Below are 110747 nucleotides of genomic sequence, written 5' to 3'. Positions count from 1 at the left end.
ATTATTAATTTTTCTCTTGTTACATTCTTTCCTGCATCAATCCCTATGATCACAATACCATCCATTACAATGGATATGTTTGATAAATGACTCCCTCCTTCTCCAGCAAAACCTCCCCGCTCTCCACCTAGCCTTATCTGGAGGATGTTCTCGGGCCTGGGGGACTGACCTTATCTGAAGACTGTGTCTAAACCAGTTGCCTGACTTCTCTGGAACCCTGCCACAGATCCCTGCTGGAAGGCTCCCTTGTTGCACACGCTAGCCAACTTACAATGTTAACACTGCATGCCACGTATGTCAATCCACTCTTCCCAGCCCTCTGTTTGTACAATGGGAAGCCCTGCTTAGTGAGGAATGTCAAATACAGACTAGAAAAAATGAATTCCATAATCAAATAAGACAACAAGGACAACCTCCACCCCCTGCCGGCTCAATTAATAAACTGGAATTATGACCAATTGTTAGGCCAGGGTAACTTTTCCACAGGAAAACAACAGCCCCCGTTCCACACTGGCTGCTTTGAACAGGACCACCTGTGTTTGCTCCAAGCCTGGGACTGTTTGACCTCCCCTATTCGTAGGACCTGGAGAGGCCTTTTCACCAACCTTTTTAAAAACAAAAACCAATCTAAACTCTCCCAGATTTCTTTTTTTAAAAAATATTTTTATGGTTTATTTAACTTTGTTTTATGTGCATTGTTGTGAAGGTGTCAGATCCCCTGCAACTGGATCTTCAGACAGTTGTGAGCTGCCATGTGGGCTCTGGGAATTGAACCTGGATCCTCTGGAAGAGCAGTCAGTGCTCTTAACCACTGAGCCATCTCTCGAGCCCTCTCCCAGATTTCATACTGAGAGTACAAGCCAGTCTAGACAGAAAAATAACAGAGCCCATCGCCAAAGCAATGCTCCTACATAATCTTGACCCCATAGCACAGACAGGCTTGTCACAGCCTGAGGTATGAACATTATCATAAATGGATCGTGGCTGCTCATGGCATTGGGACAGCTTCACACTAGGCCTCCTCTCCTGCCCATGGCCTGATTCAAGATGTTTTGAATGTGGAAAGATAGGACATTGGGAAGGGGAGGTGCCCAAAGAATAATTCAACTGCCTCTGAACCCCCCAAAAACATTTTCGTACCCTCTGTTGTAGAAAAGGATTTCACTGGAGAAAGGACCTCAAACCCCCTACCACCTTGAAACTCCACAGGAGGCAGCCCTCAGCCCCACCATTAAGAGGGAAAGGCCCAGGGGCTCAATGGGTCACTAACACACTTGAAAACCCTCACCCCAAACTTTCAATTAAAATTGACAACAAAAATTTCAAATATTTGATAGACCCAGGAACAGAAAAAAACTCTTCTAAGGCAAGCCAAGGTTCCCAAAATTGGACCCTCCTACTGGAACCCCAGTTAGTGGGAGTTGGGGGTCTCTCCAGACCGTTTGTTGCCCAAGACTTTTACAGAAGAGGTGAACCAGGTAAAACACATGGGACCATTAGACACCTCATGGCTCATGTGACCACTAACTTTCTAGGAAGAGATGTCCTGGAAGACTTAAATGTGGTCCTTCTGCTGGGAAAGAAGGAGAATACCTCCAGAAATATCAGTATCAAAAGAAGCCCCAATCCTAAGGGCCGCTGTTGAATACTTCACTCCCTGCCAAGAGTGGATCACAGAAGACACGTCTGGGTGGAACAGGGGCCTTTAAACAGGGATAAATTAACTGTTTTACAGCAACTGGTTAAACACCAAATGGACTTGGGACACGCTGTCCCTTTAGAAGCCCCTATACCAGCCTCAGGGGAATCGTAGAATGACTCCGTGTACCAGCAGAGGGAGCTCCTTGACTATTATCTGTGATGGATGCTTTATCCAACATGATTAAGAACAAGAAAGAAGTACACTCTACAAATCAAAGGAAAGGAACCTGACATGATTATCCCACCCACACACCCAGACAGCCAATGGCGCCTACAAAACTACACTTCTTTTGCTAACGGTCTCATCGGCTTTTCAGGATGATAACCACCACCCAAAGGGTAAATTTCTGGCAACCATACCACTCTTATGGTGGCTCCCTCCCCGCTTATTCTCTCGGTCTCCTATCCTACATGCCCCTACGGCTTTCACAGACGGGAGAGTGTAAGTTCTACTGTGTGAGCGCTATCAGAGAGCGGCTTGCTCAGGCATACGGGGAGGTAGTCATCATAGATATGCAAAAGGTAGACAAAGAAGAGTTATAAATGCCCCCAAAGAAGGGGAGGGGCAACACACATCAGCCTAGAAAGAATGATATTAGTGAGATCTTGTCATGAGTAGGTTTGTACTGACTGAAATACAAACTGGATAGTTGGACCACCGGTCGAATAGGGGAATATCTGACGGGTGAGAACCAGTGAAATTTTGTGGTCCCAGGGTAAAGGAGAGCGGGATTGACTGGCACAGCTGTCAGCAGAGGTCTATTGCTGGATGCACAGAAGAAGTAGTGAGAGGCATTAGTGGGTGGTGGAAAGGAGAAAGCCCACAATATATTAAATGTATTGGTTCTGTGTGACTGTGGCTTTGATCTGTTCTTGAACCCGTGAATAGTGTCATATTTAATTGAATGTTTGGTGGTAAGGAACTCTGTGATTGTCTGACTAATTGCTTTTTGAGTGTTTGGTGTGTTCCTTCAATGATGGCTTGGCCCTGAGAACTGTGGGGACGCCAGTGTGGTGAGCTGTCTTCCAAGTCTCACAAAAAAATTTTAAATTGGTGGCTTTTAAAGGCTTTTGATTCAGTTTTGATCTGGAGGGGGAGCCCCATGACAGTGAAAGCACCCTTTAGTCGCCCTTTCTCTGGGTACAGGAGGAGTGGCAACAGACCCATCATCTGGCAGGGGACTTTCAAGACAAACTTGATCAAGCCAAGACCTCCACAGTTGAGAGTGTAGAGTCACTTCAAAGGCAAATGAACTCTCTTGTCGGAACTGTGCTCCACAATAGAAGACCAGTAGACCTTAAAAACTGATGAATTGGGAAAGACATGTGTGGTCTTGGGAGAAGAATGATGTTTCTTTGTCAATGAGTCCAAACAAAATGTAAAGACCCTTAAAGCGCTACATAAAGATCTTCTGGCCCGGTATCAGTCCCAGGACTTTTTATCCTGGTTCCATAACCCTTTATTCTCTTGGCTCCTCCCCTTTATTTTGATGCTTGCCCCCTGCCTTGTTCAGTTCTTCTGGCAACAGATCACCACCACCACTAAAATGACCACCAATTAGAGCTGAGAATAATCCTATGGAATTCATGTTGCTGAGATACATAGCTATCAATCTCTATTCTTACTTTTATTTGTTTCATGGAGCTTAGTTCACAGATATCTAATGAACATCGAGTGTACACATTTCTCCCATGTACTATTTATTAATCCTCTGATACATTACATTATTAGTAAGTAACGATTTCAAGAGGTGGCCCTAGAGGTAGAGAGAGAGGTTCAGTGGGGTTGGACGATGCTCCCCAATCATGAGCGCCATAATACTTAGCCTACTTAGAGCAGCTAAGGCCGCTTCTTAATTCTTCTGCGGTCTTTCCTCCAAATCTTCATTCTCTGTCTTTTATAGATGAGCTGAGCGTCAGTTACTGCCCTGTTTGTATGCATCACCTTGGGTCATCTGTATCAAAGACTACAGATTAGAAATAGCTTTATTTAACAGAAGGAAAAACACACAGCAAAAACACTCAGCCATATTTCTCTCAGCATAGCCTCAGTTCTTTTATTTATTTATTTATTTATTTATTTATTTTGCATACAATATTCTGTCTGTGTGTATGCCTGCAGGCCAGAAGAGGGCACCAGACCCCATTACAGATGGTTGTGAGCCACCATGTGGTTGCTGGAAATTGAACTCAGGACCTTTGGAAGAGCAGGCAGCGCTCTTAACCACTGAGCCATCTCTCCAGCCCCAGCCTCAGTTCTTTTACCTGAAGACAATGCTATTAATGCAACTCAGATTGGTCTAGGTCCCTCTTAACCCTTCCTGGCATTTGGCACTTTTAGGCATTGAAGGACCAGCCTGATGGTTTGCTGATTTCCAGCCTTGCAACAGAGCATCTAAATGTCTTTTTGGGCTCCGGAGCCGTTGCTGCTGCTGATGTCACTGTGTGCAGAATTCTGCTCAGAGGCCTCTCCTTTATGTTAAGCAAAATAAGAAAATTGATCAAATGTGATACTCGGTTCTACATTTGGAAGGAAGAGGGGAATCTGGTAGAAAGCAAGGTGATGAGGCGTACTGGATAATTAAACTCTTATAGGCAGAAAGAATCGAAAAAAGGTCTGTAGCTGCGATCACGGGCTTAGCCTTAGCATTTGGATGGTAGCACAGGGGAGGGATGGGCTTACTGATAGGAGCAAAAGGGCCAGGGAACAGGCAGGAAAGGTATTTAAGGGGTGATTGGCTGGGGCAGAGAACATTCTAAGCAATGCTTTCGGGAGATAGGTTATGAGATATACTAATATGGGTACAGGGCGGAAGGTGCCCTGGCATTTTGAGAGTTAAATTCAAAAACCAGTGCGAAGTTGCTGTGCTCCTGGACAGTTCCTTCCAAAAATTTGTACCAAACCAAAGGGCATGGAGATTGCACAGCAGATAGACAAAGACACTCTCGGAAGATGACTGCCGGAAGCAGGAGTGGGTGCTCGTGCCAGCCTGTGCAGCCTTTGTCATTGTGACCTGTGTGCATAGTGTGTTCTTTATAACAGGCTGTCTCCTCTGGTGGGAATGGTGGTCAAAAGTGGAAGAAGCAGGAAGGTGGGGGAAGTCCTATTATCTGCGAATGGTGGGTAAGGTCAAACACAGGAAAATCTGCTATAAATATCCCAGATGCTATGTTTAGAGAGGTGTGCTAAGATAACTGTCTGTCCATCCTTCCTTCCTGCCTGCCTGTTTGCCTTTCTTCCTTCTTTCTTTTTTCTTTTTCCTTAGACAACATCTTGTTGTGTACCCTAAGCTGCTTCAATCTCCTACCTCTGCTCTGAAGCTCTAGGACTACAGAAATATACACATTTAACTGGACGCTCCCTTTAAATGTTAGATGGATAATTTTATTGGAACCAAAATCAATACCACACCCACACCATTCTCAAATCACATGTTTGTAGGATTAGGAAACAAGCCAGCTGACTCTGAGGTTAGTCTAAGCCTGCACAGTACGGTCTCATGTCTCATGGAGTACAGAGGGCTTCTTGATCCCCAAATCTACATGAGAAATGCTCCCAGAACATTGGGGCAGAGGTGTTTATGTGGCGAGCAGGGCACCCCGTGGTTTTCTGACTTGAAAGAAGTCTGCTGAGTTTAGGGATTTTATCAGCCAACCTGTGCTTTCACTGTGCAAGGAAGACATCACACTGGGAGTTGAATGCCAGAGAAGCCATCCAATACTTGCTGTGAGCCATCGCAAAGGCTTGTGGGTTTCCCAAATCCAGAGTGGTTCCTGGGGCTGACTTGAGGCATCTCCACAACACCCACAGCAGAAGCAATGTCTGTAAACAGAAAAGAGACTCCCCATAAGACATTGCTGATTGAGCCGGATTTGAGTGGTTCCGAGAGGTTAAAGGCCAAGGGAAAGGCTGGGGCTCCCTCCACTGAGATGCTCAGTGAAGTGGTCCCTTGAGAATCATCTGAGGAGAAACCCAAAAATAGGCATCCTGAAGGGGTCACTCTTAGTATTGCAGACACAGTATGATCATGACACCCCATAATTCTGCAGGCAGACACAAAGGAGGGACAGCTTCCCCCAGCAGCCCAGGAGAAACAGCAGCTGCCCTCCCTCTTTGCTTCACCTTCTCAGAAAGAGTAGTGCTGAAGAGGGAAGCAGAGGAGGACCGAGACTCCTCCTCACCTCCCCCTCGCCTCCCACCCACGGCCCAGCACACCAAGCCAAGAGCAGGTGGGAATTTCAGGATCTTTGAGTTGACTGAATAAGAATGTTTTATGTAATATAGTATGACTGATAATGATGGGATCTGGCCAGCATGTTTTTCTGAAATTGGTTGAGAGATTAGTTAGTCATTTCATGACTTCAACCCCAACTAATTGTGGTATCCTAGTTGGAAGGCCATATGGCACTGAGTTCCTCTTACTCTGAACATGTTTTGACGCTCTGTCCCCTTCAGCTTTCTTCTGGGGAGTGAGTGTTCCAACCAGCCCCGGGGCGGTAACATTTGGTTTACATGATTTGCCCACATTGGCTGCTGCTTTGGTGCACCAGTCTCTCCTGGCTTCTAAACATGGAACTGTCTGGCATGCCTGTATCAAGGAGCGTTTGCGTCCTTTAACATTAAAACTAAGGCTGCTTATCCCAGCTCAGCTGATGTCCATCTTTGGGGCTCAGCGTGGATGTACGTTATCTCACTTGAGATACAATGTTATATAGCCATAGAGCACAGTGGGTAGACTGTGCAGTGTGGTAAAGGTAAGGGCCGAGTGGGGAGTCTAGACGTCTGGCAGTGTCTGTCTTTTGAGGTGGAAAGTGGCTCGTGGCTCCAAGCTTCTGGACAAGCATTTTAGAATCCCATATCTGCCATCTAATCCTTTTCCGGTGCTTTCTGCCATGAATGCAGTGAACTGTGTACCCTGACGGGGGGGGGGGGGGCGGGGGGGGGGAGGATGCTGCTGCATATTATGCTAACAGACACCACCCCACACCCTCGCCCGTACTCCCCCCCTCGCCACTGACCACACAGACACCACCCCACACCCTCACTCCGTACCCAACCCCGCGCCTCTGCCCACCGACTGAATTTGATTAGATGCAGAAGGATTGAGTGAGCTGCCCTCCCCACCATCACCCCATGTGCTTGTGCGAACCTGTGCGCTGTGGAGATGGTGGCACTGTAACTTCCCCTCTCACCTGATGCTGTCTGCTGCTGCCAGATGCCTTTATAGACTCCTCTGGGATCTGTCGATTCCCTGCTTGAACCGAATGATGAGTCTGAGACTTATTCTCACATGAGAACACTCTAGTAAGACACTGGGGCTTTCCCGGGTCAGAATTAGAAGAACTGGAGCCGATAAACAGACCTTCCCTCCCTGGGGACTGTGAGATCCTTGAGGATGGGGGTGGAGTGATTCCAGTTGCCAACCCCAACCCTGAGGGCCCCCAAGGGCTGACTCCCCACAGCTCCTCATTAGAGCCACAAGCATGCTAACTATTCTTTGTTCTTACGCACCACACCCTGGACTTGGAGATATCCCCGGATGAAAAGAACACTTTGGTGTTCGAACTTGGACATTCAACCTTGTTTTTCTGAATTTGTTTCTCCATCCAGGAAATATGAAGAAGCAGGTGAACAAAGTTCAGTTTCACGATATTAAAACTTTTTATTCATTTTATCATTTTAGACAGGATCTCACATAATACAGCTGGTCTCAGCTCACTACATAGATAGCCAAGGAAGATCAAGAACTGCTGGGGCTGGAGAGATGGCTCAGTGGTTAAGAGCATTGCCTGCTCTTCCAAAGGTCCTGAGTTCAATTCCCAGCAACCACATGGTGGCTCACAACCATCTGTAAAGAGGTCTGGCGCCCTCTTCTGGCCTTCAGGCATACACACAGACAGAATATTGTATACATAATAAATAAATAAATATTTAAAAAAAAAAAAAAAAAGAACTGCTGCTTCTCCTGCCTCCTCCTCTCCAGGGCTGGTATTACAGGCGTGAGCACCACACTTGGTTTTACCTGGTGCTGGGGTTGAAACCTGAGCCCTACCAACTGAGCCATGCTCTCAGCCCTGCATGGCTTTATTATTTCATAAATCTAGGATTCCATAATGTATTTCAGAATATATCCAGTGTTTGTTTATTTTTATCAAGTACATATTTATAAAACCAATTCAATCTTACATGAATATGTCAGAATGTATTCTTGGATTGAGTTCTCTGTAGAGAACAATCACTTAGTCTCATGGTATTATGGGATGGCCATACTAAATTAAAGGAAAGGTTCCAAGATTCAGAGCCTGGTTAGTCCTAGCCCTCTCTGCAGGATTCAAAGAGACTCCTGGCAATGGTGGAGTTCTTGTTGGGGAAGCGTTCTTCCGGGGGGGGGGGGGGGGACTGGGACGGGACCTTAGCTTTGTTGAAAACCAGCTCCCCTCCAGGGTCCAGAAAGCCTGGGTCTTCTAAACTGCCTGTGTTTGAGGTTTGAGTCCCCCCTGCCAGGCCCTGTTGCTCTCACAAAGGTCCTTCTGCTGGAAATCCAGCTGCTGAGCATTAAGCCAGACCACTACCCCGACTTCCCTGCCTTTGACATATGGCCGGCTCTGTTCATTCTCCCAGGGCAAAAAAAAAAAAAAATCTGCCACAAGAGATTGTTCCCGCTTTGGGTCTTATTTATCCTCATCGTCCTCTCCGGTCCATATCACACCACACTATATCTGGTCCCCTGCCCGTGTCCATTAGAAAGCTGATGAAATTGAATGTCACAGAACATCACAGCTGCTTTGTTCTGTACACTCTGTTAATTGCTTTGACTTTCTTCTGAATAGCCCCTAAGCCTTCGGGATTAAGGTTCGATTTACTAATTTATACTAAGAAAGCGATGACTAAAAATAGGAAGCCATTCCTGTGTTTTAATTTCTGTAACAGTTCATCTATCCCTGACACAGAAAACCAGAAGCTTCTAGAGAGAGAGTGAGCAAGATTTTTGCATTTCACTGTGCATTTTCCACGGAAACACAAAAGGCGAAATCAGCAATTCCCTTGTAAACACTTTTTAATTATAAAACATGTTTCTAAGGCTTGTTTTATTTTGATCTGTATGTGTATGACTGTTTTGACTGCATGTATGTCTGGGCACCATGTGTGTCTCTAGTACCCCTGGGGGCCAGAAGAAGGCATCAGATCCCCTGGAACTGGAGTTACTGGTGATTGTACTCTGCCATGTGGGTCCTGGAGAGTCATGTCTCCAGCCCCTATAAAGCATATCTTTCACTTGGAGATGGCATTTATGATTTTTTAAAACTCTTCCTGATAGCCTTATATGTTGATATCTTTCTAATTAGTCTTCATAAGGCCATATCATTTTTGAAGTAATCAAAATTTTTAATGGCAATGAAAATTTAGCCCCCCTCTCTACAAAGTATTTGAGAGACTAGGAGAATGGAGATTTGCATCTCAAACCAGTCATCACCAAAACCCACAAAGCTGCCACTGACTGAGGTGGGTGGGGAAGCACCTGCAGAATTCAAACCGGGGAATGGGGATCTGTGGGGACTGAGTGCTGTTCAGAGGAACAAAGAGTCCACTCTGTTCTGCTGTGGGTCTTCTTAGGTCACAGGTTCTGATGCAGTAGGGGGTGAGACCCTAGATGTTGACCCTAATGAGCTCCTGTATGCTGCTGCTGCTGCCCTCTGGAGTGGGTTAGGGCACTTGTTGCTGAGCCTGAAGGTCTGAATTTGATCCCTGAGACTTGGAAGAAGAGAACCCACTCCCCACAGATTGTCCTCTGACCTCCATGTATATACCACGTCATTTGCACATGCACACACGCACGCATGCACACACACACATAATTAATAAGTTAATTAATCTTTAAAAAGGACTGTGGTGATTATCCTGTTTTGAGTAGTCATGATGGGTTTTTTTGTTTTGTTTTGTTTTGGATTTTTCGAGACAGGGTTTCTCCGTAGCTTTTTGGTTCCTGTCCTGGAACTAGCTCTTGTAGACCAGGCTGGCCTCGAACTCACAGGGATCCGCCTGCCTCTGCCTCCTGAGTGCTGGGATTAAAGGCGTGCGCCACCACCGCCCAGCAGTCGAGATGGTTTTAAGGGATGTGTTTGAGGAAGTTTGTCTGATCTTGGGAATCAGAGTTTCTTATAAAGACAGTGAGTTCTGAGGGGGCTCGTGTGTCACCGTTGGGTGCCCTGAGAAGCCAGGACATTATGGAGAGGTGGGAATCATCTGGTGTGGATGGAAAGTCCCCCAGTTTCAGTGTGTCCCAGAAGGCCTTAATGTTTGTCCCTAAGATGTCAGCTTGCCCTTAAAAGATAAGTATATCTTTAGGGTACCAGGATGGACTTTCACAGTCAAAATCACCTCAAGAGACAGCACATGGGCCTTCAGAGAGTCCAAGCCAACCCTGGGGATTCAGTGAAGAATCATAATGGCAGTGTCTGGGAGTCTGAATTTATTTCAAGGTAAGACCTGAGGTCTGGGCTGGGCAGGACACACTTGAAACTGAGATGCCCTGGAGGTTCACAGTCCCCTCAAGGTGTAGGTCACCTTGACAGGTCACAGTACCCCAGGGCTCTGAATGAATGAGGTGAAAGTTGGATGGGGAACTCAGAGAGTAATTGAGAACTCTGAGATGTGTGGAGATTTAGCGGTGAGTGAAGCCACTCATTCACAGCTGAGTGAACCCAGGGGTGAGCTGGGGTCAGGAACGGGCCAGCAGGTGTGGGAGCCAATGTTAGGACTTTATGGAGAGTATGGACGGGAATCACTTGTCATGTTTGAAGGTCCTCAGACTTCAGTGTGTCCTAGAGTGGCCTACTGTCCTGGGGTGTCAGGGAAACAGGAGGACCAGCACACACCTGTGGTTTTTCATCCTCAGTTTCCTGGAAACACGTCTTTTGAGTATCGCTCACAGGCTGAGATGCCAGGCCTTGTTCCTGGCCCTGCTGTCCTTCTCTCCAATTCCCCCTCTCTACAGGGGATTCTGAGCAGGGGTGTCTTCGTGGGAATGTCTTCTCCTCTGTCCCCTGCCTGCTCCCAGAAGGGGGATTTAACAGGACAAAAGAATCTGGTCCCCTGGGAATATGAGCTCTTGGCCTCAGCCCCTGGACCCTCTAACGGAGCACCTTCCCTCATCCGGCTTGTGATCCTCCCCGCAAGCCAGGGGCTCTGGTGACCAAGAAATGATTGGACAGGCCCATGGGGCCAGGAGGAGGTTGCTTCTCCAAGACTAAGGGAGAAAGACAGGTAGCGTGAGAAAGCAGAGGGCTAAGAGAAAACAGAACAGGGTCAGGGAGAAGGAAGTAGAGACAGGCAGAAAACTGGGCAAAGTCGAGAGAGGAGGAGGAGATGTCAATCCAGAGGAAGGGGCGGGGATTAGAAAATAGTGAGTGTCGGACTGGTATCTAGCTACACGCGCGCACACACACACACACACACACACACACGCACGCACGCACAGCAAGAGAGGCTCAGAAAAAGCTAGACAGTATAAACAGGGGAACGAAAGGTCAGAAGACAAGACAGGATAGACAGACACAGAGAAAGACTACAGGGAGTCAGAGACTGGAGGACAGCAGGCTAGCCCATCTTTGGTTTGCGTGGCTAAGCTATGGAAGCTCCAAGAAGGAACCAGCAGGAAAAGCAAAGGAAGGGCCGTGCCTGTGGTCGACCCCTGCCTGAACCACATGTGACCTCTGGGACTCTGATCTCCACAGCAGGTGAGTGAATCCCCAGGGTTGGCTTGGGTCTCTTGATCGAGCTGCAGATGTGGATCCCAAAACCTGCTCGACTTTGAGGCAATGGTTTGTCCCACGGACGGTTGAGAGATGGGAAGCAGAACTGGAGCTTGTCAAGGCCTTGGGGACCTCAGGAAACGAGACAGCAGAAGTTCTTTGCTTTGCAGGTTGGGGAGCGAGGCCTTATCTGAGGGAGCTATGGAACGGGCACTTAAGGCAAAAGGCAAAGTCGGAGTCTTGTTCTTAGCGCAAGGAGAGAGCTGAAGGAATCGGGGTTTTCCTCCAGGGGGCGCAGTTCTGAGGACTCTGGATACAGAGTGGGAGCCACACCCTTGGTTTCCCCCTAGGATGGGTCTCTCTACTCTAGACTCCTCCTTCCCTCAGTGCCTATCTTCCCAGGTGTCTCTTCTTCCCTCCCCCCCCCCTCGCCCCTGTGGCTCTTAGACTAATTAATATGAGGGCTTAGGGAACCCTTGGGGAGGAGAGGCAAGCCTTTCCCACGAGCTCAAGTTCCTGCAGGATGGTGGCAGGGCCAGGGCAGAGGCAAGAGACACGTCAAGAAGTACAACCCAGAAGGGAGAATGAGTTGTCTCTGTAAAAGGGGCGGGGGAGGACCCTCCATCCTCCTGAACAGGGGTGGGTGAGATGAAGGAGGTGCATGGGCAATGAAAGCTGTGAGTGGCGAGCAAAGAAGTCTTTGGTAGGCAGCAAAGAGAACACCCTCGAGGTGTGCCCTGTGAGTCATATGCGGGCCCCGGAGGTGAAACACATACCGGAGGTGTGTAACCAAAGTAGTGGCAGACGCTGGAGGCAGAAACGGTGGTTTTGAAATCTTAAAGAGTTCTTGTGGAAACCCCACAGGAAGTAACATCTCAGGAACTAAGTAGAACACAGGGACTGGCAACAGTGGTCCAACGACGGCTGGGCGGTCCCATTAGTAAGTGGGTCTCCCTTCATTTCCCTCCCTCCACAGACACGGGCCCTGAGGCTTTTAGGAGACTCTCTGGTCCGGAGCTGGGGAGACCTAAACTTTGCCCACAGAGGAGCCGTCCCCACTCCCGGCGCCGCCATCGCACCACCTTCAACCCAGCACAGCTGGAACAGCTGGAGTCAGCCTTTGGGAGGAACCAGTACCCTGACATCTGGGCTCGAGAGGGGCTTGCCCAAGACACTGGCCTCAGTGAAGCCCGAATCCAGGTGATGATGCGCTAACGTATTTGGGGGAAGAACCAAACATTTCCTGAGTGCTCGGGGCTCTGTCTGGGCATAATCACGGGACTTTTGACCCTAACTTAAAAATTTAACAGAATATAGGCTTCATCTACCAGTTAACATGACCTCGGGTGCACCTGACCCCCGCTCTAAGCTCATTTAGGTGGATGTTGATGGGTGCTGGATGTGGGGCTGGAGATGGGTAGCTCAGGAGTTGAGCTCTTGTCCAGCATACACAAAGCCTGTGGTCTGATCCCCAACACCACACAAACAGAAAGAAAGTCAAGACTCACTCCCCAGCCTTCGTATTGACACAAACTGAAACAAACAGGCAACCCAAACTGTCCACATGTGTGCAGTCTTACTTCTGAGTACAGTCTTACATTTCCCTGATGTCTCTAGCATAGGGTTAGATAGCCTGAACTACAAACACTTTCTTAGCCCCAACCCCGCATACAACATTAGTAATTCCCGAGTTTTCATCCCTCAGCCTCACTCTAAGGACACTTTCCTACTCTCTGGGGAAGAAAACTGCCATGGTGTCAAATTTGTCTTTCTTGTTGGAAGTTGCCATTTTCTATTCAAAGTTGTCAAAGTTGGGAGATGCAGTTTGGGAGTCAGCGTGAGGATCCTGCCTCAGCTGCAGCCTCTGGAAGAACTGCCCTTTCCCTAGAGATGCAGCAGGTGCTGAATGCCTGTCCTCAGAGACCTGTGACAGTGCCACCCTTTCAGAACAGGAGACCTCAGATGACTTCTCTTCCCTCTCTGCAGGTCTGGTTCCAGAACCGCAGAGCTAAGCAACGGAAGCAAGAGCGGTCGCTGCTCCAGCCGCTAGCTCACCTACCGGCGGCCACCTTCTCTGGCTTCCTGCCAGAGTCCCCTGCTTATCCCTACTCCTATACAACACCAGCTCCACCAGTACCCTGCTTCCCTCACCCCTACAATCACACTCTCCCCTCCCAGCCCTCCACAGGTGCCTCGTTGCCTCTTCCTCCCCAGCCTGAGGACTGGTACCCCACCTTGCACCCAACCCCTGCTGGCCATCTGCCCTGTCCCCCACCCCCACCCATGTTCCCCCTCAGCCTTGAGACACCAAAGTCCTGGAACTAAGTGGTGACAAGGTCACCCTCTATCTACAACCCTTGTGAAACACAAGAAAATTGGGGGCTCCCTTTTCATCCTAAAGGGGACGTTAGAAACATGGTGAGGGGCAGTTCAGGATTGGACATGGGAAAGGGTGGGGGATCTTGATGAATTGTCAAAAGGGTAAGGAGCTGAGAGACTGGGGAGTTAACTGGTAGGAGATGTGCGCTCAAAAGCTCCAGTAGAGGCGGTAGGAGGGCAGTAGTGTGGATGGGACCAGAGGATGCTGCTGGCCAGTGATGACCAAAGAGAACTTGAAGCTTCGCTCCTTGAGATCCCAGTGGGAGAACCTGAACTAAAGGGGGATCTCCACAGGCACTCTGGGGTCCTCTCCTGATGTCTTCTCCATTTCAGCTGACACGCGGCCTGGGGTCCTATTTGTGTGCCTGTGACTTATCTTCCTCCCTTCAGTCCTTCTCCTCTCCAAATCACCTTTGCTAATCTGCAAACCAAGGAAGGCCTGACCTGACGCAGAGCACATGCGACGTGACAAGCTCGGTCTGCAGGAGTCCGCAGCAGCTGCCTTAGCTTAACTTTGAAGTCAGCCATGGGTTGAAACAAACTTCGCTTGTGACAAAGGAACCTCGTGACCTGAGGCCAGCTGGCCCACAGACAGACCATCCGAGGCTCATAAAAGGTCATCCCCAGGAAAGTATCTTTCTGAAGTGCCTTGGTCTCGGTCCCTTCCCCCACAGAAACACAACAGAGCCTGGTTGGTGCTACCATTTCTGTTTTGTGTGACTTAGATTCATTTTGTTTGCAACTCGGTTATTGGTGGGATCATGGAAGGGCCTTTAGAAAACAGGCCTCCACAGAAGGATAACCATGGTGCTTGTATATTTTCTTATCTATCAGAAATGCCTGCAGTTAAAATTCCTGTGGGATGCATCTAGATAATCATCTCATTATGGCAGACAAACTTTAGGAAAGATTCTGAAGCTATTCTCTAGATGCTCGAGTCTGCGACTGGCGCTTCCACCAGTTACAAATCAAAAGTACTCTCTGTCAGACATGGCGGGTCATGATTATAATTTGAGTATTTGGGAGGGTCTCCAGTTGAAGGGCAGACTGAACTGCACAGTGAGTCCCATGCCAGGCTGGGAGACCTTTTCTAAAAACAACAAATCCAAAAACAGTCTCAAGTAGTTACATGTATTCTAAATATGTACAGATTTCTATTGTCATTACTAGAAATTTAGTCTAGCAACAATTTACATAGTATTCCATGGTATTAGGTCTTAGAAAGAATATAGAGGTATACGGGGTATTGGTGAGAAGATGTTCCTACAAATGTGCTGGGAGGCATCCATAGTTGTCCAGGGACTCTTGCGGTCCTTGGCCTGCAGGTCAGATGTGACACAAATGCACATGAGGGGATGTGTATAGATTATGCAAATAGCATGCAAATATTTGAGCGTTCTTGTAGTTGGGTCTCTGGAGAAGGGCCTCGAACCGATCCCACACAGATGCTGAGGGATGACCCCACTAGTTCTTAGTCCGTCAAAAGTATTAGTTTCAGCACATCCTTGGTGGGCTTTTGTTTTTGTTTTTACCATTTTTTGACAATTGAGATTGATGTTGCTACTACTCATCTTTAAATTCTCCTTTATTTCTAGAGAGAGATGAAAGTTTTGAGCTTATTGAAAGCTTCCATTTTTTTTCCTTTCTCTGTAGCCTGAGTTATCTGTGGGTTGGTGTAGCCATCTTTCCACTGGTTCTTGAGAATGTTGGGGATGCTACTTGTACATATGGAAACTGCTTTTGATGTTTGTTACTTGCTTTCTGAGGGTTTCCTAAGAAAGTTAAACCCTGATTCCCTAGACACCTATTGTATGTAATGACTTAACTTTTGTTCTAAAATGTCTAGAATTGTTTCCATTTTGTAGAACTGGTAGAAGTTAGAAAACAGTCGTCTGGTTCATTTTCTGTGTTTCAGGTTATACGAGGAACCCAGCTGACGGGCTCGTCGCTTTCACTGGCTTCTCCAGTGCTTTCTTCATCAACTGGGCAAAAGCACAGTGCTTTGAATCCCCTGGAATTTAATTTACTATGCACAGTAAAATAGTCGGTTATGTTTCCCCCTCGGTCAGTGAGCAGGTTATTCCTGTATCATTTCTTTGATGGTGGAGTTCTGCTCTATGACTTTGTAAGGGCATGTTTTCATGCACAAGGTTCTTGTGTGTACTGGGGCAGCTGTACCCACCACATCCTTTCTCTCTCTGCTCTAGTACCAGAACCAGAATGTCCCAAAAACTGAACTCTGAGAATCCTGGGTAACTTTTAAAGGTCTCTTAACCAAATACAAAGTGTGTTGTGTCATTTCTTTCAGACTTCTGTGTCTCTCAGCAAAGTTGTTTGGTTTAGACTTACTTCACGGAGGCACGGTCTCATTCTGCGTTACAGGCTAGCCTTGAACTCGCTGTGCAGCCCAGACAGGCCTGGCACCCTCAGTCTCCTGTCTCAGCCTCCCAAGTGCTGGAGTTATAAGAGTGCCCCACATCCGGTCAAAAAAGTTCTTTTGCTTTTTAAGACACAGCTTAAAGACTGTGTGTGTGTGTGTGTGTGTGTGTGTGTGTGCTTTTTGTATCTGCTCTTTGTAACACACACACACACATACATGTATATATATGGATTTTATACATTTTATATGTGGGTGTATATCTAAATTATAAAAGTCTCCTAGGGAAAAGTTTCTTTTTCAAAAAAATCTTCAATCTGTCATATAATTTTACAGCTTTAAAATATGCAGCCTTCATTTTAAAGTTAAAAATGATCATGGCATCATATGTTATAGTACATATACATAAAGGGAAATATTAAGACCACACAGGAATAGCAAGCTCCAGTACCAGGAAGGAGATGTAGGGTGTGCACACAGAGCTGCTCCGTTCTGTGTGGGGTATCTGTCTGTGCATTTGTCCTAAGAAGTTTTGAATATGGAAATAGCTTGTAATGGTTGCCTGACGTAATGATCTTGCCTGTTAACAATGCCAGTCATCATAAGTAACTGTCTCCTCAGTCTATTTGCACACGTGCACAGCAGTCTTTTCCTTTCTGTAAATACGATGCTACCGTAGATGCTGATTCCTTCCTACCTTCTCAAGATTAAGTCACAGACAACTTTCAAGAGGATTGTGTTCACCCTGCCTTTTATTGTTAGCAAGTGACCCCTCAGCCACCCTTGAAACACACAAAAATTGGAGTTGGTTAGGTGTTTTGCTTTATTATGTGACCAGCACAAATGCCATTGTGGTTTATTGCCAAAAAAAAAACTTTTGATGAGAAGTAAAATGATGACTCTCAGATAGAAAATAAATAGATTTTCTTGAACTCAGGATTAAGGTAGCCATGATTAAGATGCTGAGGTGAATCCTAGGCCAATCAAAGGAAGGACACGCTTATGGATTGGGGGAGTGACACAATTATGTAACCTGAAGCAGCAATGGCCTTTGTAAGTTGGGAAGAGAAGTTCATTGAAGTTCCAGGGATGCTATTTCATGTCAATATGAGCTATTTTTGCATCACTACACTCATGAGTCATAAAGTGGCCCAAGAGCTAGCAGCTTCAGAGACTCCATGGAATCAAAATCAAATCACCCAGAAAAATCTTGGGTTTTTTTTTTGTTTTTTTTTTGTTTTTTTTGTTTTGTTTTGTTTTTTCGAGACAGGGTTTTTCTGTGGCTTTGGAGCCTGTCCTGGAACTAGCTCTTGTAGACCAGGCTGGTCTCGAACTCACAGAGATCCGCCTGCCTCTGCCTCCCGAGTGCTGGGACAGAAAAATCTTGAGGCACGGTTTTGCATCAAAGCATTTCCCCCTGCATTTCCTCCTGTGCAGGGACTCTTACATCCCTGCGATGGCTGTTTCATGGGACCATCACTGTACATAAGGCTATGTACAACTAAAATCGTAGGGCAGGAGAGGAAGAAAGATGACGTAAGATAAAACTGTAATGATTACTCCCCGACTCACTTACCAAAAGTGTAGTTTAGGGTAGCTTTGGTGTCAACCACAAAACCAAAATATTAGAATAAAAGTGGAACCAACTTTCCAATATGTTCAAATATGTAACATGATATATCTCAATGTCATTAAGAAAAATGGAGTAAGTCAAACCAAAATTAGTAGCTAGAAGGAAAGAATGAAGATCAGGGTAGAAATCAGTGAAGTTACTAGAAAAAGAATGCTGCGAAAACTCAATGGAGCCATCAGTTCAATGGGAAAGTAATTAAAACCATAAACCCTTAGACAAACTAACCAAAAGAAAGGGAAGCAAGATCCAAATTAATGACACTAGAAATAAAGAAGGGTTATTACAACTTATACCAATAAAATTCACTGGCTCGTTAGAGAATATTTGAAGACTGATTCTAAAAGTCTGGAAAATGTAAAAGAGATGGGTAAATTCCTAGACACAGATGATCTACCAAAATTAAATCAAGAGACTCCAAAGAATTTAAACAGGATATGTGATGAGCAGCAAGATGGAAGCTGCCATAGTCTCTCAATAAAGAGGCCAGGACTCTGTCAGAATCTACCAGGCCCTCAAAGAAGAGAAATATCGAATGAGGTGGGACCTCAGTGGTGTTTTCATTTGTATTTGCTTGTTGGTTAATGATGTTGAACATTTAAAAGTATTGATGAACTTGTATTTCTTCTGAGAATTCTGTCCCACTAGCAGAGAAGAAAGGAACGAGGATGAGGCCGGAAGAAGGACGGAATAGCGTAGGGGGAGGAGCCAACCACAGGCACATCAACGAATGAAAAAGTCAAAAGAAAACATTGGTTTTTATCATGCCCCTAAAATATTTAAAATAGCAGTTAAAAAAGAATGAAGAGAAACAGCCTGGGGACTGGGAGATGGTGCAGGTTAAGAATGCTTGCTGCTCTTGCAGAGAACCAGTCCCGAACTTCTGCAGCCCACAACTCTAACTGAAGAGGATCCAACACCCTATTCTGGCCTCATCAGGCACCATGCACACAAATGTGTAAGCAAATATTAACCTTTAAAGGCCACTTTAAATAGCTATTTTCCAAACAAACTCGCTTCTTTGATTACAAGAATTGTAGAATTTGTTGAATGAACAGGTAGGATATGATCCAGTGTGGAAGGCAGAGAGCGCCTAGAAACGGGGGGGGGGGGGGGGTATGTGGAAGTGGGGAGGCAAGCCCTTCAGTCAGAGAACTTGCAGTCAACGCCTAATGCCCTGAGTCCCATGAGATGCAGCATCCTTCAAGAGAAAACGAAGAGAAAGTCCAGGTTAATCTCAATAAGCAAATGAAGGGACAAATATATTTATTAATTTAGGGAGCTTTAGCTTTTGCTAAAAGTGTTTTAGATTATTTTTAAGACTTTATTTTTATTTTACGAATTTTTGCAAGACCTTGGCCACCTCTAGAACAGAGCAGGGCGAAGACGAGACATCTGGAGGATTTTCTGGCATACGCTAAAGTGACCCACAAAATGGGTTGAGAGGGAGTTGGAGTTTGGAGTCATCTGACAGTGGTTTTAAAGATAACTGCAGCTGCTTTTTTTAAAGATCATGCTAAGGTAGTTTAGCCAGGATCCTCATTCTTCATAACTGATCCTCCTAATTACCCCCTGCTCCTCCAAGTGTCAGCTGATGTCCCTGACAAGAACGGTGTTGGGTCCCTTTAGCCTGAATCCCCTCTTCCACCTCCTGTTTCCCCCGTAGTCGGTTTCTATCCTCTGTCCTCTGATCCTCGCCTTGCTCTTCTTCTAACCAGCCTGCCCGCACTGAAGTCTCCTCCAACGTAAAATACTTGGAATTAAATCTATTCCTTCCCTTTTACTACCCAGCTCTAGGTTTTTGTTCGTTTGTTTTTGTTTGGACAAAAGTCTTGCACATGATAGGCAAGCGCACTACAGGGTGCGGCTTAGCTACACAATTCATGCTAATAACCTGTCTTAGAACTGCAGTCGATCCGCTTATGAAGAAAATGGGCGGGGATGCTAGACTCCGACTCACTTGGGTCTTAAGGGACAAAAAAAACAAAAACAAACAACAACAACAACAAAAAAAAAAAAACCGCACGGGGCTATGCAGCTTCTCTTGGAGCTTTCAGAGGAGTCAGTTAACGATGCCCTAAACGTAGGAGCTGCTTTGGCTTTGCCCTGCCGGCAGGGGTGGGGAGGGGTGTGGCCAGAGCATCCACCTCTGTGACTCCTCAACGGTTCTAACGCCATAGCCACACTAGGTCTGCCGGACCTTCACTTGCCTGGGATTTCTGAAGCTCCCAGGATGCGTCTGAGAATTTTTTCCTCCCAGGAATAGTTATTTTGAAAATCATAAATGAAACGACTAAAAATAACAAGACAGCCGTGGCTGTCCCCACACTAGACAGTACAAGCGAGCTCTAAGCGTGGGAAGCCTCGGTGAGGAAGGCAGAGGCGGCCACAGGACAGCTCGAACCCACCACCCTGAAGTCTCTGACAGGGACAGGTTTTTGTTTTGTTTTGTTTTTTGGGTAGTCTTTCAACTTTTCCTGAGGATTACTGATACCAGAAAGCAGAGTTCTTACTGGATGGGTACACAGACTTCAAGGATGGCGGCTCCCGGGCTTTGGTAAAAGGTGTTGGAGTTGCCTGTGGTGATCACACAGGTCTAGAAGGAGACACCTGAGGGTCCCAGTGCCTAACAGTGCTGAGGGCCCTCCAACAATAAAGTGTCCTCTGGGACACAAACACGTTATCCTGTGGCGTTACCTGGACATTTATCAATATTCTGAGAATAATCAGTCGTCCTCCACAGAAACCAGAAATGATCCACAAAAGCCCAATTGTGGAAAAGAGAAGAGAATACAGGACCGTTTTATTTTTGAGGAATGCTTGACTTAATGGAAAATTGCAGAACTGAGGAGGAAGAACTTTTATTTTTGTGTGATCGGAGCCAGGAGGGCAGGTTGGAAATGTGCCTCCTCACTTCCAGTCTTTCTCTCAGTCTCCCAGGGAGGAGGGGTAACCGAGCCCCTCTCTGTGGCTCTTACCTGCAGCACTGCTTCTGCTTCCAATTTCCTTCCTCACTTTGTAAGCTTCTCATACTACCGTTCCATGTTACAGAGGCCCAGAGGCAAGTCAGAGGCGATGCCATCTCTCCTGGATGCTTGGCAGTGAGCCCAGACTGAAGACTCTGGCACCCTCACTTTGCACCAGGGTTAATCAGGAGAGGAAGGCAAAAGTGCTGACTCGGGTACCGGGGAGCAGAGGAAGAGCTGTTTCCCCTGCGTGCATGGGCTCATACTTCGTCTCCAGAACGCTACCAGATCCCCTCTAACCCGGGTCAGTACTCAAACTCAGGCTGCAACTTCATGGGCACGTGAACCAAGGGACTGCTCCGTTAAACTGCAGCCTGCGGCTTGGAGGCAGAGGCAGCAAAGAGCAGGTATCCTGGGAAAGACCTGTCTTCAAAATAACAGAAAGGAAGACCCGTTGGAGAACTCACAGAAGCTGCTCACCTGCGCAATACCATTATGACAAGAAAACCAAAGCGCGGACCTTCCCATCCGTTCCCCTTCGCTTTCTGATTTCTTCCACCTTTCCTCGGGCTCCCAGGCAGAAGGAGCAACCCGCCTGGTGAGGCCCCTCCCGTTAGCTGGGAACACTGTGCCGCGGCCTACCTGCAGAATCTCCATCCCTCTTAGGACTCTTCCAGGCTCTCTTCGCCCACGTCACAGAGATCCAGCAGACAGGCAGCATCCAGAGTCACTCACCCATCCTGGCTACACCCTGCGAGGCCACCCAGTCTCACAGGAAGTCAACCTCCTCTGTCTTCTAGTTCATGGACTTTTCCATTCTTCATTACTCCCCAGCCTTCCTTCCCAGCAGGAACCTAGAATCAGGTTTCGCTAGTCTAAAGCTGGTGAGCTAGTTCCTCAGTAAGTGAGTGGTTTCAGAATATGTACCACTCCCCCAGCACAGTGGACACACATGTGCACAGGTGCACAAGATAGAAGAGGGTGTTGTTGCACACATGTGCACAAGCGCAGAGGCTAGAAGAGGGTGTTGTTGCACGCATGTGCTCAAGCGCAGAGACTAGAGGAGGGTGTTGTTGCACGCATGTGCGCAAGCGCAGAGACTAGAAGAGGGTGTTAGGTGTCTTCCTCCCCTACTCTCTACCTGTTCCTTTAAGACAAGTCATAATGATCCTCCTGTCTCGGCCACATTCAGAGCTGGTGTTTCAGACTTGCAGGTGTACACAGCTTCTTCTGTGGTTGCTGGGATCGAAACACCAGTCCTCAGAACTGGCATTGGATGTTCTTAGCCATTGAGCCATCTCTCTGGCTCCCCCTCCCTTTTCCCTTTGGAAAGAGGGACTCATGTCTAGACTCAGACTAGCTGGGATGAGCCTCCTGTCTTCTCCTCCCAAGCGCTGAAATTACAGGCTTGTGCCACCTCCCCCAGTTTTTTGCAGTGCCAGGGAGTCAAACCCAGGGCCCTGTGCATGCTACTAATGAGCTCCACCCCAGCCTTGCCATAAACTTTATAATGGATGTGTGGACCTTGCCCTACAGAGCCAGGGACCAGGTAGAAGCCCCCCCAAGCCTAACAAACCAATGAAATGCCTTTTGAGAATAACATATGAGGTCGGGTTCTCTTAAATTTTGTTGAAAATTGGCCTCCTTTTCTCTATAAGACACAGCAAGATGTTGTCACAGTTAACTTGACACAACAAAGTCACCTAGGAAAAGGTGACCTCAACTGAAGATTGCCTTGATTAGACTAGCCTGCAGCTATGGGAGGCAGTCTTAATCGCTAACTGATGGAGGAGGGCCCAGCCCATCACGGGTGGCACCGTCTCTAAGCAGGTGGTCTTGAGCTGTATAAGAAAGCTAGGGGGGTGGGGATCCCCTGCTTTGAGCTCCTCCATTATTGGCTGTACTCTGTAAACTGAAATAAACCCTTTCCTCCCAAACGTTTATTCTGGTCAGTGTTTTATTATAGCGACAAGAAACCAAACCAGGGCCAGTGATCGTATATTGTCCAACACCAGGCTCCACACCAGTGCCTCGAGGGATCTAACAGGTGGTCAGGGAGTTCTAGCAGAGTCTCAGAGGGTTATTTTGGGGGGTGGGGTGTCAGCAGTCTCTAAGAGGCTCTCATCTGAACAGGATCATTAGCTTCAACTGTCAACTTGACACCGCCTGGAGCCATCCAAGGGAGTCTCCAGTGAAGAGCTGCCAGACCAGACTCATCTGCGGCCTTATCTGTGAGAGATGGTCTTGCCCGGTGACTGACGTGGGACGGCTCAGCCTACCACAACATCCTTAGAGAGAGACCCACCTGGGGCTGTAAACATAGAGATGAGCTTGAGCCAGTGGGTGAGCCAGAGCAAGTGACAGGAGTGTGGAGAGAACAGTCTCGTTAGCCTGAGGCTGGCACAGGGATAGCTGGAGTGAAGAGGGCATACAGTTCCTAACCTCACTGGCCAGGGTGTTTGTTGCAGCTAACACTCAAGAGTTCTTTCAGGAGCAAGCAACTACGGAAAATCCCAGGAATCAGAGACCCTGCCGTACAAAAAAGGAGTAAGACAGCACTGCCCTCTGGTGGTCACTGTGCAGCACTGCACCAAAGAACACTAAAGTACTTCGTTTCCTTAGACATTTATTGAGAAGTCTAATAAGGGCCATGCAACAGGCCAAGTGAGAACATACCCCTATAGTTTAAAAATATGTACATTCAACAAGATGTGATTAATACATAAAACATATCACAAACTTGCCATTGCTATGAAGGAACCAATCACTGTAGAAGGAGAACAGGGAAGGAGCATGGAAATATGACAGTGGCAGAGCTGAGTCAGCCATGGGAACAGACAACATGTACAAAGACTCTTGAGGAAGGAACCAAACAGACCTGGCCTCTCCAGCGGACCTCACAGTGGGATCTGAAGGCTTGGGATAGGACAGCCCAATTCCTATCGTCTCAAATTCTCCACTGTGTGACTTTTTAAAGTGTAAACCAGTGCCTACTCACTCAGTACAGACACTGAGGACAGACTGGAGAAATAATTCCAACCAAGCCTGGCTTAGCAATCCGGCAAGCATCCTGAGGTTTCTTACAAGAGCAAAAGTGAGGGGTTACTCAGAGCGCAGGTGACTCAAAGGCAAATGCATCACCAAAGGTCCAGCCTAGTGTGGGCGATGCCTCATGAACGCAGTGCCCAGGAGCTCCCTGTACATCCTCCCCTGTTGGGAAGAACCCCCGTGCCCCAGAAGCTCTCCATTGCTTTTATAACCTCGGAGACATCACTTCGGAATCCTTCGACTCTAGGCTCCTTAAGTTTCATTAGCTTTTCTTAGCCTTCTAAGTTTCCCTAACTTCTTGAACCTTTTGAAACTGCCCCCTCCTCCTGAAGGAGGAACACAACATTCTAGCCTTCTGTTCTTTCTGCCCCCCCCCACAAGGCTCCCCATGCCTTGAAGGAGGTGATACAGAGGTCTGGTCACTTTCCTCCACCTGTGACTGAGCATTGGGCCACTACGCCACACCCATTACTTGGCACTTGAGTAGGTTACGAGTCTGTGTGGTATACCACCCATTACAAAAGGTTTCACTTCAGAACTGAAAATGACAACAGTGATCATTTATGGGCATAAACACAAACACTTAGAAGGCAAATTGATAGGCACATCCCATTCATTTAACAAAACAATAGCAGCTGCATCCCCAATGGGGCCTATGACCTCCTTAGCCATGGGCTTATGCCCTGGCTTATAGTACCAGAACTGAATGAGCTTCTAGGGGGTGGGTATTGATCCAAACAGAGAGCAACTCAGTTGCACCAATGACAGTAATGCCACTGTTTCCATGAGTAGGCAGATTTTGTCCAGTGTGTTGGAAGTGCACGGTCCATAGCCAAGCAGGCTATGACAATTATTCTTGAGAACCTTGCATAGCATCTTCTAGAGCTATGAAAGCCATTCAACAGGGAGGAGACTTTCCATTCAGTCTCAATCTGAGTTTCTCCACATCCTGCAACCAAAGTGTATAGCGTACTCTCTTGGCATACAACCAACAGCAGTGGTGAGGTGGTTTGAATGTAATTGGTCCCATAATCTCATAGGGAGTCGCACTATTAGAAGGTGTGGCTTTGTTTGAGTGGGTGTGGCCTTCTTGGAAGTAGTGTGTCACTCGGGGTGGGGGTGGGGAGCTTGGAGGATTCCTATGCTCAGAATATCACCCAGTGTCTGAGTCAACTTCCTGTTGTCTGCAAGATGTAGCACTCTTAGCTCCAGCATCATATCTGTCCACACACTGACATGCTCCCCATCATGACAATAATAGACTGAACCTCTGAAACTGTAAGTGAGCCGCCCCAATTAAAGGTTTCCTTTATGAGTTGCTGTGGTCATGGTGCCTCTTCACAGCAAAAAACAACAACAACAAAAACAACAACAACAAAAACAAAAAAACAAAAAAAAACCCTAAGACAAGTGGAAATAGCCCTTATAGCTTACGACCAGCAAATTATAGCGAAGTATTCTGTGTGTGATGGCACAAGTCTTTAATCCCAACACCTGGGAGGCAGATGCTGGTCTGGTCTACGTAGCCAATTCTAGTACAGCCAGGGCTACAGAGTGAGACTCTGTCTCAAAAAAAAATTGTAGAGAGGTAACTGAGTTCCGGCATCGGGACTTTCATCCAACAACACCTCGGCTCCTGAGAGTGCCTTCCTTTTAAATTCCTGAACTGTCCATCATCTTTGCTGTTCCTGCGGGTGCTTTCCCAAATGTGTAAGCCCTTCAAGAGTTAGCATTATATAAAGAAACTTTCCTGCAGAAGATGGGTAGACTCCTGGAAGGCCCATCACTGATCATTCTAAGTAATTGCTGATTATTCTTAGACAGCTCAGGGGATAATTAGTAGTAGTAGTTATAATAATACTACTACTACTAATAATAATAATAGCAATAATAGTAATAAACTGTTAGCAAAGGTTAATACACCATGAAAGGATCGCATCACTTCTCTCATGTATTTCATCTAAAGAGCAGCGTTGGGTGGAGCGACATGGCTGGGAGACACTAGTCTAGCCCTCTATAACACACTGCCATTTCCCTGGAGCCTTTCGATGTCCTTATCCTGAAGTGCTGTCGCTGAGCATCTGGGGCTGTTGAACACCTTCCCTTCCCTGGGGAGTCTGTGCTGCCCTGTCCGAAAAAGGCCAGAATGGGCAGGGCAGTCCTAGTTTGCTTTGTATGCCGTGATAAGCGCTATAACCAAGGGCAGCCTAGGGAGGACAGGGTTTATCCGTCTCACACATCTTGATCAGAGCCCATCATCTAGGGAAGCCAAGGCAGGAACTCACACAAGGCAGGAACTGAGAGACAGGAACTGAATGCAGCAAGATTATGGAGGAACACTGCTTACCGCCTTGCTCCATGCAGCTTGCTCGGCCTACTTTCTCATACAACCCAGGACCACCTGCCTGTGGATGGCACCGGTCAGAGATGGCCAGCCCGACCACATCACTCATCAGTGAAGAAATTGCCCCACAGGCTTGTCTGTGGGCCAGTCGAATGAGGCATTTTCTCAGCTGAGGTTTCTTCTTATCAGAGGACCCTAGCTTGTGTCAAGTTGATTTAAAAAAAAAAACAAAACCTACCAGAACAAGAGTCACGCTTTAGACTGCCATGCCTGCCCCTGCTGCATGATAGGTTCCAGATCTTGGCCTTTCTATGAATTGTGCTGGCTGAGAAAGCATCTTGGACTAAGTGGCCAATCTCTCCCACACCCAGTATGCTTTTGGGCAGGTGGGGAATGTACCCTGCACAATATTTATTTATTTATTTATTTATTTATTTATTTATTTATTTATTTATTTATTTATTTAAGATTTCTGTCTACTCCCCACCACCGCCTCCCATTTCCCTCCCCCTCCCCCAATCAACTCCCCCTCTCTCCTCAGCCCGAAGAGCAGTCACCCTGCATGCTCTTAAGAGGCTAACCACCCACCCCTGGGAACAGCTGGTTTTTTGACCTGTGTTATTTTGTTAGCGGTGGCCCCTGTGTGAACTGTTGCTTAGGCTTCAGGGGCTGCAGAAGTGTTCCCGACAGCATTTGATTTTTATGTTGTCCTCCCCCTCAGGAACACGGATGACACAAAGGTACGTTTGCCTATGGGTGGCCCTGACAGGCTCCACTGTCTGATTTCCCCTGCTTTTATCCTCTCTTGGTTGCTCATCACACCCTGGTCTGCCCTTCACATGCCCTCCCAAAGCCTCAGCCATCTCATAACTATCACATCTTACCGCAGAACACAGCGAAGTCACCGATGCCTCACAGCAGGCCTGGGGCCCCAATGGAGTCAACCTTAACTCTCCGGCAAAGAGAGTCCTTCCTTGCCGGGCGGTGGTGGCGCATGCCTTTAATCCCAGCACTCGGGAGGCAGAGGCAGGCGGATCTCTGTGAGTTCGAGGCCAGCCTGGTCTACAAGAGCTAGTTAGTTCCAGGACAGGCACCAAAGCTACAGAGAAACCCTGTCTTGAAAAACCAAAAAAAAAAAAAAGAGAGAGAGAGAGAGAGTCCTTCCTGACCCAGGGAACTGGGTACCACATACCTCTTCTCTCAAGACCCTGTCTCAGCATGCCTGTCTTCCTATGGCATCCCAGTCCCTCACATTCATGGATATTTCAGCAAACAATCCCCAATATCCCTTGTGCCCCATGGGAATCAGGAACCGATTTCCTTTGTGTTGCCTTCGGTTACGTGGGCTTTATCTCAAGGAGGAATAAGTGACATTGCTCAGATTTTCCAACCATGGCACTTTCCCTAAGCTTTGTAGGTGTTGCATAAAGGTTAAAGATAAAATCCGTTACTTCAAGACTCCTGGGAGAGTCCTTCTGGGGATTCAGCAACCCAAACTGGAGGCTTGAGCCAACGAGGATAAAGGAACAAGCAAACAAACAAAAGCCAATATTTTGTCCCTTGGCCTCCAAGTTATCTTCCTTTTTGTCAGCGAGGCCATGAAGACTCCAGAGTTCTAAGCAAAGCACCTCCTGCAAAGAGAAGCATCCTCAGAGGGGAAGACATCACCTCTGCTCCAAGGTAAGCCACAGGGTCAGGAGAATCCTGGCACCGGCTGCTTCATATGGCACAAGTGGTAGAGGGAAATTAAAGGAGGCACGGGGCGAGTCATACACCAGGAAGCCTGGGGTGGTCTTAATAATTTCTTAAAGATTACTTTTTGTCACCTAGATGGTTTTAAGGAGCCAGTGATAAAGCGACTTGGTTAGGGTTTCAACTGCTGTGAAGAGACACGGTGGCCACAACAATTCTTATAAAAGAAAACATTTCACTGGAGCTGGCTTACACAGTTCAGAGGTTTAGCCACGTCATCCTGGTGGAAAACATGGTGACACATAGGAAGACATGGTGCTAGAAAGGTAGTCAAGAGTTCTACGTCTGGATGCAGGCAGCAGGAAGAAAGAGTGACAGTGGGCCTGGCTTGAGCTTCTAGAACCTCAAGGCCCACCCCCGTGACACACTTCTTCCAACAAGGCCACACCTCCTAATAGTGACACTGCCTATGGGCCTAGGGGAGCAGTCTCATTCAGACCACCACATAAAGAAGAACAAAAAAATGAAGTAGTATTAGAAACCAAAGCTCTCCCAGCTCCTGGTAAAATGTTCATACCAACCCAGTTTAGTCAGGAACCCTGTGCTCCCATAGCCCCACAAAGTCGTCCAAGTGATCAACTTCATAAAATTTATATTTATTTGTAAATTACGTGCATATGTGGGAGGGGGGTCTGTGTATGTGTGAGGGCAGTTGCCTACGGGGTCTAGAGGAGGGCACTGAATCCCCTAGAGCTGGAATTACTACTAGTTATGAGCTACCAAGTGGACTTTTCTGAAGGAATGCAAAAGACTTTGGGACTTTGGGAAGCAAAAGGTGCTTGAATGCTGTAAATGGAGTTTAATGGGCCAGCCTAGTAGGATCTGAGAGCAATGTGGGCTGCAGGGGCCTAGCTCAGGAGGTTTCAGGGAAAACAATATTAGCAACCGGGCTAGAGACCATTCTTGTGATATTTTGGCAAAGAATATGAATGCTTTCTACCCTTGTCCTAGGAACATACCTGAGACTAAATTTGATGCAATAGATTCATTTTTCTGGAGGAGGGTATTTCAAGAGACCTACCTTGACTATATCCTGTGGCTATCGGGACTCAGTCTCACGTAGGTCTAGAATGAAGAAAGAGTCAGTGAGACAGAAAGAATGTGCAGTGTGAAGAGGAAAGGAGCACCAGGAACCTTACTGTGGCAGCCAAAGCAAACGCTGAGAGGGATAATAAGGCTTAGGAGAGATCTGATCTGTAGAGGAGTAAAGGGAAGGGCATCCTCAGGGCAAGCCCCTATCCAGCTCAGTTCCACCTTCTAAAAGAAAAAGGCCTAAGGAATCTTCTGCTCCTGGAAAGGAAGAACAGACAAAAGCTACCACAAATGTGATTCAAGGGGTCCAGGGCTCATTCCAAGCTGGCAGCCAAACTTGACGGTGTTATTCAAATTGACTCTAGAGTCATGAAGGAGGCATGAGAGATGGGGTTGTGGAATCTTACTCTGTAGTTTCACAGAGCGGGTGAGACCATGTGTGTGGCAGGACCTCCCTCAGAGGCATTGCATGAAGCTGTGGAAATGAAGCCTGTATTCCATCAGAGATTGCCAAGTGTGGAAGATGCTAGAACCGTGGGATATATGCCAAGGAAAGCTGCACACAAGGAGTGGGACCAGCCCGAGAGAGAGGCAGGTAGCAAAGTTTGAGGGATGATACAGGACCGTCTCTCAACTCTTATTAAAATTGGATGAGAGCAGAGTTCAGATTATTACCAGAACTCAGAAGAAAATTTAGGGGATACTAGAGAATTGAAGGCAATTAAAACAATAGTTGAGGTAGAGAAAACTCAAGAGTCAGTAATGAGAAGAAAGCTCCTAGGATTTAGTCCTGAGCAATGCTAGCATTTCCTGAGCAGGGAAGGGGACTATGGAGACTTAGGAAATGCCCGTCTCTGTAGTTAATATTACAGTATGTTAGCAGTAGGGATACAGAATATAAGAATATTCACTCACACTGGCGTGTGTGCATGTTTGTATGAGTGTATATGTCTAGTTACACATGAAGCTATACATGCATACATGAAACGTATTGTAGTAGCCTGTTTTCTGATATTATGTGACAGTGGTTCCATGAGATTCCATTGGAACTGTTTTGTACCCCCTAGCTACAGAGCTTTTATAAACTTTATCACATTATTCACACTTTTGTGGTAAGCACACCTGTGTGTCCAGCCACACAGAAGTGTAGCACTTATAATCTACTGTTTAGATCAATAACCCATTTTTCAGAAATGTACACCTACCAGTAAGCAAAGCATGACTGTATTCGATTCTTATCTTTGTCCTGAGTGCACTGTATCTATATCAGAAACAGAGATAAATATGTGTGTGCCAGAATCTATTGAACTTGCAACATACAGCATTTTCATTGACAGCAATTTGCCAATAAATCCCAGTTTCCTTGATAGTCAGGTGAGGCTAACACAAGTTCTCTCTCTCTCTCTCTCCCCCCCCAACCCCGTGTGTGTGTGTGTGTGTGTGTGTGTGTGTGTGTGCTGCATTGCACTCAGACCAAAGGCCTCTTCCTCTATCATTCTCAGCTTTGTTGATTGATTGTAAACCCCGGAGCTCCAGGTTTCAGCCACCTGCCCTTTTTTTTTTTTTTTTTTTTTTTTTTTTTTTTTTTTTTTTGCTTTTAATCTTGTAATACCCTCGGAGTCTAAAGCAGTATATAATTCTTTGCAGAGGTCAGTGTCTACTCTCTATCCCACTAAAAAACACTGCAAACCAAATGATGTTACCTTTTGTTCTCTAGTTTATTTCAAAAGCCTTACAACGCAATACGATTTCAAGTAACTGCAGGAGAAGTGGGTCTTTTCGGGACAGTGTCGGCTGGCCTCACCACCATTCAAACAAATGCAATTACGATGCTTTCCACATTCAAGACTCCACAGAGCTGCTGAACCCGGGGGCCTCCACTGCAGCTGCGCACCAGAGCGATAGAGTCACTGGTCAACTTCAAATCCCAGAAACCCTGGGTCCCGGAGTGGACTACATTTCCCAAAGGCATGCGCGTCCTCAGTCCTCGAACCCCCTCCCCAGCCCCGCCTCCCCTGTGAGTTTCAACCGGCTGCTGGGCTTCTGAAAGGCGGGCCAAGAGGCTCGGGGCCGAGCTCTCCGGGGCTGAGTCTCCACGCGTGGGTCGGAGCCTTCGTGAGGCGTGGCGGGAGCCAGAGGGAGGTGAGCGGCGTGGCCAGGCTGGAGGACATGGAGGCCCATGGCGGCCCCAGCTTGGGCTGCCCTGAGCCACTGGTCCCCTTTCTGGGGTTTTCTCTAGGGTTCTGGAAATTGACCCTTTGACATCTACGCTGTTGGGTGGGCAGCACGTGGAGTGGAGGAACACTGCCCTGGGCCTGTGTCAGATCTGAGCAGGTGGAAACGGGTGCGTCCTCACTGTGACTCTGGCCTCGGTTCCCTAACCTGAAGGGGCCGGGCAATGCCAGCTGAGCTGTGTGGAACAGTGATGCCTGGCACGTGGGGGCGCAGTGAGTCCCCTCTATGATGGAGTCCAATGTCGCCTGAGTCTTATTTGATGCCCATCCCCAGCTCCTGCTTCTCTCTCTGGAGGTAGGAGGGCCAGGCTCAGCTGATGCTGATAGGACACATTCGGACATGGTGCTTCTGAGGGTGCGAAGTAGTCCGACTTTTTTCTTCCCTCAGATCACATTTTTGGAGACTACCCATCCTTAAGAAAAGCCCAGAAAGAAATCATGGCTCCAGAGCAAAGGGAAGGGAAGTCTCAGGTGAGCGCCTTGCCGTCTCAGTTCTTAGTAGAAGGTGGGTTTTATATGGTTTTGTTTTTCCTTTCTGACTGAAGCCCTGTATCCAGGATTTGGTGCCCATGGAGGAGCTGGTCCTTCTTCGTGGGTGGTTTATGTAGCGAGCACACCCTGTGCTCACAGTTGTCTAGCCTCGCTGTTGGCTGACCCCAGTCTGCTGTGTACCTACTAAATTGATAGTGACATACAAATGCCCTTTTGTTTTGTTTTTGTTTTTGTTTTTCGAGACAGGGTTTCTCTGTAGCTTTTAGCCTGTCCTGGAACTAGCTCTTGTAGATCAGGCTGGCTTCAAACTCACAGAGATCCTCCTGCCTCTGGCTCCCAAGTGCTGGAATTAAAGGCGTGTTCCACTCTGCCTGGCTGCAAGTGCCCTCTTATCACTAGGGACACATCTGGGGAAAGTCCTTCTGGTCTGCCTCCTTCCTTCATTTATGCTTCTCTCAGCCCTCACTATGAGTGCACATCTATTTCTTTTTGCCCTTGAAAATACTTACAATGCCCCCTCCGCCTTCTCCAGGCCATATCCCCCCCCCACACACACTCTTTGGAACCTAAGTTTCGATTGTAGCATTTGTGTGAAAACTAATCGTGACCTGCCATTTTAAGGTGCAGGAATTTAAGAGATGCCCTCACCTAGATGAGACACCACGTGGACAAAGGAAAGCCATACTGAGGGGACACAGTTTCAGGAGCGTGACTCTGAAAGCAGGGAGACAACTTCTCAAGAAGCCATGAAGAAAATCAGTGAGCACAGGGGTCAGGAAATGGGATGCTCAAGACAGCCGAATTTTAACCCATCCCCTCTATTACCATTTGTGGGCCTTGAGAAAGTAAGTCTAACTTTCTGTGCCTCAGTTTCCTCACCAGGCAAATAAAAATAGCAACCCTTGTCCTTTTCTAGAATAGGTCAGAGAATGGCATAGTTAGTTTGTGGAAGGTGTTTAGATCAGGCCAGGCTCATAGTGATGACTCGGCTTCAGTTACCCTGGCACCAGACTACACTGTATTAACAATACAGGTTATCTCTGGACCCATAAGGGGCTGGGATTTGGGTAGCTCCGTTTCCGTAAGCCTTCATTCACATTCCATCTAGGAGAGTCAAGTTTTGTTCATGTCCTGAACCTTCATCCCTGTGTGTGTATGTGAACCATGTCCCACATCTCGCTTATCTTCTCCCCGTGTCAATACTACAGTAAAAACAAAAACAGAAATCCTCAGGGTCCAGAAGTTTAAGACCAAGGAAAGAACAGAGTAGGTTCTGTGTTCGCGTGAGATACCTTGAGTTGCAGTGCTGCTGTCAGTGGTTTTGGCAGCTGCTGACCTCACATTCTTGTCTCTGAAGCGGGGCTTGAAGCAGGAGATTGCGTACAGGCTTACCAGTCTATCTACACAGCTTTTTTGCAATGTTGAAATTATTTTATGCATGTTCCTATTCACTGATTAGAGCAGAAATTCTTTAAAAGCAAAGACCATCCTTTGTATTCTCTCCATAATAAATTATTTTTCCTCTATAGGCATTGCATGCATGTGGAAATTAAGGGTAAAGAATCTTGCTGGCCATGGTGGTGCACATCTTTAATCCCAGCACTAGGGAGGCAGAGGCGAGCAGATCTCTGTGAGTTTGAGGCCAGCCTGGTCTACCATATCGATTTCCAGTTCCATCCAGAGCTATATAGACACTATCTCAAAAACAAAAACAAAATAAAAAACTCAAAAGAACCTTTATCAGAAGAACTTCTGATTACCATGATGTGCACTAATGGCCATACTCCCTGCACACACAGCCATGATGTACACTAATGACCACACTCCCTGCACACACAGCCACAATGTGCATTAATGGCCACACTCCCTGCACACACAGCCATGATGTGCACTAATGGCCACACTCCCTGCACACACAGCCATGATGTGCATTAATGGCCACACTCCCTGCACACACAGCCAGATTTCTGCCCGCCGCTTCTCTCTGTGTATGAGTCGCTGGTTGATCATTAAATGGGTGATCCGGCCCCTTTAAAACATTCAGTGACATCAGCAGCATTTCACAATGGCCCGTCCACCTTCCACCCTGTCATCTCCCTCATGCTGTATGAGGAGCATACAGCATACAGCAACTCTCTGGTCCTAGAGTTGGAATGGCTTTCCCTCGCAGGTGTCAGTGACCTTCGAGGATGTGGCCGTGCTCTTTACTCGGGATGAGTGGAAGAAGCTGGACCACTCTCAGAGAAGCCTGTACCGGGAGGTGATGCTGGAGAACTACAGCAACCTGGCCTCCCTGGGTAAGGGCGTTCCCTGTGGGCGTAGATTCAGAATGAGACCTTAGCACCGCCTCCCCTGAATGAAAGCTGTGGTTATTAAAACACCCTAGCTGGGTTTTGCTGTAGGGCTGTACAGATCAGATCTCTATAAATACTGGAACTGTTTGCCACTTGCAGTGTTTAAGTGCCCAAAATAAGAGAACAAAGGGGGCTGATACTGTCCGTAGTTTGACAGTAGAAATCCTTTTCAGGGTTGAAACTGCATTTTCTTATAATTATTCTGTGCTGCCTGTAAGCAGACTTCCCTCAACCCTCCTTCTCTACCTATTTTTTGCCTCTCCCACTTCCTCTTTTGCAGTCAGGTAAATGCTGTATACTTTATCTTTGAAAAGGGATAAAATTGTGTTTTCCTACTTAAACAGGCTACTTGACACCTAATCTTTTTCACAGATACCTGCTTAGAAGTTTTTATTCTGCCTGTGTACCCAATGTTCCTTTTCTAGAACTGCCTGCTTATCGTGTCTCCATAGGTACAGTCAGTTCTGCAGTCACCTCTATGAGCTGCTTGGCCTCTGCTCAACACATCCCATCAGATGACAGGGAACAGCCTAAGTACCCTATAAAAGTGTTATATGCCATCTTCTGAGCTTCCCACACAAATATGCAATGCTTGTTCATGTTAAAACAAAACTATAAGTCTTTTTTATTGTTAATTTTGTTTGTGATCAGGATTTCCATTTACCAAACCAAAAATGATCTCCGTGTTGCAGCAAGGAGAAGAACCCTGGAAACTAGAGAAAGAAAGTCATGGCGACTCCTCTCTTGGTGAGTGGGTGGGCCTGAGATACCCCAAAATCTCTACAAAATCAGAACAGAAGGTAACCTCAGTGACTGGAGACTGCCCTAGACCAGCGGGTTCTTTAGTAACAGGGCTGTTAAGGGGGAGGACCAAGGATGAGAAGGTAAAGAAGATAGGAAAACTGGGTCAGGAATGTCTATGCCAAGCAAGTTTATTAAGAAGTACAGCATCTTATATTCCATTTGTGGTGGGGATGGGAGAGTCAGCGGAAAGCTCTCACACAGTGGGACGATGCCAGCAGGAAGCTAATCAAGCAATGTTGCACAAAGGGAATACAGAATACCTTAAAAGAGTGTCACAGACTGAGCCCACGGCAGCCTTGGGACTGCTAACCACAGCACTTTGGTGTTGGAAGATTTGCGTACTCATGATCTGAAGCTGAAGCTTCCCCAAAGCCCTGCCTGCAGGCCATTACTAACTCTGCCAAGCATGTTCCCTCTCCATACACCAGTGCCTCAGAGAAAGCCTTGGAACAGCCTATTCTCAACAGATTTCTTCAGGTACTTGATCCTCAAGGACTGATAGGAAATGGAAATCCCAAAATCCTAGAGCCTAGCTTCCCCTCCTGTCTCTGGTGACTTTTTAAATGAGTATCTCAAAATCTCTTATTCTTCCTGAGGAGGCTGTGTTTCGTGCACAATAATTCAGCATACTTAAGGATATATTGAAAGTAATTCTTTCTGGCTGTGCACAGAGTATTATAGAAAGAAAAGACAAAGAGAATGAGCTTGGAAGACCTCACGGTGTTTTGGTATAGTTTTGAGAGATTTGGACTGTCCTCTGGATAATAGGAATATCTAAGAAGTTTAAGGAGATTTTTATGATCCCTGATATTTTAGTAGGAAAAACAGGTCTGGTGCAGAAATAAATGCCCCAAATAAATACACAACTAAAGAAGCTCTGACGTATCCCCACTCTGGCTTGTATCACCCTGCTTAAGATGAAAGAACACACTGATGTGGACAGAGCTCCAAGACAGGCTGAGGAGTGAAAAGGCTGCAGAGCTCTGTGAAGACGTGGCACCATCTCCGCTCAAGAAAGCGTGTTGTTTGCATGAGTGACACCTGTATAAGCTGGGAGATGTGGAAAGCAGTAGTTACTTTTGGAATGCACCTGTAAAGAGGGACTTTATTCTGATGTGTAGTTTCTTTCACAGAGACTGTTAACATTCGTGAAGTCCTTATGTGATTGGAATTCAGTAAGACTGGCTATTTTGGAAGCATTAGGAGGACATATGCAAAGTGAGGCGAAGCTAGAGGTGGAAGCTTCCTGGAGCCACTTCAGGAGACGAGTAGGGGATGGAGAGGCTGCTGCAGGAGTGAGGGAAGTAGACGCTGTCTGCTGGGTGAGAGCATAGGGGTTTTCTTGGTGTCCAGTTGAAGTACTTGGATAGTTGTTCACGCGTAGGTAGTTGTCTAAGGTGAGACAGATGTAGTTGGGATCCACATGAGAGGTTAAAACCCCTCATAGACACATGAAAGTGGAATTTGTAGCCTTGAGTTGACTAGAGGGCAGAATTCCAGGAACGCCATTGCACCATGTTTAAGAGAAAGGAATCAGAGATGAGGAAAAAGAAATGGAAGAGATGGCTGTTTTGGCAGCTGAGAATTGAATAAAGGAGACTCCTTGACTTGAGAGCAGGACTCCCAGCTTGGCCCTACCATCTACATAAGCTGGATATAAGCAAGGCAGCATCAGGCAGGATGGGACCTGGTCCTGCTCTTGTGCAATCCAGTGGGGACAATGAGAGTGAGATGTCAAGCACACACAGGACACAGAATGACGGTCACACTAGACACGGGAAGTCTAGTGAGGACTAGGGAGCAAAGACACAAAGCGCTGTGAAAGTGTAGGCCAGGGGCCCCCTGATCATGTGGAGTCCAGTCTAGGAACTGTCTAGTAATGGTCAGAAGGGAGCCACTGTTGACCCAGGAGACAGCAGTCAAACTAGATCCTGCTGCGGCCCCTCAGAGGATTTGATCTGAGGATTTGAGAGTCTTGTACAGGACTGAGGAGTCATAAGCAGCCTGGAGCTGGGCCCAGCCCCCCATTTCCCTTCGGAGAGCAGCCCCCTTAAATGAGCTTTGTTCGTTCCAGTTGTTTAGCTCTCGGACACTATTTTATAAAGTAGTATTTTCCATTTTTCCTTCTTGCTAGTATCTTTAGGCATATAGTATTTATTTAGGTATCATTAATATTCTTCCTATAAATTTAGTCTTAGTTAATCATACCCATCACCAGCAATTTTTTTTTTCTTCCAGGATGCAACAGCAGTCTTCAAACCACAAAATCAACTCAAACTAAAGATTCATCATTTCAGGGATTAATGAAGAAACAACTCAAAAGAGACAAGTCCTGGGACTTCACCTCAGGAAATTTCTGCAGGTCTCGCAACAGTTTTAAAAAGCAGGACAAAAATGAAAGCTTACAAATAATTCCAGTCACCCATACAAAAATCCTTACTGTAGATAAAAGCCATAAGAATTCTGAATTTGGTCCAAACATCGACCTGAAGTCAGTTGGTAAACGAAAGATCGCTAGGGAAAAAACACAAAGAAATAGCCTCAAGAAAAATTCACTTAATCAACCAAAAATCAAGACTGCAGAGAAACGCTATAAATGTAGTACCTGTGAAAAAGCTTTCATGCACAACTCATCCCTTCGAAAACATCTGAAAAACCATACCGGAGAGAGATTATTTCAATGTAGAGATTGTTTGAAAGCTTTCAGCCAAAGTTCTGCTCTTATTCAACATCAAAGGACTCACACTGGAGAGAAACCCTACATATGTAAAGAGTGTGGGAAAGCCTTCAGCCATAGTGCGTCCCTTTGTAAGCACCTAAGAACTCACACTCTGGAGAAGTCTTATACATGCAAAGAATGTGGAAAATCCTTTAGCAGGAGGTCTGGCCTTTTTCTGCATCAAAAAATTCATGCCCGAGAAAATCCTCATAAATATAACCCAGGTAGGAAGGCATCCACTTCCCTGTCAGGATATCAGAGAATCCATTCCAGAAAGAAGACCTACTTGTGTAACGAGTGTGGCAACACCTTTAAGTCTAGCTCCTCCCTTCGCTATCATCAGAGAATCCACACCGGAGAGAAACCTTTCAAATGTAGCGAATGTGGCAGAGCCTTCAGTCAGAGCGCTTCACTTATTCAACATGAAAGAATTCACACTGGAGAAAGGCCCTACAGGTGTAATGAATGCGGAAAAGGCTTCACTTCTATCTCAAGACTCAACAGACACCGAATAATTCACACTGGGGAGAAATTGTATAATTGTAATGAATGTGGCAAAGCCTTAAGTTCCCATTCAACTCTTATTATTCATGAGAGAATTCACACTGGAGAGAAACCGTGTAAATGTAAAGTCTGTGGGAAAGCCTTCAGACAGAGTTCAGCTCTGATCCAGCATCAGAGAATGCACACTGGAGAAAGACCTTATAAATGTAGTGAGTGTGGGAAGACATTCAGGTGTAATTCTTCCCTCAGTAACCATCAGCGAATTCATACTGGGGAGAAACCGTACCGATGCCAGGAATGTGGGATGTCATTTGGTCAAAGTGCAGCTCTTATTCAGCACCAGAGAATTCACACAGGAGAGAAACCCTTTGAATGTAACACATGTGGGAAGACCTTTAGACAGAGCTCCTCCCTTATTGCACACCAGCGAATCCACACTGGAGAGAAGCCCTATGAATGCAGTGCATGTGGGAAGCTCTTCAGCCAGAGATCCTCCCTTACCAATCACTACAAAATCCATATTGAAGAGGACTCCTTGAACACAGATTTGCATGAGTAAAAGCAATTAACCAAAGTTCCTCAGAATATATACTTCATATTGACTTAATAAATATAATGAATATGAGGAAACTTTCAATTTAGTCCTATGAGATTAAAATTACAAGGATAAACCTTGGCTATATAATAATTGAGAAAGTTTTCCTACCTTCCAGTCACCTTTTAAGAACAGATACTTTAAAGTTACAAACATTAGCACTGACCATTTGTAAGTTTTACCTTTTACGGAACACTTTTATTTTGTCCATATAATATATAATATGTGCAATATATAAACGCTAGAAAAATCTGAGTTTAGGAGTGCTATGCTGTTGTTATTAGCAAAAGAAATATCAGCTATTAGCATATTTACTACAACTAATATTTTAATAGTAAATAACTAAAATATATGCATTTTTAAAGCAAGGGACCAAACTTAAAAAAAAAAAACTACCTCACAATGTCTGAAATTTTCCTTTTCCTATGTTATTGTCAAACTGCCTGATTTTTATTAAAGAGAAAGAAAAAATTTTATGCTTCTAATTTTCTAACTTCCCTACAAACCTCCCACGCTTAATATTCATATTCTAATTTTGTGCTGCGAATTATTTTCCTCCATTGTCTTGACTCATTAGTTATTAAGCCATGCCCTGAATGGTAACAGTAAATCTTGTCATAGTTGCATTGGAGCAAACAGGCTAGCTAAACTGCCAAAATGAGATGTGGAAGCTATTAAAGACATCTGACATAACTGGCTCACATGCACACCACACACTTGCACCTCCAAACATGCCTGCCACACACAGACACATAAAGGACAAAATTGCATTTTCCAGTGTCAATATATAGACATAATTGATTTTTACATATTTGCCTTATTTAAGTAACCTAGTTTATTTTATGTGTGCATGCAAATTTCTAATAGTGTATTTGTAGACTCTTGGCACTCACAATCATGCTATCTACAAATACCATTTTTTCTCTTACCAGTGTCTTATTTTTCTTAAAATGTGCCACTCCCTATATATCATTTTAGTTTTTCTTATGACAGTGTCTTTTATTTATTTTCCTTATTTAGGCCCTGTACAACATGGTGCCATACAATAAAAATAACAATACTTTCCCATTGAACATACTAGCTTCGGTTTGTGGGTGCTTGTTCTGAAACTGACTGAACAGCTCTTGTGCTGAATTTTATCATAAAGGAGTAGCATTTTGTTGCATCCACTTTGTGCATTGACTAAACATGATAGTTTTCCTCTTCGTTGTTTTAAGAATAACCCTGTTTCTGATTCTCACCACTACCAGGGTCTTATAACAACCCAGGCTGGCCTAGATGTCAACTATGCAGCTATCTTCCTGTTTCAGCCTCCTAAATGTATTACAGGCATGCACCACTGCACCCAGCAATTGTCCTAATTTGATGGTGTATGAATGAAATAAATTCTTACTGGCCATGCTGTATCATCATATGTGTCTTTCTGTGTAAGTCGGGTTTCTTCCTTAGTAAGTAGAAGCCCAACTGAAGTAACCAGGATTGTCTTCTACGAACTTAGAGCAGAAAGAAAGTAAACTTATTTTTATTTTATGTATATGAGTATTTTTGCCTGCATGTATGTAAATGTACCATGTGTGCAGCTTCCAAGACCATAAGAGGACATCTGAAAACCTAGAACTAGAATTATAGTTGTGAGCTACCATGTGGGTGCTGGGAACTGTTGTGGTGGGATAGTCTTTTTGTACAATGTACAGCTGTGTCTCTGCCAAGGTACCTGATTGGTTTAATAAAGAGCTGAATGGTCAATATAGCTAGGCAAGAGAGGGTAGGCAGGGCTTCCAGAGAGAGAAGGATTCTGGGAGGAATCTGAGATACGGAAAATTCATCAGTGAAACCCTGGGTACGGGGCAGGGAGTCAGACATATAGTGTGGAGGAGAGGTAATGAGCAACGTGGCAGAACATAGATTAATATAAACAGGTTAATTTAAGTTATAAGAATTAGCTAGGAACAAGCCTAAGCTAAGGCCAAGCTTTCAGGATTTTACATCTCTGGGTCATTATTTGGGGGCTGGCCATCCAAAGAATGTCCAATCACAGGGAACCAAATCCAGATCCTCTGCAAAAGCAGCCAGTGCTCTAACCCCAGAAATTTTTAGCATCCATATCTGTCCAATAGATAGAACAGTAACAACACCTGGACAAGAAGGGGAAACTTCTGTAACTCCAGTTCCAGAGCACCTGACTCCCTGTCATAACTTCTACAGGCCTGCATCAGGCATGCACATGGCACACATACACACATGTAGGAAAAACACTGATACACATAAAAGTAAAGAGTACTACAAAAAAAAAAAAAAGGCCCAGGGTAAAGGAGTAAGTCACAAAACAATCCCACACCAGTTTGGAATTATGATTAATAAAGGGGTTATTTATTTAAAGGGAAAAACTTACAAATCACCGTCCTAGAAAACAGCCCTCTGCACAACCAGGAAAAGAGAGAAAGCACACACGGGCTACCGCTGTTTTTTCAAGCCAAAGAGACCACGCCCAAGTGGGCTGGTATCTTAAAGGCTATTGGCTGAAGGAGTGGAAGGAGCTCCCGTAGAACCAGAGGAAGTGTGGATCATTCTAGCATCCTTAGGAACAGTGGAAGACAGCCTTCCTAGTATAGAGGATTCCTGATAACGGAAATTAGGAAATTAATGCTTGAAATGAAAGCCGAAGTTAAGCCATTAGATATCTTGAGTGGTATCTGTAGTTTAAAGCTGTAAGACATGATCATGAAAATCAAATGGCTAATTTGAAGACTGTTTTAGGAAGAACATCTAAAAACAAACAGTTCAAAGGTTATTTCTGGATTGAAAAATTACCTCTCACAGAAGTTTGGGAGCCTGAAAAAAAAAAAAGGTTCTTTATTAGCAGTAAAAATTCTAGTTCTATTGTTAGAACTGGATAATTGTCCAGATACTTTTCTGTAGTCAGATCTTTTCATTGGGATTGCTGGCTACTCAATAACGACACAGAGACTTATTGTTATAAAAGATCAGACAATAGCTTAGGCTTGTTACTAACTGGCTATTACAACATAAGTTAGCCCATATCTCTTAATCTATGTTCTTTTATGTGGCTTGGTTACTTTTACTCTGTACTCCCCATGCTGGCAACTCCACTTTCTTCTTCCCAGAGCTCTCTCTGCCCAGATGTTCACGCTATACCACCTGCCTAGCTATTGGCCTTTTAGATTTTTAATAAACCAATCACAATGACATATGTTTACACAGTGTAAAGGAATATTCCACAGTATTTCCCCCTTTTGTCTAAATAAAAAAGAAAGGTTTTAACTCTAACACAGTAAAACTATATACAATAAGAACAATTATTAGGTAAGAATTGCATTTATAATGTCCAATCCATTTGCATTTGGCAAAATCAGAGAAAATATTTTATTGTCTATCCTATCCTAGTGAGTCTAAAGTTTTGTACCTAATTTTCTTTTTATCCTAACTTGTATACCAACCCCAAACTATTTTTTAGACCTCAAAAAAATTTTAGATAAACAATTTAAGCTTTTATGTCTCTCAACCTTATATACTTTTGTGAGTTTTTTTCTAAATTTGGTAACAAATAAAACTATAGCTATCTAGTCTTCAATCTCCATCAGAGACCCAAGAAGAATAAAATACCACCTGAGTAAACAGGAAGTATAGTGTAAGCCACTTCTAAATCTAAGAAATGACAGAGATATCTGGCTGCCTGAACAGTCACCCCAAGGTTCCTCTGTAACATTGGGGCATCCATCTTTGGCTTACAGGCCTAGAATATCTGACAGACTTTTCTGTGAAGCAGGAATTTTGAAGGGCTGTCCTATCCTGTTTTGCCAAACTTTGGCAGTCACTTCCTTTATGTCTTTCTTGTCCATTTTCGACAGTATACTGTCAGCAGTTGGGGCAAGGGTAGTTTCTCACCCAAATAGCTAGTTTTTGCTGCTGTGTAATAATTTTTCTGTATACTGTGAATATGTATTACTCTCATTGGTTAATAGAAAGCTGACAGGATAGTAGCTATAGCATGAATGCTAATTGATATTAATAAAAAGTCAGATATGGGGATTAATGCTGAAGATCAGAGAAGCAGAGCACCAGTCACTAGAGAATTCTTTGGCCTCTACCAGTGCTCAGACTGAAGGGGCAATCCTGTCCTCAGACTTCATCTCCAGACTATATCTCTCTCCACTAAACCTCAGACTGCACTGAGCTCCTGTCTCCTCCTACCTTATATTCCTCTTTCTGCCCAGTCATATCACTCCTGTCTCCAGTTCCCTAATGCTGGGATTAAAGATGTAGGATCCCAGGTGCTGGGATTACCTTTGTGTGAGCTCTGTTTTTCTTTTAGATAGATTCAATCTAGTGTAGCCCAGGGTAGCCTTGAACTAACAGAGATCCCTCTGCCTCTGTCTCCCAAGTCCTGGGATTAAAGATGTGTCCCACTACTCCCTGGCCTCTAGTGTCTTAGCTCTGTACCCTGATCTTCAGGCAAGCTTTATTGTTAAAACAAACAAAACATCACTACAGGTAGATGGGAAGGAAGTTAGATGGGAAAACCAAACTGAGAATGATGGGAAGAAGGAGGGGGGAGTCAGGAGAGATGCAAATCAACTGTCCGGGAAACAAGAAATGCTAGAGGACAGGTAAAGCCACAAGCCATGTAGTGACACATAGATTAATAGAAATGGGTTGATTTAAATTGTAGGAACTTGTTAGTAACAAGCCTGAGCTATTGGTCAAGCATTTATAATTCATATAAACCTCTGTGTGGTAATTTAGGGAGTGACTGCTGAGAATTTGAGAATAGGCAATCAGGACAGAAAATGTCCACTTAGATTTTGCCACAAAGAAAGCGAAATCCATATGGAGATTCTTTGAGACCCATCATCTTCTCTGAAGTAGATTTGTGCTGCCAGGAGCAGACATGTCTCATTGTAATGAAAAGACATGTGTTATTAAAACATCTTAAATTCCATATTTGATAGATCTCTGAAGTGTTTGAAGATCACCCATCTATTTAAAATATATCTCTATTTGACCTTGAAAACATACAAATTTGATTGTTATTTGTGACTAAGTAGTAACCTGCATTTTTTTTTATTACCCTAGTTTGTAATGACTTTCAAGGACTAGAAATTTATATTATATTGTTAAATGAGCTGCATAGGTGCAATACCTTTTTTTTTTTTTTTTTTTTTGGATTTTTCGAGACAGGGTTTCTCCGTAGCTTTTGGTTCCTGTCCTGGAACTAGCTCTTGTAGACCAGGCTGGCCTCGAACTCACAGAGATTCACCTGCCTCTGCCTCCCGAGTGCTGGGATTAAAGGCGTGTGCCACCACCGCCCGGCTAGGTGCAATACCTTAAACAACTAGAAACATGTATGATATGTTCTAACAAAATAACCTTATATTTGTATCAATATACAAAAATCCACAACAATGTAGAATATTTAAGACTAGTAGTTGCTTTTTTAATTTAAAAGTAGATTTGATGGTCTACCCTTTTATTCTATCATTTCTATATTCCCCCCCTTTTTTCAGAACAAGATCCCTGAATCTAATCTTTTTTGTTCAGCTTTTTTCCTAACCATTACCAATAACAATTTGTAACCAACCCCCCCAAATGATGAGAAATATTCACAACTCATTAAATGACCGAAAACCACACACCCCACCTCTTAGGAATGTGGCTGTCATGTTCTCTAGATGTCTTCTTGCTGTCTAGGGGTAATGATATCTCTAGGGGACCCCGATAAAACTGGGATAATAGTCAAGTCCAAGTCCTGGGAGAGTTAACTGTATTATTTGTTGTTCAGTCTCTGTGCAATGGGAAAGTGTAAGGCTTATCTGAAGTCCTGACTGTAGTAGTCTGTGAGGCTAAAATGAAGAATTTTGGATTAATTTCATTGGCAGAGGAAATCTCAAAACAGCCTAGTATAGACTCTGTCACGTGGTTACTAGTGCTAATTCTAATAAAGGTTTATAATGAAAAGGAGCAAGCTGAGCAAGAAAAAATATTTGAGGAGGAAAACAGCATCAGAAAGTGGAATGGAGCCAAGTTCTGTGTTCAAAGAGAAATATTAAGAAAAGGAATAAAGGGAGTGGTGACCTCAGGGTAAGATCCCACCCAGCTAAATTTCCAACTTATGAGAAGGAACTAAAAAAAAGATTAGAGCAGGATGTGGTGGGTTTAAGTATTTTTCCTTAAATAACCAACCTCTCCACCAATGCAAATAATCCCAATCAGACCAAATCAGACCGAATTAAAAGATACCCAGGTTTAATGGATGCCAACACTCCCAGGTAACCCCAGGAAAACACGAAAAAGGAGAGACCACGTGTTCATTCTCTGGGGAACAGTTTGTTGTTTTTGTTTGTTTGGTTGGTTTTTGGTTTTTCGAGACAGGGTTTCTCCGTAGCTTTTGGTTCCTGTCCTGGAACTAGCTCTTGTAGACCAGGCTGGTCTCGAACTCACAGAGATCCGCCTACTTCTGCCTCCCAAGTGCTGGGATTAAAGGCGTGCACCACCACCGCCCGGCTTCTGGGGAACAGTTTAAATAGCCTGTGGGAGTGGCTTTAACCTTCCTTGGGGAGGGGGTTACCATTTGGTGGGCTTTCTTGACCCTCCCTGGGGAGAGGTCACCATTTGGTGGGTTTTCTCAGAGGTAGAGTTTGGACTGAGGCAACTCCCAGGAGAGGGGGCTTTGAAATGGAACTTTCCACCCAATATTCCAAAAATGTCAGGGGTCTGGGGTGAAGCCCACTAACTAAACAGTGGGGCATACCTTTAATCCCAGCACTGGGAAGGCAGAGAGGCTGGCAGATCTTTTTGAGTTTGAGACCAGCCTGGTCTACAATGCAAGTTTCAATGCAGCCAAGCTTAGGCCATGAAAGAGAGAAAGCTGGTGAGGATGTGATTGAACAAGGGGGGCATGTTCCAGTGCCAGCAAGCCGCAGAACTTGGCAGCTGCAACCATGTGGTTCTGGTTTTAGAGTTAAGGACAGAAGAAAGGAGTTATGGAATAAAGCCACAGAGGCCAGGCATGTGTCAGGGGTGTCCCTGAATGGAGGCCCAGTAGAGAGGCCATTGCATGAAACTGAATTAAAGCCTGGATTGCCTTAGAGAACCCAAGATGTTAAAGATGCCAGATCCGCTGGGATTCCTATCAAGTTGCTAAAAGGGAGTAAAAACAGCCCAAGAGAAAGGAGAGTGTGCAGTCAACAAAGCTGAACAGAGTTGGAGATCTGAAGAGCATTTTTGACATCACATGTAGAGATGCAGAGTCTGAAGTTTGCCCAGCTCATTTTTGGTCTGGTTTTTGCCAAGTATTTCCTCACTATGCTCCTTTCCCTGCTTTTTTATATGATTTTTACAGGAGGATTACAGTTAAGAGATTGTTATGTATCTCAGAAAAGACTTGGGACTTTGAAACAAGTTTGAGACTGTTAGAGACTAAGGGGACTTTGTAAGTTGAACTGAATTCATTTTTCACATGATGATATTTGAAACAAGTTTGAGACTGTTAGAGACTAAGGGGACTTTGTAAGTTGAACTGAATTCATTTTTCACATGATGATATGGCTATAAGCCTTTGGGGGCCAGGGAGTGGAATGTGATGGCTTGAGAGGGAGTGGCACTATTAGGTGTGGGCTTGTTGTAGGAAGTGTGCACTGGAGGGGCAGGCTTAGAGGTCTCATTTGCTCAAGCTTCCCTCAGTGCGACTCTCAGTTGACCTTTTGCTGCCTTTCTGTAAAGCAGGTAGCCAGCACCATGCGTGCCTGCGTGTCACCATGCTCTCTGTCATGATGATAATTGACTGAACCTCTGAAACTGTAAGCAATGCACCCCAATTAAATGTTTTCTTTATGAGTTGCCACGACTATAGTGTCTCTTCACAGCAAAAGAAACCCTAACTAAGACACCGAGTAAGTGCGAGGGCAGTTATTTTAAGAATATCTCAGAGCCTCAAAGAGATCTCTGGCCTCTTTATGTGTCACACCCCCAAGGCGTAAGGAAGACCTTCAAGTAGATAAGGATGTCTTCCTAAAAGCGGGATGGGTAGTACGCTCAGGTCTTTCCTGGGGAAGCTTAGAAGCAGTACTCCTGGGAGAAGGCATCAAGGATTCGTAAGAAATTTTCCATAAATTCATTATCCCCAAGTTACACAACTATGTATGCATGCAACCCATGAAAATCAAAAACAGGTGGCATAGCGGTCACCATGTGGCTCAGGTTGGCTGGACCTTTGTCAAGCAGCTGTGCCATCCTCATCAGATACGTCTGCACCTTACCTCATCAAAGAATATAGAGACCAATTCTATTAAATGTGTGGCTACTTTGAAACCAGTATAAAATCATATCTATAAACCATTCCCTCCCAATCTTGGAGTAGACTGATTTATATGTGTCTATCAACTTGTTAATTTTGTTCTTCAAAGATTGTACATTTGTGGTGATGTTTTCTGGTCAGCTTTTCTATCTGTTCCTGAGCAGAGAGAATACAAGTTACTTTGTATTTGGTGGAACTATGCTGGCTGTGCAGGCCTGTGACTTCAGTATTCAGGAAGCCTTGAACTTGTATCAATCCTCCTGCCTGATTCCCCAGTGCTGAAATTACAGGTGCTCACCAATATCCCTGACTCTGGAACCGATTTTCTTTACTTGTAATTGCTTTTTGCAGGGTTACTGTAACATTTCTTGTAAACCCTCAATTAAAAAAAAATGTGTTTATGTCTGTATGTATTGTAGGCAGACTTTTCTTTCTCACCTGCCAGTTCCCAAATAACCAACACGGAGATGTGATATTAATTATAAGTGGTTGGCCAATAGCTCAGGCTTGTTGTTAGTTAACTCTCACAATTTAAATTAATCCACTTATATTAATCTACATTCTCTCATTCATCTTGCACATCCTGTTCTCTTCGTGCCTCACTACCGACTCCTCTGACTCCTCACTTCTTCCCGGTGTCCTTAGTCTGGTTTCCCCACCTAACCTCATCCTGTCCAGCTATTACAGCTTCTTTATTAAAGCGTCACAGCATAATTTTCACAGTGTAAAGGAATGTTCTACAGTGCATGGTATGTGCATGCGAATGCAGGTGTCCGTGGAGACCAGAGGTATTAGATGCCCTGGCCATGAAGTTACAGCTGGTTGGAGCAGCCTGATGTGGGTGCCAAGAACAGAACTCGGGTCCGGCGCAAGAGCAAGAAACGCTCTTCACTACGGAGCCATCTCTCAAGCCCTCAATTGTGATTTATTTTTTCATTTTCCCATATTTTTAAATAGTCCAGACAAACTATGGAGAAAGAACCAGACACTATGACTGAAGGACAATAAACAATATTCGGTATGTTGGCAATAGGGGCAGCAACTTGCATTAAACAAGAGCTAAACTCTGAAGACTAAAAAAGCCAGCTAGAGATTTGTAGCCAACAGGAGAGAGTATGGTGGACATCAAGGAGGAGCTTTCTGCTAAAAGTACGTCACAGACTTAAGACATAGGGGTGGGGTTTAAAGAATTTGGTCACACGTAGAGGGTGAGAGACTGAGCGAGTTTTCTGAGGCGAGTCAAAAAGTGGCCTCCAGAAGCCTCTCCAACATTTGGTTCAGGAGCCAGACTTTGTCGCAGGAAACAGAAGATTGCATCCTGAAGGAAAAAAAGGGGTAGGAGACAAAGGGTAGAAGAGGGGACTATTGAGGAAGGAGGCCAAACGAAGACACAGGCGGATGGAAGAGGGTGGCCAGGGGGTGAATGTGACGCAGTGCACCATATGCAAGTATGATTACGTCAAGGTTTTAAGAAAAACATTGAAAAGACACACAGGACCACCTTTATTTATTTAGATAAGAACCAAACATTATAGTCTCTAGCCTATCTTTTTATCCTAAAATACCACACGCTTCTCCAAGCTCCAGAGCGGCGGATGCAGCCGAAATTACCTGAGCATCCACGAGTCGGTTGGTTTTCCACAGAGACAATCCTGCAGCCCTAAGAAGAGCGGTATGGCAGGGAACCCGTCTCCGGGTCACGGAGAGCCTCGAAGTCTCTAGAACATTACATTACTAGCTTACCTCTCATGGTCCCTCATGCAAGGGGGTGTCTTGGGTCCTCTTACTTTAGGGAAGTTAAGGTTCTAGAACCAGTTTCTTTAAGGAAACATGTTTAAGGTGGTCAACCGCGCACGTGCATCAGAGGAACCACCCCTAGTCAGTAGCCCTCCACCTGCGCCTGCGCCGTGGGTCACTTTGTCGAGGCCCCAAGGCCTGTGGGAAATGTAGTCCAGCACGCCCTGCGTAGCTGCGTGAGCGGCCAGCCTCTGGTTTCTTCCGTGACTGGGGTGAGTGCGGAGCCTCGGGCTGGTGGTCGGCGAGCGGGGAGGCAGGGGCGTTCCCACTGGGAGCCCCGGGCTGTGGCCCGAGGGCGGGGCCGGCCGGGCTGTACCGCGGGAGTCGCAGGTGCGCAGCTGACGCGGGCGCCAGGCCGCAGGCACAGTGACCGAGACCCCCGCTCGGCCCCTGCTGTGCCCCGGAGGCAGTCCCACCGGCTCGCTCGCTCGGGAGCTCTACCTAGCCGGGCTGTCCCGGTTCGCACGGCGAACGCGTCGGGCACCTCCTCTCGGAAGGCGGGGGAGGACGCGGGGCCGCAGTCGGGGGTCTTCGGCCTTTGTGTGCTTCCGCCTCTGCCTGCAGGAGCAAAGGAAAGGCGCAGAGTGGGTCCTGGCTAAGAGAGAATGTGCTCTCCAGAATTCTAAGTTCACTATTGGTCTACTAGAAAATCCACGAGCAAAGTCATTCGAAATCTGTGTATATGTATAAATAGAAGCATTTTACTTATAAAAATAGGAATGTTGGTGGCCTTCCTCCATTCGCCTTTACAAGTGGAGTTACCAAATGCATAAGACGCTTGAAGTACTTTTAATGCATGGTTGTTCTTTTTGCGGGGTTGGAAAGGAAACACGAGACACGCGGGATCCCACGTGGGTAAACTTTAATGGGGGTGACGACAGGTGAGGGACGGGGGGGTGAAGAGACGAAAGGGGAAAAAAGGGGCGAGTTATGGCGTCCCCCGATTTTAAGGGGGGGCTCCAGGTGCATCTGGAGAAAATGTCCTGCTCATGCGTGGCTTTCCATCTAGCTGGGATTTGTAGTCCAGTGGGAGGCTGTATTCTCTGCGCATGTGCGGCCTTGTCTCCAAAAGGAACAACAATGGTGCCATCGCCCAGTGAAGATAGAGAATGAACTTAAAACACTAATGTTTAAGGGCAGTTAATATTGTCATTTTAATGAATGGGAGGAAAAGTATGCCTGAACGTTGCCAAATCTAATCCTCTCTTTGCACCTTTGTGTTTTTCTGTTTTAATACTGTAAAAGGTACAGAGTATCTCTTTATGTCATTCTTTTTGGATTGCCTCTTTCCTCCAGTCTTCAAGTAAAATTTCCAGGCCAGTGTTACATAATACCTTTGGACACCTCCGGTCTTACTCTTTACAGAAAGTAGCAATTTATAAAAATGGTTGCACTGATAAGAGAGACTGATGGCCCCAACCAATGTGAAGTGTTAGTATTCTCTTAAGCCTTGGTGCAGGCCAGATGTGGTGGTATATGCCCTTAATCCCACAGAGCAGGGAGATTCATTTGAGACCACCCTGCTCTACATAGAGTTCTGGGCTAGCCAAGGCTACATAGTGAGGTCCTGTCTCAAAAAAATATCCCAGAGCTAAACTCCAGCCTTTTTTATTCATAAGTTTTACATTTGTTATGAACAAACAGATTTCATGAATATACATAAAAGTTACGTATTCCTATAGTCATATAAAGCTTCCCTGTCTTCTTTTTGCATTTTCACATGTGTGTGTGGGTACATGGTGTACATGTGTCCAAATCCATATGAAGACCTGAAGTCAGTGTTGGGACTCATCCTTGGTCTTCCTTCAAGCCCACAGGCATTTTATCTTTTTGCTTGTACCCTCGGCCTCATGCTTGCACAGTAAATGCCGCATCTACTGAGCCAGCCATGCCCAGGGCCACCTCCCTCCTCATCCACCTCCGTGTGTTTGCAATAACTAGAGAGACCTTCCTTTTCATCACATCATAAAGATGTTCATTTATAGTTGTTTATAGTGTGTGTGTGTATGTATGTAGTAGCATTTGGATTTGTTCCATTGTTCTTCCCTGTTGGTCTGTAATATCCATGAAGGTGGAGACTTTGCCTGTTGTATTTACGGCTGTACTCCCTTTGTCTTGGCATGCTGTTCTTCTCACAGTAGATGTTGACAAGATAGTTAATGTGTCAGAGGTCCTTCAGTAATACTGTTGAGCTGACTGGTTTTCTGTCACCTTGACACAGGTTGGAGTTATCCAAAAAAGAGTGAGCCTCAGTTGAGAAAATGTCTCCATAAGACCTAACTTTAGGCAGACAGAACAAGCCATAATGAGTAAACCAATAAACATTATTCTTCCATGGCCTCTGCATCACCTCATGCATCCAGGTTCCTGCCTTGTTGGTCTGAACTTTCTTCAATAATGAACAGGGATAAGGAAGTGTAAGCCAAATAAACCCTTTCCTCCCCAAGTTTTGGTCATGATGTCAGCACAATAGTAGTGATCCTAACTAAGACAATTGTGTTCTCATTAAAGCCATTTAAAATGAAAGGGGAAGAGGACTGAGAAATGCCTGGGTGGGTCAAAATGTAGCATGACTTCTAATTGGTCTTAATAACAAAGATCCTGAGTCAGATATAGGGGTAAATGCTGAAAGTTCTTAGTTCTGCCGAATCCTCAGTCCAAATGGGCAGTCCTTTCTCTAGGAATCCTCAGACTGAATGCCATGAGTTCCTGTGTCCTCCTGCCTTATATTCTTCTCTTCCCCCAGTCATCTCTCCCTTGTCTCCACCTCCCAAGTGCTGGGATTAAAGCCATGTGATCCCAAGTGCTGGGATCAAAGGTGTGAACTTTATTTCTCTTTTAGATTGATTAAATCTCACATAGCCTAGGGTAGCCTTGAACTCAAAGAGATCCATCTTCACCTGTCTTCTGAGTGCTGGGCTTAAAGGCTTAAAGGTGTATGCTACCACTGCCTGCCCTCTATGGCTAACTAGGGTGGCTAGCTCCACACTCTGATCTTCAGGCAAGCTTTATTTGTTAGGTCACAAACAAAATACCACTACATTTCTTCTTTGCCTCCTGTGCAAGCATGAGGACTTGAATTCAGATGGCAGCACCCATGTATGAATCTAGGTGTGGCTTTAGAGAAATGTGGAACCCCAGTGCTGGGGAGGTGAGTCACAGAGGCAGGAGGATTACTGGAGTTTGCCGTCCACCAGCCAAACTCCAGATTCAGATACTCTGACTCCAGGAAATAGGCAGAAATAGGCAGAGAGTAGTAAAGCGCACCAAAAGTCCTCCTCTGACACCTACATACATACACCCATATATGTGTGAATGTACCGCACACACATATGCATACACAAACATGCACATACATTGAATAGATCACACGTGTGTGAATGCACCACACATATGTTTGGATACACCACACACTCAAACATGTACAAACAACTGAAAAAATGAAAATTCCTTGCTAATTTAAAAATAAGCTAATGTAAGTTTTGTGCTACAGAAGGTTAAAAGATTGTTTGACTTTCTTCTTGTGGCTGATAACTAACCTCTATGCCTGACTCCACTTCACGGTGTCTGGTAGCCACTACAGGACTCCTGCTTCATTAAAACCCACTTACAGAGCTGAAAAATATCTAGTGTTTGCCTTCACTAGGACCCCTTAAATTTGTTTTTTCTAAGGCTGGAGAAGTGACTTAGCAGTGAAGAGCCCTTGCTGCTCTTGTAGAGAACCCAGCTTTGGTTCCCAGCACTCACATGTGACAGTTCCCGGGGATCCGGTACATCTCCCACCTTCTCCACACCAGACAGGGATGTGTGGGACACAGAACATAAATCTTTTTTATAAAGGATGTTTTACAACATGATTAACTAATCACTTTTCTATAATTAACTTTAAAATATTGTCATTGTGGTGCGTATACTATCTAGGAATGTGTTAGGTGTGTAGATTCAGGTCAAGGAAGTAATAATAGCTTAGAATCCTGAGCCAACCTACCCATGAATATTCGTTTCTGTCTGTATACCTATGTAAGCTTAATGAAGCAAAGTTTATAGGTAAACTATTTAATTGTACTTGTGCTGATACCTCACCCTTCTTATTTATTTGTAGGTATTTTATTTTGCCACAGGAGTGTCTCTCATAGCTTCCTTTCCCTCCCCCAGCTCCACCTCTAGAGACTGCACATTCTCTAGGAAGGCCCCACAGGAAGGAGGAAGGCAATGGCTGTTTGGCCTCTGCCATTGGGAGCTCAGGTGAGACATCATTGTCTGACATCTTTTAGTCCCATGATGTGAATGGACTTCATTACAAAGGACAGATGTATTGGAGTATTAGAGCATTGGGCTCCTTCAGCGTCCTTCACCTCTGTGCTCATCTGACACTGGAGTTCTCAGTGGTACTCAAAGGCTGGAGAAGGAGCCCAAGTCCCAGGATGGACTTCAGTGTTTATAAGGATTGGTGTTTATAGGGCTTATGGACTACCCGGAGTCAGAAAAGCCTAGGAAAGGGGCAAGGGTGTGTTGAGGAGGGAGTCTGCCGTCTCAAGGCCTGGAGAAGGATGCCTCAGAGGATTTGCTGTAGTGGAGGTCCAAGTTTCCGCCTAGAGTCATGTCACATCACTCCCTGTGTTGCTGACAGAAGTCACAGCCGTTGTCTGAGTGTCTGCCACCCATGTGGCATGGTTAAGTCCCATGGCACTGGCTTCTGTTTAGCAGTGGTGAAGACTGCATAGTGGATGGTATCACTGTGTCAGGAATGCAGGTGAGAGGATGCGGACATGTAGGAAGGACCAGCAGCAACTTCCCAGTAGGCCCCACCATGTGTGTGTGTGCGTGCATGTGTATGCATGCGTGTGTGTGCGCGTGCATGCGTGTGTGTGTGCATGTGTGCGTGTGTGTATGTGCAGCTGTACTTGCCCATGCTTATGTTTGCAAAGACCAGAGTGTCTGTGTGCATGCGTGTGTGTGTGTGCATGCGTGTGTGTGTGTGTGTGTGCAGCTGTACATGCCCATGCTTATGTTTGCAAAGGCCAGAAGAGGACACAGGTGTCTTCATCTATTACATAAACATTTTTTTCTTTTTTTTTTTTTTTTTTTTTTTTTTTTGGTTTTTCGAGACAGGGTTTCTCTGTGGTTTTGGAGCCTGTCCTGGAACTAGCTCTTGTAGACCAGGCTGGTCTCGAACTCACAGAGATCCGCCTGCCTCTGCCTCCCGAGTGCTGGGATTAAAGGCGTGCGCCACCACCACCCGGCTTACATAAACATTTTTATGTTTAGACAAGGTCTCTCACTGAACCAGAAGCTTATCATTTAAGCTGTGTTAACCATCAGAAAACTCCGAGGATCTACCGTCTGTACTGTTGGTGTTAGAATTACAGGCATACTGCCTTTATGTGAGTCCTGAGGGTCTGAACTCGGCTCTGCTTGTTTGCGTCACTCACCCTTAGCCACTGCTCCATCTCCCCACAACCTCTTAAACATTGTCACTGGGAGACCAGGCTTCTAACACTTGAGCCTTTGGGATCAAACCACTTTAGGAGCCAAACCGTAGCACTCCTATGAACCTTTTTTCCTGACTTATTTCCTGAGATGGTCAGTGTTAATTGTCACCTTGCCAGAATCTGGAATCCCCTGGGAGATGGGTTTGGGGGCATGCCATCTTGATTGGTTTGAGGCAAGAAGACTTTCCCCGAGTAGGTGGCACCATCCCCTGTCTGAACCCTGGGCTGTGTACGTGGTTAGGGGGAGCCTGAACCTCAGCATTCATCCCTCTCTGCTTCCCAATGTGTATATCATGTGACCAGCTGAGCTCTGCCATGCTTTCATCTCTTCTCTGCTTCCTGAATGTGGATGTCATGTGACCAGCATCCCTCTCTGCTTCCTGAATGTGGATGTCATGTGACCAGCATCCCTCTCTGCTTCCTGATTGTGGATGTCATGTGACCAGCTGCTTCTTGCTCCTGCTACCTTGACTTTTGCAGGGTGATGGTTTGCACCCTTGAACTGTGAGCCAAAGCGAGCTCTTTCTCTTTCGAATTGCTTTTGTCAGAATATTTTACCACAGACAGGAAACTGCAGCAGTTCCCAATCCACTCCCTGTGTTATTTTTTCTGGCTCTCACGTCTGTTGTTTGCTGCACCTGTTTTGTTTTCATCGGAATGTAGTTATGTTTCCTCACACACCCCGATGCCATGTTTCTTCCGGCACTGCTTGGTCTTTTTTCAAGGCCTTATTGGCAGAAATCCCCTGTTAAGGAGGGATCTGTGGTTTCAGGACTCAGTGACATTCAAGGATGTGTCTATGGACTTCACTTGTGCGGAGTGGATGCAGCTAGATTCTGTGCAGAGGAACCTGTATGGCAGACTGGTGCTGGAGAACTGCAGGAACCTGGTCTCCTGCGTGAGAACTCCCCTGCCCTTGCAACTCGACCTGATTCTTGCCACCTTTGCCCTTTAGCCGTCCGCGATATGGAATTCATGGGTTTGACTTGAAACCCCAGCTCCCGTGGGGCATTGTTTAGGATAGTCCCTAGGTGAAAAGTCTGTAGAGAATGGAAAAATGGAAATGCAGGAAATCAGAACTGTTTGGGCTGGGTGTTGACTAAGTTCAGTACCCAAACTCGGTTTCTTTCCTCCCAAGCACGACATCAACTTTCCGAACCAGATGTGATCTCTGAGCCGGAACAAGGACTGAGCTGAGAAAAAGAGACCTCCCGGGTTGCATCTTTCTGGGTAAGTGTCAGGGTGCAGAGACTTGTAGTGTTACATGGGTGTCTTACCAAGAGGACTGTGAGAGGGATCTTGGGGTCTCTGGAGGGACCCGCTCCCACAGATGTGTACTGTATGAGGACAGTGCCACCGTGCTGTTGAGACTCGTCCTCTGTTGCCATATCTATGTCCTGGTCGTAGAGGAGGGGTGCCTGCATCGTGAGGCTTGAGTCACTACGCCTGTAGCATTCGTGCATTGCCTGGAACCTCTGTGCATTCGGAAATGTTTGCAGCGACTGTTTCCTCTCTGTCTTCATCTGTGTTCAGTTAAATCTGTCACCAACTGAGACATCTCCTTTTACTATCTTTGTTCCCAGGCCTAACCAAATTCCTAGCTTCCTTCCCCTTGTTTATGTAAACATTTGAGAGCTTTCTTTTCTGGCTGCCTCAATAGGCATTTTGAATAGTTTGCATATTTTTAAAAGTGAGAAATGACTGTAGTTTTGTTTGCATTTCTAGCAGTTTTGCATCTTACATATTCCATTTATCACTCCAAAATACCCCATCTGTGTCCTCCCTCCATTCATCCCCTGCCATGCAGCTCTTAAGTGCTTCATGCCTTGGTCAGTCCCTGTCACAGCCGCACGGTCTCTTTGGGACGTTATCACTGACTTTTCTCTGCAGAAAACACCTTTTACATCTTGCTTTTTCCGTAATTCCAACCCCGTTGTTTTAAAATGTACTTTTTTTTAAGCTAAAGAGTGAGCAGGGGACCTAGAGATGGCTCAAATGGTGATGTGCTTTAAGCATGAGAACCCGAGTTCAATCCCCAGTGCCCACATAGAAACCAGGCCTGTAGATTACAGACTGCACACACCTGTAATCCAGCACTAAGGTGGCAGAGACAGGAAGATCTCTGGAGTTCACTGGCCAGTAGTCTAGCTAAATTGGTGAGCTCTAGGTTCAGTGAGAGACCCTGTCAGAAAAGAAAGTAGAGAGTAATAGAGACACCTGTCTTTTCAAAAACGAAAGAATGTGTTACTGTATTGATGGTGATGTCTTACCAATATAAGTATCATGTTCTTTATTGGAAAATGCCCTCAGGAGTAGATGCTGGGTGCTCAGGGGTAGCATGTCATCCAGTGAGCTAAGAAGTGATCTAGCAAAGCCAGTATGGATATCTAACACAGAGAAACAGAATAAATGTGGCCCAAGTATCTGCCCCAGAGAATCTGGGTGAGGGTCAGATGTCGTCATTGTTCTCTCGCTTCTGTGGGTTCAGACTTTCTAAATTAATAAAAGCACCAGGGAGACTGAGGAGAGACTGGCTGTTATTTGACTCCCACGCATGCCCCAGCCTCTCTCCCAGAACCCCCTGCAGACTTGCAGGCGTCTGTAATCTGACAGTTTGTCAAGAGAACAGGAAAACAGTTGCTCTGAGTCTTGGCATGCAAGTTACCCTGAATGCACTTTCTGAAGAAAAAGGAGCTTTTATAACTTTTATAGACATAGATAAAAGGATGTTATCAACAAACACATTCAGCGAATACCTTGGTTGGGGCCGTACATAAGTGGTTAAGGCTAAGCAGGAAAGTTCCGGCTACTGGGCTGTGTTGGTATTGCACTGTGTTCTTGGTGAGGCACTGGATGGAGATGTTTCTTTGTGGTGCTAGAGATCAAGCCCCACCTCTCACCCCTAAGCAAGGGCTTTATCACTAAGCTTCAACCCCAGCCCCATGCTTTTGGTAATGGTTTCCTACCCCTCTTCTTTGTCTTCTTTCAGACTTTCCATCAGGAAGGATCCAAAAGCTTCTTCACATATTTATGATTGGAATGCACACACTATTTACTTGTCTTCCTGGGCATCTGTCTGCCTGCTGGCATGTAGGCTCACTGAACTGTCATTACTGTGCTGACATTTCATTATTTGCCTACCCAGCAAATGCTTGATAATATTTGTTGAGTATTGAATAATATTGGATGACATTAGTAGAACTTTTAAAGTCAGGTACAAATGTGGGTATGAGAATTGTAACCATATCTGTAGAATTCTTACCAGTGGAAATTGGAGAATTGTCAGGATAGAACCAAAAGTCAAAGATGCTCTCACACAGGTTACAGATGCATGCCCGGGATTGAGAGGGAGCTGGCTCAAGGAAAAAAGAAAAGCAGAAAGAATACAGCAGTGTTAATAAGAAAGGATAAATGCCTATGGTTTTATCCTTTCTTACTTTATAAACTGTGTGATCAAGAAGCCCCCGTGACCCAGTGCTAAGGGCGTGTGCTGTGCTCTGTGAGGAAGAATGCAGAAGCAAGTACAGCTTGACATTTCATCAGGGCTAGATGGAGGGGAAGAAAGAAGAGAAGAGCACCTCTGCTGTGTTCTTCATGGGAATGGATCTGTATGATCCTGTAGAGGAGAAACTGGGGAGCTAGGAAAGTGGAGAACAGGGTGGATCCCGGGGAACAATGTTGCGTTGTATAGACTTCGCTCTTTCCAGATTGCCTTGGGTATCATCGCCAGCAGTTACGTAGTGTCGTGTTAGCAGGTAGATGTCCGACTGCACAGAGGTGTGTTTTGGTTTTCTGTACATGTGTAGTAATGGCTGTGTTCAGTTCTCAAGTCACATGGGTCTTTCCTGACTTTTGCATGCCTGGTGCATTGTCTTTTGGCATCCTGTGTCCCTGGGAGGATCTCCTAGGCCAGTTTTTTTAAAAAAATATTTATTTATTTATTATGTATACAATATTCTGTCTGTGTGTATGCCTGCATGTCAGAAGAGGGCACCAGACCCCGTTACAGGTGGTTGTGAGTCACCATGTGGTTGCTGGGAATTGAACTCAGAACCTTTGGAAGAGCAGCAATGCTCTTAACCTCTGAGCCATCTCTCCAGCCCTCCTAGGCCAGTTGTTAAAGTTTGTAGGTAATCTTTTTGTTTTTCTTTTTCTTAAGAATTAAGTCGTGAGAATTTGCATTTAAGTTAGGCATCTAAATCTAATAAGGAATGTATTTAACCTTAATAAGTTTTGTATAGTATTAAAATAATTTGAGTTTAAAACTGTTAGCTTTTTGTAGAATAGCAAATACTTTGTTCTTTTTCTCAGTTGATTTTTGGAATATATATAAACAGGGATTTATAAAGCATATATACTATTTGACACAATGTGTATTCTGTTAAATTGTTAATAAATTAATGCTTAACTCTTTTTCTTACATAAATAGTACCCGTACCATCCAACAGATGAGGAGACTGGAACACAGAAAGATTAAGAAACCTGCACAAGGTCACACAACTAATAGTGGTTGAAATTGGGGCTGGAGAGATGGCTCAGAGGTTAAGAGCACTGGCTGCTCTTCCAGAGGTCCTGAGTTCAATTCCTGCAACCACATGATAGCTCACAACCATCTGTAATGAGATCTGGTGCCTTCTTCTAGCATGCAGACACACTTGCAGGCAGAATACTGTATACATAATAAATTAAACTTTAAAAAAAATAGTGGTTGACTCGAGTACATCTGTAATAATTAAAATCCAAACAGATGTAGTCAAGTTGACAACCAAGATTAGCCATCACAAGGCCATCCCATGTAATCCCGACACGCAATCACATCTCCTTATGTCATGGCTAATTTCCAAATGAAAGCAATAACCAGGTTATAATTCCACCTAGCATGATATAACTATTCTATGTACAACTATGAATGGATTATAGGTGGCAGTGTCCCCTGAGGAATGGTTAGTCTTTTAGTGTCTCATAACTTAAATGCAGTAACCATTAATATTATCTTAGTTGATATTACATGATAAAAAAAACAGAAATACAAATATCACTTAATATATGTGTATATATGCACAGACTCATTCCTTTGTTTGTTTTTGTGTTTTTACATCCCAACACAAACTCGTTCTTAACACAATAAGACAGAAACGTTCATGTCAATTAATTTCTTTCTCTGTCACGTGGCCTTAGGTGGTATCCATAGCTACTTTCCTCTACTACCCATTTTGTGTTTCTTCTGTCCCCAGCAAGTACCTCAGAAGGTCTAAGTCTTGGTTCTTTTCTTGGAGGAGTGATCCATAATTCATTCCCGAGAGTCTGGACTCTTTGTTATCCTGCCTGGATTGAGCTGATGTAGTTTCCCATTGACTTCGTAAGACCATGGTAGCACCAAGAGTCGCCCTGAAGGATCTCCTACATTCCAGACATAATCTTTACCACTGTTGTAGAGAAACCGTCCAGTTTCTCCCTGGTGATCTGGATCAATCACTCCTCCTAACATTTATTCCTTTTTTAGACCGTGTTCAATGGAATATTTGTATCTCCTAGCAGGAGTGCTGCTTCATCTGGAACCAAAACCTCTAGGCCAGCAGAACTTGAGGTCATGGGAGCAGGAAGCAAAAAAAAAGGGGGGGGGGAGTCACTAGGATTGATAGAGAGTAGAATTATTACCATTTCCATCCCCTTGATTACTGGACCTGTGGATCCTAGCTGTGGGAGAAACTACATCATATATTGGACACTGATTCAATGCATATGTCATCTTCTGGAGAGCCTTGTCCCAGTCATCCAGGCTGCTGCCGCCTAATTGGCACTCTAATTGTATCTTCCAAAGGCTGTTTCATCGTTCTCTCAGGCCAGCTGCTTCAGGACGATGGAGAACAGGATAAGACGAGCGGATTCCCTGGGCGCAGGCCCACTGTTGCTCCTCTCTGGCTGTGAAATGAGTTCCTTGGTTGGAAGCAATGCTATACGGAACAACGTGGCAGTGAAGAAAGCATTCTCTCCGTCTACAGATGCTAGCTTTGGCAGAAGCAGTCCATGCAGGAAAGGCAGACCCATAATCAGAATAAGTTATCTATTCCAGTATCTATTCTGTGTTGCCTGAGACATTCAATAGAATGTCATTTTAGGCTCTCTGGCAGCAGGGAGGGACAGCTTCTGGGAACTGAACCTCGAACCTCCATTCAGAAGCATATTTATTGATTGTACACAAAGGCTGTGTTTGGGGTACAACAAGTTCCTCATACCAAAGCCCCTCGATCTATTCTATATGTTCTCTGAAGGAAACCATCACAGCCTGTAACCTTGGTCCTTATTGTGTAGTGTTTGCAGTATCCGATAATACAGGACCTCCAAGTGAGCCTCGATAGTCCTGTTACTAAAGCCGTGTAATGGATGGAGAAGGCTTTCAGAAAAACAACTCTATAAATCATAGACAACTATCACTCTTCTCTGCTATGATTTTTCCAAGGCCTAGGTACCTTCAGCAAATACTAATACATTCTGCTATTACTCTTGATACAGTGAAAGAAAACTATTACATTCTAATGTTTATCCTAGATACAATGACTCTACTAGATTCCCACAAGTAAGGACAAAGTGTTGCCCTTTGCATGAAGAAAGTAGCAAAGTTGACAACCACATTAGCTATCACCATTCCCTTTCCTGGCTCTTCTTTACAGAGTTGCCATCTGTCTGTGCTAATGGAATCCTCCTCCCCTCACTTTTTGTGAATTCTGAGTAACAATTCAAATATTCTCAAAGAATGTGAATTGGATAACTGGATGTGACCAGAGTGACCTAGGGCAAGAGACAGCTGCTAGCTCATATATTCTTGCTGATACCACTAGATACTCTCTCCAGAGTTACTGAGGGACATGCTTTTCAGTGGCAATTCCAGCTTGACTTAAAATGTTTCTTTTTGTTAAAGCAGGTCAGCTTGGAAGGGAGAAGCTCTGTTACTTACATTTCTTGCTTCCAAGCCTTTAGTTTACTCACCCAGTGTCATCTCCACTCTGTTGACTTCCATCAACAGTCCTAAACCAGATTCTCAGACTGCAGTGTCCTGCCCTCTCTCCTCACTGAGTGGCTCCTGGTCCTTTCCTCTGTGCAGTTACCTCTAGCAGCTCAACTGACTCTCTTCATCTCGCTCTGCTCATCACAGTTCTCAGCTTCACAGGGAAAATGTAGGAACGTGGAAGGCACTTTAGGCCTGCTACATCTGTGAGTGGAACATTTCTTAAAGGTTAAGGAGAAAACCCTTAAGACAGCAGCCTCCTCTAAGAGTCTTCTGTTCTTTATGTTGCAGATGACCGTACTCCCCAGGGGTAGTTTACATATAGTTAGGGTCTTACTCCTTATCAGATTATTTTATTCTCTTTTAAGTCTGTAAAAGCTCAAATCCAAAGAAACCTTATTAGCCCGGTTTATCTCAGTCTTGTTAGCTCCCATCAGAATGAGTTAAGCTCTGATTTCAGCCTTCAGCGACTTTTCTAGCCCAAAGTACCAAACTCTTCCGCATTCTAGCCACAGATGGGTCCAAAAGCATAAGAATGACATGATCAAGTGTACACCCCAGAGGCCCCGCTTCTGGGCACCAATTTCTGTCTTAGTTTCTTTTCTGTTGCTATCATAAAATACTCTGACAAAAGCAACTTAAGGGAGAAAGTATTTATTTAACTCCTGGTTCATGTTAAAGTCCGTTCGTGGTGGAGAAGTCACAGTGGAAAGTGACAGAAGGAGCTGTGTCTCTATAGTCAGAACAGAAATGCGTGCAGGGTAGTGGGCGGCTTGTATCTGTCTCTCTTATACAGGATCCCTTGCCCAAGAGAAGGCCCATATGAGCCTTCTCACATCAGTTAATGTAATCAAAATGGTCCTCCACAGTTCAGCCCAATCTAGATAATCCTCACTGAGAGTCCCTTCCCAGGGGACTCTGGATTCTGTCAATGTGGAAATTAGCACATTGTTCTGGTCTGCTTTCTCTAGCCTGTCTCTTCTGTGTATTTTCCTTAGTTTTGCATTCACTGTTTGTCCATCCCTGCTGGATGAGCTCCCTTCTCTCTATTTATTCAGCTGGTTGTATTAGTTCTTCTGTTTTCTGTGAACTAATAACGCTGTTCTTCACCTTTTGATTTTGCTAAAGAATTGTAAAAATACTTTCAAAATCTCTTAACCACACTGAAGTTATTCTACCTTTGCTCTCTTATTCCCCTTTATGTAGTTTCTAGTCACTCAGCACAGAAATCAATATGCATTTGAATTATTTACTTTTTTTCAGGCTGGGAAACCAGACTTGAAACCAAAGAGTTAACTCCAAAGTCCAACGTTATTGAAAAATTGCCCTATGGGACCATGATGGAAAAGGAAGATTTCTGGCATTCAGCTTTAGGGTCTGTCTGGGACCCCTCTTGTCGGCTAGAGGGGCAGCAGGAAAGACATCTGGGCCAAGTGGCAGTGGCCCAGAAGGAAACCTGTAATGAGCAGAGGGTATGTGACAGTAATAAAGCTGAAAATTGTTCCATTGAGGGTTCAATGCTTAACACAGCACAAGGCATTCCTTTGCCAAAAAGGCCTCGCAATTGGAATTCATGTGGAAAAGATTCCAAGCAGACTTCCAAGTTAATGAAATCTCCAAGAATGTTTATAGGGAAGAAAATATACGAATGTGACACCTGCAGGAAACCCTTCAGCCAGAGCTCCTCCCTGCTCAAGCACCAGAGGATTCACAGTGGGGAGAAACCCTATCAGTGCAGCGTGTGTGGCAAGCACTTCATTGAACGCTCCTCCCTCACCGTCCACCAAAGGACTCATACCGGAGAAAAACCCTACACATGTGCTGACTGTGGGAAAGCCTTCAGTCAGAGCATGAACCTCACTGTGCATCGAAGAACTCACAGTGGAGAGAAACCTTATCAGTGCAAAGAGTGTGGAAAAGCTTTTCGTAAGAATTCATCCCTGGTCCAACATGAAAGAATTCATACCGGGGAGAAGCCCTACAAATGTAGCGACTGCGGGAAAGCTTTCACACAAAGCATGAATCTGACAGTGCATCAGAGAACTCACACCGGAGAAAAGCCCTATGAATGTAGCGAGTGCGGAAAAGCCTTCAGTCAGAGCATGCATCTTACTGTGCATCAGAGAAGTCACACCGGGGAAAAGCCCTATGAGTGCAGCGAATGCGGAAAGGCCTTCAGTAAAAGCTCGACGCTCACTCTACACCTGCGAAATCACACTGGAGAGAAACCCTACAAATGCAACAAATGTGGCAAATCCTTTAGTCAAAGCACATACCTTATAGAACATCAGAGACTTCACTCTGGAGTGAAACCTTTCGAATGTAACCAGTGTGGGAAAGCTTTTAGTAAGAATTCTTCTCTTACTCAGCACCGGAGAATTCACACTGGTGAGAAGCCTTACGAGTGCATGGTGTGTGGAAAGCATTTCACGGGGAGATCATCCCTAACTGTCCATCAGGTGATACACACTGGAGAGAAACCGTACGAGTGCACTGAATGCGGGAAGGCCTTCAGCCAAAGCGCCTACCTTATTGAACATCAAAGAATCCACACTGGTGAAAAACCCTATGAATGTGACCAGTGTGGGAAAGCGTTCATTAAGAATTCATCCCTCATAGTGCACCAGAGGATCCACACAGGAGAGAAGCCCTATCAGTGTACTGAATGTGGGAAGGCCTTCAGTAGGAGTACAAACCTTACAAGACATCAGAGGACTCATACATGAGAGTTGTCACTGGCACCTTCATCTTGAATAATTCTTTAATAATAATCATGTCATATCAATGTAGATGCTTAATAACTATAACTAAGGTGGGAATCTTTTAGTTGAAGTACAGCATAGCATACCAGAGTAACCATATGAAAGCTATGAACACTTTCATTCAGATGATAAAGTCTTGTATCTAATACACAAATGAGGAAGACTTCAGCTGAAGATAAGCTCTAGTGTGTCATACTGGGAATTCTGATTTGGGCCTCACAGAGTTTTCACACTGGATAGAAACTGTGGTAGTACTTAACTGGACAGCCCAAAAGTTTGGCATATAGTTCAAACCCCCATTAACTTAAACAAGTCACCCACTTTCATGCAGTCACAGTGTCCTTATGTGGTAAATGAGAGAGTTGGAATTTAGAAGGCCTGTGGGATCTGTATTAGATAAAATGTCCAAAAGCAAGATGCAGGGAAGTCTTTGTGATTGTTTTTTTGTTTGTTTGTTTGTTTTCTGTTTTTCCCCCCTGTTTTTATTTCATATGGTGGTTTTTATGGAATGTTCCTCTACCTCTAACTCCTATTGTCCTTCAAATTCTTCCCTTTCCCTGAATTGATTTATCTCCTAAAATGTAGGCTAGTTGCTATTGGGTGGCAGATAAACTGTGCATATTTTAATGCCACAGCATGTTGTTTTGAATTCTCAACTAATAGTCATTAAACTGTTGTTGAATAAGCTGATTGTATTTATATGAAAATGTGACTTAAATATAATCTTTAAATACTTAAGTATCAATGCATATCTTTGTGTCTTACTAGACTGTCATGGAAATTCAAAGACATGTGGGTTGAATACTAATTGTGCTGGACAGTTTTATGTCAGCTTAACATAAGCTAAAGTCATCTAAGAGGAGGGAACCTCAATTAATTCCTCCATAAAATCGGGCTGTAGGCAAGCTTGTAGGGCATTTTCCTAATTAGTGATTGATGGGGTAGGACCTAGCCATTATGGGTAGTACCATCCCTGGGCTGATAGTCCTGGGTTCTGTAAGAAACCAGGCTCAGCAGGCCAGCAGGCAGTAATTCTCCATGGCCTCTGCATCCCCTCCTGCCTCCAGGTTCCTGCCCTGTTTGAGTTTCTGTCCTGACTTTCTTAAGTAATGAACAGTGATATGGAAGTGTGAACCAAATAAACTCTTTCCTCTCCAAGTTGCTCTGGTCATAGTATTTCATCACAGCAATAGAAACCCTAAGATGCTGATAGACATAGGAATTTAGCACATTAACAAAACCTTTGCAACTCAAAACATAGTCAGAACCACCACAGGAGTAGTTTATAGATCATGGTAGTAGTTGATTTATTAAATGCATATTGACTAAGTTCTAGATGTGAGATAGTTATTGGGGGGGGGGCGGTCACTGCAGGCTTTCTGGGTGGCAGAAAATAGTTCATGAAGAGACAAGAATGAAACTTCATTCATCTCCCTTCAACACCAATACTGGGCCAAAACTTCTGAGTCTGTCACCAGTTTGTTTATTTTAGCCATATTTAAATGCAGCATGATTTTGGAAAAAAAAAGTTTTCTAATAACAACTCAGTCCTGTGAGTACAACAAAGCTTAAGACATGTTTACATAGAAGTGTGTAACAAAGTCCATAGGGCTTCTTCCATAAAGATGGGGCCTGCTGACTCAGAAACAGTGCTCAAGCTAAGGTCTGTGGAGAATGACTAAGGCAGAGTGCCTTTGGGGGTCAGGATTTGACCTGGCTTCTAAGACACAGAAGTCACTTAGGTTGTACAAATGACATCACTCATAAGGATGAGTTTTATGGCCTAGAAATAATGTTCAAGATTTGGGGATAAACCAACATCATATTTTGGGGAATATGGGTGGAGCCTGGCTCAAGAGGTTGCAAAGATTACTTAGTTGTAAACTACATTTTCCCCCAGTATTCTGGGACAGCCAAATATCTCCTCCCTTTGGAGAAACTGTGTTTTCCTGGCTTCTCTAGTACCTAACTGTATGCTCAAGGACCTTTTACCCCTACAAGATATGATCAGAAAACAAAAATTAACATTAACATTTTTTTTTAATTCTCCAAAGGCCCTATTTAGAGGTACACATATGCACGGAGGAAACCTATAAGGTATTCATTCCCTAGTGACTTTCACTAGCCCCAGCAGATAAATCAGATAAATGGAAGTTTCACTACTTTTATCAGAAGTTTTGTTAGACGCGTCTTTTCCAAGCTAGCCTGGGCAGCCAGTGTGGTTGCCTTTGCACCTTTCTCCATCAGCAGGAGTGACATCCTGGTCCCACCTATATCACTTACTGGGGCCATGCTCAAGGCATTTCATATGTTAATGCCTGTTTCCTCGTTTGTTAGTGGTGCAAACCTAAGTGCTTTGGGTTGTGTTAGATAATAAAGGAGCTTAGGAAAACGCTAAAGGCTACCCAGAACCTGCAAACATCTAGAAGAACCACTAGGCTCACAAAGCAAACGTCTTAGAGGAAGGTAAAAGGAAAAGCATTGGCTCAGGACCCCAAGACCAAGTTCTCAGCACAAAGATTTATTTGCTTCAGAGGGACAGAGGACAGGGAATAAGAGACAAGGACAGGAGATAGGGAATGAGTGAGACAGAGAAGGGGATCTATGTATGTCTCTCTTCAGGTCCTCGTTGTACAGGTTCTCTGAGATTGTGAATTGTGCGCTGGTTTTTCTTTGCTTTATGTTTAAAAGCCACTTATGAGTGAGTATATATGGTATTTGTCTTTCTGGGTCTCAGTGACCTCACTCAATATGATGTTTTCTATATCCATCCATTTATCTGCAAATCTCAAGATGTCATTTTTTTCTGCTGTGTAGTACTCCATTATGGAAATGTACCACATTTTTCCTCATCCATTCTTCAGTTGAGGGGCATTTAGGTTGTTCCCAGATTCTGGCTATGACAAACAATGCTGTTATGAACATAGTTGAGCATATGTCCTTGTGGCACGATTGACCATCCTTTGGGTATATACCCAAAAGTGGTATTGCTGGGTCTTGAGGTAGATTGTTTCCTAATTTTCTGAGAAATCACCACACTGATATCCAAAGCGGCTGTACCAGTTTGCACTCCCACCAGCAATGGAGGGATGTACCCTTTACCCCACAACCTTTCCAGCATAAGTTGTCATCAATGTTTTTGATCTTGGCCATTCTGACAGGTATAAGATGGAATCTCAGAGTTGTTTTGATTTGCTTTTCTCTGATGGCTAAGGATGTTGAACATTTCCTTTTTGTAAGGAGGCCTCTTGTTCATTTCCTGGCCGCTCAGACTCCCGAAATAACCACTCAGAAACTATTAATCCACCATGTTGGCGTGCCAATTTGTTGGAGGGAGGCCGTTTGTTGGTTCCAGGCTACTCAGCCCCAAAATAACCACACAGAAACTATATTATTGAAATCACTGCTTAGCCCATTAACTCTAACTTCTTATTGGCTAACTCTTAAATCTTAATTTAACCCATTTCTATTAATCTGTGTAACACCACAAGGTTGTATTCTACCAGCAAAATTTTTGCATGTTTGTCTCTGGCGGCGGCTCCATGGCTTCTCTCTGGCCCCACCCTTCTTTCTCCCAGCATTCAGTTTAGTTTCCCCTGCCTAGCTAAGTTCTGCCTTGCTATAGGTCCAAAGCCATTTCTTTATTCATTAATGGTAATCACACCATACAGAGGGGAATCCCACATCATTTCCTTAAGTATCTTTCAGCCATTTTAGATTCCTCTGTTGAGACTTCTCTATTTAAGTCTGTATCCCATTTTTTATTGAATTATTTGTTCTTTGATGATCAATTTCTTGGGTTTTTTGTATATTTTGGAGATCAGCCCTCTGTCCAATGTGGGGTTGGTGAAGACCTTTTCCCATTCTGTAGGCTGTCATTTTGTCTTGTTGACCATGTCCTTTGCTTTACAAAAGATTTTCAGTTTCAGGAGGTCCCATTTATTAATTGTTTCTCTCAGTGACTATGCTACTAGGGTTATGTTTAGGAAGTGGTCTCCTGTGCCAATGCGTTCAAGTGTACTTCCCACTTTCTCTTCTGTGTGGTTGAGTGTGGTTGATTTTATGTTGAGGTCTTTGATCTATTTGGACATGAGTTTTTTGTTTGTTTTTTGTTTTTGTTTTTGTTTTGTTTTGTTTTTTGTTTTTTCAAGGCAGGGTTTCTCTGTAGCTTTGGAGCCTGTCCTGGAACTCCCTTTGTAGACCAGGCTGGCCTCGAACTCACAGAGATCCGCCTGCCTCTGCCTCCCGAGTGCTGGGATTAAAGGTGTGTGCCACCACCGCCCAGCTGGACATGAGTTTTGTACATGGTGATAGATATGGATCTATTTTCATTATTCTACATGTTGATATTCAATTATGTCAGCACCATTTGTTGAATATGCTTTCTTTTATCCATTTGATTTTTTTTTTTTTTGCTTTCTTGTCAAAAATTAGGTGTTCAAAGATGAGTGGATTGATATCCGGGTCTTCTATTTGGTTCCATTAGTCCTCCTGTCTGTTTTTATGCCAATACCAGGCTGTTTTCAGTACTGTAACTCTGTAATAGACTTTAAAGTCAGGGACTGTGATGCCTCCAGAAGTTCCTTTATTGTACAAGATTGTTTTGGCTATCCTGGGTTTTTTTGCTTTTCCATATGAAGTTGATATTGTTCTTTTGAGGTTTGTGAAGAATTTTGCTGGGATTTTGATGGGCATTGCATTGAATCTGTAGATTGCTTTTGGTAAGATTGCCATTTTTACTATGTTTATTCTACCTACCCAAGAGCATGGGAGATTTTGCTGGGATTTTGATGGGCATTGCATTGAATCTGTAGATTGCTTTTGGTAAGATTGCCATTTTTACTATGTTAATTCTACCTACCCAAGAGCATGGGAGATCTTTCCATTTTCTGATGTTTTCTTTCTTCAAAGATTTAAAGTTCTTGTCATACAGGTCTTTGACTTATTTTATTAGAGTTACTCCAAGATGTTTTATGCTATTTGTGGCTATTATGAAGAGTGATATTTCTCTAATTTCTTTCTCAGCCCATTTATTATCTGTGTAAAGGATGGCTACTGACTTTTTTGAGTTAAGCGTATATCCTGCTACATTACTAAAGGTGTTTATGAGTTGTATAAGTTCCTTGGTAGAATTTTTGGGGTCGCGTATGTAAACTATGATATCATCAGCAAATAGTAAGAGCTTGACTTCTTCTTTTCCGATTTGTATCCCCTTGATCTCCTTTTGTTGTCTTATTGCTCTAGTTAGAACATCAAGCACTATATTGAATAAATATGGAGAGAGTGGACAACCTTGTCTTGTACCTGATTTCAGTGGTATTGCTTTGAATTTTTCTCCATTTAGTTTGATGTTAGCTGTTGATTTGCTGTATATTGCTTTTATTATGTTTAGGTATGTTCCTTATATACCTGCTCTCTCCAAGACCTTTAGCATGAAGGGATGTTGTATTTTACCAAAGGTTTTTTTTCAGCATCTAATGAGATGATCATGTGGCTTTTTTTTTTCTAGTTTGTTTATATGGTGGATTACATTGGCAGATTTTCTTATGTTGAACCATCCCTGCATCTCTGGGATGAAGCCAACTTAATCATGGTGGATGATTTCTCTGATGTGTTCTTAGATTCGGTTTGCCAGTATTTTAGCATCAATGTCCATGAGTGAGATTGGTCTGTAATTCTCTTTCTTAGTAATGTTTTTGTGTGGGTTGGGTGTCAGGGTAATTGTAGCCTCATAAAAAGAGTTTGGCAATGTTCCTTCTGTTTCTATTGTGTGGAACAATTTGAAGAGTATTGGTATTAGTTCTTCTTTGAAAATCTTGTAGAATTCTGCACTGAAACGATCTTGTCCTGGGCTTCCTTTGGTTGGGAGATTTTTGATGACTGTTTCTATTTCTTTAGCAGTTATAGGTCTATTTGTTTATCTGGTCTTGATTTAATTTGGTAAGTGATATTCACCCAGAAAGTTGTTCATTTCCTTTAAATTTTCCAATTTTGTGGAGTACAGGTTTTCGAAATATGACCTAATGATTGTCTGAATTTTCTCCATGTCTGTTGTTATGGCTCCCTTTTTATTTCTAATTTTGTTAATTTGGATATTCTCTCTCTGCCTTTTGGTAAGTTTGGATAAAGGTTTGTCTATTTTGTTGATTTTCTTGAAGAACCAACTCTTTGTCTCACTGATTCTTTGTATTTTTTCTTTGTTTTTTTTTTTTGTTGTTGTTGATTTAAGCTCTCAATTTGATTACTTCCTGCCATCTAGTCCTCCTAGGTGAGTTTGCTTATTTTTGTTCTAGAGTTTTCAAGTTTTCTGTTAACTCACTATTGTGGGATTTATGTAGGCATAAATCCAGCTTCTTTATGTAGGCAATTAGTGCTATGAACGTTCCTCTTAATGTTGTTTTCATCATGCCCCATAAATTTGGGTATGTTGTGTGCTCGTTGATATTTAGGAAGCCTTTAATTTCTTCCTTTATTTCTTCCTTGAACCATTGATGATTCAGGTGAGCATTGTTTAATTTCCATGTGTTTGTGGCCTTTCTGGAATTAGTGTTGCTGTTGAATTCTAGTTTTAAGCCATGGTGATCCAATAAGATACATGGGTTTATTCCAATTTTTTTTTTTAATCCATTGAGGTTTGCTTTGCTACCTAGTATGTGTCAGTTTTTGAGAAGGTTCCATGAGGTACTGAGTAGAAGGTATATTCTTTTACGTTTGGATGGAATGTTCTATAGATGTCTGTTAAGTCCATTTGAGTCATAACATCTGTTAGTCCCCTTATTTCTCTGTTAATTTTCTATCTGGCAGACCTGTCCAGTGATGAGAGTGTGGTTGACAACTCCCACTCTTAGTATGTGTGGTTTAATGTGTGATTTAAGTTTTAGAAGTGTTTCTTTTACTAATGAGGTGCCTTTGTATTTGGGGCATAGATGTTCAGTATTGAGAACTACTCTTGATGGATTTTTCCTGTGACTAATATGAAATGTCCTTCTTGTCTCTTTTGATTGTTTTTAGTTTGAAGCCTATTTTGGCAGATATTAGGATAGTTACACCAGCTTGTTTCTTAGATCCATTTGATTGAAAAAATTTTCCCAACTCTTTATTCTTAGGCAGTGTCTGTCTTTGAGGTTGAGGTGTGTTTCCTGTGTATAGCAGAAGGATGGATTCTGTTTTCATATCCAATCTGCTAGCCTGTGTCTTTATATAGGTGATTTGAGTCCATTTATATTAAGGGATATTAATGACCAGTGCTGTTAACTCCTATTTTAGTTTTCATTGTTGGCGACGGTATTGTGTGTGTGTTTCCCCTTCTTTGGCATATGCTGCTGTGAGAGCATCAATTGTCTGTGTTTCTGTTGATGTAGCCAATTTCCTTGGGTTGGAGTTTTCCTTCTAGTACTTTGTGTAGGGCTGGGTTTGTAGCTAGGTATTGGTTAAATATGGTTCTGTCATGGAATATCTTGTTTTGCCCATCTATGGTGATTGGAAGTTTTGCTGGATATACTAGTCTGGGCTGGCATCCATGGTCTCTTAATGTCTGCATAATGCTTGACCAAGACCTTCTGGCTTTCTTTGTTACCATTGAGAAGTCAGGTGTAATTCTGATAGGTCTGCCTTTATATGTTACTTGGCTTTTTTCCTTTGCTGCTCTTAATATTCTTTCTTTATTCTGTATGTTTAGTGTTTTAATTATTATGTGGCAGGAGGACTTTTTTTTTGGATCCAGTCTATTTGGTGTTCTGTAAGCTTCTTGTATCTTCATATGCATATCTTTCTTTAGGTTGGGAAAGTTTCCTTCTATGATTTTGTTAAATATATTTTCTGTGCTTTTGAGTTGGACTTCACCTTCTTCTATACCTATTATTCTTAGGTTTAGTCTTTTCATGATGACCCATATTTCCTGGATATTTTGTGTTAATCTTTCATTAGATTTAATGTTTTCTTTGATTGATGAGTCTATTTCCTCTATTGTATCTTCAGCACTTGAGATTCTCTCTTTCTTTGTCTATTTTGTTGATTTTCTTGAAGAATCAACTCTTTGCCTCATTGATTCTTTGTATTTTTTTCTTTGTTTCTATTTTGTTGATTTCAGCTCTCAATTTGATTACTTCCTGCCATCTAGTCCTCCTGGGTGAGACCTCCTGTATCCTGCTGTTTATACTTACATTTGTGATTCCTGATCATTTTCTCATAATTTCCATTTTCATAATTCCTTCAGTTTATGTTTTCTTTATTGTCTCTATTAATAGTTTCTTTTGTTTGATTGCTTTTTCTTGATTTTCTTTATGGGATTTATTGATTTCTTCCAATTTTTTGTTTGTCTTTTTCTCCATCTCTTTGACAGAATTTTTCATTTTCTCTTTAAGGACCTGAAATATTCTCCTCAAGTTATTTTTTTAGGTCATTTTTTTCTGCTTCATCTATCTGGTTGTTCAAGTCTTGCTGTTGTAGGGTCGCTAGCGTTTTTTTTTTTTTTTTTTTTTTTGGTGTCGTGTTGCTCTTTGTGGTGTTGAGTGTGTTCTTACCATCTTTTCCTCTGGTTGATGTAGTTGGGGCTGTGTCTCTGGTGATCAATCTTCCAGGTGCCAGTGGATCCAGGATCAGATGGTTGCTCCTCGTGGTGCAGTCAGGGCCATGGTTCCAGTCACCAGGGAGGTCACTTGGTGTTTCTGGAAGTCGCTCTGTGTTCCTTGAGGTCACTTGGTGTTCCTGGAGGTCATTCAGCACTCCTGGGAGTCACTGTGCAATATTGGTGGTGTTCTGCCTGCTCCCAAGGAGGTTGCTTGCTTGGGGCTGCTTCCATTGAGGTAGCTAGCTACCTTATGCCTTCTCAGGGAGGTAGCTGACTCTTGCCTGCTCCCTAGGTGGTCGCTTCCTTATACCTGCTCCTGTGGACATGACTGCATGACTGCCTCAAGCCTGCTCCAGCAGAGGTCGCTGGCTCAGGACTTTTATGTAGATGTCCCTGGCCTGGGCCTGTTCCCTTGTACCAGCTCATGTGGAGGTCCCTGACTTAGGCCTGGTTCTGCAGAGGCCTCTGACTCCCTTGGAGGTTCCTGTTTTGCACCTGAACCCAAAGAGGTCTCTGGCTAGGGCCTGCTTCCTCAGGGCTTGCTCCCTTGTACCTGCTCCTGTGGAGGTCGCTGCCTCAGGCCTTCTCCAGATTTCTGGTTCAGGCCTGCTCCTGCGGAGGTCGCTCGATTTTTTTTTTTTTCCAAAGCTAGAATTCAAGCCGGCAGATGCTATGTCCTGTGCTACGTCCCTGTGCCACCACCATCCCTAGCCCTCACCCTAAATCAGTTCTCCCCAAAATTGATCAGTTTACAGATATACGCATCTGTCCTCTTCAAACTTCCAGTGCTTCCCTACCACACACAAAATAAATCCTATGTTCCTACCGTGGCTGTCAAGACCTCAGAATCACATGCACATTCATATTGAGTTGTTTTCTTTCCTTTTCCCTAGCGATGATGCTAGTATCGCTAAACATTAAATACACCAAGCTCACTTCTTTGCAGGCCGCTCTTCCCAGGCAAGTCAAATCTCCCAAATATCCCCACCCGTTCGCTCTGTAACTCCCTAACAGGGCTCTACTGTCTTGTCACTCCCTGGTCCCCTCCAGTGCAGGGTTCACTCTGTTTCTCCAGCCTCTGCACAGTGTCTGGCACCATCTGCTCCCTACGTGAGAGAACGACACCTTGAAAGCGCCGGATAAAGTCACTGACATTGCGTCCTAAAAGGGTGACCAGCAGACCCTGAATTGCCAATCCGCAGGTCTTAGTTTAAAATTTAAATTTAATTGTTTTACTATTTTGCCAACAAGAACGTTGTTCTATGAATATTTACTACATATTCAAAGGCAACTAGATGTCTCTATGGGGAGGCCCCGGTATGTCACCCCATCCTCGCCGGCTCCACCCCGCGGCCTCAGAGAGACTTGTTGACCTCCAGAGTCTTCGCCTCCTGTCCCTTCCAACTCTCATCCCCAAACATCCGGGTGACAGCCAGGCTGCTCCGCTACCTGAGGGGCTCCGTGCGACCCCTGCCTGTGCGCCGCACGGACCGAAGAGCCCGTCAGAGAGTGCAGTGCGATGCTGACAGTTTTTCCAACCCTTTCCCTGCCGCTCGGTTCCTGGACCTTTCCGGGCTTTAGTCGCAGGTCGCAGAGTAAAGCTCCCTGGAGATAACAACATCCTGGGCAGTCTCCAAGTGACCAGAATATCAGAATATTTCTCGCTCCGCTATCAGTGGACCTGCGGTTCAGTGCCTCCACGAAGCCTTCTGGGAACTGTAGTTCAACCCACAAAGCCGCTCTGCCAGGCGTACAGCATCACTTTTTGCCTCCCACTCTCCCTCTGGGAAAGAATCCCAAAACCCTAGAGTTGCAGCACAGTGATTTGTGGGAATTTTGGTTCCTGGGTCCCAGAGCAACGCGCAGGCGCGATTCCGCTTTAGGCAGCAGGCTCCTGCTCATTGTGTCCTGATTGTTATGTGGCGGCTATGCTCTGTCGCCGCGATGGAGGCGCCTCGAAAGGCAGCCACGCGGTGATCATCAGCGTCCAGAGCCAAGAGACAGAGCGGCTGTCAGGTCTGGGGGAAGGGCGGAAAGGACACCGAGCAAAGTTGAGTTGTGGTCCGTTTTAGAGGACATGGATCCCCATGCCCATAACTTCGCAACATGCGTACTGAGATTTGACCCCACACAGAGAAAGGACCTGCAGAATGGTCTTGTGGTGGAACTGAGGGATCCGAACATGACTGCATATGGAGAAGGGTGGGTCAGGACCTCTAGACTCAGGAAGGCAGCTGCATCCAATTGATGAGTATATTCCCGGTGGGGCTTTGAGTCCTGTCTGAGGAATTTGAGAACGCGCAACTGCAGTGCAGCCCCTGGACTTGAAAAAGCGGTGGAGGGTGACTTGTGTGAATGATTCTCTCTTCTCCCACAGCCCACCCTTACAGACACATACCACACAAATACACTGCCTTTGACTCCAGGTCTCTTAACCAAACCCAAAGGAGAATCCCGAGGCCAGACAAGAGTTTGGCCTGTAAGGCTTCTGATTGAAGAGCTGACTTGCTTGGCTCCCCTCCCGTTTCAGAAGAGAGAAGTCGACTCTTTTCCCTCCTCCTTCCCTCTCATTCAGATCAAACTGTCCCAGGAGGAAAGAGTGTCTTCAGACTCCCAAGCATACCTTTAGGGGGTTGGGGGGAAAGAGGATGGAAAGCACTTGAGAACTGCAGCTGAGGCAAGCTTTCTGCAAGGGGAAATTCAAAGTGTTTTAAGATGCAGAATGGGCGGCATGGAGGCGCTGACCACAGGGAAGATGCAAAGGGGAAATGGCATTGTGAGCAAGTCACCTTACAGATGGGGCGAGGACAGTGCCTCTCAAAAGCAGTGGGGAACTGGAGGAAACTAACCAAAAACCTCACAGGTACTGAGGATGCCAGGATAGGAATGTTCGGGTTCATGCCTGTGAATTTTGACCCAACCCTCTCATCACAGGTGTGCGGATGCTTCTAGCCTGAGGAACCCCACAGATGCAAAGTTCCTCACCTACCTTCTCAGTGCTTGGTGGTCCTCAGAGAGCTCACCAGAGAAGAAGGGATGGCTGTCAGCCACCTCCCAGCCCTGGTCCAGGTGAGTGGGTTATGGGAGGGCGGTGTTGTGAGTCACCTGCCCCCGCAGTTGGGTTCTTGATTCAAAGAGTATAAGGTTGTTTGCTCTAACCACTCTGGTCTCCCCCAAACACCTGACCCCAGTTGCTCCCTCCCACCCCACATTTCATCCTAGTGGGCTTTGTAAGTGATATGGGCAGTCAGGAGTCTAGCTTAGTCTGAAGTGAAAACCTTTCACTTTCTGTTAGCCAATAAGATGGGAGTCCAAAATGGTAAAAACAGGGTCTAACATAGGAGCCAAGAGAAGGAATTTGAATTTTTCCTGTGAAGATGGGGTTTCCTAGGCTTCTTATTCCTTTCTTTCTTTTTTTTAAAAATATTTATTTATTTATTATTTATACAATATTCTGTCTGTGTGTGTGCCTGCAGGCCAGAAGAGGGCACTAGACCCCATTACAGATGGTTGTGAGCCACCATGTGGTTGCTGGGAATTGAACTCAGGACCTTTGGAAGAACAGGCAATGCTCTTAACCTCTGAGCCATCTCTCCAGCCCCTCCTTTTTTTCTTTTCAAGATACCATGTAACTCTTGCTTCCCAGGACTATTTAATATCAGTAAAAAATATTCGAATAACTCTACTTCTAGAGGCTCGGGGTATAGCTTTGTGGCAGAGAACTTTGCTGTTATATAAAGGCCCTAAGTTCAGTCTCCAGCACTACACACACACACACACACACACACACACAACTAGGTATGGTGGTTTATACACACACGCAGACTCTCACAAAGCTAGGCATGCTGATTTTTATACACCACTCGCAAAGCTGGGCATAATGGTTTACACACACATACACACTCACAAAGCTAAGCATGGTGGTCTACACACACTCACACAGCTAGGCATGGTGGTTTGCACACACACACACACACAAAGCTAGGTATGGTGTTTTGCACACACACATACACACAAAGCTACACATGGTGGTTTACACACACAGCTAGTCATGGTGGTTTGCACACACACATACACAAAGCTAGGCAAGGTGGTGTACATACTCACACAGTTAGGCATGGTGGTTTACACACTCACACACACACACACTCACTCACACTGCTAGGCATGGTGGTTTGCACATACACACAAAGCTAGGCATGGTGGTTTATACACTAACACACACTCACACACACACAGCTAGTCATGGTGGTTTGCACACACACACACACAAAACGAGGCATGGTGGTTTACACAATAACATACACACTCACTAACACACACACTCACACATACAGCTAGTCATGGTGGTTTGCACACACACACAAATGGTGGTGTACAGCTGTAATCCTAACACTTGGCAGGCTGTAGAAAGAAGATTGAAAGTTCAGGTCCAGCCTCATCTCTCCAGGGCTTCATGGAGAGCCTTCTCCATAGAGCTCAGAACTAGAAACTATTCTGAGTGGTGCCAACCTCTTTGTAGCCAGGCTCATTTGGTCAAACCTGTTCTAATTCCTTTGCCTGTAGCCTTTAACTTTGTAGGACAGGAACACAAGGGAGGTGAGAAGTTGGGTGAACAACCAGCCAGTTCCTGTTTGCTGGCTGCTCTCTCTCCTCTTGTTTTTCATGAGCAAAGGTGCTTTACTTAGAGGCTGAACGTTCAAGGTTGGGCAGCCATGTGTAGCAAGGGCTCTATGCTGCATTATATGTAGTAAATGGCACCACCAGGCTGGAAAGGAAGGGGTGTGGGGAGAGGAAACCAGAAAGAGAGCCGGAGGCCTTGTAAGAACCTGCTCATAGCAGCCCCTGCCATCCAGAGAGACACGCCCCATCTCTCACTTCCCTCTTAGGCCCCACTTCTCACAGATTTCCCACCTCCCAACACTTTTGCACTGGACACCAGGCACACGGACACTGGAGGAGCGAACCATATCTGAGGCATAGCAGTTAAACACTGTTTATATTGTTTACAGGTTGCCACTGGGCAGACATAACTTAGGGATGTAAAATGTGCTAGGTCTAGGAGCCATGTTAGACACCTGTGATGATAGCACTTCTCGAGGAATCAATGCCCGGGTTCACTTCAGCCAGTGTTTCTTGGCTCCTTGCTGTGTGCCGAGACCTTGGGCACAGGTAACAAACTTAATTAAGCTATCTTAAGCTAGAGCAGCATTTTTTTTTTATTTCCACTTGCCCCTTCTTCCTCAGTGCACTCTAGCTCCCTGTGAAGACCACACTGTGAGAGGTGCTGTCTTCCATGCTGGATTTCAGATTCCTGAGAGAGACACTGTCCTTGGTCAGAATTTCCAAGGAAGAGAGAAGTTACAATCAGAGAAGACATGGTGTCATAGCATAGAACGATCACTTCCGTGGTGTGTGTGTGTGTGTGTGTGTGTACACACGCACACTCACACAGGTATCAGGGTGGATGATGAGCAGTCGAAGTAAGACTTACTGAAAACAATGGTCGTGTGCCACCGAGCAACGCGGGTGTGTCCTGGGCAGTGCATTGGGAAGCTGTTTCATCTTGATGTGAACACAGAGAATATTTCTCCTGCTGTATGGTGTGGGTCAGTCATTCAGTCTGACCTCCCAGTGTAATCTGGAGACGTGGAAAAGATGAAACACATGAGGTGGCTGCTGGGGAGACATGGCATGCCGTTCTACAGTAAAGGTTTCTTGAATGTACAGGAATATGCTCCAAAATAATGATTTAAAACAGAGCACAGGAGTATGAACATTGTTTGCTGTCCTTATCAGGTGTTGGCCGCTGTACAATACTGTCTGCATTATGCATCCATATTACCGCTATTGCAGGATGCTTATCTAAACCGTCATCACCACACACATGGAATTGTGTGTTGCGCCAACACTACCCCGCTACGTTAGGGCTGTGGAGCTAGACGGGAGATGTTGTGGGCAAAGGAAACAAGTTCACAGTCTCACTATTTCTCTACGACTGGTATCAAAGTGGGGGACAAAGTATGTCTTCCGTACAAAGCTCAACCACTAGGAGATACTGAAGAGATGTCTTTTGTGTCCCTGAACACCAGCTTCCCACAGACGAAAGGTTCCCATGAGCTGCTGGTACAGCCAGGATCAGCTTCTCTGCCCGATCTCCTGGCCGGTAATAAAGAGTTCTCTGTTTCAGGACTTGGTTACCTTCAAGGATGTGGCTGTGCTCTTCACCCAGGAGGAGTGGGGCCGGCTGAGCTCTGCCCAGAGGGCCCTATACTGGGACGTGATGCTGGAGAACTACAGCAACCTGGTCTTGCTGGGTAAGCCGGACCGCTTGGACTGCCAAAGAGCAGAGTGGGTTGGAGCTGGGCCTGTTGATGATACTGTCTTCGCGCCTACCGTGTGTCTGCCCCCCTGGTGCCCCCAGAGCTCGCTGAAGTCTCACCTGTGATGTGTCCCAAGTAGGAGGGTGTGGGAACAGACTGTGTCAGGCCCAAGCCACTCTTCCACACACATGCAAACATGCTTCCCTCCTGTCTGACCACCATTTCCAGAAAGTTCTGAGGGCCAGGTCTCATCCTTACAATGACTTCTGTCTCCATTATGAACAGATAAGGTCAATTTTTCTTCCTCCTTCAAAAACAGGACTCTCAGGATGCAAACCAGATGTGTTTTGTTACCTAGAGAAAGCAGACAAATGCATGACAGAGGATGCTCTAGAAGGCTTTGTTCTTGGTAAGAATCGTGCCTGTGGGACACTGGGAGGAATGAGGTCTCCACAAATGTGGCAGGCCTGGGCCACATTGTCCCAGCATGCATATCCAGACTGGCATTTGTCATGGAAGTCTGTACTTCTCTGAGCCCTTCCTTCCATCGCTTGTTTCTTCTCTCTCTTTGTTTCGCATGAATTAGATGTCTGGGGCTGGAGAGGTGGCTCCGCAGGTAAGAGTGCCTGCCCTCCAGAGGACCCGACTTCAGTCACCAGTACCCACATTGGGAAGCTCATAGTTGCCCGTAACTCCAGCTCCAGCAGGGTCCAACATCCTCGTCTGGCCTCCATAAGCACACTGCACATACATCCATACACATAAATGAAAATAAAATTAAAAAAAATAGCCGTCCTCTTCCCCCACTCCTGTGGTGGCGTGACCTCTCTTAAATTCGACGTGCAGAAGCCGCCTGCGCATCTCTAATGAGGAGTCTCTTGGGGCTCTGGAGATAGGTCTGTGCTTGCTGAAGCTCCCCTCTTTCCAGCAAAGCCCCACGCATGTCCTCACCTCCCTCTTGTTTCTCTAAGCACAAGGGAGTAAATTCAAGCCGCGTTTACTTGGCCCCCATGCCAGGCTGTGTGCTTGGCTGCAGGTGCCAGAAGGGTCAGGGCTGTCATGTATTTTGTTATGTTACTCACACTTAGCGCAGCGTGTGGCTGCTGGTGAGACTGGCTGCCTGGAATGGAGAGAACATCACTTGTCCTGAGGAGTCCCCTGGAGCTTGTGACTCACTGATGGGGATACGTCTCTCTGCTACTTTGAAGTGTTTGACAAAGCTTCTTGCCTTGCCTACGATGCTGCGACATTACACTTTCCTGGAGTGTGTAACAGGCTGTAAAATATCTTTGGTGAGGGTAAGGGGGGCAGAGTCTGTCTCTACATAGTCCTGGCTATCCTGAAACTTGCTATGAAACAGGCTAACCTTGAACTCACAGAAATCCACCTGCCTCTGCCTCCCAAGTGCTGGGAGAAAAGACTTGTGTCACCACATGTGACCTATAAAGTGTCTTTTAAGACCTATTATTATTTTCCACTGCAATCCAGTGAAATAGGTAGAGGTTTATATTTTTATAGTTGATAATTACCCACCTCAAATGTCTAGGACTCAATGTTTGATGGAATTTAACTAGCATAACTCAAAATTGCAGTTATTAAAAGATATTTAATTTACCACTGATACAACACAGTATAGAGCATACGTGAAGTACTAGGTCAATGTTTCTCAACCTAAGGGTCAAGACCCCTTTGGGGGTTGAATGACCTTCCTACAGGGGTCACCTAAGACCATTGGAAAACACAGATATTAACATTACGATTAATAACGGTAACAAAATTACAGTTATGAAGTAGTAACAAGAATAATCTTGTGGTTAGGGGTCACTACAACATGAGGAACTGTATTAAAGGGTCACGACATTAGGAAGATTGAGAACGTTTTGTTGATTCTCATTCTCTTTTCCCCATCCCTCTGCTCCCTCCCCATACCCACCTACCCTCCCCAACTCCTTTGACCCCTCCCCACACCCACCTACCCTCCCCAACCTCCTTTGACCCCTCCCCACACCCACCTACCCTCCCCAACCTCCTCTGACCCCTCCCCACACCCACCTACCCTCCCCAACCTCCTTTCCACTTTTATGTCGCATATGTCCTATTGCCCGCCCCTTCTCAGCATCTCTTTTCCCCTCTCACGGTCTCTTTTCTTGTTTCATAGCCTATATCCACACTCACATACAACACATAGAAACATTACAAGCTGGGGTATAAGGAACATATAATATTTCCTTCTGGGTCTGAGTTACCTCGCTTAATATAATACTTTCTCTCTCCTTCCATGTTCCTGAAACTTGCCTTTTTCTTTATGGTTTCATAAAAGTCACTATGTATAGGTACCACATTTTCATTACCGTTACCTGTTGATGGACGTCTAGGCTGGTTCCGTTTTCTGGCTGCTGTGAATTAAGCACCAATAGACATGGATGAGATGTGGGATGCAGGGTGCTTCAGGTATCTGTTCAAGCGTGAAGTAGCTGGGTCATATGGTAATTCTATTTTTAATTTTTTTTGAGAAATCTCCATACTGATTTCCATATGGCTGTACTTTACACTCCCACCAGCAGGAAATAAGGCTTTTTCTCTTTGCCTGCATCTTTGCCAATTCTCATTCTTAGACAGTTATTTTTAATCAAGAAAGAAAAACATCATGATAGATGGTTTTGCTTTTAATGTTTTCTCTCCTCTGGGCCACGAGCTGACAGAGAGCTGGAGCTAAGTGCTGCATGGGGTGGTCTGTGGTAGGCCTTTGTGCTTTAATCCTTAACGGATGCCCTCTTCAGCTGACCCCACCCAGTGAAGATAATGGATTTGGGCTGATTTCATGCTGCTCTTGGGTGAAGGTTGGGATTAGCACAAACCCACCTGACTCCAAAGCTGTTGCAGTTTCTTCCCTTCCACAGGGTCCTTTCAACCTTGCAGCATCCCAAGGAAAACTACTAGACCTCAAGTACCTGCTGGCCATTTTTAAACATCCTTCCTCGTTTATGCCTCAGTGTCTGGTACCCTTTAGCTCTCAATTCTCTTTTTTGATCTATGAATGTATTCATTTATAACCATGCAGAGTTTCATTTGTAATTTTGTTTTTTATTTTATTTGTGTGTGCGCGCGTGAGTGTGCGTGTGTGCAAGTGTGCGTGTGCATGTATGCGAGTGTGCGTGTGTCTACAGATATCTACGTATACAGAAGCAGGAGGATGTTGAGCATCGCTCTCTGCCTTGTTCCCTTGAGGCAGGCTCTCTCACTGAACCTAGAGCTGGCTGTTTTTCAGCTAGTCTGGTGGCCAACAAGCCCCAGTGATTTTCCTGTTTCTGCCACCGTCCTCTCCAGGGCTGGGGTTACAGCTGCTTGTGACCACACTCAGTCTTTGCACAGTGCTAGGAATCCAAACTCAGGGTCTCATGGGACCTCAGCAAGCACTCTTACCCGCTGAGCCACCATACCCACCCCCACTTATCATTTTAAGTTTGTATTTTGTCCTCTTATTCTCTGTCTTCATTCATTTTTTCTCTTAAATTTATTGGGAATTTTTTAGAGCTGATATATTGACCTTCCACTTAGCATTATCATTTCTTTTTTGACCTTAAAATACACTTATTTTAAATATTGTGCTCTGACTATAAAAATAGCATAGTTTTTCAACAGTTTTACGTGCTGAAATTATGTGCTACTTTGCCCAGCAAAAGTTCTACTTCTTTTTTCAGTGTTGGGGGTTGAACCGAGAGCCTCGTGCATGCTCTACCACTAAACTGTGTACCCAGCCCTAAGGAGTTTAAACAGCGATAAAGATGCAGTACTCATATCCTGCCGCCCAGTTTAAGAAAGAGATCTAACCCCCATTGAAGTCCAGTGTGGTTCCTCACATCGTCCTCCTAGGACAGCGGAAAGCCACTAACTTGGTTTCAAGTGTTGTAGTAGATGGTGGTAGTGGTTGTTTTTCAAGACAGGGTTTCTCTGTGTAGATCTGGCTGTCCTGGAACTTGCTCTGTAGAACAGTCTGGCCTCAAACTCAGAGTGATGTGTACCACCACATCTGGCTTTTTTTATTTTTATTTTAATAGGCAGGGTGGGGTAGCGTGGCAGTGCACGTGGGTGCAGTGCTCTCAGAGACCAGAAGAGGGCATCCTGTAGCTGGAGTTACAGGCAGTTATGAGTCCCATTCCTCACACTACCACCGGTACTAGAAAGGGATGTCAGGTCCCCAGGAAGGCTGACTGAGCCTTCTCTCTTTAGCCCCACTAGCTTTGTTTTGTGTCAGTATTCCTGGACTTCTTTTCTGGGTCTTATTTTGTTACTGTGGCAAAATAACTGAGAGAAATGAGGGAGGACCTCTGAAGGAAAGTCTATTCCAGCTCAGTTTCAGAGCTTGTAGTCCATGGTGAGCTGGCTCCATTGCTTTTGGCCCCATAGCAAGACAGAAACACCGTAGAGGAAGGGGGGAAACTTCTACTTCACGGTGGCCTGGAAGCTAAGGGACAAAACAGGAAGGGGTCAGGAACAAGACACTCAGAGCAACATGCTTCCTCCAGCCAAATCTTGCCTCCTCGTAGCTCATTCTCCTAGGAACTAAAAATTAGTGAGGTGAAGACGTGGGGATGGCTTAATGTGTTAATGCTCACTGCACAAACACAAGGACCTGACTTCAGATGCCCACCTCTTGGGTAGAGCTGAACATGACATCATACATCTGTAACCCTAGCATTAGAGGGCAGAAGGAACCACCCAGAATTAACCTCTGACCTCTACAAGTGTTCTCAGCTACCACCCTGGCTCTGGATCCCTAAATTCTGTTTGTGAGATGACATTGAACTTTTTATTCCCAGTGGTCTTTGAACTGCTACCATTCTCTGCCCATCTGTCTGTCTGTCTGTCTGTCTGTCTGTCTGTCTGTCTCTCTCTCTCTTTGGTAAAGGTAAATCTAAACTTTCTTTGAATACAGCATGGTATTGAGACATAGCTTCTGATATTTTAAATCATCTTTACTACTGAGCCATCTCCCTGGTCCTATCCTAATTTTTTTTTAAGTAAACTGATTTTGAAGTAATGTGTAATATAGAAAAGTATGCATATTTTAACTGTATAATCGTATAATCCAATAAATTTTACAGCATGAACACATCTGTATAAAGAAAAATTACTGTCACCCCAGTAACCCCTACCCCCAGTCCCTTCTCTTTCTTTTGATCCAATGGTAACACATTTATTTTGTCCTTTCTTAAATTATGTAATGGGATTATGAGGACTTCACTCATCTCTATCTGCCATCTCTTTCAAGTCACATGACATGCAGCAGCAGCTGGCTCACCCTCAGGGCCCTCTATGATTTACCACAGAAACTGGTCGCAGTGTGGGGATTCTGTGTGGCATCTGGTTTCCTTCTGCTTTGGAGCTCTTATGGAATGCTTAACTGCTGTGAGCAGTTCCCCAGCTTATAGAAAATACATGTGTGCACGTTTTTGTCCAATGTGTCCCTAGAGAAGTAGTTTCCACAGTGCTTGTGATGACTTCTATTTCAACCAGCAGAATAGCAGAGCTCACGTCCTTTCACACCCTTGGCATGTGTCGGCACTCTGGAGGGTGTGTGGAGTGTCTCAGTTGATGACGCTGAGACCCATTATAGCTTTATTTACATTAAACGCCTAAGCATGCTACTATTTGGAATCTATAAGACTTCTCTCTCTTTCTGCTTAGCTGTCTGACCTTCTCGTGTGGATTTGGAGGACTGAATAGTGAAGGTTTCGGTTCCTACTCTGAACTGTGTTCCCGTCTGATAAGCACAAGTTTTCCATGTTTAAGGCAGTGTGATGCATTGCAGTTCTTTTTCTTTCTGTGGCTACTGCTTGTGTCTTTTAAAACTGTATTGTGGAGGGGCAGTGGGGGAAGAGGTCAGAGGACAGCTTTTCAGGGTTTGATTTCCTCCTTGTTTTTGAGACAGGGTCTCTCCTGTTTCTGCTTCTGTACTCATACTCCAGGCTAGCTAGCCTGTGAGGTCCCGGGCAGTACTCCTGTTCCCACGTCCTGTCTTCCTGTAGGAGTGCTGGGGCTACAAATGCAAACCAAGGCATTTTCACCCACCTGGCCATCTCCCCGCCCCTTGTGCCCCTTTTGAAGGCATCTTAACTGATGAAAATCTGTTTTCTCTCATTGCTCTATTATTTTATCTTCCATCTTTAGGCCCACAATTTGATTTTCTCTCTGGGTTTCTAGCTTGCTGGTCCTATAGTCTGTTCTGTGAGTCTGTATGAGCCATCATCGCTCTCTGTCTAATCTCATGTTATTCTAACACTCCCAATTACTCCGGAGTTGTAATGAGTCTTAGACTCATCAACTCATGTTTTCCAGTCTTGCTGTTTATTGCATTTAGAATTTTAGCCTTGCCCATTCAGTTTCTGCAAAATTCCTGATAAGATTTTGGACAGAATTTTCCCAAATATATAGTTTAAGTGGGGAATTTAGAGTATCCTTTTCCTTTGGCTATGGAATATTCCTACTGTTTTTAGGTTTTTGCTAATTTCTCTGAAATGTTATTGTCTGAGGAATACAGTCCTGATCATCTTTTGTCAAGCCATATTTACTTCACAGTGTTGTTCCCTTTGTGTCGACCGCCTTGACGGGTTACTCTGTCTAGGGTCTGTAACCCACCTGGCTGGTCAGTTATTCCAGGGTCATGGAGAGGTACCACCTGAAAGACATGGGCTGATAAGAGGAATGAGGCCAAGCAAACTTGTCGAAGCCTCCCTTTATTAGAGTCATGGTTGCAGCTTATATAGCCCCTGGATGAGGAGCTTGGGGGGTGGGGCACGGGATCTTGCCACGTGGTCCATGCCCGTCATGTAGGCCAAGAGGTTACGATTGGTCAGGTCACAATTCCTTGGTCAGGAAGTCACAAGTTGACACACCTAGTTCTCTAGATAGTTTGGAATGTGAGGCAGGTTCCGTTAACAGATAGCTCTCTATTAACAGTTAATTTGGGTGTGGGATAGGCTTTGTCAATAAGACTATTCTCAATACAATTGGGAAGTGAAGCCCTCTGCAAAACTCCTCATGGCGGTGATTCCTATAAATTTTGGGGGGACATGGCTCCTGACACCTTTGATGTGAAATTCATCTTTGGGGAGTATCACTTTCTAATTATTTATATATGTATGTGATATACTGTAGTTTTGACATTCCCTAATTAATTCTTATATGGCATTTTATAAGAATATGGGCACAGCCAGTTCTGGTGGTGCAGGCTGGTAGGATGTGCTGAAGGAGACAGAGGCAGGAGGATCTGGGTTTCGAGGCCAGCCTGGGTTACACATTAAAGAAAAACACAGTCATGTCAAATGATGACATTTTTATTGCTTCTTTTCCAAGTATTAATCCATTTTTATTTTTAAAGTAGGTTCTCAGTATGTAGCCCTGGCTGTCCTAGAACTACTTCTGTAGACCAGGCTGGCCTCAAGCTCAGAGTCTCACATACTCACCTGCCCCTGCCTCCTTAGCACTGGAATTAAAGGGGCAGCTTAATTTTGATTTTTTGAGGTAAGGTCTTGCTGTATAACTTAAGCTGGTCTGGAACTCTTTATATAGCCCAGGTTGGCCTTGGATTTATGATTCTCCTGCCTCTGTCTCCCTAGTGCTGAGACTGTAGGCTAGCCATCCCATCTAACTCAAGCTGGCCTTGGACGTGTGATTCTCCTGCCTCTGTCTCCCCAGTGCTGAGACTCTAGGCTGGCCATCGCATCTAACTCAAGCTATTATGTGCTCATGATGAAATTTTCCTTGTTTGTGTGGATGATTCTAAGTGTTTTGTAGATACAGGCCCATTTAGATTTTGTTTTGTACGTTCATGTTGGTACACTCTCCTGGAAGCTTGAGCCAAGCCACCCTGATTGCCATTCTGCCTCTGCTAATGTTTTTATCTTAGAAGCCTGTGTGGACTCTGTCCTGGTGCTGCCTCAACCCTTGAAGTACCATACCCTCTAAGTGGGGGAAACACAAAGAAAATCCACGTAGGCACCTCACAGGAACACTGCCAGAGACTGGCATTAGTAACATGGGCTTCTTTCATGTCTTCCCTTGTCTTGTTAAAGGCATATCAGGTTTTTACATTCCTGCTTTTTAAATCTCTTGATAGCTTGTTTTCTTTATTGTTTCCTTCTTTATTGGATTAGTTTTCTCTTTTTCTAATCTCTTGATGCTAATAGTCAGCTTATCTGTATATTTCCTGTCTGGAAGCCTTGGCTGGTATCTGCCCTGACAGCTCCACTCAGTTCAAAGGCTTCCCATTGTTGTCAGGATCTCTCCTCTGACGTGTCGGTTTGTAGGCATGCATCACTCTCCTGCTGCTTGCTCTGGTTTGACTTTGAATATTTTGAAGTACTGTCCTAGGTATGCACACAGCAGGGGATGATCCTGCTCCTGGAATATCGCCCCTTGTACTTTTGTGTGCTTTCTTTGATTCATTACATTTCTTTCATATAATTTATTTTGATCATGTTGTTTTCCTCCTCCTTTTTAGATCCTCCACCCCCAAATTTATGCATTCTCTCTCTCTCTCTCTCTCTCTCTCTCTCTCTCTCTCTCTCTCTCTCAGTTTTGGAGACAGAATCTCTCTCTCAAAAGATTTTATTAAATATGTGTGCATGCCTGTATTTTCCTGTGTGTATATTTGTGTACCACATGCATGTCTGCACATGCAAAGGCCAGAAGGGATTGGATACCCTGAAACTGGAGTAACAGACATATATTAGTCACTATGTGAGTGCTGGGAATTGACCCTGGATCTTCCGGAAGAGCAGCCAGCGCTCTTAACCACTAAGTCATCTCTCCATTCCCCAAATCTTTTTTAAATTTTATTTATTTATTTTACATCCTGACCATAGCCTCCCTTCCCCCCTGTCCTCCCACTTCCTTCCCCTACCTCCCCTTTGACCTACCTCAATCTGCTTTCCTCCATATTCACTCAGAAAGGGGGCATGCCTCCCTTCCATGGGCATCAGCAAAATATGGCATATCAAGCTGCCTGTAAGACCAAGTACCTCCCCCCGTATTTAAGCTGAGCATGGACAATTCAGCATGAAGAATAGATTCCCGTGAGCCAGCCAAAGCAACAGAGACAGCCCTGCCCCATTGCCAGGAGTCCTACAAGTAGAACACGCTACGCAACTGTCGTATAGACATAGAGGGCCCAGTTCAGTCACATGAAGGCTTGCTGGTTGCTGGTTCAGACTCTTTGAGTTCCCGGGAGCCAGGCTAGCCATTTCTGTGGGGTTTCCTGTGATGTTTCTGACCCACCCCCCAGCTCCTACAATCCCTCCTCCCTCTCCTTAGCAGGATTTCCCAAACTCGGTCCAATGTTTGGCCATGGGTCTCTGAATCTGCCGCCATCAGTCACTGGATAAAGGCTCTCTGACAACCAGGATAGTCACCAATCTGATCGCAAGCATCCCCCAAACCTTACTCTTTAACCCAGGTTAAAACTCATCATGGTCCATCTGCCTCAATCTCTCAAATGTTGGGTTTACAAGCATGAGTCAAACTTGGCCTATTAGATATTTTTGAGCTTTAAAAGATGAAATCTATTTAATGACAAAGAAATGAATACTGTGTCAGAATTCCAACCTTGGAAATCAAGCTCCCAAACCCTCCTGCCTCTATAGCATTAGATAAGCCTCCACCATACTCCTGTGTTCATGCCTCTGGCTCTTTCCCTTCAGATTCCCATGTTAAGTCTTCAACTGCAGTTTCTTTGTTAGCATTATTAACAGGCTGTTCATTTCATTCCATCAAGCTGTTTCACCAGGGTAAAAGTGACATTTCTGTTTTCAATATCTTTCAGAGGGGATCACAATGACCACGAGTAAGAACTTTCTCAGGGCGGATACCCCTAAAGAAGAATCGGACCCATGGATAAGGGAGGGGAGGGTCAGCAGAAGGAATCACTGGGAAAGTGCCGACCTGCTAGACTGGAAATACCAGGATGGTCAGGAGGTCAGGTTGCAGCAAGTGGTCCTCACCCAGCAGGACACTCCATCAAAGCTTTGTGGGCAGAAAGTCCCAGCATCTGAGAAGGGCTGCACAGGGAACTCACTACCCGTCCGAAGTCAGAGATCTCAAGCAAACAAAAAAGTGTTTGAATGCAGTGAGTGTGGAAAAGCCTTCTCTAAGAGTTCCACCTTTAAGACACACCAGAAAATTCACACTGAAAAACTCAGCACAAGTCAGGAAACGCCTATTAAAGAAAAATGCTACGAATGTAGAGAATGTGGGAAAGCCTTTCACCAGAGTACACACCTCATCCATCACCAAAGAGTTCACACTGGTGAGAAACCGTATGAATGTAAGGACTGTGGCAAGGCCTTCTCGGTGAGCTCTTCGCTTACCTACCACCAGAAAATCCATACTGGAGAGAAGCCTTTCCAGTGTGGCGTTTGTGACAAAGCCTTTGTTTGCAGAGTGCATCTCACCAAACACCAGAACATCCACAGTGGGGACAAACTCTATAAATGTAATGAGTGCAGGAAAGCCTTCAATCAGAGCACAAGTTTTCTTCAGCACCAGAGAACACACACCAGAGAGAAACCCTTTGAATGCAATGAATGTGGAAAGGCCTTCAGGGTGAACTGTTCCCTCACGGAACACCAGAGAATTCACACGGGGGAGAAACCATATAGGTGTAGTGAGTGTGGCAAAGCGTTCAGGGATAACTCATCCTTTGCGCGACATCGGAAAATTCACACTGGAGAGAAACCTCACCAATGTGGCGTGTGTGAGAAAACCTTCAGGAACCAGTCGGCCCTCGTGCAGCATCAGTGGATTCACATGGGGGAAAAGCCTTACGCGTGTCACATCTGCAAGAAAGCCTTCAGTGACCACTCAACCCTTACCCAGCATAAGAGGATCCATACACGAGAAAAGCCATACACGTGTAAAATCTGTGGGAAAGCGTTTATTCGAAGCACACACCTCACCCAGCATCAGCGGATTCACACAGGGGAAAAGCCTTACGCGTGTCACATCTGCAAGAAAGCCTTCAGTGACCACTCGACCCTTACCCAACATAAGAGGATCCATACACGAGAAAAGCCACACATGTGTAAAACCTGTGGGAAAGCGTTTATTCGAAGCACACACCTCACCCAGCATCAGCGGATTCACACAGGGGAAAAGCCTTACGCGTGTCACATCTGCAAGAAAGCCTTCAGTGACCACTCGACCCTTACCCAGCATAAGAGGATCCATACACGAGAAAAGCCACACATGTGTAAAACATGTGGGAAAGCGTTTATTCGAAGCACACACCTCACCCAGCATCAGCGGATTCACACAGGGGAAAAGCCTTACGCGTGTCACATCTGTAAGAAAGCCTTCAGTGACCACTCGACCCTTACCCAGCATAAGAGGATCCATACACGAAAAAAGCCACACATGTGTAAAACCTGTGGGAAAGCATTTATTCGAAGCACACACCTCACCCAGCATCAGCGGATTCACACGGGGGAAAAGCCTTACGCTTGTCACATCTGCAAGAAAGCCTTCAGTGACCACTCGACCCTTACCCAACATAAGAGGATCCATACACGAGAAAAGCCATACATGTGTAAAACCTGTGGGAAAGCGTTTATTCGAAGCACACACCTCACCCAGCATCAGCGGATTCACACGGGAGAAAAGCCTTACGCTTGTCACATCTGCGAGAAAGCCTTCAGTGACCACTCGACCCTTACCCAACATAAGAGGATCCATACACGAGAAAAGCCATACACGTGTAAAACCTGTGGGAAAGCGTTTATTCGAAGCACACACCTCACCCAGCATCAGCGGATTCACACGGGGGAAAAGCCTTACGCGTGTCACATCTGCAAGAAAGCCTTCAGTGACCACTCGACCCTTATCCAGCATAAGAGGATCCATACACGAGAAAAGCCACACATGTGTAAAACCTGTGGGAAAGCGTTTATTCGAAACACACACCTCACCCAGCATCAGCGGATTCACACGGGAGAGAAACCCTATAAATGTAGCACATGTGGGAAAGCCTTCAACCAGACTGCGAACCTCATCCAGCATCAGAGCATCATCTTGGCGAAAAATGATACGAATGCAGCTCATGTGGGAATGCTGTGGGGATGACGACATTCACTACTGAATATAAGAGAATACGTAAAGAATCGCAATGGAGTCTTTTAATAGGATTGTTGTATTTACTGGGAGCCAAGTTCCATGGTGCCATGGGTTTTGAGAATGTTATGGATGGCAAACATACCTCTCTTTTTAGTACTGCCTCAGTTGGAAAGTGGTATTTTTTTATTGGCCTGAATTACCAAGTACTAGAACCAAACTTCATTAAAAGTATAAATGTCAGTTTATCAAGTTCACGATTTGTTAAGATAATTATAAAATTATAAAAATTAAGATTGAGAAGCAAATGAACAAAAATGTATGAAAATGGTCCATACGCATTTTGTTCTAGATGTTCTTCTATAAGAAAGTTGTCATTTGTCTCCCCTCATCCACATCCGTGATGCCTAGTTTAGAGATGTTTCCATCAGTCACCCACGCATGAGTGGAGTTATTTAAATCATGCTTCTCATGAGTCTGCTTCTGTTTCAGCCACCTTTGGGCGAGTCTCCTGGGCCCACCTGCTCACTTGCTCCTTATCCGTGTTCTTCCAGGAAAGTTCATTTGAATCGTGTGACCCTCTTCTGACTTAGTTCCAACTATTATTACCATGTTCCATGTTATCACCACCATGGACCTCATTCATAACGCAGATCTGAGTTGCGAATTGGCAGTGTCCATTATACTAGATTTTGCACCCAAATTCAGCTTCCAGAACTCAAGGTCTCTTTCTGGAAGCAGAGAGTCATCAAAGGTATGGTACAAGACCTCAGCTAACTATGATGCTGGTAATACCTAAACAAGGACTTTTACCCTCTGGCCGTTCCAAGCCATTGTGAAGTTTTACTGTCCACAGGAGTCAGGGGCTTGATCGATTTCAGTGGGACAGTCCCTACCATCTAGCTGTGGTTGATATTCCTGGCCACTCCCACTCTGACTCTCTCCATAACAGCCGACATGAGACAGGACCTCTAAGGCCAGTTTTCAGATGCTCTGGCCCATTACTTGTTCCCCGTTAGTTCTTTGTACCTGGCTGCATTCGAGTGTATCTGCCTCTCTCATATTATTGGTCTTTGTCGAGCTTTTAGCTGGGTTTCCGAAGGTATCAATTCTATGTTCTATGAAAGCAACATGCCTCTAATTTCTGCTTATATGTTTGGAAGGTCATTTCTTCTCCTCTCTTGGGGCATCTTACCACTTAAGACTCCATTGTTCTGACAGTGTTGAACAATATGTCAAGCAGTTCCATGGGTCCTGAGATGAACAATAACACCATTGACATTCTCTGGTCAGGGCCAGACCCAGGCCTAAAGGTTGTGACTGGCTAATCCTACAGGCAGGTCTTTCGCCACCATTAATCCCTCGATATTGTTTTCAGAGATCACAATCACAACCATGCATCTTTCTGTATGCAGGCCCTGGGGACACACTTTCACACCACAACAAGTGTTGGGGACCAAAGAGACCCCCGAGCCAAAAGAGTTGGTCAATCTCCCCCCACACCCTTTTCCACAAGAGCAGCCTGCTGCTGAAAGCATAGTCAGCTGAGCTGCAAGTTCTCGGAACATTTAACCACAAGATGTTCCAAAAGATATGATAAGAACAAAAATAAGAGAAAAACAACTACTTCCTCTTTGACCTGGGGCACAGTAGATCTCCTTCCCCTCTTACCCTTACTCCCGCCCTACCAAAACAGCCCTATAAAAGCAAAACCCCCGCTTGCAATAAACGGAACCTTGACGCATCTCAGACTGACTCTGTCTTTCTTTACGCGCTTGGTTCCCTTTCCCTCTCCACCCCATTGTTCCTAGGCGATACCTCCTCGAGACCCATAAATTACTGGACCTGCGGGACGGGTCAAACAAGGGATCTGTACCACTACAAGGTGGTGTGTACTCCACAGTGAAGAGGGAGGAGCCAATAAACTCATTCCAGGAGGGAAGTTCCAGGTTCCTGGTTTGTGGAAGTGTCATCTATGAAGCTGGGTACTCTTGTTCCCTAAACTCCGCCCTCAGTTAAAAAAGAGGAAATTCTATATTGTGTCAGACTCTAGGTTGTTACATAGACCTAGAAGCTTCGGGCACCTCAAAACCTAAGTTCAGTTTTCAGCAATGTGGGCAGGCTTCTAATGTTAAGTGGCTGAAATCACATGTCCTCCATTGTGCATCTAAAGGGGCATTTCAGGAGGTTATGTGGCACTCACAAGGGTGTGTACCCACACAGCCATCTGCAGTCTCACGTGACTGGACCTGCAGACTGTGTATCAACCTGCAGCTGTGTTTCCTGGTAGTGATACCTGCTTACACCACTCCATATGACCTGGGTCCTGACTCACACAAACCCTCCCTCACCTTTACCATGAGTCTCTGAGAGTTTGCAAGTTCCTTTTTGTCTTGTATTGGTTTGTTTTGAGACAAAGGTCTCTGTAAGCCAGGCCTGTCCAAAACTCACTAAGTCCAAGGCGACCTCAAATTTATGGCAATCCTCCTGCCTCAGGCTCCCAAGTGTCCCGCTTGAGAGTCACATTTCTCATTTTGCCGTTCTTTCTTTTTGCTGATAACAAAGTTGCCACCTCCAAATGGGCAAGTACTGCACATGTGTCAGGGTGACTGTCCCCTTTATCATAGTGACAGCCTAGGAGAGTGACTGCAGTCTCCTTTTCTCTGAGCTCATTTTCCTCAGGTGTCGCTCGTGAAATTATACTCATTTACTCCTCCCTTTCTGGAAAACAAAAAGGCAGTAAATAGCCTGATAAATATACCTGGGCCAACTTGAATGTCTTGTAGTGGTACTTGACTGGGCAGTGACTTTGGGTGTTCTACCAGATGGTTGGCTGTGTGTCGTCATGCCTTGACTAGGAGAGCCATTGCCTGGTCACTCTTCCGTTCTTTTCTAATCTGAAGTAGCATGAACTATCTACATGGCTGATGGGATACCCCAACATCACCTTTGAACTCTAGTGTGCATTTTCAGGAACCTTGAGATAACTGTGTTCTCAAGCCAAGAGTGTTGGTGCAGGTCTTTAATCCCAGTGCTCAGGAGGTAGAGGCAGGCAGATCTCTGAGTTTAAGGGCTATAGAGAGAGACCCTGTCTCAAAAAGTTTCTCCCATGTGCTCTCTTCTGATCTCCTTAGTTTTAGATAAGACATCAGGCTATTGAGAAAGACTTTTCCCCCACCCCCTGCTAGTCAGGTTGATTTCAAGGCAGTTGCTAGGAAGAACAATTTCTTGCGTCTCTAGACTCATAGTCTTACTGATTGGCCACTTACATACCCTAAACATGGCAGAAGGACCAGTGCTCGGGACTTTTCAGGTTTACAGTTTGAAGCTGTCCCTGGCACGTCCTCTGCAGCTTTCTTCATACATCCCATTCACCCTCTGAGCTCCACACAGTGCAGAGGGGACTCCCAACACTCATGATACTGTCTCCCGGTAGCCTGTCTGCCTGTGGCAGAGGACATACTGAATTTGCTTGCAACGTCAGTCTCCTCAGTTCCTATCTGGACCATGGTGAGTTAAAGAGGCACCCCCCTTCAGAGTTTTCCTTCATCCTGCTGAGCTTTCCAGCGGGAAGACACATCAGAAGTGGCAGTGTCATAGAGCTCACGGGAGGCTTGAGTGCTGTTCCGTCCAAAGTTGCTTCGTGTCTGTGGACTCCCACAAACATCCACTGAAGCTTCCTGCTCTTTGGAGGGAAATCTCTTTTGTCAGGACTTCCTCAACTCCCCAATTTTATTCTTGGGTCCCTTCCCCCTGTTTACCTAAGATTGCCTGGCCCTGGCAACCTGAAGTTGCATGTCTCAACCTGTCACCTCCTTCCGTATCCACTGACTGCTTTCAAGACGCCCTCTGGTGGCTGGAGGTTAGCTCAGACGATGCAGGCACTTGCTGCTCTTCCGGAGGGCTGGAGTTAGGTTCCCAGCAGCAGTTTCCCATGGCTCACAGCTGCCTGTAACTCCAGCTCCAGGGGACCTGATGCCTCCCAAGAGACTGCAGTGTTGTTAACTGTGAGAAATGAGTTATTTTGGCAAAGGTCACCCATCTAGTAAGTGGTAGAATGGCCCTAATCTCATGTTTTCTCTGTTTGCCATTTATGTGTATGGGTGTTTTGTTTGCATGTTTATGTGTGTATCTTGCACTTGCCTGGTACCTGTGGAAGCCAGGAGAGGGAGTTGGATCCTCCGATGAAGTTACTTCATTGCGAAAGTACTAATGAAAACAATCAGGATTTCATTTCTGTCCATCTAACACTCAAAGCAGCCCCCACCTCTAAGCCCCAAGAGATGAAAACTATTTAGGAAAATTTTTACATTTAGAAATAAAAGCATTCAGAGTAATAAAGAGTATTTAATTTTTGCTGTTGATTTTCTTTGTTTCTTGGAATAGGGGTCTTGTGTAGTCCAGGTTGGCCTTGAACCAACTATGTAGCTGAAGCTGACTTTGAACTCCGATTCACCTGCCTCTAGCATGTGCCACCATGCCAAGCAGTTATAGGTGTTTCTGAGGATCATTCATTCTAATAGACGATGGAAGAAATTTATATACGACTGAACATTTTATTACATTTTAGAAGAAATTTTGCAAACTGATAACCAAAGAAGCAACAGAAAACTGAAGTCAAACTTCTGGGGAGTGTTGTGTTTGTTAACTAGGATTCACTCAATAAAGTGAAAAAGCAATGTGTGTAATCGATTATTGGGGTAAGTTCCCAAGAAGCAAGCTTGTCATACATGTGACAAAACCAGAATATGTGTGACAAAAATTTCACACAGTTGAGAAGGTATAAGCCTATTATTAATATAAAAAATCTCTTACGTGCAAGTCTCAGCCAGTTCCCTGGGAAGAGAGGTTATGAACAAGTGAAAGAAGCTGATCGAGTGGCAACCTTTCTCTGATTTGAGCAGCTCGTGCTGGGTGGAAAAACTAATCATAATAAAGCTGGACTAGGCCTCTGATCCAGAACTCCACTTCTGCTGGACCCTACAAGATATAGCAGGAGGATTAACTCAAGGGCAGGGGATATGATAAAGTCTTCAGATATAGTCTAGCTTTTATTCCACAGTGGGGGAAAAACATACTTGCATAATCTCCTGTAAGATTCACAAATGTGAAGAAAAAAAATCACAAAACTTTATTGGGGAGTTCAGTTTGATGGACCTGATATCTGGTCATTCAAAACTATGAAGGAAACTCTTGGGGAGTTTCCAGTCCCCCGGTGAGCTCAAAAAAGAAGAAAGAAAGAAAGAACCAAGGGGAGGAATTTCAGATGAGAAGCCTCTTGTTTATGTCACGACTTGGGTACAGTGAAGGATTCAGAAAGGACAGAAACCTCATGGCTGTATTAAATGTGACAAGTTCTGCCACTCTACACAAAGTCAGTCATGAGATGGAGAAAACCAATGACCAAATGCACATGAGAGCCCTGGGAGGAAGGTGGAACTCATTGCGTATTAAGGACTTCCCACCAGAGGGCAAGGACCGGAAATGGGGTCTCTGGTGGGAGGCCAGGATTCTAGTCAGTAACCTCAGCTGGTGAGGAACCCGTGAAGTGCAGTCAGTGGAAAACACTAGAACTCATTCTAACTCAAAGCCTGGGGGAAACCACATGAATGTCAAAAGAAAAAAATGGTGGAGAAGCTTTCAACTAGAAGTCAGAACTCACCACAGAGAAACAAAAATCAGTCGGTACAGGACAATCTTTATTCAGACCGTGGCTCGCTGAGTCCAGAAGAGATCAGTCAAATGGGCAAGGTGTTCTCAAGAGGACACATTTCACAGGGACAAGGCTCTCTCAGGAGGACACATTTTGCACTCTAGGGACTCAAACAGGACAGGAGCTTTGGTAGGAGCCTCAGAGTTCAGCAGGAAATGCAATACCACACTTTGAATTGTGGGAAAACTGGGAACACATGAGGTGAGGAAGGGGAATCTATACAGCAGAAATATTCTAAAGAAAAGCCTTGTTGGTGTCTTCGGAAAGCTAAAGTATTGCACCTCAAGGTCAAAACCCACTACCTTGGAGCATTGAAGTGCAGCTCACTTTCAAAACTTAAATACCTTAAATACTGGAGAATTCACAATGAGTTAAAACAGCTAACTCAACACATTTTAAAAACGGGGAACAAAATTCCCTAACTAAACACCAGCTCTGTAAAAGAAAGATAAGTAATAAATGAAAGTCCATGCATGGTGTTTGAACAGCTTCCTCCATATGCTTCCGTCCACCTCTCAGAGGCACAATCCAAGAACATATGCAGGAGAGCCTTTACAGCCATCCTTATCATTTAATTAAGCCGGACATGGTTACACATACTTTCGATCCCAATACTTGGGAGACGGAGGCAGATGGACCTCTGTGAGTTCGAGGCCAGCCTGTTCTACAGAGTGAGCTTCAGGACAGCCAGGGCTAACATAATAATCCTCACCACAGAAACAAGACTGTTCCTGGACCCCCACCCAACAAAGCCCAGCTGTTCTTCATTCTCTCACACTAACGTGTTAGCATTTCTTCAGGTTGGAGCAATTTACTGGAACATACACAGCGAAGAAACGCTGTCAAATTTCGTAGATGACCCTGTGGAAAGAGAGAAAAGAAAACAACCTCACAGAAGCCTTCCCTGATCTCTCTATGCTGTAGGCCCACCCCGGCACCCAGGACTCTCACAGGCTCTGATCTGTGTCAAGAAAATGAATGCAGACCCCCAAGTTTCCTTTTGTGGTTGTTGTACCCTGGCCAGCCCCAAGGTGATGCTGTTGGATCAAGATAAATCTCAACCCAACCTGACAAGTCCTGGCTTCACCATGGTCTTTGAATGCCTGACTAGAAGGCATTAGTTTAGTTTTTGTCTAAGGTAGAAACCTGGAAGCGAGTATTGTGGGTAAGAAAGACCGAAGGATGAGGTTGGTATGCCCAGGAAAGCGGAAGTCCAACATGGTTCAAGGTCTAGCTCTTTCTGAAGGCACTCCCAGCCGTGCTGGGCGTGGTCTTCACACATTTCCAGCCTTTGCAGCTTCCACTGTGAAGCCAGGAGAAGCAAAGAAAGGGCAGGGAGCAACCTGTGGCACCCACACTCCATCCTGCTACTGGGCATCCTCTGTGTTCTCGCTCTTGGGCGGGGCCGCTATCGTGGACGTCGTCTTGAGGCTGCGCTTCCGCTTCTGCACATTCTGCTCTGGATGGAGCAGGATGACGTAGGTTTTGGGCACGTAGAGCATGCCAAGGGACACCGACGCGCTCAGGCTCAGGGACACGGTCAGTGTGGTCGTTTGGATATAGATCTAGGCACGGAGGAGGGAACAAGACGGAGCTTAGCCCTGTTTTCTCTCTCGATCCCACCGCCTGTAGACTGGAGGTGAGTCTGTCAGAAGTCTGTCAGGTGAACGGGAACGGAAACAATGGAGAGGTTAGCAGGAGAAAGTCAGGCACAGTGTGGATCTGGTGTAGGCAGGAAGACAGGTGGAGTGACACAGACTGAGTGGGCTATTAAGGAAGAGAGAGTCGACTTGAGAGGTGGCTCAGTGGTACACGCATTTGGGGTCCGTCAAGCCTGTAAATCCAAGTTGGATAGAAGAGAAGTGATTCTCGAAAAGTTGTCCTACAATCTACGCAATTTGTACTGTGGTACATGTGCATGTGCTCATACAACACGCACACACACACAGAGAGAGAAAATAAACATTTTAAAATTCCCTTTAAAAAAGGAAGAGGGACTGAGAGATAGCTTAGTGGTTTAGGAAGACATGCTGCTCTTGTGGATTACATGGGTTCAGTTCAACACTAGGCAGCCTACAATCACCCATAACCCATAACCCAAGTTCTAGGGGACTCTATATCCTTTTTTGTCCTCCAAGGGTGCCTGCATGTATATGCTATACATATAAACAAGCAGGCATACGCAAGAAAAAAAAATTTTCGAATTCCAAAAAAAAAAAAAAAAAAAAGAAGAGGGTGGCACTTGGGCGAAGGCTCCCGCTCCTAAAGAGGCAGAATTTATTAATGAGAAAATGAATGAACATGTTTTCAATATAGAAATGAGGGAATAGACAGGAGTGCAGGAAGAGAGGAATGAATGGACAGGCTCAGGGCTATAAGAGAGACGATGAGGGCATCCCACCAACAATCGTTCTAATAAGGCATCAGGATGGGTGGTCCGGCTCCTGGACAGTAGAGCCCTTCAGTAGGGGGTGGAGGGTGGGCAGGAAAAGCCTGCTGGGGGACTCAGTTACCTTCTCAGCTGACTGGGCAGTGCCAAAGAAGATGGGAACGAAAGCCAGCCAGATAATACAGGTGGTGTACATGGTAAAACCGATGGGTTTGGCTTCATTGAAGGTCTCAGGCACACCTCGGGCCTTGATGGCATACACTGTACACGTGACCATGAGCAGGAGACTGTAGCCCAGGCATCCAATGAGGGACAGATCAGACATGTCACACTTGAGCACACCTCTGGCCTGTTCCGGGTCCACCGTCCTCTGCTCCTCATAGTCAATCACGCTGTGTGGAGGTTGGGCCCCCAACCATGCTATTACTCCTACTACCTGTGGGAACCAACACAGTGTCAGGGACATACTGTCTTCTAGTGAGGAGTCCATTGCAGCCCTTCACCTGGGTCTCTGGCAGGTCAGATTTCTTATGATGTCCATGGCCTACTGAGTTGGATGCTCCGTCTTGAAAGACTAACCGTGAAAAAGGATCGCCCAGGGGTGTGTTCCTACCAGATGGTGTGTATGGAAAGGACAGTTGTGCTCGAGGCACGTGTGGACCACGTCGGGGCGGAGTGGGGAAGCAGCAACCTGACCACCCCACACTGGGCTTTAACCGCATGCCATACCCCTGAGCACCTTCAACGCTCTCCAACCTCCTCCTCAGTATCTCCATATGCAGACTAGAAACCCACAAAAATCTGTCATGAGGACATGATGCCTTCTCAGAGGAACCAGTGCCACCAATGAGAACCAGTCCCCAAAGGGATGTTTGTCCTCACACCTACGCTGCTCTGTAGGTGTGAAGGTACCATCTTGCACACAACGAGCAACATGGCAAAGCTGGTTTCCAGGGACCCCGTCCTTTCCTCTCCAAAGAGAGAACTGTGGACAGAATGCCATGAGCTTGTGGGTGAATGTGCACCGAAGCACAACGTGGTCCCATCATAGGCCAGAGGCTAATGCCCGAGCCTTAACCAGGGAAAGTGGAGTTTCAGCTGCTTCCACTGTCAACAGACAGATCCTGACCCGAAGGAAACTGAGGGATGAGCACCAATATGTCTGCATAAAAGTGAGATCCTGAGCCGGGCGGTGGTGGCGCACGTCTTTAATCCCAGCACTCGGGAGGCAGAGGCAGGCAGATCTCTGTGAGTTCGAGACCAGCCTGGTCTACAAGAGCTAGTTCCAGGACAGGCTCCAAAACCACAGAGAAACCCTGTCTCGAAACCCCCCCCCCAAAAAAAAAGTGAGATCCTGAAGGGGGTGACCCATGAGTCACTTCAGGTTGTTCACTATATAAGAGTGTCAGATGAAAGGTACGTGGGGTTGAAATCTAGCAAGCTATCCAGTGCCATGCCCTCTGAGGAAGGGGTCTTCAACTGAAGAGTTGCCTCCATCAGGCTGGCCTGTCTGCATGTCTGTGGGGGACGTTTTCTTGACTGTTGAATGATGTAGGAGGGGCTAGCTTACTGTGAGCGGTACCATCCCTAGGCAGGTGTGCTTGGTCTCTATAAAAAAGGTAGCTTAACATGAGCCCAGGAGCCAACCAGTAAGGAGTATTCCTCCGTGGTTCCTGCCTTGACTTCGCTCAATGATGGACTATGACTTGGAAGTATTAGATGGGAAAACCTCTTTCCTCACCAAGTTACTTTCAGTCATCGTGTTTCTCACAGCAACAGAAGAATGCTGCACTCTACAGCAACTGTGGCCTCTGGGACACATTCTTGCCCTATTTTCATGTGTGAGTCAAGCTGTGGGAGACCTCATTTAACTTCAGCAGATAACAACATGGCTGAACAGTTGGATGCTCCATTTCCTCTACAGATTTAGCAATGGAAATGGCTGTTTAAAAGTGAGTTGTGCTCAATTTTGAAGAAAAACAGGGTACAGTGTTCTACTGGTTGCTTGGACAGAGTCTCACTGTCTCATCTGGGCTGGCCTCAAACTCACAGAAATCCTCCTGCTTCTGCCTTCCAAGTGCAGGGATTAAGGGTGTGGACCACCACACTTGGTCTGTCCTTCTGATTTTTAAACACAGGGCCCCAAGTGGAATAAGTTGACTCTATGAAGCCCACTTCTTTGAAGGCTTTTTTTTTTTTAAGAGTCTCACAATGTAGACCAGGCTGACCTAGAACTCTCTATGTATATAGCACAGAGAGCTCTGTCTCCTGAGTACATAGTTAAAGATGTGTGCTGCCACACCTGGCCTGAAAATTGCTGTGGACATGAGAATGGTTTTGAACTTCTGATCCTCTCACTTTTACCTCCTGAGTACTAGGATGACAGATGTGTGTCACCATGCTGAGTTTATGCTGTGCTGGGGAATCAAACCCAGGACTTGTGCATGCTAAGAAAGCCCTCTACCAATTGAATTGTACCCTTAGTCTCTTATTCTCTGAGTTCCAAGGTGGAGGAACTTAGGCATCCCTCATGCACTCACCACGTTACTGAGAAATCTGGGGACCCACCTGCAGAGAGGTGAGGCAGAAGGTGATGACCAGCTGTGATGTAGGGCTGATGAAGGGTGGCGGCGTGACGGAACGTTTCCCTTGCTCAAAGATGCGGTAGATGCGGTTGGTCTTGGTGAGCAGGGCCGAGTAGCTGAGGGTAGTGCCCAAGCCGAGCAGGAGTCTTCGGGCAGCGCAGACAGCCGCACAAGGCTCAGCGACCATAAGGAAAGTGATGGCATAGATCAGGAAGATGCCAGTGAGCAGCACATAGCTAAGCTCGCGGCCGGAGGCGCGGACTATGGGAGTGTCATTGTGACGCATGAAAGTGACAATGATGGTGGTGGTGGCCATGATGCCCAGTACAGCCAGGAGAAGGGGCAGCACAGCCCATGGAGAAGACCAGGTCAGGCGGACCACAGGTGTGGGGCGGCAGCCAGTGTGGTTGGGTGTGGGCCTCATGTCCCCTGGACAGGCCTCACATGTGAACTCATCCAGCTGGAAGCGGTACCCATCGCAGGCTTCACAGTGCCAGCAGCAAGGGACACCCTTCACCATCTTTTTCCGTTCACCAGGCCCACAGGGGAGGCTGCATTGAGAAGGAGGCATCTCATGGGGGTCACCTGACCACTGCAGGGCTTCCATCTGGGACAGAGAGAACACAGGCTGCTGACCTCTGTCACCAGGAGTCAGAGCCCTTCACCCCCACCCAGAGATTAGTCCCTGCCACTTACATCCAGTCTAAGGGCCTCTGCCCATTGGCCCACAGCCTGATACCCGCCACTGCTGGCACTGCCATTGGTTGCCTGGTACTGGAAGATGTCATAGCGCCCGGGGGCATCTCCATTCTCATTGAACATCACTGGGGTTCCTGCGCTGCCTGCAGGGAGAGGCCAGTTGTCTCCAGTTGCTTTACCAGCCTCAAAGCCATCTTTTGGAAAGCCTCAAGGAACAGCCAGGATACAGGAAGAGCTTGACAGGCTCCTGGCAGGATGCTCAGCATCACTCATTAGCAGTGATGTAGCTTCAGACAAGGCGATGCTGCCTCCCAGCCACGAGGAGGACATGGGACAAAACATACCTCTCAGAGCTGGAAATGGCTCAGTGGGTAAGAGCCCTGCTGCTCACGCATGAGAACTTGAGTTCAGATCTTGGCACCCACTCCCAGTGCTCGGGGCAGAGGCAGGAGGATTGTTGGCTCTTGCTAGCCCCCAGCCTAGCTCAAAGGAGTAAGGTAGGGAAGAGCTAGAGCAGGACACCTGATGTTCCTCCACAGACAAGCACCCAAGTGTATACACACATATATGCAACTCTCGCCAAACCTAAACTGCAGGCCTCCCACATATCTGGTGGAGAGTGTACAATTTTATACAGGATAGTAGTTGAATATAACACAATTCCTGCAAGCCCCATGCGCATGGGGACTCCTTTGGGTCTGTTTAGATACATTCCCAGAGCCTGGACTTTACGCAGGTTCTGATGGTGCAGGGATATGTCAGACCCATGCCTTTTGTCGCAGGAGCTCAGAGCCTGACTGGGACAACATTTGGAAGCCTGTGACTCAGAGTAGGCTATGCATCCACAACAGGGAACTTGCTGGGGTCTGTACTGGACCCCAGGCTCACCACAGAGCCTGGGTCTTCTAAGCAGTGTGCAGTGGACAGGGAGTGCTATGTGACTTGTTGGGCTTGGTAGATGGGTCAAGCAGCAATTCCCCAACATTGAATTTTACCAATTGGCTCTGAAGATGAAGCCCCCAGAGGGTTAAAAAGCAGAGGCCTACACTTGCATCAACTCCCCAGGAATCAGTCCTAATGTCTTCTCTTCCATCCTGCCTCTTTTTCCACTCTGAATTGTCCCGGTTGCTGCAGATCAACCCATGGAAGCTGACTTCCCCACCCTGTGGGGCCAGGCACCCACTCACCATTGAAGCGGACTGCTCTAATGTAGTTCAGCAGTGTACGGCCATCCGTAGGCTCCATGGCTGGGCACAGACCTGTGTGGCCTGGGCAGAGTGCTTGGTGCATGCTGTGGAGTGCGTGGGCAATGGCGTACACAGCATCTATCACAAACTGCACCTTCCCCTCCTGCTCATAGGTGGAGTCTTGGCCGATGCGTTCCTCACCTGTCCTAGGAAGCCCAAAGGAAGTGTGCCTGGCCCCTAGACACCAAACCTGAACTCCCCATCCTCTCCCCGTCATCCTCACCATCCCGGGTAGTGCTCACCTGTGCATTTTCGGGTGGAATCGTCTGACTGACCCCCTGAGCTGGTTAGTTTGCAGTTAAAATTCTCTTCCCAGAACTCGGCAAACCAGATGTTTCTCCGGTTGTTCTCCAGGGAACGCGTCATGAAGTATTGGTCAAATCCTAAGAGAACACCATGGACTCGCTGTTCCACACCTGATACCCTCCCCCACTTCCAGACCTCTTCTGATAAAATGCCTTGATTGCTAACACTCTGCTCAGTCCAGTTTTTTCCACTTGGCATTTATTTAGCATTCTAGCTAAAGGAAAGGGTGCGAAGGTGAACACCCCACTAAAGCTGGAAGCCTGTAGGAGACGGCACTCCTCCTCTTCTGGGTTCCCGAAGCAGGTCATCAACGCTGTATTTTTGGTTCCGGGTTCAGAGATACAGACAAACATCTCATAAAGTGAACCTCACAGATGGAAAGGGAGCTGATGGGCAGACAAACTAGACCTGGCCTCATCACTTTGATCAGCGGGATAGTATATTCCACATCCTTGGTTTCTCTCTCTCCAACATTCTCATTTAAATTACCTTTGGTAAGACCCAAACTATATGCATGGTGTTTTAAAGCAACAGCAGAACACTAGGGGTTCTTGCCCCACCTCATAGGCCACATTCAAGCACTGCTTGCTGGGATATAACCATAGACTCTGAGTCACAGCATCTGGGACTCCGAGAAGAGAGTGGTTCCTCTTCTGAAATGAGCATCCCAAAGAGGAAACATTTGGGAGGATGAGTGGGGTGGGAGACTTACCATCGATGGAAGCCCTTTTGGGTAAGATGGTGATGGCCCCCACAGCCACCTCCTCTAGGTTCAAGATGGGGGAGATCTTGGATCCCCAGCTGTCTGAGCCAACCCAAAGGAAGTGACCAGTCAGGTTGGCCTGGCGTGTGGCCTCCAAGACCCTCCTAGTAAGAGCAGAGCTAGAAGTAAGGTCACAACCCAGGAACTTTCTCCAATTTGCTCTTGGCCACCTCCCATCCTGTATTCCTCCATCCTACTCCACATCGATCATCACATTCCTGTTTATCAGGGCTCTGCCCAATGTGTGTGTATGCATGTGCATGTGAGTATGTGTGTGCATGTATGAGTGTGAGTGCATGTATGGGTGGGTGTGTGCGCACGTGTGTGAGTGCATGTTCATGTGAGTGTGTGAGAGTGTGTGTGAGTGCGTGTGTGTATGTGTGTCAGATTGTATTGTGTGTACACGTGTACATGTGTGTGGTGGCCAGAGGTTAACTTTAGTGTCATTTTTCAGGTTCCCTAGACCTTATTTATCTATCTATTCATTTATTTGAGACAAGATATCTTTAGTGGCCTTGAGCTTGCTGATATGGGTAGGCTGACTAGCCAAGGAGCCCCAGGGATCCTCCTGCCTCTGCCTCCCCAGCCTGGAATTACAAACAGAGAGCCCCTGGGGATTGATCACGGGTCTCTGGGCTTGTGCAGCAGGCACTTGGCTGGCTGAGCCATCTGCCTGGCCTTCTCTCCACTCTAACCTACTCTGTACTAGTCCTCAGATGATGCTGTGGTTTGGCTTTGGTTTGAGTGTTTCTAGCTGGTGGAAGCTTGGACCTCAGTGTAAATACTGGGAGGTGATGTAACCTTTAAGAAGTGGGGCCTATAAACCAACCCTGACACTGAATGTCCTGAATCTCAGCACTTGGGAGGCCAGCTTGGTCTACATAGCAAGTTCAGGGATACATAGTGAGGCGCTATCTCAAATAAATAAAAAAGTAAGTAAGTAAGTAAGTAAATAAATAAATAAATAAATAAGAGGTGGGGCCTAGTGCAAGGCTATTGCATCCCCAAGGACATTGGTCATGTCCTCTGGAGGGCTGGGATAGTTCTGTGAAAGTGAGTAGTTATAAAAGACAGAGCCCAGCCCCTCTTCCTTCTGACATTCTGTCTTAACATTTGTCAAAATGCAAGGCAAACTGGACCCTCAGGGGAGCTGGTTTCATGCTACCTCCAAAACTGTCTGTTGAAAACATGTCTTTCTCTAATAAATCACCCAGACTTGGAGATTTTGTTAGAGTAAAGAACAATGGATTGATGCAAAGAGCTCATTTGGGGAAACTGAGCAGCCATTTCACCCACAAATGCCTCTACCAGTGTCAAGCCCAACTTTCTGGCCTGGGAAAGCACCTTAGCTGGCTTTGGACAATGTGTCAGGGTTTACTTGGAGTGTACCCTCGTGGTACATTTCCTGCTCTTGGGTCTGCCCACCAATTCCCTCTCCCACAGTGAACGATAGAAATAGCCATGTTTTCCTGTGTTTCCCAGGCTAGGCCTGTGACATCTCCAGCCAGTCAGGCTGGACTCATACCCTGAACACAAGATGGCAACAGGAAACGCTTGGGGAAAGGAGGGGAGCTGCTTATGGCTGGGAGTGCGGAAGGATAAGGTCTCACAAAAAGAGCCTCAAGAGAGCATGGTGACTGAGTGTGCCACCAGTCCCACCTGATGTCATCCTCGTTGGCAAAAATGATGATGCCCCGAGCGTTGGGTGTTTCCATGAGTCTCCGGATCACTTTGTGGAATTCTCCCGGCTTTGGCTCCCTGGGAATCTTTATTGATTGTGCAATGCAGACACCTCCTGGATGTCAGAATGTCAAAGTCAACTCTTGTCTCCACTACCCTTGCACATACCCACCTGGCTGCCATTTCTGTGACTGTGTAGGGTTTAACTGAGGAGTCTGGACACTGGAGAGCTTGCCTGGACCTGGACCCTACCTGGCAGACTGTAAGCATGACCTAAATCCCTTAAAGCTGTGGTTCTCAACCTGTGGGTCAGGAACCCTCCGGAGGGGTTTAACAGCCCTTTCGCAGGGGTCACCTAAGGCCATCAGAAAACACAGATATTTACATTATAATTCTTGATAGCAAAATTACAGTTTTGAAGTAGAAACGACAATAATTTTATAGTTGGGGTCACCGTAACATGAGGAACTATATTAAAGGTTCACAGCATTAGAAAGGTTTAGAACCGCAGCCTTACAGGGGCTTCACCTGCCTGGAGCACCATTCTGGGCTGCCATGGGACTATCCCGCCGCCACCCCACCCCAGTCTGTGTCCCTTCCAGTGGTTTCTGGTTCTCCCCTTCCTTAGCTGACTGTTCCCTGGGACCCCCATCCCAACTCCCAACTCACCGGCCTCTCGGGAAATCTGCACAAAGGCCTCAACGCCACTCTCGCCATAATTGCCTTCAGAGGCCAGTGTAGACACGTAGTTCCATCCCAGCGCCCGCACAATGTCCACCATGGCCTGAGCCTGGTAGGAGTCAGGGGGCACCACTCGGGAGAAGAAGTCATAGCGTGTGGAGTCACTGAGCTCTGGGGCTGTGGAGGCATAGCTGATCTGGGGTATCTGAAGCAGGAAGGACAGACAACTGGGCTGTGGATGGAGGCTCCGTAGATCAGCGTGGCAATGGGGACTCAGGACATGGGCCATAGACAAGTTGGGAATAGCTCTGGGAGACGGTAGGAACCTGAGTCTCAGATGAGGCCAGCTGGAGCGGCCACACATATAGGCTAGAAGTATGGGACGAGTGGAATGTCTACGAATGGATGTGATGACTGGAAGGTTGGAAGGGCTTAGAGCAGTGTCCCCAGTGACAGTTGCACAGGCTATCAGCCAAACAGGGACACTGGAGCTTAGGGAAAGGGTGCCCTGGGGGAAAGGGTGTTCTGTTGACCCTATTTCCCAGAGTGTGAGGCAGTCTTTTTCAGTAGCAGCCCCCTGCTAGGATCAGAGCAAAGCAGAGCTGGAGAGGAGGGTAGTGCCAGACTGGACAGTCTAGGGGAAAGGCTCGTGGGAAACTAGGTTTCATCTATGACCATCAGAGAGATTAGTAGGGATTATGGACTGAACCGTGTTTCAGGAAAGTGGGAGCTGGGCTGGAAAAGGATGGAGCACAGAACTGAGAAGACAGGGAAAGGAGGCTTAAAGCTTGGGGGGAAAGCAGATGTGACCCCAAATGAGATAAAGAGAGACCAGCGATCGGCACAAGGTCTGGCAGGGAGTCCCGGAAGGAGGGGCTGGGGCTGCTCTAGGGCCCTTTGAAGGAGAGTGGGGTGCAGTGCAGGAAAGGTGAGTGGGAAAAAGAGAAGCAAAGAAGGGGGGTGGGAGGAAGAGAAGGAGGGGCGAGGCTTAGCTGGAGAGTGTCAGGGAGACAGAAGATAAACAAGAAAATAAAAACCAGAGGAAAGAGAACAAAGAAAGGCCTACTGGTTGCAGCAGAACTGATGCCCTCTTCAGTGCAGTAAACCCCACCACGATCCCCAGGATGACTGCTGTAGAAAACCCCCCAAACTCTAATGCCAGAGCCCCCCTCCCTGCCCCTAATCCCTACACCTCAGCCTACAAAGAACACAGTGCCCCCCAGGGATGAAGATGCAGAATCTTGCAGATGAGCGATATAACAAGGCAAGGAAGCTTAGATAGTCTTTAAGAACCCCCTGCACCAGAACAGGTTAAAAGGCAGGCATTTTGGAAAGGAATTTAAATGATGATCCAAAGATTAAAAAAAGGAAAAGGAAAAGGAAAGAGCAGTGGCTTTACCCAGAATTCTCTACCCACTAGTGTAGCTCAGGGCAACTTCCGAGGGTTTTTGAAGAAGGACCTAATTCCCATGAAATCTCAATTTCTTTATCATCCAGGAGAGCTCCGGGATGGGAGCACCGTGAAGGGTTCTACAGGGTGTCAGCAGAACCCAAGAAAGAGGGCAACTGGGGACTGAGGTCCAATCTGCCCTTAGTCTGGTTCAGGCCTGTCGTGTCCTGCCAGTCCGGACCCTAAATTATTTCTCCAGGGCCAGAGGGGAGGCATGGGAATAATCGAGACAAATCACATGTGTTTATTGGGAGGGAGATTCTCAGTGATCCCTCATGAAGTCCTGAGTTCACATCCTGAAAATTCCTCTGCGTTTATTCTCCAAACAGCCTTATATACCAAACATAAACTGAGGGGGAAAATCATCAGCATTCTGTTTCCTAGGTAACCAGGCGAATGTCTCTGGCCTCTCCACACCTTTGACCACACCTTTCTATGCTCATTTTGTCTCGTCTCCCTACCTTCCTGCTCTGTCATATAGAGGCCTGAATTAGCATCTCTATCCCAGGCATCCTCCAAATTACAAAGAAGGAGCAGAACAACATTAGCATATCCTGACCCTTTGTTAGGGAGGTGACCACTTCCTGTGTGGCAGGTGCAAACTGTGGCCTGGAATTCTGGTCTCCATACCATGTAGAAATATGGGCCCAGAAGGCCACAGACTGATGGGAAAAGGAACACCTTTCACTGAAAGGTACCAGCTTAGGTCAGCCAGGCGGCAGGCCAAGCTGGGAAAGTTGATCTGCCCCAGTGGGCAGCAGCTTTTTAATCTGGATGAACTGGAGCACTCAAAACAGACTCTTCCAGAAGGAAATTAAGGCATCAGACACCTGGGAGGGAGCACGGGTGGCAGACGCGGTCTCTCACCGCAAACAGGCGCAGAACGTTGGCGACCATGATGGACACGGAGCTAGCCGAGGCGCCCACTACGGCCACCACGCGCTCTGGGGGTGCGGCGCGCAGCGGGGGGACGCCCCCGGGGCAGAGCACGCTGGCCTCGTTGCCATCACCGCGGCCTCGGATGAGCGCCTGCACGAAGCTCAGAGCCTGTTCCAGCGCGTAGGTGTCCCGGGAGCAGGTGTCGAGCAACCGCGCGCCCAGCCGCACGCCGGGCAGCAGTTCTGGGTCGGCATTGACGCGGTCAAGCGCGTAGAGCATCGCCTCCAGCCGGTGCACGCCCTGCTCCTTCTTTAGGGCCCCGCACGCGCGCCCTGCAGCTCCCCGCGCGTGCACCGGGAACAGACCGCCCAGCGTCAGGCCGCCCGCCAGGCGCACTGAGCCCGCACCGCGCGCTACTCTCGCCTGCGACAGCCACCAGGCCAGCAACAGCAGCAGCACCCGGAGCCGCACCATCTGCTCACGGGATGCGGGAACCGGAGATACCAGGACGTCCCGAGCGCTGGCCGACTCCGAATCTGGCCAGACGCAGGGAGGCTGGAAAAGTTGGTGACTCGGTGACTCGCGCTCAGGCAATTCCGCCGGTTCTCCCAGGCCTCCACTCGGCTGTTGTCAGCCTCCCTGAAATTGTCACCCAAGCCTCCCCGACCCCGACAGTCTTCGTGGCCGCGCCCGTCCAGTCCCCTCTCCCCACAGTTCAGGGCACCTCTTCCTCTAGACCCACCCCAACTCACTCTAGGATCCCTCCCCAGTGGTACTCACCTGAGCCAACCTCTGACCAGTAGGACCGGTCTCCAACTGCTATAAAACTAGGGCTTCAGCCTAGAGGATTTAAGGATTCTGGGGAGGGATGAGGGGGAGAGCAGAGATCCCCTCCAGAGCTTGCGAGTGGAGGAAGGGCTCTCTTTCCTCTCTCCCTCTCTGGCTCCCTGGGTCTGTTTCTCTCCTAGATTGTCTTTAGGTTGTGTCTGACCCAGATTGGTTATCTGAGCTTCAGGCTTCAAGCCTGAATCCTGGCAACACCAATAAGCTTGACCACTCATCCTCAATGTGCCAATTAGAAAGCCAGCTAATGGTAAAATTCGGAGAAAAGAGATTTACATAACGTGTCTGGCCACACCAAGAAGAGGAGAAGAGGTGCCCCCCCACCTCCGCTCAAATTGATCTTCAGAGATTTGGGTTTAAAAAGAGAGAGACGCACAGTTAAGTGGTTCTGGTCGTTGGGATCCAGTCTCTCCTGCAAGGAGATCTGACAAGCTATGAAACTGGGACATCTCTTCCTGGG

At 45.7% G+C, this 110747-nt stretch overlaps 5 protein-coding genes across 7 annotated transcripts; 4 read left to right on the top strand and 1 right to left on the bottom strand.

Moving 5' to 3' along the window:
* Positions 1-11330: 11330 nt before the first annotated feature.
* On the top strand, positions 11331-13779 carry Prop1 (PROP paired-like homeobox 1). Its single transcript, XM_057776817.1, has 3 exons — positions 11331-11439; positions 12431-12654; positions 13441-13779. Exons 1-3 carry the CDS (start codon positions 11331-11333, stop codon positions 13777-13779), a joined length of 672 nt encoding a protein of 223 aa, XP_057632800.1.
* A 17208-nt stretch (positions 13780-30987) lies between these two features.
* Znf354b (zinc finger protein 354B) lies at positions 30988-40040 on the top strand. Its single transcript, XM_057774814.1, has 5 exons — positions 30988-31124; positions 31605-31687; positions 33879-34005; positions 34714-34809; positions 37105-40040. The coding sequence occupies exons 2-5, from the start codon at positions 31655-31657 to the stop codon at positions 38646-38648; spliced, it is 1800 nt and encodes a 599-aa protein (XP_057630797.1). The 5' UTR covers positions 30988-31124; positions 31605-31654; the 3' UTR covers positions 38649-40040.
* An 8916-nt stretch (positions 40041-48956) lies between these two features.
* Znf454 (zinc finger protein 454) lies at positions 48957-92785 on the top strand. Of its 3 annotated transcripts, none has more exons than XM_057776942.1 (5): positions 48957-49007; positions 75559-75693; positions 78815-78941; positions 79267-79356; positions 88771-92785. In XM_057776942.1, the coding sequence occupies exons 2-5, from the start codon at positions 75661-75663 to the stop codon at positions 91062-91064; spliced, it is 2544 nt and encodes an 847-aa protein (XP_057632925.1). In that variant the 5' UTR covers positions 48957-49007; positions 75559-75660; the 3' UTR covers positions 91065-92785. The 3 variants fall into 3 exon arrangements, with proteins under 3 accessions (XP_057632925.1, XP_057632924.1, XP_057632926.1); XM_057776941.1 differs by lacking the exon at positions 48957-49007 and adding an exon at positions 55424-55517; XM_057776943.1 differs by lacking the exons at positions 48957-49007; positions 79267-79356 and adding an exon at positions 55424-55517.
* Zfp2 (ZFP2 zinc finger protein) lies at positions 53010-65147 on the top strand. Its single transcript, XM_057776946.1, has 3 exons — positions 53010-53040; positions 55426-55517; positions 62557-65147. Exon 3 carries the CDS (start codon positions 62631-62633, stop codon positions 64017-64019), a length of 1389 nt encoding a protein of 462 aa, XP_057632929.1. The 5' UTR covers positions 53010-53040; positions 55426-55517; positions 62557-62630; the 3' UTR covers positions 64020-65147.
* Positions 92786-98132: 5347 nt separating the features above from the next.
* On the bottom strand, positions 98133-109918 carry Grm6 (glutamate metabotropic receptor 6). The gene is made up of 10 exons (XM_057776944.1): positions 109433-109918; positions 107104-107320; positions 106414-106549; positions 104704-104858; positions 103928-104068; positions 103626-103826; positions 102436-102581; positions 101723-102346; positions 99279-99590; positions 98133-98330 (listed from the first exon to the last, which is right to left on the bottom strand). The coding sequence occupies exons 1-10, from the start codon at positions 109916-109918 to the stop codon at positions 98133-98135; spliced, it is 2616 nt and encodes an 871-aa protein (XP_057632927.1).
* Between the last annotated feature and the right edge of the window lie 829 nt (positions 109919-110747).

Source organism: Chionomys nivalis, chromosome 7, assembly GCF_950005125.1.
Source record: "Chionomys nivalis chromosome 7, mChiNiv1.1, whole genome shotgun sequence".
In the NCBI taxonomy this organism is placed as follows: domain Eukaryota; kingdom Metazoa; phylum Chordata; class Mammalia; order Rodentia; family Cricetidae; genus Chionomys; species Chionomys nivalis.
The sequence above is the reverse complement of the archived record's forward strand: the minus strand, read 5'-3'. Positions and strand labels throughout refer to the sequence as shown.

Coding starts and splice junctions, on each gene's coding strand:
- Prop1 (XM_057776817.1), top strand. CDS start 11,331: ATGGAAGCTCCAAGAAGGAACCAGCAGGAAAAGCAAAGGAAGGGCCGT. Junction 11,440..12,430: donor GACTCTGATCTCCACAGCAG/GTGAGTGAATCC, acceptor CTCCCTCCACAG/ACACGGGCCCTGAGGCTTTT. Junction 12,655..13,440: donor TCAGTGAAGCCCGAATCCAG/GTGATGATGCGC, acceptor CCCTCTCTGCAG/GTCTGGTTCCAGAACCGCAG.
- Grm6 (XM_057776944.1), bottom strand. CDS start 109,918: ATGGTGCGGCTCCGGGTGCTGCTGCTGTTGCTGGCCTGGTGGCTGTCG. Junction 107,321..109,432: donor ACGTTCTGCGCCTGTTTGCG/GTGAGAGACCGC, acceptor TTCCTGCTTCAG/ATACCCCAGATCAGCTATGC. Junction 102,347..102,435: donor CAGAGGCCCTTAGACTGGAT/GTAAGTGGCAGG, acceptor TCTCTGTCCCAG/ATGGAAGCCCTGCAGTGGTC.
- Znf454 (XM_057776942.1), top strand. CDS start 75,661: ATGGCTGTCAGCCACCTCCCAGCCCTGGTCCAG. Junction 78,942..79,266: donor CAGCAACCTGGTCTTGCTGG/GTAAGCCGGACC, acceptor CTTCAAAAACAG/GACTCTCAGGATGCAAACCA. Junction 79,357..88,770: donor TCTAGAAGGCTTTGTTCTTG/GTAAGAATCGTG, acceptor AATATCTTTCAG/AGGGGATCACAATGACCACG.
- Znf354b (XM_057774814.1), top strand. CDS start 31,655: ATGGCTCCAGAGCAAAGGGAAGGGAAGTCTCAG. Junction 31,688..33,878: donor AAAGGGAAGGGAAGTCTCAG/GTGAGCGCCTTG, acceptor TTTCCCTCGCAG/GTGTCAGTGACCTTCGAGGA. Junction 34,810..37,104: donor TCATGGCGACTCCTCTCTTG/GTGAGTGGGTGG, acceptor TTTTTCTTCCAG/GATGCAACAGCAGTCTTCAA.
- Zfp2 (XM_057776946.1), top strand. CDS start 62,631: ATGATGGAAAAGGAAGATTTCTGGCATTCAGCTTTAGGGTCTGTCTGG.